Source organism: Phyllopteryx taeniolatus, chromosome 6, assembly GCF_024500385.1.
Source record: "Phyllopteryx taeniolatus isolate TA_2022b chromosome 6, UOR_Ptae_1.2, whole genome shotgun sequence".
Lineage (NCBI taxonomy): Eukaryota > Metazoa > Chordata > Actinopteri > Syngnathiformes > Syngnathidae > Phyllopteryx > Phyllopteryx taeniolatus.
Window position 1 is genome coordinate 28,162,675 of NC_084507.1, and position 101,193 is coordinate 28,263,867.

The 101,193-nt window shown below is 41.5% G+C and overlaps 6 protein-coding genes and 2 long non-coding RNA genes across 16 annotated transcripts; 5 read left to right on the forward strand and 3 right to left on the reverse strand.

Moving 5' to 3' along the window:
- Positions 1–313: 313 nt before the first annotated feature.
- spaca6 (sperm acrosome associated 6) lies at positions 314–50,757 on the reverse strand. 6 transcript variants are annotated; one of them, XM_061776014.1, is made up of 16 exons: positions 50,597–50,757; positions 49,706–49,793; positions 46,714–46,823; positions 39,678–39,934; positions 18,135–18,343; positions 17,735–17,795; positions 12,107–12,273; positions 11,248–11,334; positions 10,457–10,528; positions 10,205–10,228; positions 10,038–10,115; positions 9,463–9,572; positions 8,215–8,371; positions 7,256–7,430; positions 3,483–3,611; positions 314–960 (listed from the first exon to the last, which is right to left on the reverse strand). In XM_061776014.1, the coding sequence occupies exons 7-15, from the start codon at positions 12,234–12,236 to the stop codon at positions 3,530–3,532; spliced, it is 915 nt and encodes a 304-aa protein (XP_061631998.1). In that variant the 5' UTR covers positions 12,237–12,273; positions 17,735–17,795; positions 18,135–18,343; positions 39,678–39,934; positions 46,714–46,823; positions 49,706–49,793; positions 50,597–50,757; the 3' UTR covers positions 314–960; positions 3,483–3,529. The 6 variants fall into 6 exon arrangements, with proteins under 6 accessions (XP_061631998.1, XP_061632001.1, XP_061631997.1 ...); XM_061776017.1 differs by having other exon boundaries at positions 12,107–12,211; positions 49,706–50,757; XM_061776013.1 differs by having other exon boundaries at positions 49,706–50,757.
- On the forward strand, positions 39,824–47,779 carry LOC133479295 (uncharacterized). The gene is made up of 3 exons (XR_009788901.1): positions 39,824–39,959; positions 41,930–42,335; positions 42,420–47,779. It is a non-coding gene; the product is annotated as an uncharacterized LOC133479295 (long non-coding RNA).
- Positions 50,758–50,848: 91 nt separating the features above from the next.
- On the forward strand, positions 50,849–58,457 carry si:dkey-79d12.5 (protein BTG3). Of its 2 annotated transcripts, none has more exons than XM_061776018.1 (5): positions 50,849–51,160; positions 54,439–54,616; positions 55,675–55,812; positions 55,896–56,235; positions 57,256–58,457. In XM_061776018.1, exons 2-5 carry the CDS (start codon positions 54,444–54,446, stop codon positions 57,484–57,486), a joined length of 882 nt encoding a protein of 293 aa, XP_061632002.1. In that variant the 5' UTR covers positions 50,849–51,160; positions 54,439–54,443; the 3' UTR covers positions 57,487–58,457. The 2 variants fall into 2 exon arrangements, with proteins under 2 accessions (XP_061632002.1, XP_061632003.1); XM_061776019.1 differs by having other exon boundaries at positions 50,849–51,055.
- A 1,490-nt stretch (positions 58,458–59,947) lies between these two features.
- kcnn4 (potassium intermediate/small conductance calcium-activated channel, subfamily N, member 4) lies at positions 59,948–82,825 on the forward strand. 3 transcript variants are annotated; one of them, XM_061775991.1, is made up of 9 exons: positions 59,948–60,590; positions 66,447–66,542; positions 68,300–68,736; positions 70,271–70,409; positions 74,051–74,161; positions 79,509–79,630; positions 80,212–80,281; positions 81,521–81,687; positions 82,417–82,825. In XM_061775991.1, the coding sequence occupies exons 1-9, from the start codon at positions 60,240–60,242 to the stop codon at positions 82,418–82,420; spliced, it is 1,497 nt and encodes a 498-aa protein (XP_061631975.1). In that variant the 5' UTR covers positions 59,948–60,239; the 3' UTR covers positions 82,421–82,825. The 3 variants fall into 3 exon arrangements, with proteins under 3 accessions (XP_061631975.1, XP_061631977.1, XP_061631978.1); XM_061775993.1 differs by having other exon boundaries at positions 70,274–70,409; XM_061775994.1 differs by lacking the exons at positions 81,521–81,687; positions 82,417–82,825 and adding an exon at positions 80,708–81,512.
- On the reverse strand, positions 67,707–82,584 carry LOC133479294 (uncharacterized). The gene is made up of 4 exons (XR_009788900.1): positions 82,470–82,584; positions 79,490–79,752; positions 68,674–68,725; positions 67,707–68,554 (listed from the first exon to the last, which is right to left on the reverse strand). It is a non-coding gene; the product is annotated as an uncharacterized LOC133479294 (long non-coding RNA).
- Positions 82,826–83,859: 1,034 nt separating the features above from the next.
- On the reverse strand, positions 83,860–86,345 carry si:dkey-79d12.4 (zinc finger protein 70). The gene is made up of 2 exons (XM_061776002.1): positions 86,238–86,345; positions 83,860–85,775 (listed from the first exon to the last, which is right to left on the reverse strand). Coding segments are annotated over exons 1-2 (1,296 nt in total). The 5' UTR covers positions 86,240–86,345; the 3' UTR covers positions 83,860–84,481.
- Positions 86,285–95,823, forward strand: smg9 (SMG9 nonsense mediated mRNA decay factor). Its single transcript, XM_061775990.1, has 14 exons — positions 86,285–86,356; positions 86,923–87,074; positions 87,167–87,241; positions 88,437–88,671; positions 88,747–88,844; positions 88,915–89,027; positions 90,393–90,504; positions 91,824–91,919; positions 92,023–92,108; positions 93,146–93,252; positions 93,347–93,454; positions 94,224–94,349; positions 94,428–94,575; positions 95,421–95,823. The coding sequence occupies exons 2-14, from the start codon at positions 86,928–86,930 to the stop codon at positions 95,497–95,499; spliced, it is 1,530 nt and encodes a 509-aa protein (XP_061631974.1). The 5' UTR covers positions 86,285–86,356; positions 86,923–86,927; the 3' UTR covers positions 95,500–95,823.
- A 193-nt stretch (positions 95,824–96,016) lies between these two features.
- LOC133479290 (urokinase plasminogen activator surface receptor-like) lies at positions 96,017–100,815 on the forward strand. The gene is made up of 5 exons (XM_061776030.1): positions 96,017–97,195; positions 97,320–97,439; positions 98,120–98,266; positions 99,471–99,581; positions 99,661–100,815. The coding sequence occupies exons 1-5, from the start codon at positions 97,150–97,152 to the stop codon at positions 99,858–99,860; spliced, it is 624 nt and encodes a 207-aa protein (XP_061632014.1). The 5' UTR covers positions 96,017–97,149; the 3' UTR covers positions 99,861–100,815.
- Positions 100,816–101,193: the final 378 nt, after the last annotated feature.

Here is a 101,193-nt window from a genome sequence, read left to right on the forward strand (position 1 = left end):
TTTCCCTTCAAAATCAGGTGATGGGGAAACTTCCTCCTCACTGTAGGTCCCAGCTGCTCGATTAGAAGCTTCTTTAGTGACTACGTCACTCCATTGCAACAGAACACGTTTTAAATGCCTCAATCACAAGCGGACATATATGGAATAAATCTATTTGGATTAATCTAAGGGAAATGAAAAGACCTAAACGTACACATTCCCTTTTGATGATTCTGTTAAATCAATTTAATGGCTGAGTCTGAACATGTTCAACTGTAAGTGACAGATCAGTTTAAAAACATATATTTTGGACATAATGCTACATATCCAGAAATTCATTTTTCGGGTTTTCTTTATTAACAGAAAATTATACAGAGGATTTCCTGCAATATTAACAACTTATTGAGTTCGCAAAACCACACGATGAAATGCAGTGCATTCTGGGTACAGGCAAGGCATCCATCCATCAATTTTCTATAGCGCTTGTCCTCATTATGTACGATGTGCGTCAGAGAAGTTCCAGGAGTGGTTTCACAAAAGAAATATTTCAAATACAAATTCCAAACTCCGTGTTCCCCTTTGAAGTAATTTCTTTGGAGTCTAATGCACTTTCCCAGCCTTCTCTGATCCGCCTTCATGAACTCCTGGAAGGATTCCTCTGGGATCTTCCTCACCTCCATCGTCACGGCCATTTTGATGTCATCCATGTCATCAAAACGGGTCCCCTTGATGACCCCCCTTGAGCTTGGGAAAAATGAAAACAAACAAAAAAAATCACACGAAGGCAAGACGGGTGAGGGTGAGGAGGGAGGTTGCCCCGGAGAGGCGATGTACTTCTCGGTCGGGAACTGTCAGATGCTCAGGGCACTGTGACCACACGTGTTGCCATGGTGAGGAAGCCATGAGTTGTCCTCCCACAACTCAAACCTCTTCTCGTGCACTGAACCCCGTTGATTGGCTGGCCCACATTCAAGAGGAAAACTGAAAAAAAATAATAATTCAAATTCTTCTTTTGTGACTGCAGTCCTGGAACATCTCTGACACACCTCGTTGGTAGTTGTCATGTAGCACCTACGGACCTATGGCTCTTCAATGGACCTAACATACCGGTTTTGAAATGTGAGAAGAAGCCCGAGTACCCGGAGAAAACCCACGCAGGCACGGGAAGAACATGCAACCTCCAAACAGGCAGGCAGGACACGAGATTCAAACCCCGAACCTCAGAACTGTGAGGCAGACGTGCTAACCACTCGGTCACCGAGCTGGCCGCATGCAAGCCCAGTAAATATTATTCATAAATCGTGGCATGAGTAGCCCCTCCCCCACTATATCAACTCCAAGCGCCCTAATTCCATCCAGTGGCCATTCTGCGGAATTGCTACTTCCTTATTTATAATAACTTGGCCCATTACTAGCGGTATAGCGTGCAATTGGCCATCAAGCTCTGGCTACAACTCGAAAAAATACATCTTCCCAGAAGTGTAATATGTTTTGTGTTATTTAGGCTACAGTTTATCTGTCGGGGTGAGAACACACCTCCCCACCCGCTTCAGTGCACACTATCTCTGCTTCTATAAACTCACAACTTGAAGAAAACAAAGACGGCAAAATGAACTAGGTAAATGAGAAGGGGGCAATATCATGACGCGCTGAAGGCTTCGGCACGGTTATTTGGAGAAAATGAAAGAACTGAAAGGACTCGAACTGTAACACCCCCGCCGCTGGAATCCATTCGCTGCCATCCGAATGCCAAATTTTCTTTCATTTGTCAAGTTAATGGCTCAACCTACTTGACACATACGGCAGATAATCGAGTCTCTACACAATAGAAGGGAACGCTAAGATCTTTTTTTTTTTTTTTTTTTTTTAATTCACACTATCACTTTTTGAAAAATAGCTTTTAAAAAATGTAGATATTTTGTTGACATTTGCAAGAAAATAGGAGTTTGGACGTTTGAAGGGAAAAGTGTTCTCTGTCAATTGGCTGTCTGTTGTCGTACTAGAGTGGCTCCAATTACCGGAGACAAATTCGTTGTGTGTTTTTTGGACATAACTTGGCAAATAAAGATGATTCTGATTCTGATGTTTGGGATGTGCCCCCCCCCTCCCCCCCAAAAAAAACAACAGTGTCGGTTACAGCAAGACATTACAGAGACAGAGGGCACGGGGCGCGGGAAGCACCCACGCTTGTAATGGTCCAGCCTTGACGCAGTCACTCTATGTATGCGTGCGTGTTTGTGTGAGATGGTGGTGAGAGGTCGATGGGTGTGGGACTTAATGACGACGTTAAACGTGAGGCAAGGGACAATAATTCCTTTTCAATAATGCAGCGTCTCATGCACACTCAGACGCACGCACGCACGCACGCACACACGCACACGATCTAAATGGGGGAAAGTAACAAGAGAAATGTCCAGAAAAGCGACACACACACACACACCCTATGTAATATGAGCAAGTTACAGGAGTGTCAAACTCAAGCATTAGGTATATTATACTCATGATTTACATAATTACATTTTTGACATTTTAGCAATAAACTAAAACTATTAGCTCCAACTACCGGAGACAAATTCCTTGTGTGTTTTTTGGACATACTTGGCAAATAAAGATGATTCTGATTTAAAGGTAAAACCGATTTAAGATATACATATTTATGTACTATATATATATATATATATATATATATATATATATATATATATATATATACATATTTATGTATATGTATATATATATATATATATATATATATATATATATATATATATATATATATATATATATATATATATATGTATTTATTTATAAAACCAAACAAATGCGGCCAGTGTTTTTTTTCTATTTCTATCAGCAGCTCATAAAAAAGATTGGCAGAAGATTGACACGGAATTAATGATAACACTTTTGAAGCATTAGGCTGTGACCTCTTAACAAACGTTGATTAATGATAACACTTTTGAAGCATTAGGCTGTGACCTCTTAACGAACGTTGAACTGAGCGTATGAAGTATATGAAAGCAAAGCTCGCAAAGCTTTATCTTTCCTTTTTAGAGCGTTTTTTTTTTTTTTTTCACGTACAATTCACAAACGTTTGCAACTGGAACATCGCGCACGCACACCCATGACCGTGCGTGTCTTATGTAATAGGATCGTATAGGGCAGGTGTGTCAAACTCCTTTAAACGCGTCACATCAGCACTTAGGTTGCCCTCATATGGCAGGCTTTATAATGTATATCGTCTTTGTCATATAATTGCGTAACTGCTTCATTATTCCATCGTTACTGAATTTAGACATGAATTATTAACCAGATTTAAAAGAAGCCCAGACTGAAAAAAACCAACGAGCCCATGTGTACAACTGGAGCAAATGAATTCAACAACATTTTGATTGCGCATCAGTGTGTATCTGCATATTGATTAAAAAACATAAATCACGCTGGTTATCAGGAGTAGAAATCTTCATGCATCGAGATGAGACATTTAAGAGTAATTTTCTTACCATCAGAACATATTATCTAGGCGTGTATCAGTATTATCAGTGCTTTATCAGCAGTCGATGAAAAAGCCAGATAACCTCCTCAGACGCTGTGTCGCCACCTTTTCCATTTGGCTCCCAAGTGTGGTGGGCCTAGCAACAAATAAATACGTTAAGTCTTGTTTCAGTCAGTGCACACCTGCTCTCCTTTAAGTCACTTCCTCGCAAAAAAAAAAAAAAAAGAGTCGAGATTAGGAGTAGTTGTACGTCATTAAGTAGAGAGAGAGCAAAAATCCCAAATCTCGCTCGACGACCTGGAACCACCTTGCCCGCCTTGGAACATAACAAAATGTTCTTCAAAACTTTGCAACGAGGCTCTCATCAAAGGCACTCGAGTGATTTTAATTCAGCGACTGTGACCACAAGACTGCCTGTAAAGGCCATAAGCCCAATCGACCCACATGGAGGCTTCCAAGCATCGTAAGCGAGAGCTTCTCCTTTCACTGTTCAAATCATTCCAACGCATCAGGAAGTAAAATTCATGACAAAATATGTTGTTTTTTTTTGGTCAAATAGGAATGCATTAACACAGGGCAACAAACTACAAATGTTACTCATTTTAATAGGCCAACTATTGAAGCTATTAAACCGAACCAGGACCTTTGTCGTCCTGTTTCATCCTTATCATATTTCACACCCGATTATCTATTTGATTCAACATCCTAACAAGCGCCCCTCTACAATGTGGCCTGTGATGACAAACAAGTTTGACACCACTGCTACACTGCTCATATCCCCCAAGGGGCCACATTTGAAATCTGTGGATTGATATGCTATGCTCTGATGCAACAATGACGGTTGTTGTCATGAATGTTAATAAGAGCCAAGCAAGTGTAAGTGATCTTACTTATTAGATAAATGATTCATCGGGCATACACACTAATGTATTTGTAAAAAAATCAATACAAATTAAAATACTAAATGCTAAATGTATTCGCACCAGTGCTTCATAAATGTATATTATTCTAATCTAAGGGATGAATGATGATGTGCATTACCACTCGTTCGCTTTTGCCCCAAACATTACAAGATGTGACTTCTCAGTAGTGGACCCTTCGGTTTTAACCACCAGTAATAGCGTCAAGCTTTGCACAACAGCTTCCGACTCATCAAAAGAATACAATGTGCAACAAATTTAGAACAGCTGAGTTTTTTGTTGTTGTTGCTGTTTTCCAGTAAAAAACAACCGTTTAGCGTGAAACACAATATTAAGCAACAATTGACGAGACCTCGAGAGAAAAGTTGAAAGACGAAATTTACGAACGGAACAGCGATGACGCAGCCATGTCGTCAAGGAAAAACCAAAAGAGCCACACACCCAATGCCGTCCTCTTATTTATAGACTACATTGATATATTATTATACATCCTTTAATCCATTTTCTATAGTGGTTATCCTCATCAGGGTCATGGGTGGGCTGGAGTTTACTACTGTTGACTTTGGGAAAGTCAACTGTAGTAATGGATGGAGTGCAACCTGGACTGGTCGCAGGCCAATCACAGGGCACGTACAGACAAACAGCCATTCACGCTCACATTCACACCTACGGACGGTACATACTACGCCGGAAGCAGGCAAGTTTGAGGGATGCAACGCAGAGGACGGCGTACGGTGGCCTGCAAGTGGAAAACAATATAACAAATTGGGAAACACTTTTACATTTCAGAAAACAAATGAGCAAAAGCCAAAACACATTTCAAAAATTTACAAAAAAAAAAAACCCAAAACAAATTACAATTAGTAACTTAGAATTTAAATTATCTAATTGAATTTAATTTTGTTCCTCTCTGCCTGATGAACATTATTGAGAACGAGCTCATTCTGGCGTCTGTGAACGGTTTTCGAACGAACGTTGATTTTCATTTTTTCAAAAGTGGCAGGTTTTGTTAGGGACTTCCAAGTCATAAACCCGTCAGAAGTCGGGGTAAAAACGTCGTATTTGGCAACCCATTGGTGTTTACATTGGAATTGCGCAAGGTGCGTTCCGGGACACTGCGGAAACGGGAGGAAATGTGTTCTTTGGTGCATAATTGTAAAAATGGATTACTGGGAAAATTATTATTTGCATCAGAGAGCTTTAGTTAGATCACTGTACGAACACACTGTCATAATGTGGAATAGATTTTTTATTATAATAGATAAAATATTTTGTTAATATAGTCAGCCAGAGCTGCGAGAAATGCACTTATCATTGTCCTTTCACCATCGTTGCTGTCACACTGCGTTGCGTGTTTTTGTTTGCGCATTAATGACAAAACTCCTGTTTTTGTTTTGTATTTTGTTTTGTAAATAAAGAATACTCAAGAGACAAGTTTTTCCTCATATTTTTGAGATTGTACGGTGAAAGCTTCAGCTGGTTACTAGTGTGGACTGAATGGGTGGCAGCAATGAGGAAATGAAAACGCTAGTATTTTGAGGGTAATAGTCCATCAGTGACACATGGGGAAAAAAAGAACTATGAACTAGTTCATTTTTAGAACTGTAAACATAGTTCAAAATTTTGAATTATTCACTATGAATTGTACTAGTTCATTTTTGGAACGGTGAACCCGCGTAGAAAACGAACTTTCCCAATACTGGCATCTGTGGATCACTGCGTGTGCGCTGTGATGTATCAAAAGTTTTTATTTCCTTGGTATAACATTTCTGCATCGACCGTTTAAGTATTACCATTTACAAAATGTACATATGTAATGTGGTAATAATAACCATTGCTCTTCTTTATAAAGACGGACATTTCATTAGCAAAATAAGTGGCATGTTCCGCGCGTCGTTTGAAAGTTCCACAGTGACCAGAATCCATAACAAGTAAGCAATGTACGTGAATGTTATTCACATTTACCTGTGACCCTCATTCTTGACCTGACCACAAAGGCCTTCTGACACATGGAGTGTTTGGGTGAGGCACTTCCTCACAAAGGCCTTATTCCTTAGTGATGAATGTCAGCAAATATACACGAATGTCCAGTGTCACATATTTTGTCCTGAAGTGTTAAGCAAGTTCTAAACCTTGTTCCTCTAAAGTGCACTGACATCTACCCGAGGTTTAAATGCCATGTCACGGTGATGACCTCCTCTTTGCAGGGGCGTCGACACTGGCCAGAATTCGCGTAGTACTGCCTCCCTGTGGCCAAATTAATAAGTACAAGGGTAAAAAATACGCACTTTGGTGTGAATAAAATTCAATAAAATCAGATATAAAAAATAAAAAAAACAATTAGTAAGTGCACTTAATAAAATGTGCTGGAATCAATACGGGACGCCAACTTGACTACGCTGAGTCAGTTTCACTCACGGCGCGTCTTAGTTTTTATATGTAAAAAACAAACAAAACAACAACAACAACAAAAAATCTTATTTTGCAGTCAAAAGCCCTTTCTCAGCCTCGTTTTCGTTGTTTTACAATTTGAAGTGTCACAAAAACAAAATATATTTGTATCAATTTCAATGGCTGGCTGGATGGACCTCTTTCAAGTAGACGCTGCTGCTAAACAAGTCTCTTTCGCCCCCTAGTGGTGAAAAGAACGAACCGTGGCCTTTTTATATTTTTCACAACCAGCGCATTAGGGCTTTCTTTATTGTATCTTTCAGGATCACGATTCTTCCTTTCTGCTTGTGCGTTCGGTGCCACTCTTTTTCCACCACAACACAACCCTGCAAATATCGTACATTATAAATATAGACACAATAACCTGCTGTTCATTTGCAATAGTATGCAAATAAGGGCCTCATCTTACCCCAAGGCGAGGAGGAGGAGGACCAGCAAAGATGTAAAGCAGATGCCGATGAGCACGCGCGACGGGAGGTGCTGAGAGGGGAGAGGAGACCCGCTTCGTAGCCTCCCTCCCGGGAGCAGAGACAGCTCAAATATCTCCTGCAGCTCGGAATGGCCCGCCACGACGTGGGGGGTCACTTGGAGAAGGCAAACACGCACAGATGACCAATAAGGATTGTTGGGAACATTGCATGCGAGTCTAAAAGAGTAGGAATGGATACAATTTACCAATAAGCATTTGTAAATACTGTGGCCACAATTGTATTTTTTTGTTTTGTTTGGAGGAACCCTGACCCCGCTTATTCAAGAATTTTTGGGGTTAAAAAAAAAAAAAATGACGTCAATTATTCGTGGATTCTTGCAGTTCGTTGTATTTATTTTGTACTTGTTGCTTACAACTACTTTTTTTTGCCCCCTCCATGACCCACACCTCCTTGCTTTTATTAGCACTGAAAACAGTAACGACCCCCTGCTTGTTACATTTGGATGGGGCGGAACGGTCAAAACAAGCTTTATTTAACTTTACAGGCGGGGTTGTATGACTAAACATTTTTTCGAAGTTGACAATAATGTGATAAAAGTCGAGTCAAAGTCGATTAATCAGTGAGGAAATTTACAGTACAGCAGTCCCCAACCTATATTTGCACCACTGACCGGTTTCACGTGAAGACATATTTCAACTGACAAATGATTGATATTACGCTAAACACGGGTTATTGTGAGCTTGCTGGTCTATAATAGAAAAACTATTTCCATACGCTATTGTCATGCTATTATGAATAAGTTGCTGTCTGTGAAGTGAATTAGCGGACGTAACATGTCGCCTCCGGTCCCGTGAACCCGCTAGCATGAATAGTTTTAAGATTTAAGACTGTAGCGGCGATCGGAACGTGCGGGATTTCATTTTATTTCTCAGACTACCTGTGAGAAAGTAGTAATTTCTGACAATGGACACCTTGCCCGAGTAGATCTCACACTGGTAGGTGCCCTGGTGGTGCGTCTTGGTGGATGAGATGGAGTAGAGATTGTCCTCCCCGGCTGTAATTTCTTCAAACAGCTCCACCTGCCGAGTTTGCACCTAACAGCAGAACATTCTTAAATCAGACATCATTGTTTTTTCCTCACTACTCTGCAAATGTGAGTTTAAAAAAACAAACAAAAAAAAAAGCTCCTGTGGGTAAGCTGAAGCCTATCCTAGCTAAATTTGGTTGAGGGGCGGGGTAAACCATGGCCTGGTTGCCATGGTTTACCAAGTGAGAGCAGGGGTGTCCAAACTACGGCCCAAGGGCCATTGGCGGCCCGCCCTCCGTGTTTTTAGCGGCCTGCGTGTGGGTGTTGAAAAAGTGGGGAGTTGCGACACACATGTCCCACACTACTACTACTGCTGCTGATAATAAATTGGTTTTATATAGAGCTATAGAGCTTCTCTAGATATGCAAATACACTAGTTACAGCTAAGAGGGTAACAACATTTGACATTCTACTGCCTAGGAAATAAAGACAATTCATTTTAAGAAGCAAAAATGTTGTCCTCAACTTTCTGCTCCCTGTCAAGGTCAAAAGTTGTGAACGTATATATAATCCTCAAGTAAACAGTGCTTTAAAGATTGTCAGCTTTTTACACATTCTCCTGATTTGGTCTGAATATGGAGATCTGCTCAGGCAGGGGTGGAACTATTCGAGTGGGATGCAGGACTGCAAGTCATCTCAAAATCATGAAAAGTGTGTGTGTGTGTGTTTGTCCCGTGGTCCAGAAATGATTGTGTTGGTTCCACTATTATCATATCAGAAAAAAACAACAACAAGGTAACCGATATTTGAGACTTCTGCCTTAAACTGACCAACGGGTGTTCTTAATATTCAACTACACATGGCAAGATCACTCAAAATCTTGCCATGAATATTTGTCTTATTACTATTGAAAACTAATCTGATTTGTTCTTAAATAACACTCATCACCTAAAATGAAACTTGTTTCAAGAAAAAAAAATGTGAGTTATTTCACTGGCAATTTTTTCCCCCTTCTTATTTCAAGTGAAATTCTGCTTGAAACGTGAAAACTGTATAAAAACCAGTTACTTTTTTTGAGGTGACGTGTCTCATTTGAAGTGTAATCCCATTAGTTTTGACTAGAAATGAGACACATTGTTTTTCAGAGGTCAAATGTACCTGCTCTGCAAACGTCCAGCTCCAGATGAGTTTGGTATCGGTGGGTAAGGCAAATGGCACGTTGCACAACATTTGGGTCGGGTCGTTCTCGTCCACTGTTATTTTTTCGACTGAAACACACACACACAAGGACACGCAGGCGGTACATAACATTCCCCCCCGGGTCACTTTTTTTGCAGACTGAACCCTCCTTAATGATTCCACTTAAGCCGACCGAGTCTCAGAGGAGAAGAGTCGAAGTGAGCATTAGCCGTGCTGTATGGGCTTGACATGATACCATAGTGCGCGGGAGCCAACTGTCACCTTGCATAAAGAAGCAGAGGGCTTAATGTGGAACCTTGGAGGCTATGTGCAAATGATATAATGTGCGGAAATAAAACCTCGCCTCAAGTCGCTTTCTCCAAATCCCGACTTGGTGCTAAGAACATTTCAAGGATCAAAAGCGGAGCGTTTCCAGGAACAAGGATGCTTCTTGAGGGTGAAATCAGACTTGTGTAAGGATGTGTCAAGTGGGGATTGCGACATTTTTATTTGTATTTTTTGAACACGGTTGAAACATTTTGGGAGATTCTCACCTGGGCAGTCAAGAGGAAAATTACAGGAATCATATATGCATTTTTCACAGTCGTAATGGCCATCTTGAGTCTGAAAACCTAGGGGACACATTGTAATATTCCATTGTAAACGTTATCCAGAGGCCTCGTGCAAAGTCAAGCATCTAGAAAGGATGAAAGTCACAAACCGCACGGGGGGATGCATCTAGTGGCTGAAACAAAAGAGAGTTCACTGCCATTAGAACCATCTGATGCCGCCGCTCACGACTTTGCTGGACGTGACGGCTTCTTGTATTTTCACCACAGTGTGTGAAAAGCTGTGATAACATAACTAGCCTATTACAGTGAGGAGCGCAGAGATCAGAGGGAGCTATAATGACTCAATGCGGGCTTCACTACGGATGAAAAGATGAGGGGAAGGGGAGGAGAACACGTCTCACCTCGAGGCAGTTTGGAGGCTGCAGCGATGAAATTGTCTGCTGCTGTCTGCAGCTTGCTCTCGTACACCGTGTCTGATAGGACAGGACCAGGAAGAGGAAGAAACACATTTTTCACTCAACATTTCACGCTGCGGGGCGCCATTTTCAAAGGTGAACGTCTCCATTTCTGAGCCAACAACAATTCCGATGCCTAAAATGTCATTTAGGCCGAATGTTCAAATGACATTTAGGAATTAGGCTAAAATATTCATTTAAGGAGCAATATTCAAAAGTAATTCAGTTCGACGACAAAATACCAATTAGGAGCAATGTTAAAATGTAATTTAGGCGCAGTGTCAAAAAGTAAGTTAAAAAAGTAATTTAAGAGCCACGTTAAAAAGTCTCGTGGGAGCGATGTTAAAAAAAAGTAATTCAGTCTGATGATAAAATGTCACTGAGTAGCAATATTAAAATGGCATTTAGGAATGTTCAAATGTAATTTAGAAATAAAGCTCAAAACTAATTTAGTTTTGCAATATTAAAAGGTCATTCAGTCCGATGGCAGAACGTCAATTAGGATTCCTCCTCAAATGTCTTTTAGGAGCAATGTTAACAAGTAATTCAGTTCGGCGAGAAAACGTCAAGTTGGTGTAATGTTAAAAAGTCATTTAGGAGCAATGTTAAAGTGTATAATTCAAATAATTCAGTTCAATGATAAAATTTCATTCAGGTGCAATGTTTTACAAAAAAATTGTTTGATGTTAAAATGGCATTTAGGAGCAATACTGCTTCTCTGTTAGGAGTCTACCTACCGGGATTAGTTTTTCCCCCAAGCTCGTTCATCACGGGAAGAATGGTTTCCTGCATGGTGTCCTTCAGCTGGTCCTTGTAGCCTAGCCCTGATAAAACATATGAAATATGTACACTGAAATTTGTTTAGAAATGATGTCATCCGGTTACTTCGCAGCATCTTGGGCGCAGGCAAATTTGGAGCTATGATTTCAAGTAGGGCTTTGCAACCTATCGCCGATTAAACATAACTACCATGCATAAACCTAAATGCCATAGAAATTTGGCTTTTGAATGTTTCATAAGTTGTTTATAGAAAGTAATTTAACCAAGTTAATCATCAAAGCACTGGGATGTTCAATTTATGCGATACATCACAATCACCTCGCAACTTTTGATTGGCGCACCGGTCCGCATATGAAGGTACAAATATGTATTTTTGGAAATTATGCGACATCATTTCTTGCAAATTATTTCATTATGGTTTAAAATGAACCCGTTTATCACTCGTCAAAGGTGAAAAATAGCGATAGACACTTCCAACTAAAAACATGTTTACGCACATTGTATAGGTACACGCCCCCCAAATTTTTTTTGCAAGTTTCATAAGTATACAAAATACTGTACGATACAGTAACAGTAAATACTGTCCTGAGTACATGCATGTGCCTTTAAGAGGCGGGGCCTGGTGGGGCGTGACCGTCGATGAGTCTGCGTGAGGGCCTGGGTGAGAGCTGTGACCGACAGCGGCTTCGCTCAATATGCAAAGACGTAAAAAAATATTCACATCTAAATTTCTCTTTATAATGTCTCAATGAATAAAGATAATTTCGATTCAGAAGAAAAGGTGTACCCAATAAAGTTTCCAACAGGGATCCATACCAACTCTGCCGGCCTCGATCACTTTGGGGTTGAAGTTGAACAGACGGTCAAGGATTTTGAAGCAGTCATCCATGCTCTGCACATTTTTCTCCGTCGATATGTAGCCTGAACAAAGGCGAACACTTTGCATGACATCCACGAAGCAGCGAAAGCAGCACACGGACGTCCTGAAAATGCCGCACAACACACAGAAGACAAAAAAGCACAAAGCCAACGTGCGCATTTTAACTAAGTATTTTTGTGTATAGAAGTGTGTAAAATTCAACAAAACTCTACTCTTCACCCCTCTGAGGCTTCACTGTGACGTCACGACGACATCACGTTTGACTCAATCGGTGATGTGTGTGTTAACGTGTCATTACCACTTGAAAGATTACTTTGAAAGTAATGAGGAAAAGAATGTCCAGTTGGTAGTCATTGAGTTTCTTTGGGAATTTTATTTTGATTAAAAAAATTGTTGGCTCCCGCACTAACCTTTCTCCTCTTGGTTGACTTAATTTCACTCTATAAATACTTTTAAAGAATATGAAATATATTGACCATTTTGTAAAGGTGGTCCTCTGCCTAATTTTTGATGTTACCTTTTTTAACTATTTATTTTCTTTAATTCAGGGGTGGGTAACTTTTATACTGAAGCCCCACATTTGATTTTCAAAAACACAAAAGATGGGCCAGGTCAACCCATTATTTCATAAAATGCACTTTTGCTGTACATGCAAAATGTTCATCCTTATTACTTACAATAAATAAACATATTGTAAGATACATGAATATAAAATAAATAAAACTGATAAATAGCTTCTAACCAATTTAAGGGAAAATGGCTTTAAAATAATGCAACAAATATTACAGGATCGTCGCTCATGTAAATACTCAGTGGGCCATACTTAGCCCACCCCCATTTATTTCGTTTACGCACTTCAGTGCATCATACTGTGAGCTAAAGCTGCTCACCAAAATATTACAAAGACCTCTCAGTACAGTATTTGACATTTGGTTAAACAAATATCTTCCTTACAGTGCCACTGGCTCTCATTGGAGCAGTCCCAACTGTTTTTAACCCAAGGCACTTATTTCATATTAGAAAACTCTCATGGCAGCACCAGCCACAGAATAAGTGTGCTGGAGTAAGTTGAATATTACTTCTGCCACCTAGTTATTTGTTCTCCCTGTCACTAAGTCGCTGGCATAAATTGTGTCGTATTTGTAGTAAATACATTAGAATTTTTGGACAAATGAAGTGTAATTGGATAATTTTCCACGGCAAATGACTGCAACACACTGGTTTGGAAATGTCGGAATTAAGAGTGCGTAGGTGTTTCTAACGAGGAGTACACACATACAGATCGTTGGGCCTAATTTGATTGCTTTCCCTCTCTTACAATCAAAGTCAGTAAAAGCCTCATTGTTGGAGGTGTCAAAAAGATTATCCTGACCGATTATCCTGCGGTGTGGGTTGTTGTTAAAGAGGCTGAAAATCGTTCAACTTGATCAACATTTACGTACCAAAATCCTCGTGCGTTGTCAACGCCAAGTTGTGGCGAACCACAGACTCCGTGATGCGAAACGGAACGACAGCCAATTAGGAAATGATTCGAGTGCGCTGTTGCCGAAGATGTTGCATCTGGGTGTGTTGAGTGTCTAACTTTCCTACAAAGTTTTACGCTGAAATAGAAATGCATGGTAATTTCCAGATAACCTCAAAGTTAACCTAGCTTTTTCCTTCTTTGAATACTACTTTCCTCTTCTAATGATCAGTCTACAAGACAAATTGGGTTTCTCACAGTGGCTCCATGTCAGAGACTACTGCCAGAAAAAAAAAATGTGTGTGGTGTCATCCCTAGTGTGCAAAGAGGACGGTTGGGGCTGCCAATTCTTCAAGGAGAGGCTGAGGTAATCTTCATGTATTTTTAATACCGCAAGCGAGCAGGGGACATTATGTAGCTAGCTAGCTGCATAACGCGGTCATGATTATCGTCACAACTGACATCAAGGTTCTCACACTACATTGAAGATATGCCCCCCCCCCAAAAAAAAAATCAATTGCTAGACTTTTCATTTTGGCATTGTAATGCTTCTTCAAGGCCAAATCGTTGATTGTGGTTTATGTCACACTGTATAAGGAGTTGTTGTTTTTCCCGTCAAAATATGTTGGGCCTGATCTGGAAAAATCGTTCACGATAGCAAATTGGGCCAATAACGGGGCTGAAATCGCGTTATATGATCCAGGCATTACGTCTGGACGTTCTGTGGCACCGTGCTGCCTCTCACAGGTCTGTCTCGGTACAGACATCGTCGTGTGTGGTGTGCTGTGTCGGTCATCTCGAGTGCACCACCCACCAGTAAGGGCACCCATTTAGATTTTTTCCTTCTCAAGTGCGGGGCTTTTTAAAAATCAGTTAAGAATGAAGTGACCAGCTTAGCTCCACGCGTAATTACGAAGGGTGCATTCCCGACACCTCCCTCACGCCTTTTGTCTCCACCGGTCTGCCTCAATGCACCAGTTTTACTGCAGAGATGCAGCGCGGCAAAGATGGGTGTGGGGTGTTGTACAAAGGAGTGAGGGGGGTTTAGTGCTGATGTATATATAGGGGGGGGGGGGGGGTAGGAAGGCATGTCGGTAAGAACGCTCAAGAGAAATAAACGAAGCCCTGAAGTCTAACCGGTCGTGCGGGAGGAACAAAGGAAGCAAAGCACGTTCTTGGTGCTGGTGAGCAAATGAGGCAAAATGAGGCCATGAAGGCGTAAAGGCTGCGAAAGGGACAACAGAGAGGGAAGATGAAGAGGTGAGCGGGGCCACAAGTGACAAGAGCGAGCGAGCGGGCGGGACTACAAATCAAGCAGACTGCCTCATCACATCCTGTATCCCCAGCTTGTCTACCGCCCTCCCTCCTCACTATGGCTGCGTCTCCATGGCAACCAGACAGGGTGCCTAATACACCAACTTAATATATTTCCAGTGGCAGGGTGAGCGGGCTACTAATGCCTTCATCCGTCTTGGCGCAGACAAGCCAATCAATATTAGACAAAAGTCTGCCGCAGGACTGCCAAAGTTTGCAAGCGCATGGGGCAAATCCCAAGTGTGTGTGTGTGTGTGTGAGACAGAGAAAGAGTGTTCGATCTGTTTCTGATGTGTGTGCTGCCAAGTACACTTTGATTGAATCTCCTTATACAGTACAACACTTAAAATGTGCTCATTCACATGTTTTTTAAAGTAAGCATATTTTTGCACAACTTTGTTCGGGGGGTGCGTTTGTTTACTCAACTGCATATGGTGAGAGGGGTGCATTTGAACAAACAAAAAAACAAAAAACAAAAAAAATGTTACCGCTGCATTCAAATATACAAAATACAAAACTAGAGTTTTAGAAAAAGCGGTTACAATGGAGAAATGCTGCAAAACATCAAGAACCGAGACGGAGTGGACATACAGTGCTGAAGATATTCAGTAGCCCATGTCGTAAAAAATGCACTATTTAGAAAGGGGGGAAAAAACATTTAAAACTAAAACATACGTAATTTGGCGGAAAAAAAACCCCACTTGCCTCACTGGGCTTTTCAGGTAAGTCTTCAAAAATTAAAACAATAATTCAATTCAGGAATGAAAGTACTGTAAATAACTAAACTTCTACATACGGGTGCAACAAGCATTACAGAAAAATCAAAAAAATGATTTGGGTAATTAGCAGTGCATTAATTTATGGCAGCGGGGGCATAAACCTTACGTTGAGAGGTGGGCCAATCGGGCATAAACCTTACGTTGAGAGGTGGGCCAATCAATTTGTTCAGCACTGCAGCTCCCAGGAAGATGAATGCTGATGCTCGCAACATCGTAGAGTGATCACGAGTCTACCGGAAAGCTAAAGACTCAAATTCTCACATCTTGGGATTGTACTTCCGATGGTGCTACTGTTTTGGTTAGCAGCTGGACTCAAAACAGGCAGAGCAGAATGTTCGAGAACAATAGCATTTATGGACTGAGTTACCTTTTTTTATTTCCTTGACGCAATGACACTGAGGAATTTTGCCATTTTTTCCCCCTTTACCCGGGTGAGCATGAGCTAAATGATCAGACCAAAAAGAGACAAACAACTTGAAGAGAACATGAATCAGAGTCTGCATCCTTACAGGATAACGTGTCATATTTTATTCACAGCACAGCACCAAAAAAGTACAAATGGGTACGAGTGCTTGATGGTGGCAAAAGTGGCGGGGTCGCGACTCTTGGCTGTCTTCCTTGGCCCCGCTTAGGGTGTATGTCACAAAGCCAGCCGACAGGGTCGGCCCCCTGAGAGGGTTTCTGCCGCAGGAGGGACCCTTGTGGTGTCCTTGTTCGACATGTGATCAAAACTTGCCGGTTACGCGATCCAAAAGTGCGGGTTGGAGACATGGAGGAGACGTTAATAGGAAACATTTGTGATGAGACGCAACATTTGCACCTGCGGGGCATTCGGAAACTAATTGAGCCTTTTTAATCGAGCATTTGAGACCGCCACATGCAATTCTAAAAGTAAAACCTCAGAAATTTTACCCGCAAAGGCGTAATATAATATAATGTTGCATCATACTCTTTTTCATCAAACGTAGTATTGCCTCTGGAGGACTTTATAAAAACTGAATCGGAAAATTTGGGCTCACCCTGAGCGGTTCTTTCACTACATTCTTATTACAGTGCAGGATTTTCGAATACGATATTCCATGCATGAAGATTTGAGCTCAATCTGACAAATGCATGCTTCATATTACATTTTAGAAGACACATTAGATCGAAAACAACAATGCAGCTTTGAAAGGAACGTTGAAACTGAATGCAGCCCTGTTCCCGAGGACCTCACCTGTGACCTGCTTTGACCTCACAGGTTAAGGGTCTCAGGGACAGAGGGGCATACTGGGAAATTAAAAAAGACACCACCGCGGGTTCGATGGCGACGACAGGAAAGAAAAAGCGATCCCCGAAGAGGAGACGACGCACGGTGGTCACGGCGCCAAGACAAAGACGTGACCTCATCTCACATTTTGGATTCTGCCGCACCGACCCGTCTCCTGGTCTGCTGCAGCCCAGACTCGGGAGCCATCGCCTCACTTGAGACACAATGTGAACAATCGCCACGTGTTCCTGTCCTTCGTGTCACATCCATTTTGCTTGGCGTGGGACCATTTAATGGAAAGCAAATGCAAATCACAGCGGGCACATAAACATTAGCGGCATGTTGCGGAGGAGACGCAATCAAATCAGGAGCGACATTTTGATTTAATGACAAATTGTGGCGTCTTAACAGACCATCAGTAAGGTGCTAAAAACAAAACACTATATCACAATATTACCTTATAAAAAAAATACATAGTGCATCAATCGCTCCACAGGAAAATTAAAACGGCACTTACAATGAAGCATCTACTGTTTAAGTCGTCTCAAACATGCTCCTGAGTCTGACCCAGTCCAATTAATATTACAGACTGGCGGCTCCCCTTCAAAGTGGGGGGGAAAAAAAGGGGGGGGGGAATCGGGCACATAAACGCATTAATTGGCATAAGCATGACATCATGGCATGGAACTCCTGAGGGGGAAAGCGTGCTTGTGTTCATACGTATGCACAAGTGGTCTTTACGGGCCTGAAGGTTACCAACCTGTGATGCTTTGGCGTTTTCGCTCAGGTTGGAAGTGACAATCCAGGCAGCCGTGTCACACCTGAGAGGAAAGACAACCGCATCAGAGATTTCATTCATGTTCGCTAACAGCTCAACGAGACATAAAAGTGTAAAATTCCCCCCGTCGAGTTCATTGTCGTATGTTTTACAATATTGGCCGTGTGGGCTTTTCAGTTATTTTGACAGCTGCTCATTCTGATCCGTTCACCTGTCAAGAGTGGAAAGCGGATCTCAAAATGAGACGCGTTGCAGCCGCGCGGTGTTTCCAATCACATTTGACAGACGAATCATTTTCAAAAGAGATTTAACACATTTCAGAATTAACACACAAACAGTAAACAAATGAGTGACAAAACCCCCCTCCCCAAAAAAAGATTACCTTTCAATCGCACTTTTCCTTGGAGGTTGGCGAGTGTATTCGGTCGGAGCCGCCTCCTCTCTCCTGATGCTGCACGCCAGATGGCGAGCCCAGTGGCAGGTGTATTGATCGCCTTGACTGTGTTGTGCTGTTGTGCGTCTGCCTACCTGACGAAGGAACATCCGTGCACCACTGCAACCTTTTGTCTCCGTGGGGCTGCTGCCACGACGCTGCAAAAGAGCAAATGACAACGAGAGATCATGCTTCCTGAAACACCAACAAAGTATCCTTTGCACGGGATATTCAACACTTGGGAGGGAACACACGCGCTCGCACACACACACACAAAATCATTTACCCTCCGTGTTGCATTCAGTCGCCACGCGTCTCTTTGCATCACAAAGTCGTCTCCCCTCTTTTTTCACTCTGTTGTCTCTCTCTGTCCCTCTTTTTCCTCACGTTCTTGCAGCTTCGCGTCTGCACACACCGGTCTATCAGCCACTTGTGTGTGTGTGTGTGTTTGTGCGTGAGACAGAAAGAGAGGGCGGGAATAAGAGTGCAACGAGTGCACGGATGTGTGTTTCCGTGAGAGTACGCAAGAGGGGGGCGCGTGCACGTGTGTGAGCGCGACAGGGAGGGGGCTGGGGTTGGTGGCAAAGCCGCTAGATAGAAAGTGGGGATGGAGGGGGAGGGTCACAAGCCTCTAATAGGATGAAAATCGAGAGAAAATGTGCGTTCGTGAAGCTTCGGGGCCAATATTTGCTGCGTCCTTCTACGTGGACGCCAATCATAACGCTATCGTTTCATTGATTAGCGGCTCCACGGTGCTAATGTTGACAGACGTGCTAAACACATCAAACATGTTTCCAGGCAGTGGGACAGTTCGATTAAAAGGAAAACTTCAGTATGATCAAATACAGTGCAAGTAAAAAAAAAAATAAAAAAAAAACTTCACGCATGATGTCCCACGAGATGCCAGTTCAGTGAGTATCAAAGGATGAAGGTGGGTAGTACCAAGCTATATTTACGCCAGAACAATTAAGTAAATTGCAGGTATATTTTACATATATATATATATGTATATATATATACATTATTCTTTCAAGATTGATACAATTATTATTAGTAGTAGTCGAAGAGGCCAATAACTGATTTGTGGAGCTGATATTTATTTGCTGCAGAAGGGAAAATATTGGCATCAAAATTTGAAATAATACTCCAACAGTTAACTTTGTTTAAATGCCCTTAATCATATAATTATTAAGCGGCTTTTTACTACTACTTTTTTAATTTCACTTGAAGCATATTATTCAAAAGTAATAGTACTCTTCCTCAAGTACAATTTTTGACTTGGCGACCCACCTGTTTGTAACACACACACAAAAATGTGTCCGTGACAATACATAAAACGTCAGCATATCGCAAAAATTACGTCAGCATATCGCAAAAATTAACGGCGGACTTCACTAAACCCGAGTTCCGAGAGAGAATTAAACTGGGTGGAGGGAAGAATATCACACGGGAGTTCACTTCCTATCAAAGGCTGAGTGCTTGTTTTTAATATAAATTGTGGTTTTTGCAACCATTTTCAGATTTACGATACTAAGAAGTGAGAAATGCATTTGTGAGGCGGCTAATCTTTGTATTACATTAATATAAGTCATATTAGAGTGCTTTACCAGTGGTTAACATACCTTCGATTGTATGACTGTTACAAATGTTATAATAATAATACAAAAACAAATCTTAAAATAGTTTTATGGGAAACATTGTTTTGAAATCCAAGGTTGACGACCAGCATTCCAAAAGAGTGTCTAGAGTTTCCACTGTACTAAAAGTTTTGGAAAAGTCTGAAAACTCCGAATTTTCATGCCTTCATAATAGTTTTGCATATTATTAACATACCAATTCACACAATTTTCTCTAAATTGGAACCATTTCTCGAGAAGCCGCCCATTCATGTCCAGGGTTAGTTTGAGTATGACACTAATACAGGCAAGTTGTTGACCATGAAGGGTAAAAGAATCGCACCACCTTGAGGCGAACTGGAAAATGACAGTAAATGTAATTTGGACCCTGTGATTGGAGGACTGTTCAGTTGGGCGAGTAGACGCAACACTTGGTGTAAGCGTCATTAATGGCTTGAGAGTGTTCAGACAAGAACATGAGCAGTGCGTCACACTTTTATTGCTGAATTGATCCAATACATTTGCAGTTTCTGCCCTCTATCTAGGTCTGTGCCGGACATTTTGTTTAACAACAACAAAGGCCACCTTTAGAGGAAAGCTAAACCCCCCCCCCCCCCCCCCCCCCAAAAAAAAAACAGCTTGAGAGAGCCGCTTTCCAACAGGATTCAATTAAGACAAACTCATCTTCAACTCTATTAAAAATGCTTTGAGATGAGGATCTCATCCATATGCATGCGAGATGCCAACCTTTTTTTCTGCCGAAATATAGGTTAGAAAAACAATCTACATGTTCATAACGGCTATAAATATTCACGACGAAGCCCCTTCTCTTTAGACCTACATCTATCATGCGAGAGTTCATCTACGTTCAGCTTTAGTCTTCTTATATTCTCCCCGGGATGCTACTGTCTGGATTTATGTCTGCTCACCTCAATCTGCATAGAAATATGCTTAAGGATTGACTGGCATCACTTTGCACAGAAACTGAAGTACTGTGCAATATGTGATACTGCAGCAGCACACGTATCATTAGACCGCACATTCACATGTACAACCAAGTACACAGGACTTGTACCCAACACATAACACTGGCTTTGCAGGACTGCGGCTATCATGGGAGCCATTTTGTCCTGAAATACTGTGCAAAGGCAGTTCTCAGAGGTCGGAGCGCAACTCCCGTTCACGCAGAGAATGTGACAGCCAGGTGTGTGTGTGTGTGTGTATGGGCGAGTGTGCGCGTGCGCCTGCGGCTGTACTCTGCAGTGCAACTGAGAGAGACAAAGCACTGGGAGTGCTCCACAGGGATGACATCATCAGTCTGGGATGGAGTCTGCCTCGTCTGTCTCTGGGTCGAGACGCACTCGTTTTATCCCTCCCGCCACCCCCAAGTACGTAGACGCCATTGCCGAAAACGAAGCAAGAATGTCATTTGCAGATGCTTCAAGAGAAGCAGAGGTTAAAATTGGAGGGATGGTTTTGCACTGGACTCTCTGCTGCAAACTTGGGAGAGCTGTACATGAATAAAACATAAAACATAAATAATGGTAAATGTGGGATGGATGGAAAATGAGCCAGACGTTTAGAGTTGCTTCTGTCTCTCTGCCATGCTCATTATCCTTGGCCCACAAGCCTCACTACTGTCAGGTGTTCATCTGTCTCCACTGGCAGGAGGGCGGCGGGCTCGGGGATGATAAAGACGACCGGTGCTGCCGAATCAGCACTATTCTTATAAATGCCCCTTCTCTGGGAGATGGGAGGGGAGACGGCTATAATGCCCTACAGTTGGTGCGTACTGCAAGCTGACAAACTGAAGGAAAAGGAGGAGGGAAGGTTATTGGGTTGAAAACTGGAATAAATTAGTGAGCAGGAATGTCTGCAGGGTTGCTGGGGACGGTGCAAAGGCTTGTGCGGCGCGTCAACAACCATGGCAGCATGCAAGCACAAAGTTATTGGCAAGGCCACGCCACCTCCTCTATTATAGTGGGGGGGGGGAAAACCAACACAATTTACTGCCATGCACAAGGACCAACAATATCCATGGCGAGGCCGTGTACAACGTCTAGTGTCCGTGACATGTTTAGACTCAGTGCTCGCTCTGCAATTTGACCTACACTAATCTGCTACGAACCAAACAACCACACAGAAGGTGTTCCACATGACACATTGCTAGGCCCACAAATAATAATAAAAGCAACTTCCTGATGGCTGTGCAGAGGTACCATTAGGCCTGTAGGGGATAACAGACGCGGCATTAGAAAAAGATGAGTCACGTCGTTAGCCACAAGGCGATGGCGCTCGCAGAGTAACAACATACTTACCTCTCGGCCGGGGGTACATTAGACGTGGCAAGAAGTGACTCCGCAGGGAAAGCTAGAAGGTTGTACAGTTATCTCCGTGCTGTTTATTATGCGAAACAATACAACCAACTACCTCACGCTGCAGAGCACAGACGGTCGAGCTGCACCCCCCAGACACCATCTCAGGGTGAAGAAAACGCTACACAATCTTCTTATGCCTCCTTTTAGCCCAGCAGCAAGCAGGTTAAACATTTCATTTACATTCATGTAGCTTCTGTAGCCCTTTTTGTCTATTTTGAATGCATGCACCTATGCTCTCAGATAACTATGTCAGCTGTCCAGAAACAAAAGCAGCAGATATGGTTCTTTCATTTGCTGCAGGAAAACGTGACCAGCGGGAAAAACTGAATGGCAGAAATACATTGACTGTGAAGTTCAACAAAAATGAATAAACCACACATTTACAACTCTCATCCAGGTGAGCTATTCCTGAAGGTTTCACTGCACGTTCATTCATCGGACTGTCATGCATTTCTAAGCATGTGACGCCCTCTACTGGTGACTGTGCCTCATTGTTACTTCAATGTCACACGACTGCACAGCAAAAAGCAGGCATGACACCAAGGACTTTCAGGCTTTGATGGCTTGACAAGTAGAATCTCTCATTGAGTGAATTTGGAGCACTCACAATAGTGTCATTGTGAATAGAAAAGATAGCAGTACCTTGAAATTTGAAGACCCCCAAGGTTGCACAGTCTGGAAAATTAAATCAAACCTTTAATAAAAATAAAAAAAAAAAAAAAAAAAAAAAGCCTCAAAATTTGGAGGTTGCGCAGTCATCACGCCTGACATCATATGCAACATTATTGCCTGAGAAATCAGCAACTATTGCGCATCCTATCAAGACAGCCTATACTGCTCCAACATATAGGGGGCTTACTTATGCGACAGAAAGGAGTACTATGACATGGTGTTTTAACCTGTATTATAGTCTTCAATAAATTTGTTTATTTTTCTGATTTTTTCAAATCACCTCTAACAAAACTTGCCTGAAGCTTTATGGTTTTTGTGCCAGATATGATACTATCTGATGAAAAATTAATAAACTATGTGTTTTGGTAACATTACCGTTAGTTTATAAAGTAATTTAGGATTTTAAATGTATATGTCCAAGTCCTTGACCTGACGTAATATTCATCCCTCGAATTCCGACGCACTCTTGTCCAGTGTGTGTAGGCCCGGTTCCCCTACTGGGGAGGAGCTGGCGCTTGAACGTTTATGTTTCTCTCAGATAAACCAGAATGATGCCATAAAATGGTGTTAAATAACACAGGTAAATGCTTTTGCCTTGTGTGAAGCCTGTATGAGTGTGTGAATTTGTACTACAAGCACCTAATCTCGCTGCTTTTAAACTAAACTAAGTTAGCAAGCGCTAACGTTTCGCCAAACACTGGTAATGTTTGTTCCAACAAGTTAGGCAGTGTTTATTTTTTTTCATTGTAGCAGCGCAGAGGTGACCAACATACCAGAGCTGACAGCAGACGTGAAGGGGCGACAGCTTTTTGACAGACAGCAATTAATGGCTGTGAAGACCTGTCAGTCTGAGGCAATCAAGCAGAAACGAGACAGATGACTGCTGCAGCGTCATCCATCTTTGGTTCTGCGAATCCCGTCTCACGGCGACGCGTTTTCAATGTAATGCTGCTGGCAAAAGACAGCGTATGTGGGAGTGCCGCACTATTTGCATGAGAAAAAAATGTTACAGCAAATAAGTGTTAGAATACAGATTTGCCACATTAGACCTGCTGGTGAACTTTGCGGCTATGACTTTATGACATGAGAAATCAATCATATACACTTTGCTAAAACTTCCATTATATTGTTTCTGATTGTCATCCTGATTCTATTGTTACTCTGACCCTTCTGCCACCCCCACTACTCAACACTCACGAGTCTCTATCGCCCACCTCTTACCCTTTTAGCCACCTTCCGTCAGCATTTCCCCAGCCTTTATACAGCCCCCACCACCTCTACCTTATTTCCCAGTGTGACGTACGTTCGCAGTCAAATCACGAAGAGATGCAGTGTAATTGTGTCAGTGTCAGCTATCCTTCTCCTGCGCTTCCTGCTCCCTCCACCCTTTAAAGCAGCAGCCCTGTCTGGCAAAAGGCATAGCTATGGAACTTGTCTTCGGGGCAATTCATTAATGAGGCTTAGGTTTCTCTTAATCACGCTCTGGCTGTGACAGAAGTTGGCCTGTCTCTCTATACGCGGGATGATGGCTACAGTTCTTCAAAGACATAGAAGAACGACATGGTACATGATGCGCATTGCTTTGAAGCTTTGAGTTTGTGGCGGTGAATAAATGATGGAACATAGAGATTCTGGAAGCTGAGCTGAATGTTCGGTACGGTTTCAGAAAGTTCCAAAGCAGCGCGGGTGGCTATTCACTATCAAACATCAGTGGCTTCACTTCCACTCCCTCACAATGCAGCAGAAGTGTAACAATATCTTGCAATGCTGATTTTGTTTTTCTACCAGGCTCTTATACCAAGATGGCAAAAGGAGCGTTGCCATAGGAACCTTTTGCCTGGCAACCCAAACGGCCTGGCAACTAGCCAAACTGTTGCCATGGCACAGATGTGAACCTATGCATGCAGAGTTGCAGGTGTGACCAGTGTTTCTTGGCCAGAAAGTGCGTGATTATGACAAAAACATATCCACAACTTTTTCCAATATTCTATACTTGACCTCCAGAAATAGCCCTTTTAATTTTTTTTCTAAATTAGCCTGGTTGCATTATTCATTGAGAGAAAATCTGTTGAAAACTTTAAACATTCAAGCAGAGAGCTGTGTGGGCGTTCTTCACTTCTCGTTTTGTTTGGTTTCAGTCTCATCAAGTAACTTGACACGCACAGACAAATAAGCTCACACATAACTGAAACTTCAACCTTTACGGGTCATACCATCGCTCCCCCAAGCACATACAGAACACAAACATTCTTATTTACGGAGCCTTACTCTGCAGTACTAAAGCAAACAAGCACTCGTGTCTCTGTTGAAGTGAAGCAGAAGACTTTAAAATGACATATTGTGTGATATCCTAAGGAGCGGAACTATACTAAAACATGATTGAAATGAATGATGAATTTATAAAACACTTTTAACATAAAGCAACTTATAATCCTCCTCTGCAAACATTTTGACACATTATCTTGATTAGTGCTGTACCAATAAAATGTAGCTCCGCCCACCTCCATCTTGAGTTGAAATAGGGTATGAAATTAAAACAGTAGTGCATTTTACTTGGAGTTACTTGTTAGGCTTTTACAACCTCAATTCCAATGAAGTTGGGACATTGTGTTAAACAAATAAAAACAGAATATAATGGTTTGCAAATCTATACACATCTATATTTAATTGAATACACTACGAAGACAAGATCTTTCATGTTCAAACTGATAAACGTTATTGTTTTTAGCAAATCATCATTAACTTAGAATTTTATGGCTGCTACACGTTCCAAAAAAAGATGGGACAGGTGGCAATAAAGACTGAGAAAGTTGAGGAATGCTCATCAAACACCTGTTTGGAACATCCCACAGGTGAATTTTACGGCTCCAACATGTTCCAAAAAAGCTGAGACAGGGTCATGTTTACCACTGTGTTACATCACCTTTTCTTTTAACGACATTCAATAAACGTTTGGGAACTGAGAACACTAATTGTTGACGCTTTGTAGGTGGAATTCTTTCCCATTCTTGCTTGATGTACAGCTTCAGCTGTTCAACAGTCCGGGGTCTCCGTTGTGGTATTTTATGCTTCATAATGTGCCACACATTTTCAATGGGAGACAGGTCTGGACTCCAGGCAGCCCAGTCTAGTACCTGCACTCTTTTACTACAAAGCCACCCTGTTGTAACACGTGCAGAATGTGGTTTAGCATTGTCTTGCTGAAATAAGCAGGGGCGTCCATGAAAAAGACGTTGCTTGGATGGCAGCATATGTTTCTCCAAAAACTGTATGTACATTTCAGCATTAATGGTGCCTTCACAGATGTGTAAGTTACCCATGCCATTGGGACTAACACAGCCCCATACCATCACAGATGCTGGCTTTTGAACTTTGTGTCCATAACAGTCCGCCCACCTGGTGGTGGTTTTTCCTCTTTGGAAAAAAAACCAATTTGAAATGTGGACTCGTCGGACCACAGAACACTTTTCCACTTTGCATCAGTCCATCTTAGGTGAGCTCGGGCCCAGAGAACCCGGCTCGGGAATCGAAGGTCACGGGCATTCAATGTTGGTTTTCGGCCTTGCCGCTTACATGCAGGGATTTTTCCAGATTCTCTGAACCATTTGATGATATTATGGACCGTAGATGATGAAATCCCTAAGTTCCTTGCAATTTTACGTTGAGGAACATTGTCCTTAAACTGTTGGACTATTTTCTCACGCACTTGTTCACAAAGAGGTGAACCTCGCCCCATCTTTGCTTGTGAATGACTGAGCAATTCAGGGAAGCTCCTTTTATACCCAATCATGGCACCCACATGTTCCCAATTAGCCTGTTCACCTGTGGGATGTTCAGGTGTGTGATGAGCATTCCTCAACTTTCTCAGTCTTTTTGGCCACATGTCTCAGCTTTTTTGGAACGTGCTGCAGCCATAAAATTCTAATGATTATTTGCTAAAAACAATAAAGTTTATCAGTTTGAACATTAAATATCTTGTCTTTGTAGTGCATTCTATTAAATATAGGCTGAACATGATTTGCAAATCCTTGTATTCTATTTTTATTTATGTTTAACAAAATCCCAACTTTATTGGAATTGGGGTTGTACATTTTAAACTACAAGAGTCTTTGTAGTCTACTGTCTTTAAAGGCTGGCGCATACGGACTGACGCGGCCGAACCACAGTGAACTCTTGCGCAGTGTGTGGGGTTCGGCTTGAATCGCAGTTGCATAATGTAGCAACCAGCCAATCAAACTGCACATACAGTAGGTATGGAAAGTATTCAGACCCCCTTAAAATTTTCACTCTTTTGTTATATTGCCGCCATTTGCTAAAATAATTTAAGTTAAATTCTTTTCCTCATTAATGTACAAACAGCCCCCCATATTGACATAAAAAAACGGAATTGTTGATTTTTTTTGCAGATTTATTAAAAAAGAAAAACTGAAATATTACACAGCCATAAATATTCAGACCCTTTGCTCAATATTTAGTAGAAGCACCCTTTTGAGCTAATACAGCCATTAGTCTTTTTGGTAATGATGCAAGTTTTTCACACCTGGATTATTTTGGGATCCTCTGCAATTCCTCCTTGCAGATCCTCTCCAGTTCTGTCAGGTTGGATGGTGAACGTTGGTGGGCAGCCATTTTCGGGTCTCTCCAGAGATGCTAATTTGGGTTTAAATCAGAGCTCTGGCTGGGCCAGTCAAGAACAGTCCCAGAGTTTTTCTGAAGCCACTCCGTTATTTTAGCTGTGTGCTTTGGGTCATTGTCTTTTTGGAAGGTGAACCTTCGGCCCAGTCTGAGGTCCTGAGCACTCTGGAGAAGGTTTTCGTTCAGGATACCCCTGTACTTGGCCGCATTCATCTTTCCTTCGATTGCAACCAGTCGCCCTGTCCCTGCAGCTGAAAAACACACCAACAGCATGATGCTGCCGCCACCATGCTTTACTGTTGTGACTGTATTGGACAGCTGATGCGCAGTACCTGGTTTTCTCCACACATACCGCTTAGAATTAAGGCCAAAAAGTTCTATCTTGGTCTCATCAGACCAGAGAATCTTATTTCTCACTATCTCAGAGTTCTTCAGGTATTTTTTTATCTCTTGCACTGAGGAGAGGCTTCCGTCGGGCCACTCTGCCATAAAGCCCCGACTGGTGGAGGGCTGCAGTGATTGATGACTTTCTAGAAATTTCTCCCATCTCCCGACTGAATCTTTGGGTTCTTCTTTACCTCTCTCACCAAGGCTCTTCTCCCCAGATTGCTCAGTTTGGCCGGACGGCCAGCTCTCGGAAGGGTTCTGGTCGCCCCAAACGCCTTCAATTTCAGGATTATGGAGGCCACTGTGCTCTTAGGAACCTTAAGTGCAGCAGAATTTTTTTGCAACGTTGGCTAGATCTGTGCCTTGCCACAATTCTGTCTCTGAGCTCTTCAGGCAGTTCCTTTGACCTCATGATTCTCATTTGCTCCGAAATGCACTGTGAGCTGTAAGGTCTTATATAGACAGGTGTGTGGCTTTCCTAATCAAGTCCAATCAGTATAATCAAACATAGCTGGACTCCAATGAAGGTGTAGAACCATCTCAAGGATGATCAGAAGAAATGTAAAGCACCCGAGTTAAATATATGTGTCACAGCAAAGGGTCTGAATACTTATGGCTGTGTGATATTTCAGTTTTTCTTTTTTAATACATTTGAAAAAATTTCAAACAATTCCTTTTTTTTCTGTCACTATCGGGTGCTGTGGGTACATAAAAAAATAACTTACATGATTTTAGCAAATGGCTGCAAATAAGAAAGAGTGAAAATTTTAGGGGGTCTGAATACTTTCCGAACCCACTGTACGTTCACACACACGCTAAAAATACATTTCCGGGTATGAAGCAAACGAGACACAGAACGGTCACCGCACCGCGCCCAGTCATACAGATACAGTATATAAAGTATACATATATTTTTTTACAACAACACTTTCGTATGTTGATAATTTACAATGTACCTGTAAATGAAATAGCAAAGCTTGTGGCCAAAATGTACGCGAGGGGTACGTACTGCGCCGGCTATATTCAAATGAATTGGCGCAAGCGAGCCTTTTTTAAAATATCCACACTTGCTAACATCCTCTCTCTGTCGCGACCCACTTTTCCCTTAACTTTTTAAGGTTTAATAAATGTGATAAAGTCCAATATAGGGTATGTGCGGCATCAAAACCTTACACTTCATTACTGTTCAGGGAATCCATATATCCAATCGCTCAATGTGCATGGGTGAGTTGCAGACTGTCATTTTTTTGCGATGGTCTGGTTGAACAGACCACATCGCGCAGTGTGCGGTGGGCCTAAGAAAAACGAAAACCTACAGACCTAAAGTCCTGGCTTTGCAGCTTGCCTGTTCCTCACCATAACACAATGTATTCTTCTTTGGCCAACCCCTCTAAAATGTTTTGTGGAAATTAGCTAAGTAGCTTCTGTGTTATCATGCCCACTAACAACAGAAAGTGATGAAAACATTTCTCTCGGTGGTGGCTGGTGTTAAAGACAAGCTGTTGTGTAGGCCTTTTAGTATGAGTGTGCATGGACTAACATATAGGCATGAGGCTATTATGTGAAATAATTCCATTCAAAAGTCAGTCTGTGTTCAAAACAGCATGGTGGGAGAGCTGGAAGTGGATAGGATGAGGAAATACTGAGAAGTCACATGTATAACATCAAAATGGCGTCACCTTCTGATGCCTTCCTAGTTCACATGCAGCAGGTGCACCTCAGCCAGAAGGAAACGATCCAGTTGAAACGCACACAGACACATGGTGAGTTTATTGGGAAGCCTCGGGACTTAAATGATTGTTTAACCAAGAGGTCACGGGGTCGAGATCTGAAGCAGCAAGTGTCAATGAACAAGACCATGGGCATTCATGAGCTGCTCAAATAAAATAGTCTATAAGTGCAGTGGAAGATCCATTATCATCTTTGGAGCATTGCAGCATATTAATCTTTAAAGCGCATTACTGCGTGGACAGAAGCTAATCTACGCAGTCACATAATTCACAAAGTTCACAACAAGTTCAGGGTTCCATCTCTTGAGGCCATGGGCATATTATTTGATGAAATTATCAAATCCTAGCCAACTTGAACAAAACAGTTATCAATTTGTCATATAGTGTACCACGTTAGACAAGTTTTGGGATAATCTGTCAGAAGGCATTTTACGAAGCTTCAGTAAAGATACAAAATGACATCATGGTAAAGATCCCTCATTTGCATCTTGAATGTTGGCATTTATGTAAACAGATTCTCTAATAACACGGCTGGGTACTGACAGTAAATCATGTTGACTTTAATGTCATACAATTACTGCTTGACAGAAGCTGACACGCACAATTTTCTGCGGCATAAACATTGTGTGGTATTGTATTTATGATATCTGCAAAGCATCTAAATGGAGGGACAAGCGCTGAGCCTCCTGCTCCGGTCCGACAAATAGAACTTCAAAAGAAGCAGCCAAACAGCTTTAGCAGTCCGACTACACAATGAGCATAACAACTCCCTGCCTGCTGGGAGCCGCAGCCCAGTTCATTTAGCCATCGCGAGCCATGTCTGTGCACATGTGTCTTTGTTCCGCCGCCGGCTTCTCAGAGGCTCCCCACCTTCTGCCGGCTCCAAAGCGGATGTATGGAGGAACCTTTTGGACCTCAATTTTACAGAGGAAATGCTTCCCCCCTCCCTCTCTCCTCCCTTCTATTTGCTCCTCACATGTAATGCCTGATTGACCACAGCACCCCTTAAAGAGGTCAAAGGGCAGACAAAACAGTCTGGTGTCATGGCAACCTGTGTGCCAACAACCAGAATGGTAGGGGGGAAAGCAAGGGGGGCTCAAATGAGCTGTCAGTTAAGCCTTTTAAGAATGCTGCCTTGTGTTTGGACTGGTGTGTGTGTGTGTGTGAGAGAGATACCGAATCAGACACACACACACACACACACATAATGCACCTGCATCATGAAAAGGTCCCTTCAAATCTGCACTCCAGAATAATGAAGTCAAATCCCACTGAGTGATGCATACAAATGGGCGCCTATAGAAGTATTGGGATGATCCGGTGACGTGCGTTCGCCTCTACACGCGCACACACTCCTGCAAGTCTGTGTTGCCGTGCGTGGGGTACACTACTTTGGTAAGAGGTTCTTTGTGACCGCTCGATGCAGCGGCAATGTGTCCGTGATAGGGGTTGTGGGGGGTGGGTGGGATAAATGGGAAACAAATGCATTCAGATCAATACTGAGCTGAGAGAGGGCGATTGGGGCCGAGAGGAGAGAGTGGCGAGGTGGTGAGTAGAGAGAGGGCGTTGGGGGGGGTGCATATGGAGGGACTGATTAATCATTCCTGTATTTTATTGATTTTCTGTTAAGGGGGTGAGTCAAACTCTGAATTATGTGCCTTGGTGTGTATGTGTGCTCCAGTCCTCACTGGGAGTGCAAAGTAATCAATTAGTCCCAGACTTCCCAATGGTTTTGCTATGCTCTACAAACCCTTGAGAATGTGTCCATGCAGGAACTGTTTGTAAATTCAGCTTAACTATCACAAAGAGTTTAATCTGCAATACTTGGTTTTGAAAAAAAGTGCCAATATTGTTTTCAACGTTGAACAGGAATGAGGAAGAAAGGGGGGTGAACAGGAAATCCCCTGTGAGGAGCTAATGAGGAGCTGACGACCAAGCAGACATAACAGAGGAGGAGGTGGTTGAGGGGGGGCAGTGGGGTTAACGGACCTCTGACATTGGCTGCGACTTTGTTCGCTCGTATACTTGGGGGCGGGCGAACGCACCTGGGCCAATATAAGAGCACAACGTTGAGGTTTTATGCGGCATTAAAAGATGCACTGCACACCCTTCACTAAGTGAATTGAACCTCCACTCAGCGTTACCTTGAACTTGAACAATGAGCCCGGTGTTTGTGCTGGGCCCACACTTCCTGACCTTTCCATCCCTGCATGGAGGCAGCCGACCGCGGCCGCTCCTTTCATCTTACAGATGTGACCCTGCAGACCCCGACGGACGACGCTAGCCTCTACTTCCTGCTTACTCGTGACACTTGTAAATGTTTGTTTTTGATGCTGTATTCTGGAAGTAGCATTAAGTGTTACATCTATGAACCATTGTTTACCACAAGGTCATTTACAATCAAGACTGTGCTTTGGTACAAACGAGCTGTGAAAGTGACCTAAGTATGTACTAACAAGAGCAGACCTCAACCCAGGCTTAAACACTTACATGTTAACTAACCATGTTAAGTGCTATGATCTAGTATCTTTACAGGATTAAAGGAATCACCTTCAGATGAAACCTGGTATGACATTACGTAATCTTTTTACAATGGGGATTAATACGAAAATAAAGAAAGTAAACCTGTGGGTTAGTCCACAGAAAGTTGCACACCAGAAAACTCATTTTGATAAAGATGGTGGAGGTCACGATTCAATGAGCAGATAATGGCCCAAGAAACAAATTTCTTCTTTCCCCTCTGCTCTTCTCCTCCTTTCCAACAATTGGATCTCAGTCACAGACAGTTTACTTCTGTCTGCCTTCATCTTTCTTCTTCACACTGTGTCCGCCTCCTTCTCTTCCCCCTCCATGTCTGGCACCAGAGAGGTGGCACACAGGCAGATGTCACTTCTGCCATTGGAGAGCATGTGCTTCACATAATGGAGAGCATTGTACACAATGCCAGGTAAGATGAGTTGATGTTCAGAATGATAAACTATGAACGTTAATTTCACATTCAATGCACATTTTAGAAGCTGCAAGACTTTAAAGAGAACAATTTGACCATATATATCTATCTTCTTATATTTCTTTTCCTTTCTGCTTGTCCCTTCTGGAGTCGCCACAGCACATCATCCTTTTCCATGTAAGCCTTTCTCCTGCATCCTCCTCTCGAACACCAACTGCCCTCATGTCTTACCTCACGACATCCATCTTCCTCTCGCTCTCTTGCCTGGCAGCTCCATCGTCATCATCCTTCTATCAATATACTGACTCTCTCTGCTCTGGACGTGTCCAAACCATCTAAGTTTCCTCTCTCTAACTTTGTCTCCAAAACATCGAACCTTGTCCCTCTGATGAGCTCATTTCTAATTTTATCCAACCTGGTTACTCCGAGTTCCGCCACCTCCAGCTCTGCTTCATGGCTGGCCTCAACACTGTTTTATAAACTTTGCCCTTTATCCTAGCAGAGACTCTTCTGTCACATAACAGACCTGATACCTTCCTCCACCCATTCCAACCTGCTTGGACCCGTTTCTTCACTTCCTGACCACATTCACCATTGCTCTGGACTGTTGACTCCAAGTATTTGAAGTCCTCCACCCTTGCTATCTCTTCTCCCTTTAGCCTCACTCTTCCCCCACCACCCATCTCATTCATGCGCATATATTCTGTCTTACTTCGGCGAATCTTCATTCCTCTGCTTTCCAGTGCATGCCTCCATCTTTCTAACTGTTCCTCCACCTGCTCCCTGCTTTCACTGCAGATCACAATGTCATCTGCAAACATCATGGTCCACGGGGATTCCAGTCTAACCTCATCTGTCAGCCTATCCATCACCACTCCAAACAGGAAGGGGCTCAGGGCTGATCCCTGATGCAGTCCCACCTCGACCTTAAATGTGTCTGTCACACCTACAGCACACCTCACTACTGTTCTGGTGCCCTCGTACATGTCCTGTATTATTCTAACATACTTCTCTGCCACTCCAGACTTCCGCATGCAGTACCACAGTTCCTCTCTGGGTACTCTGTCATAGGCTTTCTCTAGATCTACAAAGACACAATGTAGCTCCTTCTGACCCTCTCTGTACTTTTCCATCAACATCCTCAAGGCAAATAATGCATCTGTGGTACTCTTTCTAGGCATGAAACCATACTGTTGCTTGCAAATACTAAATAAATATATATTTATTTTGATGGTTGTCATTAATGTGCTGTTCTCACATTGCGTTTCATCTGACCAAATGAACGGCTACTTCAACTCAAAGTGAAGAAGAATCAACTTAATAGATTATTGTCAACAGTCCAAATCAAACAAATCCAGACAAGCATTAAAAAAAAAACAACACAATTGACCGCGCAAAAAAATCTAATTGCTGAAAGCAAGAAATGTTCAAAGAATGGATTTTTCTCTCTTCTTCTTGCCAGGTTCCTCCAACTGACCAAACACATGCACAATTTGGAGACTTTGAACTGCCTAGAGGTGAAATTACATGTGAATGGTTGTCTGTATCTAAATACCAGCCTTGTGACTGACTGGTAATCTGTGCAGTGTATAATTTGCCTCTCTCCCAGTGTCAGATGGTATAGTCTCCAAGACCACTTGTTACCAAGTACACGGTGAGCATTATGGCAAATGAGCACCCGAGAACACTCATAACCTCAAGCAACTGGCTCAATTAGCCTGCAAAAGGACTGACGACACAGCAAGGATAAATGGATTTCATTTATAGCGCGTCTTTCTAAATTCAAAGCACCAAAATGGTCTTTAACAAATGGCACCTCATTACCACAATGATGATGGTGTATGGTGCAGTGGGAGGAAAGTAAATGGCTCATTCACACACTGATGATGCGGTTTTTAGTGCAAGGCGTTTCAGTATCTAGCTCAAGGGCATGGAGATGTGAGGGAACTAACCTGCAGCCTCACGGTTGAGACGTGGCCACTCCAGCTCCAGAGCCAAACTGCCAATTGAACTCACTGCGCAATTAAAATGTTTACGCCACACTGCAAAATAATAATAATTTTTTTTTTTTTTTTTTTTTTAAATCGTGAGCAGTGTTGGTGAGTGATCTGCTTACAAGCCAAAGATAATTGTCTAATTTAATAGACAAGATGAGACAGTGAATGGAAAAAAAGAAAAGACTTAAAAATGGTGTTTGATCCTTATTCTGAACAGGAAAGATATGATGCTGAAGACAGCAGGAATGCGGTTCTGTGGGGACAATTTTCTCTACATGCTGAACGAAATGAAAATAACCGATGACATGCACAATGACAGCACACCCTGTCAAAAAAACCTCTTTAAAAAAAAAAAACAAAAAAAAAAAAATCACTGGTGTCATTCTAGTGTTCAGACATCTCATTCGTTCACCACATGGCTTTATGGCTAACCACCACTTTTGTGACACCATTTCTCACAGAACTGCAAGGAATAATACCCTCAATCTGCATTTCAACACAGGACAGACCATGATACCAAAGATGGCCCACTCTGTCAAAAAACTATTCCACAAATAAAAAATACAATATACTACTTATGTACGAAGAAGGCAATTACACCCAAGAGCAAAATATCGTCCAAATAACCAACTATTTCTCCAACTCTCAAAAGCAGTTACTCTTAAACTGTTTGAGCGTGATCTATAGAACCTGAGAGGAGGATTGGAGATTTTAAAGACAACTGGTGAAAGGAAAAAGCCATGCATCAAGAACAGGTCAGGGAAAAATAGTGATAGAGGGTGATGGAAGAGACAAAAAGAATAAATCCTCACTGCAGACTTTCAAAAACGTTGCACCAGTCTACAGCTATTAACCCTCAGGTGACCACCTCTGCCTCCAGCTAAATGCACAAACCCACCACTCAGCCCTTCGAACAGGAATATTTTTCATAGTTGGACATTCAAAATGGGAACTAAAGAATATGTTGTAAGTAGTACCCCCATTTGTCAAAATTAACGTCACAACCGCTCTCTTGCGAACGTCACATGTCCAAACCAGGAAAACAGGTTGGCGGACGACCCGCGTATGCTGCGATAACTACCATAACCACTGGTTGCTGATGTGATGGTTAAGACCCAAACTTGATAAAATTTCATCCAAACCATTTTGTCATCAACCCATAGTTATGCTAGTTATTGCAGCATACACGGGGAATCTGCTACATGCAACGCAAGCAGTTGTGACGTTAATTTCGGTCAACAATAGAGGGGGATATTTTCCAACATGGCGGCACCCTGAGATGGATGAAAATTTATGTATTAATCTATTTAATTCTTGTTTCACGAATGCAATATTAATCAGAATACTCTGTTTAGACCAGTGGGAGACGTATTCTTGCAAAAAAAAAAAAAAAAAAAAAAAAAAGACCAGGAAAAAAGTTAAGCTCTACATTCCAATCAAACTAATACATTATTTCTAGCAACGAGTTAATGCATGACCTTCATGCATCTGTTCAAAATGCCACCCATAGTAAACGCTGGAATAATGGCAGACACGCAATTACACATGCTATTGCATCTTTTATGAGAACATGCTCACACGGTATACAGTTTTTCTACAAAGATGCTTCCTGTACATGTCAGTGCAGAAAGTTTTCAATTCTGAGGAAGTAGTAAGGAAATGCAGTACAAGATAGGCTGGACACAAATGAATAAACACCTACAAATGAAAATATTTGCACAGATTAAGGATGCGAGACAAAGTGAAAGTGTTTCCTTTCTGACTTATTAACACCATTTTTCAGACAGTACATCATGTCCCCGAGTGTTGGTGGGTGGGGACACTAGCCATCCCTCCATCTTAGTTGAGCAGCACGTCTGAGCCAAAGAGAGGCGAAGGACAATGTGCCGCAGTCAGGTGCACGGCATTATTTCTGTGATACCGCACTACGATGCTGGACTGAAGAGATTAGGTTTAATCTAGGATGGCGAAAAATTTGTTTCACTGGCTAAGATACACGGAAACCACGGGGAACGTGTTTCACCTCTTTGTCAGAGCCGCCTGACTCTCTGAGAGGCAGAAATGGATGCCGCGCTAACCCATTTGAGGATTAAATCCATTTATCATCTGACAGTGAAAGATTTAAATCCTGGCTGATTTAACTTCATCAAGAGGAGCATGTTTCATACCTTTCATCTTGTCGTAGATAAAAACAAAGATATGAACTCTTTCCATGAATGATGTAAAAAAAAAAAAAAAAAAAAAAGATATGCATCAACAGTTCTGCAAGTTTGCTATACCCTGACATAAGTTTTGATTGTTTTTTCGTTTAAAAGAAAGCACCAGTCACAAATTTGGTCTGTGAGCCACAAGTGCAGTACTAAGGTGAAAGGTGGCTTTTAGACAAGAAGAGATAATCACATATACTTTTAGTATGAGTCTCAATACAAGGGAACATTCCCCATGCCATAAATGAGTACATCATCAAATGCCAGAAAAATTTTGGAGGAAAAACAGAATTTCAACCTGGTTATTAATCTTAGTTTTCAGTCTAGCTGAGGGAAACTGTGCTTATCAAGTAGGAAAGCCCTGTGGGTATCCAGATGGAGCTCTCCCAATGCAGCCCCATTTCAACCCTGCGTCCTAGAGCAGCGACACAAATGCAACTGGAACACTTAGTCCAGAGGGAATATAGCACACTCAGACCGTGAGAGAGCTTTAGCACATCCATCGTGGATGGTCACATGGTGCACTATTCTCTCGCTCTCGCTGCATACTGGATCATGTGTAGACCTTCACACCAGGACTGCATAATTGATTGTGAAGACCGAGTTGTGTTTCATCACACAGGGGAAATCACACAACATTTTGGCACGCTGTTGTTGAAACGTCACAGATCCATTAATGGCAATGTCAAGCCGAATGTGGTGAAAACAACATATATTTGTGGCTGGCGTAATCAATTATTTCTGTCAGTAAGTAGTCAGTACGATTCAGCGGAGGTTTCTCATATGCTTGTACGCTGTAAGTACCGTATCAAAAGAAGCATACTCATACCATTTTCAATCTGTTAAAGATACCAAGTGCTTTGTTCCCAGTGAGGACATCGAAGGCCATACTTCTCAAATATTTACAAAGAACTTCGCAACAGTGTGGAGGAAAAGCACCGTTTTAACAGCAAGAAACCTTGAAGAAACGCGAGTCAAGATTTACCTTCACTAGTTGTTGGGAGATTTGGCACACACGGAGATGGGAATGCCTTTCAAATCTTTGATGAAATATTTGAGATGTTTTCATGACATAGTCAAATGAGTTGACTGAGCATGTACCAGGTAAACTTCAAACAGTGCCTCATGAAGCGTCAAAGGTCTAATTGAAGTAAGCTCTAATTACATGCATCTTGATTTGCTCTTTTATTGAATATGAATAGAAGTTAGCATCAAAAAACTTCAAGGACAGCTTTACAACCTTCTTGTTTTCTCAAACAACAAAGGAAAATGTCTCTGCCAAGATGTTTTCAAGTTAGCTTTTTTTTCCTAGTGTGTATTATTGCAGTACTGTTACCAATGAGTAAGCAACAATGCGTTATAATGGTCACAGACACAAAACCACATTTTGAAGTACGGTCATCTAAACTGGAATGTTGCTATTGATTTTGGTAATCCATTTTTTCATCAATTATGAAATGTATTAATTGTTTAAGCTATCTGCGCCTCAGAGAATAGTTGTGTTTAAGAGCTAATGTTAGAGCGATACAATTAACTTTCACCCTGGAGCAGTTATATATCCAAATACTGCAGTCATACAAATACTACGAGGCAAGAATGGCAGAACAGTACAGTATTCAACTCTCAAAATTCTCAGTACTGCCTTCAAAACGTGAATAATATTAGTCAATCCCATATCTGTTTTCAACACAGTACTAGATAAAGGTTTACTAGTTTTCTTTGTCTCTTGACTGTTACTGATCTACTGCGAATTACTACAACTGTCTAACCACTATTGAAACGTCAAAATATTACATTTCATAATGTAATATTGCTCAAGATAAATTAAGCTATTGTGTTCTTTCATGAACAGTCATGAATATGACTAATGTTAAAATCTGAGTAACTTGCAGGTGCTAATGAAAAAAAAAATTCTTCAGACAGCTTCTTGCTAAATCTTATATATTTACTTAAACCTATAAATTGCCATGATGGCATCACAAGAGAGTATGTTCTCAATTGCATTTGTCTGGATAAATAAAGGTTAAAAAAATAAGCCATAAAATCTCAAGTCAGATATCAGATTTGAATTTAAAAAATTAGTCTCAATAAGACCTGAAATAATGCACGGATAACATCAAGTCAGCCTCTGCGATTTTCTGCCCTCAGCTGAACGCCGCTCCCTGGCAGGGAGACAAGCGGGGCATCTTTGTCAATTTGCATGCAGTCACGGTGAAGTTCAAGGCCTGAGAGCTGTAAGCTGGTCTCCATGGAGATAAAGAGCCTGGATTGAAACAGTGCACATGTGGTGGAGAGAAACGGACACAATAGAGGCTGGGAACACACAGGGAGGTGAGAGTGGACGAGGTGAGAGGTGCACGGACACAATCACACAGGTACTAAGAGGTGTGGGTACACAGAGGACTGAATGTGGGAACACATTTTGAAAGCAGGCAAAATTACGTGTACAATGTGTCACTGTGTGGGGAGCATGATGGATAAATTATTCAAATTCTTAACATCACCTTTGAAACAGTTAGATAAAAGCTAATTTCGCCAAACTCCTCCTCTCAATGATAGAATCTACATAGATTTAAATGAATTTAACAGCGTTTTAACAACTGCACGAAATAGAGTACCTGACCTGCTGCTCTTCACCATTCAGCAATCTAATGGGCCTTAAAATAAGCCTTTGGCTAGTAGCGGGATGACCTGGCTACACCTTAAACTGTTTGGCAAATACGGGAGATAAAATCCATGGTGGGAATACAGGAGAAGCTTGGAGGCAAAATGTTTTTGCTTGAGTGGGAAGCAGGAACATTTCCTTTACAAACTACAAAACCCATGCTCCGCATAGACAAGAGACAACAAAGAACTTGACATAAAACCACAATGTGTTTGCTTGTTAAACAACTTCAAGAGAGCAAGTTAATACTTTTACCTTGTCCAGCTTTTTCAACCACTTGGTTCCTCCCACTCGGTCCACTCGGGAGTTCGTGCTGTCCCTCTTAACTAGCAGGCTTGCGTTTCTGTTTTCCCTCCAGCCTTTGCGCCAATTCACTCTTCACATTTTAGCCGCCGTGTGCGGTAAAACTAGTGGGCTGGCAGAGGTGCTGCTGGGACGGCATACGCTTCAGCTTTGCAAAACCGGTTCCTCTCTGGTGCCACCAAAGTCCCGGGAGGTGCAAAGCGCTGGAGCTGAGAAAAGGGAAGGAGGAAGAAGGTATCAATCGCCTCGTGTGTGTATGTGCGTGTGAGCGTGTAAATGTGTGCGTGTGTGTGCATGGTAGGAATGAAGGAGACGCGAGAGGGAGGGACGGCGATTCAGAGAAAGGAAGGTGGGAGGGAATATGTGGAAAGGAAAAGGGGAGGAGACATTTTCTCAATTTTTCTTGTTCCAAGTATTTTTGAATTTCCCACCTTTTTTCTCTGATATGATCCACATACTATGTACCAAGGAACCTCGTCAACAGGTCATTCTTTTTCCCTTTCTGTGGCTGTTTTGTTTCCCTTTGTTATATTCTCCTTTGTCAGAGCCAGCTGTGTCTTTAAGCCTGTGCACTTGAACTCCGAGGGCTGTTCTTTCTCGGTGTACTTCCCCTCTGCTGGCCCCCTAGCATACAGGAAAGACACTCAGCTTGCAGGAGTGTGTGTGTGTGTGTGTGCATGAGTGAGGGAGAGGCAGATAGAGAAAGCACAGAGGAACAAAAAGGGGCAGAGGGAGAAATGCAGATGGGGGAAGGGAAAGGTTTGTAACTGGTGGTTCAAGGCTAGGGCAGCCTCTCGTGTCACATGTAACGGCATTTCCGAATACTGTACACTGAACTCCAACATGTGCGCCACAATCAGCACAATGATATCCTAATGAGAACATGCGTTCTTTTGCCATTTTAAGGGCTGCATCAATGTTAATGGGCTGCCTAATGGGCTGTTTGAGGACTGCTGCTGAAATATTGATTGGGACGAATAAAGTGGGTTTGTAGCGTCCAACACGTCAAGAGGAGAGTGCAAGGTTAATGTCAGACCACTGAACAGATCCGCAAAAACATCTCCATAGCAACTGCTGGCATGATTCAAAATGCATTTTACTCATGCTTGGGGTCAAGATTTTTGCTTTTAAGCATTTGTCAAAAAAAAGAATAATAATTTTAAAAAAATTAAAAAGGGGGGAAAAAAAGTTGAGAGAGTGACCCTACCCGCTCACATTAAGTGATTGGATGGTGGAGACAGTAAAGAAAGGAGCAGGCCAGTCAGGAGATCTGGAAAGATTCAGAGGCCAACAAGGGCAGACTGTAAACTGACCCGCCCCGCACCACTCCTCTTGCACAGGCTTGCATATGTTCAATTGTTCTGCTTGATATATGTGGCCTCTACTTAGACATACATTCTGTAAAGACTATCAAAATGTTAAGTGTGATACAATTATAGGGTGTTAACAATATTAGCCTCTTGAGACCCGAGCTTTTGTCTGGTGGTCATTTTTTATTTCTCCTTGCTATTTGGGATAACTAAGACCTAATAAGTACAATAACTAAACTTGATTTGTGTACAGAAAGTGGTTTTTTTTTTTTACAGAAAAGTATGTCCTTATATGGACAGTTGGCTAACCATACCATGAAAAGAATACTTTTGCTCTTTGGAACCCAGTTGGTGTGCATACAAACTTTTAGCTTCCAACAATAAGCGGTTGTCTCAAAAATCAATGTCCTCAGATGAGTACAATGGGTCGATCTTACTGTATGACGCAAAAAGAAACCATTGGTCAAAAAAGAATAGAACAGTTAATTTCAAAATGTAAACATTAATGCAAACAGCAACAGTGCAACAAGCTGTTTATACAAAGCCCTGAACATTGCAATTCAACAATGAAAGTGCAGTGTCCCAGCACTCAGTGTCTGAACACATCTTTCCAGAAAGAAACTACACCAAAAAAGTAGTCAATTACTTTTCTTGACCAGCCTTTAATCTGTAGCTTTATCTAAGTAGCTTCCTCTAACAAGCATAACCTCCAGTAGGCTGTCTGTCTTCCTATCTGGAACAGCCCTATTGGCCTTTGTGAAATGCTGCAAAGCAGTTGCGTTCACTTTGCTGGCAGAAGTACACATTACGTGTCATGCATCGCACACAAGACTACCCAGAGCAGCCTTGTTCTCTGCAAAGTACAGTTTTTTTTTTTTTGTTTGTTTTTTTAAGGCAACCATCTCCGGGAGATGAGACGCAATGAAGTGGACTGAGACGTGGGGGACTGGAGTGACCCGAGACCTTTTGCCTGGTGGTGGTGGAAGGTGTCCATTGTCATCCTCTGCAACATGATGTACTTCATGATGTCCTAACTTGGGCTACCAATTTCCTGGTTATCGCTGTGATACAGTTCCCAGCTGTTGACAAGGGCAAGATCTGTGAAGTGCATCAGCATGCGAATGGTCCACTTTTTTGTTCGCACACTCATTCGGTAGTCGCTTATCATCCTATCTGACAAGTCAACTCCTCCCATCTTTGAGTTGTACTCACGCACAACACATCTTTTTTCTTTCTTGGACCACTGCTGGCAAATGTCTTCTGGCTGCTCAGCATGAACAGTGGAGAACAACAAAACTGGGTGATTCTCATACTACTTGACAATGCATACTTTCCCATCTGCCCTGGTTACTGTGGCTGACGAACCTCTTCCTTTCTGTTTCAGGGTTTTCTCATGTGGTAGCTTTTTCATTGCTTGAGAGACCCGGTTCTTCCTCACTGTACCAGTAAGGTACACCGCATTTCTCAGCATGTGATCAATAGCTTGTGTGCTGGTGAAGACGTGGACACAATACACTTTAGTACCAGCAGTCAGAGTTTCGCAGAGATGTTTGATGACAAATGTTCCTCAACCCAATCCTTCTGAACCCTGCACCTGCAAAGCTAGTGTCTTTGAACGTTGGTAGACTTCAAAGTCTAGCACTATTCCATCCACTGATGCCAGCACGAAGTCCTTCATTCCCACTGGATTCGGCTTTAGTGGCAAATACTGCCGGAATGTACATGCCCATGTAATTGGGATCATCGGTCTACTGAAAACCTTTGAGTATCCGCTTCATGAAAAGACTAACTTTCCAGAATCTGTCGGCACCGTCGGCAAACAACAGTATGTCTGAACTTTCTTAAAATGAATGACCAGTCGCCTCAGTGCAACACTTATAATGAGATTATATTGTGCAAAGGAGAGTCAAATGTTAATTTTAGTCTATGATGCGGGCTGCTGAGAAAATGGATGTTCATAATTTGGACACCCTTTATATAAACCATGCAAACCTTTTTGACCCAGCACTCTAAAATAATCGGAATCGAGAATCTTTTAGAACTGGAATCTAACTAAGGAACCGGAATCGGAATCGCTCAAATTCAAATGATGCCCAACCCTATACGCCACATAATCCATTGGCAGCCAATCACTTCGCTCATTTTGCAAATAATCTTCAACCTGAAACGTGTATTTACACTTGCAAACCTTTCTAAATCGTTAGTTTATTTAACTACATGCATAAGCAGATGTGCCACTTGAAGGAACTAATTACAACTCAAGGAACTAATTAATTCAACTGAATAATCACGTTTAGTTGACCACATGGCACAAACAATACCGTTACATAATCCCAATGTCCTCAAACAAGTACATAAGATTTATTGATGTTTTACTCTGAAGATGTTACTAAAATGTGTCAAATTTGAATTTCATATCAAGCTAGAGATGTTTTTGTACACAAATACACTGATTTCATTCTGAAAATTTTGTTTAGGGTTTTACAGTTCTCAATTTTCCTGTAGAAGTCTTTTGCAGATATTGCCACCATTTTATTTTCACTGAAATGGGTGTAATGTTGTGATATGACCACAAGATAGTGGCCGCAGTGTCCCCAAATGTAGCTCATAAGTCAAAGTTTAGAAAAGTGAAGTATCATGGGTCTGAGAGGCATACATGTAATGGCCTCACATGAGCATGCAGGGTCTCAGGTGGCTAGTGTCATGTGGATCTGGATCTGACTCGTCATGGCATAGTTTTTTCTAGTAAGGATCTTCCAATGATCTCACGAAGTTGAAGCAGAGGTAAGAAAGACAGGATTCACTAAGAGCCCCCCCGCACCACACACAAAAATCAATGAAGATCATGCTACACTTATAACGCACATCTATGTCTGTCTACTTTGGAGTTTTTGGCACAGATCATGCCACGTGCAATTAGGCGGACACTAAACTGAACCATCGCAAACCAATTACGGTCGGCAACTCCCTGCTGCATATCTACTACCAATGTGCTGCAAAGGAAAAACTGTGACCCTTGGTGTTCTTATTGGCACAATATTTTGAGGTTTCACATGAACTAGACTGTATTTGTTTTGGGGGGGAGGCAAGAATAAAGGACAGTGTGGATATTTGAGAGGTTACTGACAATGATAGCCCCATTCATTGACTCCACTCGTGCATGTCGATGCCGGAGACTTGCCACATTTTGCTTTTTAGCCAGAGGTACTTATGACGTTATAAAAATAGTTTTTTTTATTAATAGTAATATTGTTAAGCACTACATATACAGTATACTGCTTTTACTGTATAGGAACAGCTTTGCAGCAGCTGGCTGGATCTCGCTTTTTGGTGTGAAAGATCAATTTATCACAACATGGCATTTCTCATTGGCCGTTAGTAGGGTTGCCGCTATCGAATATTTTCAGAATTTATTATTCTATCGCTCATTCCATCAATTAATCGAACAATGTAAAATACTGTTCTTCCAATTAGTCTTTCTTACCTGATTATTTGTATTCATTTGCTTTTGTATAATGATTCAACAAAACCGAATAAAAAAAACAATTAATTAAACAACATCACACGAGAGGGAGTGATGTTGTATTCACCAACCCGTTCGAAACAGAGAGCTACTTAATGAGAGTACTAATTAATGAGAAGGGATAACTGAGGCGAAAACTACACAACCTCGCAACCTGCATGACAGTTCGGCGGCGTTCAGTGAAGTCACGTTGATTGGTGTGCGGCGGGAGAGTTTAAGAGAATTACCGTGCTTTGCTGTTAGCATTGTTTAGACCATTAACATTGAGCCCGAATCAGCTTCTTGATTGACAGCGAGCACCACCATTCATACTTCGTGGTCACACTATATTGCAGATCTTGATTTCAGATATTTTTTATACTGTTTGTACAATAGTTGTGTGTCGTCCATTGCTCTTGCGCTCTCTCAATTTATTATGTGTTTAAATGTGTTTGTATTGTTTTCTGTGTTTATAGGCCTTTCCAAAGATTTAAGTGCCGTAAATGCAACAACATGTCTAGGGTGTATTTAAATAGAGGATTTTTATTTCATGAATTTCACTTATTGGACTGGAATTTGAACAGAAGTACAATACTTGAGTTCATGTGAATGTGAAAGGTCCGGTTCGACTGGGTTTGCCTTGGACCACGCCACTGTGCTGAGAAACAGCGACGGCCAGCCACACAAACTGTGACAGTATGGTGGATCGCTTGTGCTTTGATTTAAGAAGGAAGATAGCCAGCTAGCTAGCCCGCTAGCTGCACTACACTTCAGCCGTGGACCAATGGTTAAGATTATCGCCTGCCACCGTGGGGGACCTAGGTTCAAGACCCCGACTGGACCATCCGCCAACATCCAAGGTGATACTGATTCTTCTTCTTCCTCGCGGTTATATGCTTCATTTTGGCGCTGAGAGGCGACCTGGCTGGCCACTCTGGCCTGCCCAGGCTTCTCTTTACCGATCGATTGAGAGGCTGGTGGCGGCTCCGTTCCCCGCACGTTAAAGCCGGTGAGCGTCTCCGCCCAGCCCGCAGCGAGGAAAAACCCAAGTGAATTAACTCCCCTGCAGTAGCTGATGAATACAAAAAATATTTGCACCTTTTCCCATCCAAGGCAAAAGAGCATGTGCTTTAACACCATTAGGAGTTTATCTGTGCCTGTGCCTGATACCGGTGTGAACAAGGTTTTTCACTGTGCAAGATGCAGACAAAGCAGTACAGATGCGTAATTGTCTTGGAAATTAAATGAGGGCTGAGTCCCACATCCCAAGTCTATCACTCAACCCATACAAGCACCGCATGCTACTCCAAATACAGAATAATAGCTAAGTGAAATATTCTTTGGTTGGAACCTCAAGGATGGGGACTGGTTGTCGCACTAGTGTGATCCCTCAAGATGTGATTTATTTCTTGTGTAAACAATGTGTTATTCTTTTCATGTTTGTTTGGTTCCTTACCAACCCTCTTTGAAGCTGAGTGGATCTGTAATACATTCTGCGTTTTGATGAGACCAAAGCAAGGAGTGGGAATGAAATATAGGCAATGAAAAAGCCACAAGCCACATTCCATTGAGTGAGAAAGAGCCTGCTTGCTGGTTTATATTGATATTGCGGTTGATTTAACGCCATCTTATCTGCTGAGAAAACATCGTTACATTGGATTTACATTCTGAGAATCTAAAACAATATTAAATAATTCTGTGGAAAACTTGGAAATGTACTGATGTTTAAGACAAAAAAGATAAAATGTTTACATTGAGAACATAATTTAATTTAGTCCTTTTAGCAAAATCACTAACAATATCGTATGTTTTCATCACGTGTAAATGAAAATGAAGCAGTTGTAACTGAAATGCCATCGACTTTAATCTACAACATTGAACGATGACTGTTCATGATATAACCCATGTTTCCTTTAGCATCATGAAACTCATCCTAAAATGTGCAATGTGTATTTAACAAGAAATCTTCCTTTCTGGTTTGTCTGCAAGGTTCCATGCCAAGTATAGTATATAGTATAGTTCCCCCGCCCCCCACCACCCCCCCAATGTGAAATGAGAGCAGTGGTTTAATGCATAGCAAATACAACTAGGTATCGATCCACAGTGCGGTGGAAGAAGAAGAGGAGAGAGGATGCTAAAGGTCAAAGGAGGAGGTGTTAGTTTAATCGGTTCATACCTTTCGTGAGCACGGCACAGGCATGTTGACCACATTAGGGGGCCAGAGTAAAGGGACTGAACACTTCTGCAGGCAGACAAACCGGTCCCAGGCTCAAGGTCGGTCATTACCTGAGGGAAAGAGGCGGCATGTGACTTAGGGCAAGGAATGCTTACACTAATCTTGAAATGGCCTGACCGATCGATGGCATTAAGCTCCCCGTGAAAGAGAGAAATCAATACGTTTTAAAGGCAAAGCAGGCTGCATGTGGTTTGCGCGTGTGGCCCGCACTCCTGGCTCCAGACGTGTTCAGACTCCAGCTGCTTGCTCGAATGGCAACCACACGTCCGTTTGTGGAAAATGTGTTGAAATCACACTTGTCCTACTTTGATTGCTCCTCGCTCGCAGCATAATGTGTTGGAGAAGCACAAATGCCATACCAACAGGGAGTAATCAATTGAGCAAGATGATGCACAGCTCGGAAAACAAGCACATAAATACACTGATAAATGAACCAAACAACCTGTGACGCTTAGAGGAATTTAAGTGCTTGTTTAAAGACTGTAATGTAATCAGTGTTACAGTTAATAACAGGAAGGGCCTCCAGTGGTACAATTGAAGAACTGGTGGGCTGGCCATTTGGCCCACAGTGCAATTCTGAGAACAAATGAAACCTCGTGGAAACTGTTATAAAAACCCACAACTACTCATAAAATATAATAATACATATTTATTAGATTTTGTATGATTTATTTTTACAAAATACATTTAATATGGCCCTAAAGGGATGATGAAAAAGTTTCCACTACCATGCTTTACAACATCTTGTATCCCTCGCCTCTAATTCCCCACATATGCCCGCTTCCATCTCTAATATCCCACAAAAAAGTCAGTTGTAATTTACTGTTGACTTGGCATCTGGGCCAAGCGAGTGTGATTAGGTGGAGGCGGCAGTTAAGAATAATCCAGAGAGAAATGACAGACTGTCAAATAATACCTGCACTAAAAATGACCACATAGAAACCTCTGTGGAAATAAGTGAAAAAAAACAGGAACACTTCAGCAAACCAATGTCAGTAAATACAGTTCGGCGCTACATCTGTAAGTGCAACTTGAAACTCTACTATGCAAAGCAAAAGCCATTTATCAACACCACCCAGAAACGCCGCCGGCTTCTCTGGGCCGAGCTCATCTCAGATGGACTGATGTAAAGTGGAAAAATGTCCTTTGGTCCGACGAGTCCACGTTTCAAATAATTTTTGGAAATTGCGGACGTCCTGTCCTCCGATCCAAAGAGGAAAATAATCATCCGGACTGGTATGGACACAAAGTTCAAAACCCAGCATCTGTGATGGTATGGGGCTGTGTTAGTGCCAATGGCATGGGTAACTTACACATCTGTGAAGGCACCATTAATGCTGAAAGTTAAATACAGGTTTTGGAGAAACATATGCTGCCATCCAAGCAACATCTTTTTCACGGACGCCCCTGCTTATTTCAGCAAGACAATGACAAACCACATTCTGCACGTGTTACAACAGCGTGGCTTCGTAGTAAAAGAGTGTGGGTACTAGACTGGCCTGCCTGCAGTCCAGACCTGTCTCCCATTGTGGCGCATTATGAAACGTAAAATACGACAACGGAGACCCCGGACTGTTGAACAGCTGAAGCTGTACATCAAGCAAGAATGGGAAAGAATTCCACCTACAAAGCTTCAACAATCAGAGTCCTCAGTTTCCAAACGTTTATTGAATGTTGTTAAAAGGTGATGTAACACAGTGGTAAACATGACCCTGTCCCAGCTTTTTTGGAACGTGTTGCAGCCATAAAATTCCAAGTTAATGATTATTTGCTAAAAACAATCAAGTTTATCAGTTTGAACATTAAATATCTTGTCTTTGTAGTGTATTCAATTACATATTGGTTGAACATGATTTGCTAATCACTGTATTCTGTTTTTTTATGTTTAACACAACGTCCCAACATCATTGGAATTGGGGTTGTATTTAACATATTTGATATGTTCATGTCACACATAATTGGATCCAATTGTGATGAGATACAAGGCTGCACTCTAGTGGCCACCTTGAAAAAAGCATCACAACGTAAACCTGGTTGCGATGCATTGTTGACATACAGTAAATACATGCTGACTAATTGTGCGACACTGTTTTTCTATCCTCTGTAATCTCTCCCTGTTGTGTTATGATGTAAATGTGTTAATTTGTTGAAGTTGTATACTATTATTGCATTCTAATTGTCACATGACATCTACAATTGTATGCTTTGTGTGTAAATAAAGTTCCTAAAATTACAAAAATGAAAATTATTTGTTAAATACTAAGAACTAAAGAAGTAAACTGAACACTGGTTGTTAAAAGTGCATATTAAATCCATTTTCTATACTGTTTAAGTGGGCTACAACCATTGATTAATTGGAACAAATTTGAGGCCGTAGGCCAGGAGAAAAACCAATTAGGAAGCAAACTGAAGCTTGTGCTGGCCTCCAGAAGCAAATACAGGAGCAACTGGTTGTGTTGAGTATTTGCTTAAGGTGCCTCCCAAGTCATTCATCACAATAGAAAAGGAGAAGAGTTTGCGACTGCAATAGTTTTCAGATAAGCTGACAGTTAGCATAGCTTCCTCTAGTTCTACTCTTTCTTCTTCTTCTACTTTGTATTTTGCACACACTGAGCAGTAAACATTCACTCCGGGATTTTTTCCCCCCCCTCATCATGTATGCGGTCGCTCACATTTTAAAAGGTAAAAGGTTTAATGTTGGTATGTGTGGATGAATACCTATGCACTAACACAAATTAAGATCCCTCCCCCCCAAAAAAAACAAAAAAGAAAACCCCCCCCAAAAAATCGCATGGAGAAATGAGGTTCAGATAAGCATCCTTAAATATGATCAGCTAATGTATGTATTGAGTTAAGAGCAACAGTCTTGTCAGTCTGTGATGCCGTCATGGTGGGTATTCATGTCCACATTATCGGCCTTCAACTGACTCACGTTGTTATGGCTGGATGTCTGCAGTCTAAAGAGCGCCAGGCTTGTAAAGTGGAACTTTGTGGCACAGCTCTGAGATACGCATGAGGACCTAAAAAAACACAAGAAACAAAGTACCAAACCAGTGTTGTGCTTATGGCATTTAAACAACAAAGACTCTCAAACTATAATTGAAGATTATTGAATAAGATTGTTGTGAAAAGATTGGGAACGTCTAAAGCTACTTATTGGGTACTGATTAATGCAAACAGCTACGAGTTTGATCGCTGCTTCAGGTTAAAATCCATTGTTATTCATACTACGGCTGCAAAATACCAATTTTTTTTCGTGACAGATTGAACTGAAAATTATTATTTCAATGAATTGAATATGATTCAGCCACTGGCTTGGTCCACAACATGTCAGTAAATGGGGGGAGGAATCGTTGATCATTGTTTTCCGAAGTAACAGTAGATGTTTGCAAATGTCTTTCTTATAAATATTATCAGTCCACTTTCATGAGGGACTACAGAAATATTTAATGTTGAGAGGCTGAAATCAAACTATTTGGACACTTAAGTTAAAAGAATCGGTTATCAAAATAGTTGTCAGTTACTTTGATGATGGATTAGTTGTCGATTAATCGTGACACCTCTACTTGGACGCCAATCAGCGTCACTAGAAACTGATGACGTCACCGTCATTAACTGGAGGGCCACGTTGTAAAATAGGCCACTGCACTGTATTGTAACATATTTATGCTTCAAAAACGGGGGGCTGGAGTTTGCATACAATCAAACAAAAGCCAAATGTTAAAAATTCTGCCTCCACGTTCGTTTTTGGTCAATAGCCATCTCCGTCTACCACGGCACGGTAGCAGTTTAGTTTAGCATAGCCGTATAAAAGTATACAAACTTGACACAGTAACACCAGGAAGCTGTCCCTAGTTGTTGTTTGGTCGAACGGTGTTCTTAACAGGCTTCTTTGATAAACGGACACTTAACAGAGAGACCACGGAGAGTGGCAGCGTCGCAGCAGCTCATTTCGGCATTCGCCATTAGCCTCTGGGCAACCAGTGGCAGTTACCTGTTTGCCCTTATATGGTGTGGCGGGGGCGGGGCTTGAGCCAGTCAGCGTGCGTTCATGAGCGCTCGTTAACAGGAAGTCTGAGTCACACACAATTGACTGTAACGTTGCATGTCGCTTGCGGCATCCAGCAGCAGCGGCGACGCGGACGAGAAACGACACGGGCGAGAAAGAACAAGGAAGCAACATGTGCCACTGCCGAGCACAATAACTCCACGCAGGAGCAGCCCGCCATACGACACGTCGACTGGATTTTCACACGGAGCAGACACTTTGAACTACTCAACGGTGCGTTGACGTCACGGTCATCTTTTTATTTCTTTGAAGAGTAACGGCTCAAGTTTCGGAGTTCACATCATCATTATTACCAAGTGGCTACTAAGCAGCGCGAACGTGAGTACTAAACATTCCCCCTATGTTGAATTATTAGTTTTAATACTTTGTTCTTTTTTTTGTTTTTTTTGTTACGAAGTTGTACAATTGTTAGTGTAGTTAACAGTTGTCACATTGATTTCGTACTGACATCCACTTGAGTTTCAACCGAGGGGGTTTTCCCGCACTGTCACAAAAAGCCGAATTTAACATTTCCCTTCCCATCGTCCTCACTAACAAACAAAATAACATAAGTATTAATATCTGTGGAGTTTTGCTTCTCTTGGCGGCCATCCCAACGCTGCAACGTGTTACATACAGCCTTTATGCCTCTGCTGCTTTGTTGCTGTGTTCGCCTTTTGTGGGACATAACTAGTTCGTTGCGTGTCTTCCGAGCTTAATTAATCACAATCCAAATAGTCAAAGTCTCAAATTCTCCAGGGGCAGTTGTCACCTGAATTCAGTGATGAGGAATGATGCTGTTCCATGTTTATTCAGAAGAGGAAGCTCTTTGAATGATCCCAATGTTATCTACAGAGTCTGTGATAAAAAACAGTAGGCCACCGGTCGGTAAACACAGTGTGCATTTTGGAAACGCTATTCATTTCCGTCGAGGAAGCGTTTTTTGTGGGGTCAACTTCTGATTAGATCAAACACTGTGAACATTATGAGTCAAATTAATCAAATAGATAAATAAGAGTTTGGTGATCTACAACACACATTTACAATCAATTATGTCAAGAAGTTGCAGCTCTATGCATAAAACAAACATAATAAACAAATCGATCCCCTCTACCCTAACTTTTTACCAATTAAATCATTCAGTACCATTGCCATCGCTGCTTGTGTGTGAATTTCAAACTTGTAAACAAATGTAATGACAAACAGACGCCAGTAGATGGAAGCACTTTAGACTTGAGATCAACGCATGAGAGATTATGAGGGTGAAAATGGCCACAAGTTCAAAGTCAGACAAGTTGAGGCATTTTACACTGTGTGTGTGTGTGTGTGTGTGTGTGTGTGTGTGTGTGTGTATATATATCCGTCCATCCCATTTTCCCAGCCAATCGCAGGGCACATAGAAACAAACAACCATTCGCAGTCACATTCACACCTACGGGCAATTTAGAGTCTTCAATCAACCTACCACACATGTTTTTGGGAAACCGGAGTGCCCGGAGGAAAAAACCCACCCAGGCACGGGGAGAACATGCAAACTCCACACAGGCGGGGCCGGGATTTGAACCCCATAACTGTGAGGCAGATGTGCTAACCAGTCGTTCACCGTGTTGTGTGTGTGTGTGTATATGTATGTATGTATGTATGTATGTGTGTGTGTGTATATATATATATATATACACTCGCACGGAACGTGTATGTCGGTAAAACATACATCATTATTTTGCTATCAAAAGCCATTCTCAAATGTTGTTTTTGCTGTTTTATAGAAGCAAACCACTGTTCGGATGTTAGAGGTGTCACTAAAGCAAAAAAATATATATTAGTCACTGTTGTGCTGATGTTTATTTTCACAAAAAGTTAGTATTCTCCAGTTTTTGGGAGAAACGGCTGTATTTTTTAAAACTAACCTATGTTTGGAAAAAGGTAGAATCAATTTTTTTTCCTGATGAAAGAAAAGAGTATCCTTTCTTTTGGTAGATTCAGTGTATACATAAGCATAGAACATAATATCTCGTGAGTCTTAAAATCATTTCAAAGTGCTCTAAAATGGCTGGCAATATGGGGCTGGCTGCTCAGAAAACGGCTGGCAGGGAATGGGTTAAAAACTCTGATATGATGATGATTTTTATCTTGCATTATTTCTTGGAAAAAAAAAAAAGAATCCAACTTTAGTCTCGTCACCTTTAGCTTTCTTCATAAGTTTCGACCATAAGTTTTGGAAACACTTATGTTTTAATGTGTCACTTTGCTATGTATCATATTATGTTAGCTAGCAAATATGTATGTGATGCAAACAAATTCAACTGTCTCTGAGCGCATGGCCTTTCCAGACAGGTTAAAATGCTTAGTCAGCCACATTTTATCTGCTTTCAGTTCCATAAACACAACTTCAGGATAAAACCAAGTACAAGGCAGTATTTATCTGCAACTTGAGAAGCCATGAAGAGAAACAGTGAAAATATCACTGAGAGACAAAGTGACGGGAGCGCTATGTGGCAAGATGAACAGCCGTTCGTCGGAATGGCCGTACAGTATTTAGTTTGCTGAAGAAAACAACCTGGACACATGCTACTTTGCTCTCCCAATTTATAGAATTAAGCATACAGTATGCGTTGTCATTGGCTCATTGTTGCTCTCGAACATTCTTAACTGTCATCCGTGTTCTGTTTTCGTACGTCGCATTACGTTTCTTTTCTGGTTCTTTGGTCGTCGTCACATTTTTCACAGCACGCTTCTGTGGTGGCAAAAAAAAACCACCCCAAAAACCTCCAAAATCCAAAGCTGAAGTCTCGCAAAATACGCTGAAATCTCGTGAGATTTTACTGACGTCTTTCTGTTGTGATGCTGATAATGACTGAAGATTTTTGTTTAAATCCAAATCGTACGACTTTCAGGGGTAGTCGACTTTGCAGGTTACTCTATAGTTTTGATCACAACTTAACACACAATGACGTTATTAGTGGAGTGAAGTATTTGTGGCGTGCTGCTCCAATAACTTTTAAAACTTTGTCAGCCACGTGGGCAGTTTATTTCAGCCAGTTTGGCAGCCCAGCTGGAGTTGCCTTGGCCGTTTTTTTTTTTTTTTTCATCGACGTGTTCCTCTCCCCCGGTCAAGCTGACACTGGCACCCTCTTCACACGGACACACTATCTGAAGATAAACAACCAGCTCAACGTGCAGGTCATATTAATACTTGTTGCGAGCTTGTATGAACTGTTGTTTGGCTTTTGCCAGCGTTCGGCTGCAGCTGTAAGATGTCCACTTCTCTTTTCGGATTACTGTACACTTAACAGGCCATTGCAACATTATGTGAAGAAACGCATTTGTTTGAAAAAGGGTGCCTTGATGAAAGTCATAATGCTGAGTTCTGATTTACTTTGTCATAGGGCTAAGTTAATTCTCTCCCGTTGCAAACTAACAGCACAATAATAAACATAATGTTATGATAAATCATGTATTTGATTGTGTACTTAATAAAGTGTCTGTTAAATGTAAAAAAAAAAAAAAAAAGCAACAACATACAGCTCATGGACAACTGTTTCTTATCGCTGATAAATGTTCTCGCTCCCCCACATTGTCCCGTTGTCAGTGCAGTGATTTCTCATTTGTCTGCACAGGCACCATGAAAAGAGAGGTGAAGGCCGGAGTCAACTTTTTCAAGCGGCTCGTTGTGGCGCGCGGCAAGCTGGACGAAGCCAAAGCGCATTTGTTTGCCGAGAAGCTGCAGCGGCTCTTGTGCGACAAGTACGATGGCCACTGGTACCCAGACTTCCCGAGCAAGGGCCAGGCGTTCAGGTGAATGAGCCTTCTGCATGCGACGTTGTTTCTATTTATTTTGGCCTTTTATCTTGTAAGATTGATATCAGTGATCATTTTGGTCACTATAATCAGAATTTTCCATGCCGTTTCATTAACTTTGACGTATGACATGGTTGTCATGCTACAGGGGAGAGGGGATTACTGTCTTGATATTTGCAAATGTCTTATTTTGATGAAACACAAAGATAATAATAGTCTGCTTTATTATTATTATTATAAATATAATTATTTATATTTACTATGGAGAGGTTGAAATTCTGAGGATTTTGCCAATTTTAAGTTAAGGGTATCGCTAAACGATTAATCGATTATCAAAAATTGTTATCGATTAATGTGATTAGTTGTCAATTAACCATTGCACCTCTACTTTAAACACACTTTAACTTTTGAAAACACACATTTTAAAGTATTCCTTAGCACCTGCTCTCCAAATAAGAGGCAAAGTGGGCTTGCTTCAAGCTGTTGCTCTGTCACCCCCAGTTGAAGTTGACTGTAAAACTGACACACAAAGCAAAAACAGTAAACATTATATAATTAAACTCTGTTTAATGCTGTCTAACAAAGGTTTGGTAGCTTAATGTTGACATGTAGTGCGAAACTCCATCGACACGCTTATGAAAATTAGCATAGATGTTACAGTAATTATAAACCTAACACTTTTACTTCAACACACACAGAGCAGCAATGCATACAAAAAGAGCCTACAACAATACTTTGTGAGAACAACCAATATTAAAACAGTAAAACAAGTTTTTTTTTTCTTGCTGTTAATCAGAATCAGAATCGTCTTTATTTGCCAAGTATGTCCAAAAAACACACAAGGAATTATACTGCATCTCTGACTGCCTGGCATGTCGTGGCACGATGTGGTACTACACCAAAGGCATACGGACGTGCCTGTATTCTGTGTACATGGGAAAAAAATAAATAATCTATGAACCAGATGATCACTGTAATATTTACACTTGGTTAGTGTACCTAACCCTAACCACTGTTCAGTTTTAGTTTTAATTTTATTTTTTATTTTTTTGCAGGTGCATCCGAATAAATACCGGAGCACCCAATGATGAGGTGCTCCTAAAAGCCTGTGAGGAGAGTGAGCTCACACTCGGTGATCTCTGTCTTCCCCCGGAGGTTACCGTGTGGATCGACCCACAAGAGGTGTGCGCCAGGTGAGTCACTGTCTGGGAGTTTGAACGTGTCGTCATCAAGCAATTCAATACGCGATGAATCAACGTTTCATCATCTTCCGCAGATCCAGAGAGAACAGCTCTCCATTCTCAATAGCCTGTTTCACAGGAGAAGAGGAGGACGAGGACGGTGCGAAGAAAGGACAGGTGGATTCTCCCGTGGACTCGACCAACCACGACACCTCCGACTATCACTCTGCTACATCTTCCGATTGCGGTTCGGCCGTGTCCAGCGACACAGAGGAGGAGGCGGCAAAGGACGGAGAGATGGAAGAAGAGCAAGGAAAAAAGACGCGGGTGACAGAGCAGCCAGCGCAGGACGACACTTTCAAGATCACGATGGTTCCCAGGATTCAGAAATGCCATGGAGGTGGATCAAATCAATTCAAATACGGCAGGCACTTGGTACGTTGTTCCCCTTTTTGTAAGCGTACTTGAGATTTTAACTTGGGCCAAAAATGAAACAGTACAGCGGAACCTCTGTTTACGAAAGACTTGGTTTATGAACAATTCGGTTTACAAATTAAATGTATTATTTTCAGTTCACCCCAGCTTATTTGCTGTTTTTCGAGAATAAAAAATAAATAATAATGGCAATTGTAATGACCGTCAACTATTTGCAGATTTTCGCTATTCGCTGTCGGGCCTGGTCACTATCCTCCGCGAATAGCGGTGGTCCTCTGTACTTGTATTTCCATTCATTTCAAAAGGGAAACATTACCTCTGTTTGCAAATATTTCGATGCGCAAGCAGTCATGGAATGGAATACATTCGTCGATTTGAGGTTCTGCTGTACAGTGTTCCCACTCTACTGTATATTGCGTTTTATCATTCACGCCTTTGCCTCTTAAAGTCACATGCAAATTTACACAGGCACTACAAGATGTACAGTATTTTCTATACATTTTGGGCTTGCAATTTGTTAAAAAATGTTCAATGTGTTCAAGTTTCTTTGTGTTGGAGGGCTAAAACTACCCCCAACCCACCTATAGTGGGTGGGTCTGGAACGTATCACCTGCAATAAAAGTGGTTTCGCTGTAATTCTAAAGACACTTACTGTACGGCAGTTCACCTCAAGGGCATACATTTTATTCGTAGTTCTTAATGATGCCACTGTGTATTGTTATGCTGCCAAAAGTAGGTACCCAACCACATACCGCTGGGAGGTCATTACAGGGTGTTCCGGAGAAATGCAGCAAAATAACTTAACTCACCTGTAAAGTTGTGATAATGCTCACTACAGCATGCTTTTAGTACTGGACTTTTAAAACACATTCACTGCCATTGACGGCTTTAGAAGTCAAATATCCATGTTAACTGGGAAGGCTGGCAGTGAATGAGTTAAGGGGTATGTTTACAATATGGGCTGTGTATGATTGAGTTGCAAATGTCTTAACGTATTGGTGGCCTCTTTCCAATGTCCAGTGTCCAGCGAGGCGTCAATATTTTTACCAACCCGTACCAGTCTGGTCCCAGTGCAAGCATGGCTCCCCGGTGTTCCTCACCCCAGTTGTTGGCCATCCACCACTGCTGCCGCGCCATCGCCGTCAGATGTATGTGCACTACTTCTTACCGCAGCCGCCTCCCTTACTGCAGCCTGCGCCGCACTTCGTTCCTCAGGCCGCTCTGCAATCGTGGGAGTCCGGGAACGTATAGAAAGTTCAGCCAAACGTGAGCCAGAAGAACTTTTCCCACAGCTGTCACCTTTTAAACCTGTCACGTTTCAAACTATTCCTTGCACATTCTGTATATTTTTCTTATCTAATGTTCTAATCTATACTATCGACTTTCTATGCTGAATTATTGCTGAATTTAGTGCTTATTTCTAGTGCTCAAATCAAATCTGCACAGTCACTGGGTGCTCGTATAAGCTCAGGGATTATCTGCAATACACTTGATGCCAGATAATTATCATTTTTCAGGGGGTATTTTTCCATGTTCTTCCGCAAATGCTGCGATGTAGCGGTCCACAGTGCACACAACTGTTAATATCAGAAAAATGCGATTCAGGGTTTTAGTCTCGCAGTTACACACATCTGTATAGTGAAAGGATGTGTTTTTTTTTTTTTTTTTTTTTTTTTTCTCTCTCCCCTAAACTGCTTGTACCAATACTGGATACAACAAGACCAATTTTCACTTTTTAAATGCTGTTTTCTTGCTTAATTGTATTTGGTCACTCTTGGAGATACTGCACATTGTGTACTTTTTACCAACAGGAGTCGCTGTATGTTGCTTTTTAGAGTACGTTAGGTTTTCAAAACTTTTTTTTTTTTAAATATGGTAGATTTTTCTCAGTGTGAGCTACACAATATGCCACTAATATCCACTTGAGAGTACATGCTTGGTTTTTATTTTATTTTTTTAAAGTTATCCCTGTGATGTATGTTAATGTTTCCAGACAGCATAAATTTGTAATTTGACTAAATTAATATTTTAGCTATGAAATTTCACATTCAGGCTTGAATTTGAAGAGTTGCCCACTGATTCTTATCGACTGTGATTATTTAATTTTTTATTAAGGTATTTTATTTACTTTCAATGCAACAGCAAAGTGTGTTTTGTTTTACTTATGCCTCACTTTCTATTTGATATTTCTTTTCTCAAGGATTAAATCAACTCAAAACAAATGGTATCTTTTTATTTTTGACACTTTCAGGTACATGTTGTAGCGTTTGTTGGTAAAAGTGTAGAAATACATGCATGAGAGGTGTTCCGCTAAAATAAAACCAAATTAGTGACAGCACAGCAGAAATTTACCTGCGCTGTATTTTTGCAACTAAACAGGCAAAAATAAAAAAATACCCTGGTCAAATGCCAATTAAACTCAAATGAAAATATATTTTAGGGAGAGGAGGTACAAATAAAAGAAAACATGTGGTTGCACAGTTAGTGAAAATAAAATTTCCAACTGCTACGATATTCGCTATGTCGCTTTATAGGTCCGCCAGGTATTTGCAGGTGTGATCAGGGAGTCGGTGAAACCTTAAGTGGAAGATGGATGGATGGATGTATGGATGGAAAACTTGAAGTGGACAGTCTGCTCACAATTGGCTCATTAGTACGAGGGGCAGTCAAAATGTAATGAGCCCAATTTAATTTAACCCAAGAATTGAACCATTTTTAAAGACATTTTCATTGTGGTTTAAATATATATATATTTTTTTAATGTGTCCTGTCCTCTTCCTGTCAGCCATTTTGGAAATAACAATCATTGGATGTCCGTCAGAAGCGGAGAACTGGGATTAAAAATCTTGATTTAGAAGGGAAACCACTGCTACACCTTTTTAAAAGGGTAAAAAAAAATATGTATGGGGAAGCTCCAATAGGCTACAACACAGTCAAAAAGTGGGTGTCCAGGATCAAAGACAGAGAACAAGAGAAGATGGTCGAGTCACCATTGATGGCATAACCCTTACCCTGTGGACATTTTATCAACCTTTTGAAAATGTTTCATGGTGGTTCCCCTTCCAAAGCAACAAATTCAATCACAGCTCTCGTCTTCTGACCAGACCTGATCCAACAAAGACGTCATTTGGCTGATAAGAAGAAAACAGGCTTAAACAACCCCCCCCCCCCCCCCCCCCCCACACACACACACACACAAATAAACCTTCAAACAAGTATTTAAGCTAAAAACCATGAAAATTTCAGGACAATATTTCAATTGTTATTTGACGGCCACCAGGGGGCTCTAAAGAGCAATGAACAGCCAACAGAGCCTGGAGTAGTAGTTTCTGTTATATTTTTGTGTAGTAGAATCAAGGAACAACAGAGTAACATAAAAAGTTCAATGTTTGGATCAAGGTAGTTGGTTTTGATTTTTGAATGAAAGATTGCACATTTGTACCGAGTTTTAAGATAAGCAACTTTATATTTGGTTTTGAAAGCGGTTTTTTGTCACCTTGTTTCAGATTCAGCTCTATTTGCATTTAATGATTCGTACGACATTTTATTGTTTATTGTATTGAATACTCTTTTTGTTGTACATTTTACATTGTTCTTATGGATTTGATCTATTATTGCGCTTCATTGTTGTTCATTTCGGGCCAAGATGATATTCAGCATCCCATTTAGTGCTTCACTTTGAATGTTGTGTAAATCAACTCCAGTCTGCAATTGTTTTATTTTTTTTTCTCTCCCCACTATGACGTATAATGCTATGTGGAGACCGCACATTCCTTGGAGTGTGGCATTACACTCCCACACCCCACCGGCGTGGTTGCAAACACACGCCGCGTGAGTCGTGCATATGCTGCACTATGCACACATGCAAATAAGATAAGATAACACGGACTGGGAAATAGCATCAGCGCCGCGCCTCTCTTTCTCTAAAGGGAGTTCAGTGCACTTCCACAATTAGCGGCTTCCATGTGCGTGAAACGAGACGAGGGCCGTGTACACCTGACACTATGTCCGGAGACCAGGAGGGGACCGGATCCCGATCACCGGGGGGCGACGAGAGGCTGCAGAAGGGCCGCCTCGGGTGCGCTCATCTGCAGATGGAGATGACCAAGCGCGCCTGCACGCACGCCAACTCCAAGGTGGATTGCAGGAACTACGACGGCTCCGTGCCGGTGTCTCTTCATTCCGGTGGCAAGAGGGCAGCTCAAATGGAGGGAGACGACCTGTACAGGCTGCGGGACAGAAAGTTCTTGCTGGAGGACAAGAAGCGACTGTGCGCGCTCGCTTTGGGCGCAGCTCTGCTCGGAATACTGTTGATGATCCTCCATACTGAGATGTGCCCTTACGTCTACAAACCGGTACGTGCGCGCCGTCAGCACACTTCTTTCTCTAGTGCACCCAGTATGCCTTTAGTTTACTTAAGACGTGCTCTGCAACTGTGATATTTTGGACAGGGAAGCAATTATTACAACAAAATATGGATAAGAATACAATGACAGTCCGATAAAAGGGTCATGGCAGAGGTTGCAAACGTACTCACAGTCAAGTATACACACTTGCAAAAAAAAAAAAAGTGGTAAAAGTAGCAGTACTGATTCATCTTCAGTAAAAGTACAGACTGGAATGTACTTAAGCACTAATGTAAAAATTAACTTGCATTGTATATTATATACAAGACCCGTTTTGATAACCTGCATATGCATGGCAGTGATGGCACAAAAGTAAAAAAACAACAACAACCTCTGCACACAAAATAGTTTGTCTTTTATCAAGTGGCAATCGTTTGATGTTGCCAGCAGCAACAACAAACAAACAATTCTCTTAATGGATGGGGAATATCTTCCTTCTCTTAATCTGTTGCTGCTGTCGTGGCAGGTTCACAATGCCTGTAAAAACGTTTTTTACACTAAGTAGCACCTCAAAAAACTAGCAGTACCAACATCATGACATAACATTAAAGTACAGGAGTGTACTAGGCCTAAGTGTTCATCCTAAATGAGGCACTTTGTATTACTAAAAAGTATTTTTTGTATGTATATTATATTATTATATATACACACACATACACATAAAATTAATTGTAAGCGACTATAACATTATGCTTAGTTTGACCATTAACACTGCACTTAAATATAAGAAAAAAAGTACTTAAAATAATGACTCAATTAAAATGTTTTGCACATAGTTAAAATAAAATGTACTTAATCACTGCCAGCCCTCCCAGTTAACATGGATATTTGACTTCAAAAGCCGTCAATGGCAGTGAATGAGGTAAATATCAACTGATATTATATTATTACAACAAATGAAAATGAGGCCAAGTTACTCCCAAAAAGTATTGAAATAGTATACTTCTAGTGAGGATAAGCGGTTAAGATGGATGGATGGTTGGATGGATACTAACATGAAGTACACTTGCCAGCTATACCGCCACTGCACTTAAGTTTACATCTTGTACAATTTTTGTGAAGAGAGTCTTGTAAAAATGTTAGCAGATGCTTTAATGCACTTCATAGATGGACCTCAATGGTTGAACACAATCTGTTTAGTGTCTCGCACTGGTTCAGATTTGCAAAACAATTTTTATTCTCGAAAATAAAGGAAAGGAAAACCTTTATTAACTGTACAGGCAATGTTTTGAGAAACATTTTAAAGCATTAAAGTGTCAAAATAAGCATCGTGACAGGTTGAAAAATGGCGATTTACATCTACAGAAGTTTTCAAGTTTCAAACAAGTGTAAAAAAAAAAATTACCATTCTGTAAAACAGAAAACAACAACGCCTGAGTCTTAATCCTTTGAAAGTGAGTTACTTACTCTGTATATTCCTCTTTTACTCTCCTCATTCCCCTCTCCCCGAAGTGATGGCGAAAAGCCAAAGAAAATGCTACACAAAGCCGGTGGCGTTAGTCCTTTGATGCGGGCTGTACTACAGGACATTAAACTTCGGAGGCTTCGCTGTATTTGTTTTATTTACGCTGAGGAGGTGCCGCATTACACAACATTCAGCCCACTAACTACTCCAGTCTACTGTACTTTACTTTTTTTTTTTTAAACCTGTCCAGTTCATCTTCTTTGTCATGGGGTGTGCTGGTTCTGTATGCCTTTAAATGCCGGAACAGTTTTTCTGTGCAACAGGGGAGTTTCATATACTCACCTCTGTGGTTATTTTTATTGTGTTGGATATTCATTTGAAATGCAGTCGGGCAGAACGACTTTGGTTGATCTTCTTGAAATTCCTTTCTCTAAAACGGACTTTATCTTGAACATTGTATCACACTTTGGTTATGCTTGCAAACCCAGCTGCTCTCTCGACAAGCAACGATATAACCCATGACTTACATTTATTTGTCCTCCTCGTTAAATTGTCATCACAGTTAACACAAGCAGAAGAGCGCCACGGTATGTCTCTGCTCTTTGGCTTTGGCGTAAGAACATTTAATCACAGATGCTGCTAATATTTTTATTTTTTTTACATTATTAATACCTTGTGCAGAAAACCACCCACCTTGTTTGTCATCATAACAACCTTCGTTAGCAGACAGCGCGAGCCGTGCCAAACTTGATTTAAACCCTTCGCTGATTAGAGAGTCCGCTTCCAGACACACAACCTCATGACATTAATATGCAGATCGCAGTGGATAACAAAGGCCGGCTTGCACAATCAACGCATGGAAAAAGCAAAACATTAGACCACCTAGCTGCGAAGGCAGTGATAAATTAGAGCCACTTAGCTACAGCCGTGGAAGTGAATTGAAGCCAGCAGTTATTGACTGCGTTCCATATTCAAATTAAAGAGAACAGCGAGCCAATCGGAGCAAAGCTTATTTAGGCATAAAAGACCAACTAGAATAACTCGAAAAAGGGCATCCTGGGCATTTGTAACCCAAATTATCTTTCAAAACACGATAAAAGGACATCAAAGATTATATAAAAAAAATGGTGGCATGGGAACTTTAGACTTGAAACAGAGAAATATCCTCAGAAGGCAAAATAGTCCCTGTTGGTGATTTTTATACTGAACAGTGACCGAGGAAAATGCTGACATTTTTATGCAGTGTAATTCGGACTAACTAGTATATGTTCTTTTGAATATGCTGCTTTGTTCTTGCATGTCTGTATTCCTCTTTGCATTTCATGCACGCTCATTATCTTGAATGCACAACTTCTCATGTTATAAGCCTTTTAGTCATGCAGAATCTTTAGCTGGCCAAGTAATCCGGCATTGATTGCAGTCTAATTGTGTCTTTTGTTTTGAAAACCACTCCAATGCATTAATGCTGCTGAGTAGTTTAAGTGGAAGGCCTATCAAAGTTAATGGCAGCGTACGAAAGTTATCTTTTAAGCCCGGCCCTGATGGTTGTGCACGAAAAGGGGCTATTTCTGGAGGATTTTTTCCACATTTGGCCTCTTCCCCCTGCAGCTAGATTAACCTCAGAACTTTCCGCGTCATTAAGTGTATAATGTGAGTGTTTGCGTGGTTAGTCTGAAAGTCATTACAGTATCTGTAGCTATGTCGGAGGCCGCCGTGTGCACTTGCTCATGTGTCTAAAGACACACCTTGATATAAAGATTCAAATTTTTCAACTTGCTAGTTTTTTTTTTTTTTTTTTTTTTTTGTGTGTGCAATTTTAGGTGATGATGTGAGGATAAAGCGGTACAGACAATGGATGGGTGGATGGATGTGATTATTCAATTATTGTGATACATCACAGTGATGCAATGGTTAGACAGGCTGCCTCACAGTTTTGAGGTTCTGGGTTTGAATCTCTCTCAATCTCCTCTGGCCTTCCCGTGCGGAGTTTGCATATTCCAAACGGGCTTGCGTGAGTTTTCTGCAGTTACTCTGTCTTCCTTCTACATTCCAAAAACGTGAGGTTCACTGAGTACTTTAAATTCTCCATAGGTGTGAATGTTGTTGATCCAAAATGGACAGATGGTTTTTAACAGGATGGAGAATCTCTTTCTGAAGTTTCTGTACTCCTGTTTCGATGCCAGTGTAGCTCTGCTTCCATTGAAGACAGTCAGTCAATTATAATCACAATCAAGTATGAGGCCCCATGTCTATTTGTTACTACCTCAAAAACAGATCCAACGCTTTCCAATGTGGAAGCATACAAATGACCATAACGATTTTACCTCAGTAATAAGATACATTTCAAACTGAGTCACAAAGGAGGTTCGACAAAGCTGCCTATAGTGTACATACAAAAATGATTGTATTGCATTGTGAGTTATTTTCTGTACGGTTAAAAAAGCCATGCAGTCCCAAAATCAGGTGCGTGTGACGTGCCTTGGCTTCTATTTATTTATTACATTACTAACAAACCAGACAAATCCTTTGCATTGGATTTTCATTCAGTTTTCCTCTCGCAATTGCCCGGGGGAGGGCCGACCTGCTGATGATGTCTCGTCCAAGACTGTGAGAAACAATCTGTGCGAAGGTTAACCCAAAATTAAACTCATCGGGCTTGAGATGACTATTTCCAACAGGAAAACATTACAAAAACACTTTTAGAAAGCTGGCAGGAAACATGCCGTTGAACTCTCTGTTATGGAATGTGGGGAAATGTTCAGCCTTTTTGTGGAGTCTGCTAATTAGAACCCTGACGGAATACAGACGCAGTGTGGACGTTATTGCAGAAACGGGAGGAAAAACACGGAGAATGCCAACAGGGGCGTCACATTGTACCACCTAAACGCTCAACTTTCCACCATGTTGAATGTTTGTCATTACTTATTTAAATGTACATCACATTTGAGTGCGTCAAAACCTTCACTGACCTTGCGTTGGATGCTTTGAGCCTTTGAAACCAAAGACCGCGTGAGCCTGTGGATTCCTGCATGTATCAGTTCTGAATAGACAGTGTACTGTAAACTGTGAATTATCCATCCCTTTTCAATAGCGTTATTGTCATCAATGGGAGTGGCACGGTGTCTGATTGGTTAGCACAACAGACTCATCGTTCAGAGGTCATGGGTTCACGTTGAACTGCAGCCGGGGACAGAAAAACTTCTTGCAAATTAGTTATTGCGCAACGTTGCTCCAGTGTCAATTGGGGAACCAGGGACAAGTGCTTCCAAAAACTGCAAAACTGTCAACTGCTGATGGCCTCACTTCTGTCCGAATGAAACATTCTGCCTCACCGTGAAATCATCCCGAAATGACCATATAAGGCTAACATGTAGCAAACCAATCTTATTTATTCATTATAATTTTGTATTTCTTATTCTTATTTAATATATTTATTGTCACTCGATCACCAATGATTGAACACAATCTATTATAGGATGCTGGTAGATTTATGATTTGTTTGTATTTTGGAACAATATTCCCCATAGAAATAAAAAGTTTTAGGGTAAACAACAAAAAGTACTCTCTTGATTTTAATGCCCAATGACAGAAATGTAATGCGTAGTTGATTTGCGTCTCAGATGCACCTCACACATCTCATCCAACGAATTTTTACTAAAGAAATAAATAAACCAACTGCTACTTTTTAGGTAACATTTTAAAATTCTTAACTGCCATGCACATCTAAAAATAAATCAACCACTTTTTAAATTTTTAACCCATATGGGGCTTTCGTAGCTCTAACATGTAATTATGTGTAGGCATCATAAAAAAAAAAAAAGCTAGATGAGATAGCATCCATTTTTCCAGGCCGTAGTACTGGTCTTCGATTGACAATTGACAGTTGAGTGTGGCGTGCTCTCAGCGCACACAGCGGACATGCCCAAAGAGTTTGAGTTTGAGTGAGAGGAGAGAGCTGCTTGATTTTTCACGATTTTGAAGAATCGTTTTCATGGACCATGTGTTGCTAAAAGAGCCCAAACAAATAAAATACATAAATAAATAATAAAAAAGGAGGGGCCACAGTTAATCCTTTGTGATGCTCACTGAACTGAGGTCTTGTGAGGTCGGCTGATGTCCCTTTTAATACGCTTCCCTCTCGTGTCAATACATCATGCTGGTTCAAACTCCTTTCTAAAGATCTATTTTAGTTTGACCCGCTTTTGTGTTTTCTGATTCCTGCCAGTCAAATTGCTATAAAATGATTTAACTTTGTTCATAACAGCTTTGTTCTTCTATATTCAAAGACAAACGCTATCTTGACCTCACCGTTCTAGACTCAACTATTTAATGGCTTCATATTGACTGATATTGAATCTTTTGTTCCTTTATCACAATGTTGTTTTGTTTCTTTTGTCCAGGGCACGAACGTTGCCTTGATCATCAACTGTTCCATCAGCCTGTCCACTGGCTGTCTCCTCATCTTCATCATCGCGTTCCATTACAAGGACATCAGGGTGAGGTCCTCAGTTTCCAGTAGTTTGGATTCCTTCACGGTGCCGTTTTGATTTGTGTGCGTGAAGAGCTCCTCGTCAGGGTGTGGCCTGCCATATTTTGTGCAACATGCCAACAAATGTCCAAAACAATTTACTTTGACCTTGAGGGCAATTGTTGAAGGTCTCGCTCTGCTGATGGTAGTCTCAACACCAATTACTCGTGCTCGTTTTGCTGGATTTATATATATATATTTTCGAATAGAAATCCCTGGTCAAAAACTTTGCCCCCGTGAGCATACACATTATTTAGCGCTGCAGCGTGTTTCCAAACCACATGGCCGTCATGTGCGAGCTCAGTATACATGAAGGGATTGGGTTGAAATTAAACACAATAAACACTCTCTCACAATTACATGTTGTCATTACGTGCGTTATAAACACGTGCAAAAGTCCTCCTGCGGTGAACCACACTCAGTGCGGGAGGTCATCGCGGCTAGCAAGGCCTTCTCTGCTGGCCCAAACATGATCAGAAGCACTCACCTGCATCTGCAACCTGAATTCCAATATTTGGTCCCTGAAATTGTATTAATTTACTCCTAACAGTCTACTTAATTCATTTCTTTTGGATTTCTCTTAGCTGCACTGCTTCCAGTAGTGTATGGGGATGTTTGATTGATTTATTTATTTTTTCCCCCCAATCACATTTCAGCCTCCAGTGCTTCCATATCAGTCAAATCTGCCCATGGCCTTCAGAATCAGTAGTGCTCGCTGACGTAACCTAAACTATATTAGCAATGTACTCAAAGATGCTTTACAGTACATGCATGCAAAACCGGTCTGCAGCGATTTGCACACATTATTACAATAATCAGCATCTCCGGTGAGTATGTTTTTGTCATATTTTTACATAAATATTGATTCTGAACTGCTCTGGATGATGTACGAGGGCACTGCTGCATCCTGATATAATCCATTTTTAGTTTAGTACTGGCAGTTTGTATAATTGAGGCGTGATCGTAAGAGGTGCATTAAGTTGGGTAAGTCCCCACTCAAGGCCCAGGTACCAAATGCACGGCCCGCCAGTGACTACACTGCATGATAGAGCCAGGCCAGCTGCAGTTGTGCTTTTACCTAAAGTGTTTTTAAATTTGGTTAGAAGCCGCCTGCGATACAAGGAGGGGTTCGTGTATGCTTTGAAGAGATAAGGAGGAGTTAACACACAGTGTTCACCGCCTGCAGATTTTTTTTCCGTTTATTGTCAGCAATGACAAACCTCAAGAAAACAAAATTTTAGCAAGTTCGGCTTCAAACTGTCATTCACCCACTCTTAGTTATGCTCGCCATCGCAGCATACACAGAAAGTCCGGAAACTATTTTCTGGGCTTGGTCATGTGACGTTCTACATAATAATAATGCATTCATCTTATGTAGCGCTTTTCAAGCGACTCAAAGACGCTTTACAATAGCACGCATTATTCATTCATTCCACAGTTACACCCTAGTGGTGTTAAGCTACTAGTGTAGACACAGCTGCCCTTGCGCAGTCCGAAGGGAGAATGGCTGCCATTCTGCGCCTACGGCCTCTCCAACCGCTGCAAATTTCCAAACATATTCATTCATAGGCAATGTGGTTTAAGTGTCTTACCCAGGTAGACAACTTCAACCTGCGCTTTAACCGAACACCGTAAACTTACCCTCTGCGCCACGCTGCTCCATATGTTTTTTTTTTGGTCATAAAAACAGGACTTTCATCCAATAAGATTCCCAATGTCTTTCAGCTCTTCATCATAGATCAAAACCAGGTGGACTGGCGTATCGCCATGACCAGCCACAGGGTATTCGTGATCACGCTCGAGCTATTGGCCTGCGCCATCCATCCCGTCGGCACATACTGGGAGGTGGGCCTCCACGGCAACTCCTCTTCCTCACCTCCGCTGTGCGATTCCAACCATCACAATACGGCGCTGGCGGATTTGGAGCTGCTGCTGTCGGTGCTGATGTTCCTACGCTTGTATCTGGTGCACCGGGCCGTCCTGTTGCACAGCAAAGTGCTGCTGAGCGCCTCCTACAGGAGCATTGGCTCGCTCAACAATATCAACTTCACCTTCCGCTTCGTACTCAAGGTGCTGATGAACAAGTACCCGGCACGCACCTTACTGGTCTTCATCCTCTTCTTCTGGCTCACGGCGTCCTGGATGCTTACCCTGTGCGAGAGGTAGCAAACACATCGACACTATATATCACAATCAATACATATGGACTCAATCAAAATTTTCATGACTCACGCTCCAAAACTTCAGATTGTCATGCGACGCCTCCGCATGCCTCATATACTGTATGGCCTCACTTCAGTTATGTCTTTTATGTTTCGCTTTTTCGATAGCTTGAAGATTAAGCAGTAATACTACAGCATTACCATACGCAACGTTACTCTTGTTTCACTCATAATAATAATAATTTGTGAATATATTTTCTCATGTTTTTTTTCTCTGACCATGATTAAGACTTTAGTCAGAAGTGAAAACAACTTTCAGAGGGAATTTAATACGTATTAAACAAGAACATCTGTTACTAAGCTTCTGTAATAATTAATAACTGCAAGATTATTATGACTTCAACTTGCAAATAACTAATAAGCATATCAGATAACCGTGTCGATAAAACATTTCAGCTATTTGTTTGTCATGCTCTTCTCATTGTTGCACGACACACTAACACAAACACGTTTGCTCTTGCTTACAGTCATTGCTGATAGTTTCATTCCGCCGTACAGTAGACCTTAATGGTCAATTTGACTTGTCATTATAATCAAACCTTTACGATATTGGTTGATTAGCTTACACATCCAGTGGCATGTTGAATGGCATTCTGTTGTCACTGGATTCAACAGAAGTTTGCATTGACACTTTGCACACAATTTGACTGACAGGCCGCACCTTGTAAGACTTACTGTACACACGAGACGTCTTAAACATCAAATGTCACCGACTGAAAAGGCAACACATTACATTTTTTAATACTGTGCATGGCTTCTGATTGGCTCAAACATATCAATTGTTCAAATTGATCGATGAGTCTAAAAGACAGAAGTATGCATGTGAAAAGATAGCATACAGCTTTTATGACACATTGCAGAATGTTTGAATGAAAGATGAGGTGAATTGTGGTCAAAGACATACAGTAGAATGAATGCCTACTGCAAATTTTGGGTGTATTTGAGTTTTACTCCATAAAACAAGAACATGACACAAATAATACTATTGTGCCATTTTATGTGAGTCTTCAGTTTAAATTTACTTTTTTTTTTTTACCATTTACATAACTCACCGTGGAACTTTTATGGCCATTTTTCTGTAAATCTGGGACAAATGTCCACCATGGGCGGGTTAGACCGGCCTTGGTAATTTCGTAGTCCTGCGGATGTGATAGTGGGCGGGCTGTGCCACTGTGGGTGTGGTTACGGCGTCTCATTTGCCGCCAACCAAAGCGGCTCCTCTGTCTGTATGTGACAATAGTGTGGCAAATGTGTTATTAGTCCCCAATAGCATTTAAAGTAATGGAATATATCTGCCATAAAATCAAACGTGTTGTTGAGATCAGATATTCAAAGGAGAGATTACCTTCAAGGAAAAGTTACAAGTTATATAGGCAAATCTACAATATGTTGTGGTTGGCTTTGATTTCAGCGCTGTGCTACAGTTGAATAGAAAATTAAGAAGCGGTTCCACCCTGTTGATTCATCTCCCAAGCAGGCAAACCGCGGGCTCGACAGACCACATGGAAACGGCCTTGTGGCTCATCGCCATCACCTTCCTGACGGTGGGCTACGGCGACGTGGCGCCCAACACTCGCTGTGGCAAGTCGGTGTGTCTCTTCACAGGAGTCATGGTAACTCGCTCCGCTTCACTTTTCTTGCCGAGCCGTGCGTGTTGTGCCCTCTGAGATGCTTTATCTCGGTTTGACCTGCTCTGAGTTATGCTTATTTTGTCACGCGGACACCAACGTGATCAGAAAAATCATACAAGATGTTCCGTTGCTGTTTTGTTTCCTAATGTTGCATCACGTGCAAAGTGTTCCTTTCATAAAGGTCTCTTCTGCTGCGTTTGCCTTTTCTGCCTAGAAAACTGCGCTCACTTCTACTTCAGCCACTTAAATCGAATTTACGTACTTTCATCCCCTGTTATCAAAATCTATTATCTGCCTTTCAATTCATTCCCTCATTTTCAATTAAAAACTTCCTTTTCTTCATTGTCCCTTCCCTATTTGTTCATTTATAACTCTATTCTAATAGTTTGATTGACTCAGACCCTGACATGGGATAGGAGCTATTAAAGTAACAATTTTTCTTTTTATTCAGACCAATCACATTACTGCATCTTTTTAAATACACCCCCCCCCCCCAAAAAAAAACAAAAAAAAAACAAACAAAAAAACATCCCAACTTTAACATTTTGCCGATTTGGCCCACAACATAGCAGGTGGGTTAATCTGTTAACCAAATTGTAGGAAGAAACAACTAAATGAATGTAAAAAATGATATTGTAAGTGCTTGACGGGCTGGACTAAAGAATGGAACGGGCCATATGTAGCCCTCAGGCCGTACTTTATCCACCCTTGCTTTAGGGCAACGTGCCATTGTTCCATCATTTTCTAATAATAGGAATGTTTAAATAGCAAAAAAAAAAAAAAAAAAAAAAAAAGTTAAACATGTCATGCACTATACCAAACAAGGTAAACAAATATCTCAGTCTCTTGGGAATAGATGACAAATCATTCATTTGACTAATTTTATTTTAAATGGGCAAAATAAAAAGGGTGTGTCCACGTGTTGAAAGAGGAAGCGGGAGTGCAAGTATAACAAGTCGAATAATAATATCAACAGGGAGTGAGGAGAGAGATTCACTGTGTTGGCAGATTGGTGTCTCTGGTGATGTGGGAATGAGACTTCAGTACAGTGGAAAACCATCATTTCTATTTCTCCATCGCCCTTGCTTTTTATAAGCTTCTCCCCTTATAAGGCAAAGCTTTCCATCCTATCCATTTTTAGGGTCTTTTTATTGCCCTTGGCAGCACTACAACGAGGGTGTGCCAACCTGTGCCCACCACTCGGAAAAAGATATATGTCCTTTTCCCAACGGAGCAAAGAATGATGGGAGCCAGTGACCGCAGCGCTGTGCACACCTGAAAGATGGTGGAAAGCGGTCGGTACTTAAAAAATGTTCAGACAACTCATATTTACCTGTCCGGTTGTCATTCCATGTTTTATTTGATGACTGATTGGAATTCAAGGTTAACTAAGGGTTCTCCTGTGTACACTATATGGACTAAAGTATTGGGACACATTGCCAGGCCGTTCAAACAGAAGAAAAGATGAAGCCATTTACAACTCTATATGCAACGTCTAATTGAGATAAAGAATTAAGAGGAGAACTCAGGAGCCGAGCTCAACTCAACAACAGGCTAAAACTAATCCATCCCAAAAAATACTGTATATATTGTTTTTATAGAAGGGACATTAAAGTTAGTTTGATAAGCTCCTACATACATCACAGCTCTCTGTTAAAGGTGATAAGGATCTTAGTTAGGGGTGGGCGCACTGAGCAGCAGCCAAATCGAAAATCCAAATTCAGATCCAAAACAAGACCAATCTGTTGTGAGCTGGCTCTTCAAAAGCAGTAAATACTTTGAAGATTGTTGATGGGATGTGTTCACAAATTGGAGCGACACAAAGCAGTGGCGCAAACCATTTTTGCTTTTGAAACTCGTCTTTATTATTCATTAAAGTAGTTGACCTGACCTCAACTGAGGCCAACACTGAAAGACCCCCAAAAAATTGAATTTTTTTTTAGACACACCACAGAGAAAAGTGTTGTTAACAAGTCTGCCAAATTGGAATGACAATAAGGCTCCCAAATCATGAAAGAGCTTGCCCTCCAGCTGCAGGGCTGTGTGAGCGTGTCCGCTGAGTGCGCGCCGCGGAACTTTTAGATGCTAATCACGTATGTGACTGTGGTTCTTTGCGGCTAACAGCCACAAGCTGACTGTCGATGTGTCCGTTAAATTGTTAACTTTCCCTGATGCCTCGCTGTTATGCGGACGCGCACACAACACAAAACCAAGCGAGGCGGCGAGGTCGCTGCCTCGATAGCTTGCTAGCCAGTTAACTCGCTGGCGCATGTAATAAACAGTTATCTTGAGGTGTCTTCGGTGTGGGTGCCCGAGTGGGGTGTGTCTGCGGTGAGTTGAATGGGCCCCAATGCTGGTGCGCCGGACCACGGTTGGCTAGCCACAGGTGGGCTGGTGTGAAGCAGCTGTCTAGGTCATTTCTGACTCGCTACACCGTAGCCCAAATAGCACATTAAACTTCAGGTAAGATGTATTTTTTTTCAGGTTGTAGGCTTAGCTTGATGGCCAACTGCATGCTGTATTGGTAGAAATGGCCCATGTTATTAGCAATAAGGAAGGGGCAATTGCCCAAAATAGCCACTGCATAAAATATGGGTGCTTGACTGAGACGTTGACGACTCCTCAATTGGTGTGCGTGACCAGTAGGTTGTTGTCGCTGTGTATGGTTCTTCTGCACGCTGCTGGTGCTCTGGCCCATTTGTTGCAATAAAACATTGTAAAACAATCAACAAGAGTCAATAGCAACAATAGTATAAACTCTTTGCTATAGATCGTAAAAATTTGGCACATGTTAAGTTATTCTGTTTGTCACACCAGTCGGGCTTAATTAATTTTTTATTGGTACGACACATCTTCAAAATACAGTGAACCCGCACTATTTGCGGGGAATAAGTAGAACCCGCACTTTAACATAGTTCCTTGGTACCAAGATGGCGCCCAAGTAATACTGTGTGTAAGTCTGAGCACAAAAACAGCGAGTAGGTGACATTATAATTTTTTTTTTTTTTTTTTTTTTAGCAACTAATGGAGAATAGGTCCTCGCAAAAACATCCACGAATAGGTAAATGCTGAACCACGACTATATATGCAGGGGTATACTGTACTGATCAACTTATTATTGTTATTCAAACCGAATGCTTTCTTACGCTTTTCCTTTGTCCTTCTCTTTCTGACGCAAGCTGAAGAGAAAAAAAAAAGGTAAAATTTGCTTTTGTTATTATTTTTTGGTAGTCATGGGGTTCCAGCAGTGTTTTCTGTGTGTGTCCTGTGACGTGTTTGTTTTAAGTGTGTGTATTTTTGTTTTGTGGTCCATCTTAATCTCCTCCATCATTCTGTCGTCCGCTGCACAGCAATAGCAGCGAGCTATTCTCAGAGGAAACCTGCACTGTTACAGCTGTGCCACACAGTCTTGTGTTTAACTAACATACTTTACACTATGTGTAAATAGAACTTTGATTTATTGGCCATAACCATAAGAGGTACGAGGAGCAACATTGACCCAATTTTGATTTTTCCTTCACGAGGAATGCTAGGGTATAAATATTTGTTGATGGTACAGGCAGAGAGTTTATTATATTACGTGTGCGTAATAGACAGTTTTGTGTGTTTGTGTCGGCTTTCAGGGTGTAGCCTGCACCGCCATGCTGGTCGCCGTGGTAACCAAGAAGCTGGCTTTGAATAAAGGAGAGAAGCATGTGCACTTTTTCATGCTGGACATCCAGATCTCAAAAGGGGTAAGAGCTACAAAAACACATTTGCAATGCACGAGGCATTCACTCACACAAAATAACATTTTGATCGCCAAAATTGCTATTCAACCAGGTAATGGAAAATTGTGCTGTGATGAAGTCGCAAGTTGAGTCGTTAAAGTTTGCTGTGAGGCTAAACAACAATAAAATAAAAGGAAATTACAAATGTGTTTGTAGACCACATGTCTGATTATGAGATTTATTTTTCATTTTTCATCTTTAAGTGATTATTTTAGCTTGAACAGAAGATGTGTTTGTGTGTGTGTGTGTGGGGGGGGGGGGACGTTGATGGGGGGGGGGGGGGGGGGGGGAGGGTAAAGCTTCAATTGTTGAAAGGTTTTGTGACATGAACGACGAGGAAGCCATACAAACAACTAAATTAGTGTACGAATGACAAACTTCATAACAGGACAATACATACAGTGCTTCACAAATATATTAGACCTACATCAAAGGCCACAGCTACTCAAAATTAACAACATTGGTAGTTATTAAAATCATTTTCTGCAATGGTTAATACACTTATATGTACAACTTAAATGATATTTTTAATGCTAAATTCTAATTATTACACATTATCATATACAATTTAGTTTTTTCCCCCCCCATGATTTTTCTGATTTATTTATTTAAATATTAACATTTTACATTATTATAGTACATTATTGTTTCTTAAGATGTCAAATTATTTAAAATGTTACTCCTGAATATAAAAAAAAGCTTTCAGTGATTCAATATAAAGTTTGATTAATTTCCGGGTTTGCAGAGCATTAAAACAAGTGGTAAATTTAGTTTGAAATTCCTCACTCCTGTTTAAAAAATGTGATGAGTCACTGAAATTGAGAGAGTCTACATTAAAGAAATGCATGACGCTGAAACCTGAAAGTGGTGGTAAAATTAATTTGTTTAGCACTGTATATGAGTATATACTGTTTATTATTTTTTTGTGTATTTTGTTTACAGCACAAGATATTATGATTTACATTCTTTCTAAAGCTATTATTTTGGCTGAGTTCGATTCATGCTCACCTCGATGCTTTGGGCAGCATAGTGGGAGAAGAGGAAACTTGACCAATTTCCACGTGTCACGCGCATGTTTTGGTTTGTAGGCCTTTTCATATTTATTTTTAGCTCGGCCAACCTTTTTTACAGCCATTTCAAGGCGTCAAACAGAGGAAATCATCTTTTGTCCGGAAAGCAACTTGTGTCAGTTCAGGACGGCGGCAGTGATTGGCAGGAAACTGTATGAATGTGTGTGTGTGTTTATATAATAGTATTCCTCGTGCGGTGGGGACAAAAACGATGAACAAATGCATTCTGCAGGAGCTCCTGTTGTTAACATCGTTACAGCATATTATACATTCATATACATACTGTAAATTAGATTTAGTTAAAGCAAGGCGCGATTACTGCAGAACATTAATGCACGGTGGTTACTTTCCAGACCGCCCCCCGCAATAGACGGAAGCCGTAAAGTAGCCACCATATCCATCCATCCATTATCTGAGCCACTTCTCCTCACTAGGGTCGCGGGCGTGCTGGAGCCTATCCCAGCTGTCATCGGGAAGGAGGCGGGGTACACCCTGAACTGGTTGCCAGCCAATCGCAGGGCACATAGAAACAAACAACCATTCGCACTCACAGTCATGCCTACGGGCAATTTAGAGTCTCCAATTAATGCATGTTTTTGGGATGTGGGAGGAAACCGGAGTGCCCGGAGAAAACCCACGCAGGCACGGGGAGAACATGCAAACTCCATTGAACCCCGCACCTCAGAACTGTGAGGCTGACGCTCTAACCAGTCGGCCACCGTGCCGCCTAGCCACCATATATTTTGTTTTAATATTTATAAATATTTTAAAGGTTTTTGCATAATAGCGATACAGTATGCATGTAAGGTGCAGATATGAATTTTGTCCACTTGGAGTCGCCATCCTCAGATTCTACAGTACTCTATACGTGACTGAATGCGTGTGGCTTGAGACGGGGCCCAGTCTGTTGAGGGATGTCGGAGTCAGCGAATGAGAGTGTAGAGTTGGCCGGCTGTTTAACTGGCTGAACCGTTAGCCAATCTGTGTTGAGTGATTCGGTGTTAGCTGTGGCAAATGGCAGTTCGTGTGTGAATATGTGATTATGTTTACTTTCGTACCTTTGTTCAATAAAGCGATTTAACCACCGGTTGAGGGATTACTATCTGTTCTAACTAGCAGTGGTAGGTAATATTAAATTAGCTAGCAATGTCTCCTACCATAGACGTGCAGTTGTGTCACTTAAGACAGTTGTGCTTTCCGATAGGCACATTGAAATTTAACTTCTTTTAATAAGTGTGAAATAATCCCAAATTTTGAATCCTGCAATATAGCGAAAAGTCCGTGATTTAAAATGATACATGTACGATATAAAAATCTGTGACACATGGAATCCGCAAACAGCGAAGCGCGACACAGCGAGGGCCGAAGTAAAGTCGTGGATTCCAAGGAAGTGGTGATGGCGAAAGAAACATGACTCTGTGGGCGTCTATGTTTGTGTGTCTTGCAGAGGTGTTAACTCTATTCGGAAGACTGAACAGGACTTAAGTGTTTGCTTAGCACTCAGAAAAAGGGAGAAGTCTAATAAACAAACAGTTACAAAGAAATACTGCCCCAGAACTAGTTAGGCCTCATTTAAATGATTATTATTACTAGTTTTTTTTTTGTGTTTTTTTTTTTTTTTGTCCCACACAATCTGAGTTGCGAGGTGTGATTCATACACAGTGTTCTCAGCAAACTTGTGCCCGGTGGCGCTACGTGCACTGTTTTGGAGGATACAACCATTTCCTGTCTTCCAGTGGCTGCATCCTGTCACAAGGTGCATCTTTACACATTGCTCGCTGATTGTTTTGGTCCTCGTGTGTGTGCGTGCATCCTTCGACGCCAGATTTACACTGATGGGAACAGGGAAAGACACCTGGATGCGGACACTGACAGCCTCTATTAATAACCCTCGCAGTGGGGCCGGCGTGACATCATCACTGGGCACCTACGGTGATTGGGCAGGAAGACAAAACGCGCACGAATAGAATCAAAGACAAAAGCTGCAAAATGATGCAAGCGGCGGCAATGTTGCGTAAGGTGCAGCAGGGAAAGTTCTTTTTCTTATTTGGCTCCTATGAACAACCACACAGTTGCTGTTCAGTATCGGCAAATTTAGCGATTTGCAGATTTAAAGAAAGAGTTTTACCCTGTACTCTGTTCTTCACCGAACAACATACCTATTCACTGTTTTTGTGCTCAAGGCAAAGAAATACTTGGGCATCATTTTCTGGCATCTTTGTGCCAATGTACTAAGTTGAAGTGAGTTCAGGAGCATAAGTGTTAAGTGTTTTGCCGCCATCTTGTGGCATCTATTGGCACTTACGATCCTTTTTCGGGTGGTGTCAATTATGCATAGATTTTTGCTATTCACGGCAGGGCTCGGCCTCCATTCCCAGTAGTTTATAGTAAACCCCCCGTTTATCACTCAATACGCAATAGTTGAGCATTTGAGGACCATCACTGACAACAAAAATCACCTTTTTCGAAGAGCCTCTTTAAATTTTGTTAAACAGTAACTGGCAAAATAACTAAGATCAGTTTGTGGGCCTGCTCTGAATTTTAATGCGACCTGTTTACCGTGGAATTCAACTATACCAAAACAGAGAAAACTTATTTACAACCCCAATTCCAATGAGGTTGGGACGTTGTGTTAAACATAAATAAAAACAGAATATAATGGTTTGCAAATCTATACACATCTATATTTAATTGAATACACTACAAAGACAAGATATTTCATGTTCAAACTGATAAATTTCATTGTTTTCAGCAAATAATCATTAACTTAGAATTTTATGGCTGCAACACGTTCCAAAAAAGCTGAGACAGGGTCATGTTTACCACTGTGTTACATCACTTTTTCATTCAATAAACGTTTGGGAACTGAGGACACTAATTGTTGAAGCTTTGTCGGTGGAATTCTTTCCCATTCTTGCTTGTTGTACAGCTTCGGCTGTTCAACAGTCCGGGATCTCCGTTGTGGTATTTTACGCTTCATAATGCGCCACACATTTTCAAAGGGAAACAGGTCTTGATTGCAGGCAGGCCAGTCTAGTACCCGCACTCTTTTACTACGAAGCAACGCTGTTGTAACACGTGCAGAATGTGGTTTGGCATTGTCTTGCTGAAATAAGCAGGGGTGTCCATGAAAAAGACGTTGCTTGGATGGCAGCATATGTTTTTCCAAAACCTGTATGTTCATTTCAGCATTAATGGTGCCTTCACAGATGTGTAAGTTACCCATGCCATTGGCACTAACACAGCCCCATACCATCACAGATGCCAGGTTTTGAACTTTGCGTCCATAACAGTCCAGATGGTTGTTTTCCTCTTTGGCCGGAGGACACGACGTCCACAATTTCCAAAAACAATTTGAAATGTGGACTCGTCGGACCACAGAACACTTTTTCACTTTGCATCAGTCCCTCTTAGATGAGCTCGGCCCCAGAGAAGCCGGCAGCGTTTCTGGGTGTTGTTGATAAATGGCTTTTGCTTACGGATGTAGCGCCGAACTGTATTTACTGACATTGGTTTTCTGAAGCGTTCCTGAGCCCATGTGGTGATATCCTTTACACATTGATGTCGGTTTTTGATGCAGTGCTGGCTGAGGGATCGAAGGTCACGGGCATTCAACGTTGGTTTTCGGCCTTGCCGCTTACATGCAGTGATTTCTCCAGATTCTCTGAACCTTTTGATGATATTATGGACCGTAGATGATGAAATCCCTAAATTCCTTGCAATTGTACGTTGAGGAACATTGTCCTTAAACTGTTCGACTATTTTCTCACACAGTTGTTCACAAAGAGGTGAACCTCGCCCCATCTTTGCTTGTGAATGACTGATCAATTCAGGGAAGCTCCTTTTCTACCCAATCATGGCACCCACCTGTTCCCAATTAGCCTGTTCACCTGTGGGATGTTCCAAACAGGTGTTTGATGAGCATTCCTCAACTTTCTCAGTCTTTATTGCCACCTGTCCCATCTTTTTTTGGAACGTGTAGCAGCCATAAAATTCTAAGTTAATGATTATTTGCTAAAAACAATAAAGTTTATCAGTTTGAACATGTGGTGTATTCAATTAAATATAGGTTGAACATGATTTGAACATGATTTGCAAATCATTGTATTATGTTTTTATTTATGTCCAACTTCATTGGAATTGGGGTTGTACATGACTTGGATGCCTTAACCTTTTCTCTTATTTCACCAAAGTCAAGGCTAAGTAGTAGAGTGCATCTTACCTCCACACTTGTTGAGCAGATCCGTCACGCTGCTGCAAACGTGCTGAGAGAGTGCTGGCTTCTGCACAGAGCCAACCTGACCAAAGGAACCCGAGGAGAGCACCGAAGACACCAGAGATGTCTTCTGGAGGCCATCAGAGTGTACGTTGCTACAGCTGCAGGCAGGATGCGCATGTGTCTTACATGACAACTTCATTGTCATAAGCACAAGCAAACTGGTTTACTGATCTCCTCAATCAGTAAAAAAAGGCTCCTAGAAGTTCCTAGAAGAGATACAGAGATATTAAGTAGTTTCATATGTAATGTACTGTAATATGGTACATATGTTGCAATCAGAACATTGAAATTGGGAGGGAACTTTCTTCAGCTCCTCTTTCACAACAAGAAAAGCAAACACGAAAGGAAGTTAAGAAGCACGATTAGAATCGGTGTGTGTGTGTCCTGCGTGCAGAATCCAAAAAGTGATTTGTCAGCATTTTCCTGTTTAAATCAAGGGCCTGTTATCATGTCAGCTCTGTTATTTTTGTCTGTAAATGACAATCTCAGAATTGGCATTTAGGTTGCATTACGGAGCCATTGGTATTAGGCACCCTGAATTGGATAAGCGGTACAGAAAATCAGATGTACGTTTTGATTATGGGAACACTGGAAATTACATTATACTGTTGAGACAAAATACGTTAAAAAAATTTGTTTGTAAAATTCCAACTTGTTCTCTACAGATTTCGTCACTTGCGCCTCAAACAGAGAAAACTGCGGGATTATGTCAGCGAGATGGTGGACCTTCCAAAGGTAAACCATTGATCATTGATGTTTTATTGATTTCATCACTAAGTCTTAACACCTGACCAAATGGGAAAAAAAACAAGATGGCCATTCCAAAAACAATGAACGCAATGTTTAGATCTGGCATTAGCTGCTTAGACACTAATTAAAAGGTCTTTATTGAAAACATCGGTTGGGAATCAGGCCATTTAGAAAAAAAAATTAAAAGTCCCCATAGAATAAACCTCAGAATACAAGAGGGCAAGAAGCACTGATGTGTAGACTGATTGGTTTATGCTGAAAACTGTGGAGTTTTCTGTCAATTTGTCATGTCATCGCACGAGCCATCAAGCAATTCGGAATCAATATTTATCTAATAACACGAACAAACATAAAACAATTTAAAAAAACATCAGACTTAGAGACACTGATTAGTCAACATAATGTGTGCAGATCACTTCAGATGTGTTTTGTAACAAGATTTGCTCTGACCAACCAATCGGAGGACGGAAAAATGTGGACGTCATCGAGGACAAGCTCGCTGGCCTTGCAGAGGACAAATATGAAATCTGATTGGTTAAAGAAACAGTCCCGTTGTTAATGTAATGTAAGTTACATCATCCCTGGACAGACTAGATCAGTGGTGCGGGCAGAAAATATTTATCGGGGTGGCCGACAGGCGACTGGGGGTCAGGGAACTGTACAAACTTTTTTGCCCTTTGAAAACCAATCGTCAACAGGGGGCGGAGGGATACTAATTGAATTTTCCTTGTTCTTCCTTGTCTTGTGGATCTCTACAAATGAAACGAAAATTTGACACACCAGGGGGCTAGCCATCCGGGTGGCAGAGTTTCAGTGTAGAGTGGCTGTGGCATGGCTGAAATCTGATTTTACAAAAAAAATAAAAAATCTCACAGCCAGAATTGTAAGTAGTGCAGCCAAGAGAAACACTACAAAATGAAGAGAATATAATTTTGGTTATAAGTCAATTTTGTGGAACAAATCATCGATATAGGTTGTAAACGTAGGTCAGTGCTCCTGTTCAGGCCAAGAGAGGGCCTTGCTGGCTGGCTCGCTGTTCCTTCCTTCCGGGTTTATTGCAGTAACTGCTTGTATTTTCTCACAGTGAAACTGCATCCCGCAATCAGATAATTAGACGTGCGACATATTATGAGATTTTTGACATACAGCGACACTTGTTTTTCGACACAACAGGGCGGGAGAAGTGCAGCTCTTCGACTTAAACCTTTGCATTTATTTGGCCAGATGCAGATGATCATGTGTGACCTCAGCGCCAATTGGAATAACTCGTATCGGGAGCTGGAGCAACGCATCCTGTCCATGGAGCAGAAACTAGAAGAGCTGAGTCGCTGCTTCCAAGAAACCTCAAAGCTGCTGTCTCAGGTCCTACGTCACCGCAACCAGGAGATCAGGTAAACAAAGCTCACAACACTCGCGGCTGATGCTGTGCAGATCAGCAAGAGGACACAAGATGGCCGAGAAGGGGCATCATAATGCAGTGGGGACTACCCGGCCTAATCCACCCACTTCTTAATAATACCACTATTATGTCGCAATTATAGAAACATCTATACAAAAAACAAATGTAACCGCATGCATCTGGGCCACGTACAGTGGGTACGGAAAGTATTCAGACCCCCAACAATTCCGTTTTTTTTTTTCTGTCAATATGGGGTGCTGTGTGTACATTAATGTGGAAAATTGGGATTTTAGCAAATGGCTGCAATATAAAAAAAAAAACCCTCGAAAACCCTTTAAGTCAGGTCACTCGTATTAAGGCACCACTACTGCTAAAATAGTTTAAACATTTTGTTACATCGGTCTTGCAGCACTGATTCTGAAGGCCCTGGACAGATTTGATGGACATGGCAGCACACAGATGCGGAAATCTCTTAGGACCAAAAAAAAAAAAATCCAATCTAACATCCACCTGCACGCACTGGAAGCTGTGTAGCCAAGAGAAACGCTACAAAATGAAGAGATTGGACTGTTGGGAATAAGTTAATACAATTTCTTGGAACAAATATTAGAACTAGGGTTGTTCATGAAGGTCAGTGCTTCTGATAGTGTTTAGACCAGCAGAGGCCTCGATGGGCCTGACCGCACGCCACTGTCATAATCTTGTGACGTTTCCTCTGCAGGTGACACGACCGCCGCACGCACTTCAGACAAAAACTTTTCCGACAATGCCTACCGAAGGGAGGCGGTGATCATCTCCACCTGTGCAGAGCTACTTCTACGTGCTTCCACCATTTGGGCGGTCACCTTCGGGCCCAGTCTCGAGCGTCCTTCACCAATCGTGACTGTGGAAGAATTCATCGAGAGCGTTCTAATCGACACTGTCAAGCATCAAGATTTGCGCTATATTATTTTTTATTACAATACGCCATTATTTAAAGGCTCGATTGGACTCATCTGTGCCTTATTTATTTTAAACTTTTTTGGTGTTAGTATTACGTTTCATGACAGCTATACAGAAGTCAAAATGTTTAAACACAAATCCAACTCAGAATATTCTAACTCGGTGGGGGAAAAAATGCAGTGTTGCATTATAAGAAAACACCTTTATTTCAAATTGTTTAACCTCTTGGCATGTTCATCTCAAATGTAAGGCTGTCATTATGGGATGCAGGAGATCTAGTTTACTCTTTGTGTGGGGACAATTCTGATTCTGATGACAGGGTGCAAACTGACTGCTTCTCAGTGGCTCAACTGCTCCACCTGGCGGACATTGAGTACGTTAAATGCATGCAATTATAATAACATTTACATCAAAAACCCATGAATGATCTTAACACAGTTGAGAACTTGAACCACCCGAAATTTGACATACAGTGAACCCCCGCATATTCGCGTTGACCATTTGCAGATGTGCGTATTCTCAGATTTTTTAAAAACTATCCTCCAATATTCCCTGAAAAACTCAGTCACGGTTTTTGTGCTTAGACAAATTAATGTATTAGTTTGGCCGTTGACTTAATCACAACTGGACTGTTCTGGTTGTCTTAGAAGACCTTTACCCTCTCATTCTAGTAGGCTTCATCAGTTCATGCACAAGGCTAGTAAGGGGAGATTATCCTGTGTTGGTGTGGAAAACTCAAATATTTATGCCCCAAGTCAGAGGCAAGGGCCAAACCATGAATGGGATCATTACTTTTGACATGCAAAACAACAGTTGTGCCTTGTAGAGCCCACCATCCATCAACAAGAACCTCATTAATATTCCATTCAGTAAAAAAAAATATATATATTTAAAATGCCAAAAGGGATTATATTTTTGTTAGTTCTTTGTCGAAGGCATAATTCATCCTGAGAATTAAATGACACGTATTCAGACAAGTATTAGTTTGGCGCTTTCTGATGGAATGTTGACATAAGTTTAATTCAGTTACAATGTTTTTAAATATGCCTTTGAGATGTCATGTTTTGTTGGCGGCCCTTAAATGCAGGTCCTTGAATGTGCCTCTTGCAGTAAAATGTAAAACTAAAAGCATATTCCTGCTTTTCTCTCAATGCAGTAACTAATAGCCAGTGCTGTCCACTTTGCCATTATATGTTGCCTTTAATCCTTAACATTATTAATGGTAGTTTAATGACTTCATACCTTTTTTTTGTGCAAGTGCACATTATTGTTTGCACATGTGTGATGATCACCTCAGCTTGTGCTAGCACGCTAGCTGATACTATTGATGAGCCTCTTGTGAAGGTGATTTGTTTGTGCTGAATAATTACTGAATACAGTCACTTATGTAATGTGTTCTTGATACTGTAGCAAGGTCTTGATGCTTTATGATCTTTGCTGCCAGCTTGTGGCATCTATATGCAATTACAAAGGGGACATCACTTAATTATTTTTCTATTTGCGGCAAAGCTCGGTCCCTTTCCCCTGCGAACAGCGGGGGTTCACTGTGCATCTTCCATTCAAACAAAAAAATCTAAAATCAGATACCTCATTGGAAAGGAAGCACTTTGTGAGAAAACCTCGCACAACTGGAGAAACTATCTCTCTGGAGGGGATAAACTGGAGCTTAAACAAAAAATACATTTCTTGTATTCTGTTATGTTGTCAAAATAACTTGGAATTTGCACGTCTTTAAAAACTGTCCAGGAAATGCCTGGAATTAAAAGCTGTGTGGAGTGTGTTTGCCTTCTAAACAAACCTGTGGTTTTGAAAAAGGACTTCTTTTTGGTTTTGACACTTTTGGACTAGTGCTTGTCATTTAAAGAGGTTTTCAAATGTCTGGTTTTCACATTGTTTTTAAGTTGATGCCATATGTAGGCAGAGGCCCTATAAAAGAAATGTCCACAGCTGCACGCGAGGGGCATCGTGCACTTTCCTCGACATTTTTTTTCCTTCCATGTCCCCAGGTGCTTGGCTAAGAGTCTAGCTCCGGTGAACGTGTTGCCGCAGTTGACGCAGATGTAGCTCTCGGCCTCGGCGTGCTGCACGCAGTGCCGCAGGAGGTGTAGCCGGTGCTTGAAAGCCCGGCCGCACTGGCACCGGTGCGAGCGGCGGCCGCGGTGGAGGTAGCGGTGGCAAATGGCGAGGTAGGGCTGCCGCAGCATGGTGCCGCACTGCCTGCAGGGTCGCGGCGCTTTGGAGCGCCAGCTTGTGTTCGTGCGCTTCGTCGAGGCCAGCGCCTGGCTTTGACTATCAAACACGGGCGGAATGGTGGGTTGTGGAGCTGAGCGTGCTGGGACAGGGAAGCTTGCCTCGACTTTAGCAGAAGAATACGTATGGTCCGTCAACAGCTGTCCATTAATGACCTGCTTATTGTTGACGACGGGAGTACTCGTGGCGGCGACATTGGACGGCACTTTATTGTCAGTCAATCCTGACGTTCTTTTCATGATGCGCACCTTGGTGCTGACCACAGACGTGTGAACTTTGGTGACGTGGGTGAACAGACACTTTTCGTTGACAAAGAAGCACTTGCATATGGCGCACACTTTGGGCATGGATTCGGAGCAGAAGAAGAGCAAGCGCAAGACGCCTCTGTTGGGGGGCGGGTGCTTATGGTGCAGGTCCCAGTGTTTGAACACCTGGCCGCAGCTGTCACAGGAGTACAAGAAGGTGCGGTGCTCCTTGAGAGCCGCCTCGTTGGGAAAGCTCATCATGCAGCGAAAGCACTGAAACATTATGCCCATCACGCTGGTACAGTGCCGCAGATGTAGCTTGAGGGACCTGAAGGGCCCTCGGCCACACTCTTTGCAGATGGAGTCCTTGTTAGTGTCGTGGGTGGGCTGGCCTCGTCTGGGATTGTCTGCAGAATCCCCAGCCTCTGTCAAGCTCGAGTTCGTGTCCTCATCTGATTCTGTGTAGCTGGGATCACTTTGAGCTGCTCTATAGTCACAGTCATGATCGTCCTCAGATTTGCTGCTTGATGACTCGTCCGTGCTCAGGTCGTCAGAGTCGAGAGGTCTTCCCAGGTCGTAGTCCACGCTGTCTCCATACGTCTCGGGGCTATCTGGGAGCTCCGTGTCTGATGCTACGTCACTCCTTTGGGCCAATAGAGGGGAATCTTATCAATACTTATAAACTTAACTGGTAAACAAGATTACAGTCAAAAAGCATGCCCGTAATGTTTGCATATTCCCCACTCCGCATCTCCTCGGCCTGTAAATAAACAGGCATTTAAGTAGTTCTATCTGTACACAGTTGCATTAAGTGTTGTAACAGGAAAAACTAACACAAAAATGACACTTCAACATTACACTCTCACACATAATATTGTGTGTTATAAACAGTAACTAGGGAAATAATATGAAACCTTGCAGCAGACAACAGAGCGTTAAGAGTGATTCTATTATGATGTATAACTCACAATTGGTTAAATAACTTGAAGCTAGGGGTTTACAGTCAGTCTCTAAATTGTAGGTTTTGTGGCCAAAGCTTGCTAATATCGAATGGGCGTGATTCTTTAATGGTGACCCGTTATTCTGAAAGAAAAAAAGCTCTTACATTTATAAATTTGAAGACACGGCGATGCTGCCGATGGCGCCCTTCAAACCGGAACAATAACGCATACGCTTCCTATTCCCAGAATGCACCGCGGCGGTACGACTTCACAAATGCACGAGGTCGGTATCAAATAGGAAGTTGTTAAAAATACATTTAACAGGAAAAAAATAATTACATAAACATTAAAATTACATTCCTATAGTTCATATAATGCGTATTTCATATTAAAAACTTTCCTCACGTTAAAAGGAGCAATCCTGGCGGAACGACTGATGTTCTAATGTTTCACAACGTCAAAATTGACAAGACTCGTGTGCGTTTGATGTCAAAAACATTAGAGTATCAAACGGGCGGAGCGTCTTTGTGTACGCGACTAAAGAACACTTTTTTCTGTAGAACGGTTTATGCCGAATTTCATTACAAACACACCAGTAGGAAGTTGGCGTCGTTTGTGATTATTGAATGGCGCTTTTTTATTTTATTTTATGTTTTTGTCACGATACAACATTCCGAAAGATAGTCATAATATATGTTTGACGAGGCAACGTTTATTATTTTTTTATTATTATTTCCGAGACAATTGTCCTTTTCTCACTTCTGTGTAAAATCTAGCTAGCTGTCTAAAAAAGTGGACATCACCATACGTGGTTATTGTATGTCATTATTGATTAAGTGTACTGTGTAGCAAACATGTCAGAATCGGGCCACAGTCAGCCTGGCATGTATGGACCGGGACGCAGGAGAAGGCGACGCCGTGGGGAGCGGGACATAGGACCTCCAGGCCAGAATCTGTCCGGTCCTAGTCGGGATCGAGAATACCAACCTCGGGAACGAAGGGTAAACTCACACTCAAGAGTCAAATCGATTATTTTGGCGTTCTCGTCACTGCTGCTTGATCTGTAACGTGTGATCCATTTTTGTGTTTCGAGGACGGAAGTGAAGACCCACCGGGCCCCCTCATTCAGAAGACCCCCATCATTCTGGCCAAGCCCCCCGGGGAGAGGGTATTCAAGTTTATTCACAAATGAACCCTTTTATCACAAAGAGATGATCCAATTATGCTTAATTAGCACTAATGTATTATTTAATTACTACAAATAATGTATCTTTGGGCGGCACGGTGGACGACTGGTTAGAGCGTCAGCCTCACAGTTCTGAGGACCCGGGTTCAATCCCTGGTCCCACCTGTGTGGAGTTTGCATGTTCTCCCTGTGCCTGCGTGGGTTTCCTCCCACATCCCAAAAAACATGCATTAATTGGAGACTCTAAATTGCCCGTAGGCATGACTGTGAGTGCAAATGGTTGTTTGTTTCTATGTGCCCTGCGATTGGCTGGCTACCAGTTCAGGGTGTACCCCGCCTCCTGCCCGATGACAGCTGGGATAGGCTCCAGCACGCCCGTGACCCTAGTGAGGAGAAGCGGCTCAGAAAATGGATGGATAATGTATCTTTGTTTATTTATCTATGCCAGCGACGTATAGTGACAGGCACAATTAAATGCTCAGCCGCTCGATGGGTGAAGGTACACTTAACCTCCACTTGTTGCCGTTCATGTCGTTTTGGTGAGATTTGTGTTTGGTGGTGTGCTTTGAGAGTTTCTGCATGTAAAATATGTACTTTGGCCCAATAAATGAAGTTTTGTTAACTCTCTAAAAGTAAGCATGGCTTTATATGCAAAGGCGTCCTCTGTTTACGAGTAGTTTTGTTCCTACAAATTCGTATGTCATATGTCAGAATGTGCCACGGTCTCACTAACCTATGATAACACAGCATTAAAAGTCGTAATTACAGTAAATATTTGTGTTACAAAAACACTCTTCTTGGCCATAAATATAAAACAATCAAACTAAGACCGCTAAGTACGACGGTACCTGCGCATACCTTCTTGTGCTATGTGATGACGTATTCTCATGTCATTGGCCAAACTAATTCATTACAGGTTGTTCGTAACCTTGAAATGTTGTAATTATAGTTTATATTTGGATGATGAACGAAGTCCATGAATATGAAATAATATGATAAAAAAAACAAAAAGGGTAACAAGCGGCGAGCATTAGACCGTAATTGTGTTTCATTTGTAATCTGGAAATGTCGTATGTCAAACCAGGCACAGTTTGCAATGGTCAATATTTGAAATTCCTTATCTTTCATCTTTGCACTGATTTGTTTTTTTGTTTTTTTTGGGGGGATACTTTTGAAGGCCAAGCCATCACAGAATACACCCGTCAGCGGGGCTCCAGTTCTTGACAAGCCGATCATGCTCATGAAAGCTCGGGACGACGCAGCAAAGCCGGCGACTCCTCCGGAGGCGACGCCTCAGCCTTCTGGTCCCGGGCCCTCCAAAGTGGAGAGGGAAGGCCAACGACCCACCCAGCCTGTCTACCAGATCCAGAACCGAGGAATGAGTGCTTCTGCAACTAGCAGCGCTGTGGACCGTGGGTTATAATTGATTTCACTCTGAAAAGTACTGAGAAAATTAGAAAATTCAAAATATATTGATCTGATTGCAGCCTTGGTTGGCCAAGCCAAACTCATCCCACCAGAGAAGATGAAGCACAGCATCAAGCTTGTGGATGAGCAGATGAACTGGTGTGACAGTGCCATGGAGGTGAGATCATCAGTTTATAGACTTTACTTTTATGTCTACGCGTTCAATATTTTTGAATTATGTTACGCAGTACCTGCGAGACCAAACAGATATGCTGGTGGTGGGCGTCGTTGGCCTGCAGGGAACTGGGAAATCGACTGTCATGTCTCTGCTATCGGCCAACACCCCTGAAGAAGACCCAAGGTAAAGATGCCTGTGAATATTATATACTAGACTTTACACTGATTTTATTGGGCTGATCGGTATCTGATGATATTTAGCATTTTATGCTGATCGGCTTTAACGTCGTCACTCGCCGATCCGATCAATGACGTCATTAATCGGCGCCGCAAAAGACATTTACTCCGGGTCACAGTATATTTAAATCCAGAAGCAAGTTTAATTTTAGCCTTGTCGCGTGTCTTTTGATGTTGTACTGTAAATATCTGACAGCCAATGAAGTTATTTAAAAAAAAAAATAAAAACATGTCGGCGGTGTGGGACAAACAACACATCAGAAACAGGCAATGCCCGGATCAGACTACAAGACAAATTTGCTCTTTCACGATTGCACTGTCAGACTACTGCAATAAAATCTTGCATTCCGCATCCCGTTTTTTACGATCATTGGGCTTTATCTTTTTTTTGGAGGAATTAAGTACACAAGTATATACAGTAAATGAACAGGTCATTTAAAGAGACACATTCCTCCATCTTATAGTCGGATCGGTGATCTGATTTTTTAACTCTCTAATCGGCCCCAAAAATCCTGATCGTGTAAAGCCTTCTATATACGTCATGGTAACAAAAGCTTGACTTTTGCTCTTGCACGGTTTCACTCAGAGTGTGACTAGTGGATGTTAAATGTACAGTAATTCTTTATCCTTTGTGAATTTTCACGGAAGAATGCCATTGAACTGGGAACTCTTTGCACAGTGCGCCGAAGTTACATCTATAGCGTGAAGCTACACTTTTTGAACACACGGGGGCGTTGCAGTTAAACCAACCTGCTCTTGGCCATCGCAGATGAGGAGCTCATTTTGTTGTTTTGGTCAGTGCATGCATGCAATATTTGAAACCGGTGTGTGTTTTACTGGGGGCGGGGTTCTTTAAATGCATACAAAAGAACCCAGCCAGCCAAGTCATTTCCCAGGTGAGAACGGTGAGGCAGCGTTTCAAATTGCACACTTGGCACGATGCCTTCATCTCGGATTGAAAGTGTTCCCACACAGCTCAGCCTTCAGAGATCCAATCAAGTGAAGAGAAAGGGAGAAAGATGTCGACAATTATCATACGTGTATCTAGACCAAAAAAGTAAATTAAAAAAGCATATTTTCAAGTACATTTTATTCACCTGGATATAAAATTAACAAAATAACATCTATATGATTTTTTTTTTTTTGTGGTTGAATAGTATAGGGACGGTTGTAGTTTAACTGCAAGCGGTGTAGGAAATGGATGGATGATTTTTTTATTGTGGTTTCGACACTCAAAATATATATTTTTTTGTGGATATGACGTTTATAGGGCACACATTTTTCGGAATAACCATGTTGTTTGTGTGTACAGGGGTTATGTATTCAGAGCGCAGACTCAAGAGATTAAGGAGCGTGGTGGAAACCAGAGCACGGGAATTGACTTTTTCATCACGCAGGAGAGGATCATCTTCTTGGACACCCAGGTAGGAATCAAAGTCATGGAGGTACACTGGAAACGAAGTGAACAATAATCTAATACAACTACATAGCCTTTGACGTGAAGGATGTGGCGCACATATTAAGAAGCAGACAGAGGTGGTTTAGTATTGGCGAGAGGACGTCATGATTTTTAACAGTTTTCGATATCAAACAAGTGTGAAAAAAAATGAAATAGCCGCTGCTGGGCGCGATAGCTATAAAATAAAATCTCCCTTTTTTTTTTTTGGTCTACAAAAATCAGATTTCCGGTTGTAATAGTTTTTTTCTTCGCTTATAGAAAAAGGTAAACAAACAAAAAAAATGTGGCTTTTTATTTTTTCCCCTTCTTGGTTTTGCTTAATTTCTCGAACAGTTTTTCTTTATCCCAGCATTGACACGCATCAATTTCCACTTAAATAATGAACATATTGTTTTCTTTTTAGTTAACGTGAAAATAAGAGCTCTTTCAAAACTAACAAACATCCCTTTTGTCAAAAGCCTATTGTAACACGATCCTGAATCCAAATTTTAAATGTTAAACAATTAAACTGAGCTGTCCAACTGTACAGCTCGGTTGCGCACGTCTGTTGTCAACGAGGAACACCGCAACCCTTCCAGCTCTGGAAACAGTGCGCTTCAAAGAGGACACACAAAAGAGGAGAAAAAAAAAAGTCCTGAGCAATAATCTTAAATTAATCAGTATAATTGATTTAATAGGCTAGTCCTATACTGAATATTCCAACTTTTATTCAATAAAAAAAAAAAAAAACTCTCATAACTCTTGCAGGAGGTGGGACAGGAGGTGACGTCAAAGCAGTTGACGTTGCTGTGTGTGTTAAATGTTTCTTTTCTTTTTAATGTCAACTTCTTAACCATATCGGTCTCCGGAGTAGCCCGGACAGGGTCAGGACTGTACGACTTTCCTACACCCCATTCAGTCCTGGTTCTACAGTCGCATTTACACCTTTTTAGCACAGTACAAATAAATCCTTATGCTTTTGGTGACATGTTATTTACGCAAGCATCTGTTTGATAAAATTAATTTGTGTATGGAATAGATATTTGATTTGTCTTTTTTCATTGACTCAATAATTATCATCGCACGTTTACTCTCTGTCATCCCTGGTGCCAGAGTTTTGTTTAAACTCTTGATTTCTTTTATTTTTTCCAGAACATTTTGGTCAAATTACAAATTCTCCCGTATTACCCATGCAGGCGCACTCTCTCTTAATTTGTAGCCAGATGAAGTTACTGTGACAATTTTAGGTAAAACTGTAGTGTTTTGGTGTGACAGGCATTGAAAAGGAATGTTTTGTTTCCCCAGCCAATTCTCAGCCCCTCTATCCTGGACCACCACATCAACAATGATCGCAAGTTGCCCCCAGAATACAACCTGCCTTACACATATGTGGAGATGCAGGTTAGAAGTCATCCTATTACAGCCAAAAATATTATCTGTATCTGAAGACAATAAGGCAATTCTGAGTAAGCATTAGAACTTCCTGCCTTTAACCTCTGTACAGTCTCTTCAGATTGCCGCCTTCCTGTTTACAGTGTGCCATGTGGTCGTTGTGGTTCAAGACTGGTTCACTGACTTAAACCTCTACAGGTGGGTACTTGTTTATGCGGGACCTCTCTGTGTTTAAAGGAAAATAAACTGCATAGTAACACAGGGAGACAATAACCCAAAACCTACCCGGTGCTCCCTCAGGAATGTTGTGCATTTCGTCTTGTACCGTGGGAGGATATTTGTCTTCTGCTCTTCAATAAGCTCAGTAATGTTGCTCTCACAGTTGGTCTAAAGGAAGACACACGTGAACAAATCCAGGCTTGTTGAGAACAACGTGCAATGCACCCATCAGACTTGTGCAATCGGTTATTTACCATGTCGACGATGCAATTATCCACTAAGGATTCTCATTGTGTGAGATTTTGTTGAGTGTGTCAGAAGATTCTATCTCCTTGCAACATTAGCGTAATAACAACAATCTTCTTGAAGCTTGAACTCGAATTTCATATACTGTAGTGTGCTAAAAATCAGTGGCGGGGCTATGCATTTGATTCCCCGTGCCTTGGGGTCTTACCTGACCTTGCAAAAAGAACAACTAGTGCACAGTGTTTTACAATACAGTGTATTGCGGAATCAGTGCATTACGTATTTTTTTTTTCATATTCATATTGTGCATAAATTGCCATGTTGTGGAATTTTGAGTATATACTGTAATTTTTGTGGTAAAATAAATTCTTCCTAGCCTAAAAAAATTCAAACTGTTTAAAAAGAAAAAAATTATTAAAACACATTACAAGGGATGAAATGTTCATAGTGTACAGCACTACTGTGCATTTCTGTATGTTTAGGGTGTTTTAAGAGGATAGAAAGTGTTTCTAAGAGTATGTTAGCGGTTAATATGAGTGCGTGGAAGATAAATAAGAGTCTTGGGAGGTTCATACAGCTTTGAAATATGTATAAATAATCCCCCCAATTTGTGGATTTTACCTATTGCGGTGGTCCGGAACCTAATCCCCGCGATTAGCGAGGCTTTACTGTATAGTGTGTTTATACCAGCAGGGAAAGGCCTTTCTGGCCCTGACTTCTCAGCGCTGCAAAAAAATCTAAGCATATTTATGGTCGTTTTCGGCTGTTAGGTTTCTTCAAACGGCCGAGATGCTGAAACCTTCCACTCCGTCCGCAAGCCACGACAGCACGGGCTCTTCTGGCAGTGATGACGGCGCAGAGTACTATCCGCATATAGGTGGGACTTTTTCCATTCACCTGTAAATCCGCCAGCTTTTGGATTTTGGATTTCTCATTAAAAAAAAAAAGCTCCGCTCCTCTCCTGCATCCAGTGTTCCTCCAGAATAAGAGCAAGCGTGAGGACTTCTGCCCGAGGAATCTCAAGGACATGCATAATGTGGTGGACAAATTAATGGCCCACTCCCACCTCAAATACAAAGGTATGTTCTTCTCTTTTCACATTCTTCCTTGTTGAAGCTAATCATTTCTGTTTGTTGAAGAAGAAATTCAGTGCAAAATGCACATGAGAATTACTTCTTTGATACTCAAAGCGTTGCAAGACAGTCGTTAGCATGTGTACCAGATTTAAAAACATTTTTGGGCTGTGTGCGTCCATGACAAATACTTGCTTGTTGCACCAGAATGCATCATTAGAATGTTTTACGTGATGTTTATTCGTGAAAGTTAGGCAAATCGATTGTTAATTAAGCGCCATCCGTGACTGAAAGTGGTACGCGTTGTCTTTCAGAATGAGAGCACAAATATAAGTGGTATGTTACCTGTGTAAATGTTGCTAACTTAACAGCGTTCTTTATCATTTGTAAGTGTAGGAGGTGTGAAACCCCAGCCTTAGTTTTTTTTTTTTCCAAAATGGAAATTACATTTTATTTCCGTTTGTATTTTTGTTGTTTTGATTTAAACTGACATCTTGCTTTGAATGTAATTACATGTGACCTGACGGACCTCAATAAATGGACCTTTGACTTATTGCAAACAGTTTTTGCGGGCCTTTATGATTTGCATTTGAGTACCCCTGCTCTAAATTGACCATAGGTGTGTAAGTGAGTGTGGCTGCTTGTTTGCCTATATGTGCACCCGACCCACGACAAGCGACATAAAAATGCATGGATAGATGAATTGTACAACCTCGGGGACATTCAACGCGAGAGTTTTGGCCACCTCAAAACTCACCTCATGATATGTCTACAGGTTCGCTGTCCATGCTAGACTGCAATATCTTGCCTGGTCTGGGCCAGAACTTTATGACGACTGAAGTCAACATGTTCTTGCTGCCCATGCAGGACAACGACGGCGAGGATAATCTGACGAAAGCAGGTCAGACAAAACGAAAGTGCTCGTCAGCTTTATAACGCAGCTTTTTGTGTGTTTAACTCACTCGTGTCCTTGATTTAGGTTCCACAATGACGTATCCCCTCTTCTCCTTGCTGCCGGGTTACAAGGGCCACCCTTCGTTCTCCACCATGGTCTCCAAGCTGCGCAGCCAAATGATGGCCATGCCCCGCTGTCAGCTGTCACACACCATCCTCACTGAGAAGAACTGGTGTGTAAACACTCCCGCGTGTCAAGTGGGAAATTTGTGTTGTATATCTCCCTAAAGTTGAAGAGTTTAATATTTGTAAAAACAGCACAATTATTATTATTTTTTTTTAGATGGCAGCAAATGTTATTATAAGCAGGTTTTTTTCCCTCACAGTCAAATCTTTACACCAAAAATAATAATGTTCTAACATGTTTTAATTAGAATGAGAAGAACTATTTGCTGAAAAACTCACCTATTTGCATATTTTTGTGCGCTTTCTAGAAGTCCTATAAATGCCTCAAGATCAAAGTCCTGTCAAATCGGAAAGTAGGAATTGGTGTCAAGGAAGTATTTTGAAGTGATACTGTACATCTTGACTTGAAGATCTTTATATGACAGGGAAGAGCTAAGATTAGCCCGGGTTGTTAGTGGAAGTTGCTGAGAGTCTTCGCTGCATGTGCTCGTACGTGCGCAGTTTCAGTTGCATTTTTTTCCAAAATCAAATCTTATTTAGTGACATGACATGATATCACACTGTTTTGGGATCAAAGATTGTCATATATTTAAAGTCAAACTTTAAATATATAGAAAATTGTCTAAATAAATAATAATAGGGGGGGTTAATTACTCTTGGTTTTTCATGATTCACTGCGGAACTTGGTTCCTGTCCGCCGTGAACATCTGTGGTTTATTGTGCAGCATTTTTACATCATAACCAGACTCAAACAATAGTTTGCTTAACTTTTTGACGATAAAAGAAATATCAAAAGAATTTATCGTGCCCATCCCTCATATTTATCAAATAGACAGAGAAATGCAACAAGAGTGGAAGTTTCCACCAACTTTGTGTGTGTCCGTTTCTTCAGGTTTCACTACGCCGCTCGAATCTGGGATGGTGTCAAAAAATCCTCCGCCCTCTCCGAATACAGCCGCCTGCTGGCCTAGACTCGTAGCCCTGATGGTTTTTTCCACAAGTCCCCGTAAACGGGATACACGGCTATGAAAACTTTGCAGCCATTGGCTAAGGATGCCATCGCCAGGGAACGTGGACCGTTTGGCGCTCCTTGTCAGGTTACCTGTCCCGTACCTTCCTTCCCAGGGAAATGGGCGCAGTTGAGCTGTTGGAGGTGCGCTCCGCATCGCAGTGGTGGGAAAGAGAAAAAGCAGTTGTGCAGACAAGTCCAAACATGATGAAACGTCTGTTATTGACCCGTGGGACTGTTGTACAGCTGGTGCAAGACTTTGGTGAAAAATAAAAGAAAAGCCTTTTATTATTGTAATTTGTTATATATTGAATAACAGCTGTGACAAAAGTGCTCCAGAGTTTTATTATTTTATTTCGTCTCCATGTTGTGTAAAGTTGTAGATGAGAGAAAGGAACAAAACAGAAGTCTCCAATGGTCTGTATGAGGCCGCCGTAATGCTGAAATTGTTATTTTGCGGTTTAACTTCAAGCTCATTGTGAACGCAGGTTGTGCCTCAGAAACTGCATGGCACATTTCATTGTTTTTGTTTTCCTTGCATGGTAAATTGTGCCAACTCCAAGTGGCATGCTAAGGAAATTGGTAGAATGTTATTGTAGAGTGTCATGGCAAAATGTTAATGCTCTTGGAACATGTTCATATGGTATCTGCTGCTTAAGATGTTAGAATTGGACTTTTTTTGTTTGTTTGTTTGAGGGGGGGGGGGGGGGGGGTGTTTCAAATATTCAAATTTAAACAACTTCCCGAGGAGCCTAAAATTTGGAAAACATTTGTTGAGTGCATCCTTTTACGATGCACATAAAAGCTAAGAATAGAAAAAATGTGGTGCTTCTGCTGTCAGTTGCAGAAATTTGCACAGTTTAGCAGATTTCTGCGGTTTGTTGCAGTTTTTTAAAAATACGCTTTTGTGTTATGCTTACTGTAATGTCCTCACATGTGGGAAAGGAGAGCCACAGTTGACGATGCACATTTCAGGCTTTTATTGAACGGTTTGACAAAAAACAACATGATGTGCACTGCTGTTGGCAACAGCTCACAACCAGACACTCACACGCAGCCTGGCTGACATTACACGTCACCCCACCTAGCTCCGCTTCTTAAAGGCACAGACACTAAAAGTACACCTTATACAGTTTATAGTTGCAATTTGTTTGTGGATTTCAAATACCTTTATGTGTTTAAAACGTGTGTTTTTAATAAGTTTAGATATGTTTAAAGTGTGTGGGAGAGGTAAAACTATATAAAACATTGTCATTTCTAATATGTTCTATATACTGTGAGAAAACGCAAAGGCTGTCCAGTAGGATACATTGTGGTTCTCTAATTTTGGCCTGTACACATCTTTAATGACCAGAAGTAGTATTTTCACCAGATGGTAAAAAAAAAAAAAAAGAATCTCAAATGAAAGCAGGCTGCAAATGATTGTGCGCCAATGCAGTAAAGCACATACAGTATATGCTTTCTACCAAACTTGCTTCCCCCCACCCCCCCAAGTGAAGAGGAGGATGGAAAGGGAGTGGTCTAAGTATGGGACACACTCCTTCAGTTGGAGGATGACTACATAAAACTGAAAGAGATCAAATGAATAGTCACTTGCTTGCTGTCAGACAAAATGCATCACCTGCTGTTACTATTTGGGATTTTACACCTTCCTAAAGGCAAGTCATTTTTTTAAGGTAATTAATAGATTCAAGCTGTAACTGGAATTAATTAAATATTGTGATTTTTTTTATTTATTTATTAAATATATATATTTTTTAATATATGTGATTTGTTTTCCAGCCTATACTTTGAAGTGCTATGAATGTGCAGCTGGAAGCTCAGCGACCTGCATCGACAAGACAAAAGAATGCCCCCCACTGGCGACGCAGTGTAGTGCACTCCGATTAATCGTGTATTCAGGTACTGTATTTTTACTATTACCTGAGCACGTGTGCCATGCAGTGGTGGGCCATTCTCTGGTGGCCTAAACACTATCAAAAACACTGGTACACATTTATAACCTAAATATTTGTTCCATGAAATTGTATTCATAACAGTCTACTCTTTTTATTTCATAGCTTTTCTCTTGACGGCACTACTACTACTACTACTACTAGTCAGATTTTAGCCTCTTTGAATCTAATTTGTCCAGGGCCTTCATAATAGTGCTGGCCCAGGTAACTTCAACTACAGTATATTACCAATTGGACTGTTTCTTTAACCAATCAGATTTCAAATTCACCTCACAGCAAGCAAGGTTCGACTGGCAAAATATGTCTGTATAGTGATCTGCAAATATTAATACATATAATAATCTTCATCTCGAGTGTAGAGCATGTATTTTATTTCAATGTATTATGTTATTCGGTAAATATTAATTCCGAACAGCTCCAATTTATGTTTGCGGCACAGTTGTGTGGTGTTATATTATGTTTTTTAGTCTTGCTGGTTTATATAATTGCAACTTGATAGTGGTGGTATTACGAGATGTACTGAGTCGGGTAAATGCCCACTAAAGTCCCAGACACGGCCCACCACTTGTGTCACGTCTTCTTGCTTGACTTTGATTGAGCTCTAACCTCTTGTGCAATTTGCTGCAGGCGAGTCGGTTATTGCGGACGTCAATGGGAAAAGCTGCAGCTTTGCTGACCACTGTGCACAGGCCTCAGTCAATTTTGGAGTGACCAGGACCATACTTACCAACCAGTGTTGCACCACCGACCTGTGCAACAGCTTTGCCGTGCCGGGTAACACATTTATATTCCTATTTCATCTTAGTAAAGGCTACAGTGGATATAAAACGTCACCACACCCTTGTTCAATTGTGAGTTTTTTGGAAGGAGAGGGAGGGGCGGCTCTGGGCAAGGTGGCAGCATATGTAGGATTCTCCCAAGGACTCAACTAAATGCCTATTGATGAAAATATTTTTAAAATATTGATGACCGAAGAGAAAAAATTGGCTGCAGCAAAAACATTTTTCATCCAGAGCAAAAGTGCAGGTGCTTGAGCACCACCTAGTGGCTGTGTGTGGATATGCTCAGCTGCCCTCACCACCTAAGTTCTTTCAATTGTGGGTTGGGGGGCGTGGCTCAACCACCTTTTGCGGATTTTGCCGTTCAGCTTCTTGTTGGAGAACAGCAAGTTGTCCAAAAAAGTACTGAAACACTGAACACATCACATCAACTTCCTCCTTGAAAGGCTGATGCTTTCTTGGCTCTTTTTGATCAAGTCTAGTCTAGTCTCAAACACCACATCCATCCATCCATCCATTTTCTGTACCGCTTTATCCTCACAAGGGTCGCGGGCGTGTTGGAGCCTATCCCAGCTATCTTCGGGCGAGAGGCGGGGTACACCCTGAACTGGTCGCCAGTCAATCGCAGGGCACATAGAAACAAACAACCATACATAGATTTTCCAAATATGACCTGGATACGTATATAACCTATATTATAATTTTGAACTTTTCTATGGAACATTCACTTATCTGGGTTGCCATATGAAGCGCTATTGTCTAAATTGTGCAAATTTGTCATTAGGTCAGCATGGTATCATGTCTTCCACATACTGTACACATACAAACCCATCATGTTTTATCAGTTAATCGACTTTTTAGAGGAAACATCCAAGGGTCCTATTGATGCATTCATTCAAAATTATGAAAAGTAATCAAAATGTAAAAGTAATTAGTTACATTACTTTGAGAAAGTATTTGAAATAGTTACACCACAACCGGCATTATGTTTTAACTTTAACTTTTAACTTGTAATTGTATCCAATTACATTTCCAAAGTAATCTTCCCAACACTGCATATTGACATATGACCAATTTACACTAACATTCACACTGTGACTGAGTGGGAATTTATCCCACGCTGCCTGCACGGTAGTCAGGTGAGTAATCCACGATATCGTGAGAGACTCGCATCACTGCTAGTTGATTCTATCTTACAGACTTAAGCAAGACCAGGCCCAATGGTAAAAAATGTTTCACCTGCAATGGGCGACAATGCGCTGCCACAGTGGAATGTCTAGGCAATGAGTACCACTGCATCTCAACGACAGGTAACCGTCCTGCCGCGGCTGCGCTTCAACCTGAAAACATGACACACGGATCCACGCAAACATGACTTTTGTTTCTCAGTGGACGTGAAAGGCCAAAAGACGGCTATGAAGGGCTGCGCCTCCAAGCAATTGTGCACCAATACGGAACAGATGGAAGGACTCATTGGAAATCAGATCAGCTGCTGTGAGGGCGACTACTGCAACAGTGGTAGCAGACCAAGAGCTGGCCTCCTGCTGTTGGGAGCACCGCTGCTCCCTTTGGTTATTATGTCGCCTTAACACAAGGTGCTAAGTTGAACCTGTCCTGTTAAACCGCTGTATAGTCTTAGACACCGTGCTGCAGCTCAAGTTTCAATCTTCTTATAGCCTACGGGCAATCTTTATGGAGCACAGCAATCATTTTTTTGCCGTGAGGTGCCGTATTTAACTTTGAATGACCAGTACTGCTTGAGAGAGTGTGAGAGGGATAACACCTCTCCTCTCGATCAGACCCGCTCCCCATTCACACCTGAGAGAGAGGTTTGGACATTTTCATTCAGGGGTATACTCACTTTTGTTGCCGGCAGTTTAGAAATTGATACTGACTACTTTATATTGTTGTAAATTGTCATTTCTGTAGTGTTGTCCTATGAACGGTATATAAGAATGAAATATTCTACTTACGTTTGTGAGATATTGTGTGTACAGCAACACGCATGTCAGAGAATGTGGAGAATTTCACAAACAAAATATGAAAATATGTTTTCCGAAATTCTGACTTTTGCTCCTAGTTGTTAAGGCCACACTGAAGAGAAAAAATATATATGCTATTGTGTAATGCGTGACATGTCAATCGTTGGCGTTTGTATAGGGAACCTGCGCCCCCTTGTGGAGTGGCGCCTTGTAGAACAGATAATAAATTAATTAAAAAAAACACTTAGGTCAGCCATGTCCCAGGAACGTTTATTTCATGGGAATATTTTCTTTGATTTGTTGCAGAAGTCATTAAAGTAGTGTTGTTGTTGTTTTTTTTTAAAACTATTGTCATATACAACGTTATACATATGGACCAGCCGGCCTCAGCATCATAAGGATCAACCACACATTCAGCTGTGTTTTAGTTTTCTGTCTGATGCATTTTCAGTGATTCAAATCCTTGATAAGTGTCAAGCAATTGTGTCCTGAGGAGCATTTTGATGCATCATTTGCACGCTTTGTTTCTGTATGACAAAATAAAACAAAGATATTTGGTCTAGTTTTGCTCTCTTAATGGTCAACACAACAAATAATACAACTTCATTTTTGTAACCAAAGACTCGTGTTTAAACTTTGCCAGACCGACATGACTCCAATTCTTTGCTTCAAGGGCGTAAAATATTTCTGTTACAGTTCCTTTTGTGTTTGTGAGTATGCGAAACCCAGATGTGCTACTTCCTCTCAAGACTGCTGCGTCCAAAAATGTTGTTAACACGAATGTTGGGGGGAAAGAATTTTTTTTCTTCCTTCCTTTATCACTTTATACTCAACTATCATCTGAGCTATTTGAAAGTACATACAGTAATGACAGCACTTCTGCAATAAATCGGAGAAAATATTTGACAGACGTTCCATCAGCTCTTCTTATAACACTGTC

What these genes read in the sequence shown, in the direction of transcription:
- spaca6 (XM_061776011.1), bottom strand. Translation starts at nt 12,329, where the DNA reads ATGCGCACGTTGGCTTTGTGCTTTTTTGTCTTCTGTGTGTTGTGCGGC. An exon ending in TGGGGGAAAAACTAATCCCG is followed by an intron (nt 10,529 to 11,247) that starts GTAGGTAGACTC and finishes CTGTCCTATCAG; the next exon opens with ACACGGTGTACGAGAGCAAG. An exon ending in TAGATGCATCCCCCCGTGCG is followed by an intron (nt 10,116 to 10,204) that starts GTTTGTGACTTT and finishes TGTGTCCCCTAG; the next exon opens with GTTTTCAGACTCAAGATGGC.
- si:dkey-79d12.5 (XM_061776018.1), top strand. Translation starts at nt 54,444, where the DNA reads ATGAAAAGAGAGGTGAAGGCCGGAGTCAACTTTTTCAAGCGGCTCGTT. An exon ending in AGCAAGGGCCAGGCGTTCAG is followed by an intron (nt 54,617 to 55,674) that starts GTGAATGAGCCT and finishes ATTTTTTTGCAG; the next exon opens with GTGCATCCGAATAAATACCG. An exon ending in TCAAATACGGCAGGCACTTG is followed by an intron (nt 56,236 to 57,255) that starts GTACGTTGTTCC and finishes TCCAATGTCCAG; the next exon opens with TGTCCAGCGAGGCGTCAATA.
- kcnn4 (XM_061775991.1), top strand. Translation starts at nt 60,240, where the DNA reads ATGTCCGGAGACCAGGAGGGGACCGGATCCCGATCACCGGGGGGCGAC. An exon ending in CTTCTGGAGGCCATCAGAGT is followed by an intron (nt 79,631 to 80,211) that starts GTACGTTGCTAC and finishes TGTTCTCTACAG; the next exon opens with ATTTCGTCACTTGCGCCTCA. An exon ending in AGATGGTGGACCTTCCAAAG is followed by an intron (nt 80,282 to 81,520) that starts GTAAACCATTGA and finishes TTATTTGGCCAG; the next exon opens with ATGCAGATGATCATGTGTGA.
- smg9 (XM_061775990.1), top strand. Translation starts at nt 86,928, where the DNA reads ATGTCAGAATCGGGCCACAGTCAGCCTGGCATGTATGGACCGGGACGC. An exon ending in ACCAACCTCGGGAACGAAGG is followed by an intron (nt 87,075 to 87,166) that starts GTAAACTCACAC and finishes TTGTGTTTCGAG; the next exon opens with GACGGAAGTGAAGACCCACC. An exon ending in ACTGACTTAAACCTCTACAG is followed by an intron (nt 92,109 to 93,145) that starts GTGGGTACTTGT and finishes TTCGGCTGTTAG; the next exon opens with GTTTCTTCAAACGGCCGAGA.
- LOC133479290 (XM_061776030.1), top strand. Translation starts at nt 97,150, where the DNA reads ATGCATCACCTGCTGTTACTATTTGGGATTTTACACCTTCCTAAAG. An exon ending in GATTTTACACCTTCCTAAAG is followed by an intron (nt 97,196 to 97,319) that starts GCAAGTCATTTT and finishes TTTGTTTTCCAG; the next exon opens with CCTATACTTTGAAGTGCTAT. An exon ending in CCACTGCATCTCAACGACAG is followed by an intron (nt 99,582 to 99,660) that starts GTAACCGTCCTG and finishes TTTGTTTCTCAG; the next exon opens with TGGACGTGAAAGGCCAAAAG.